General features: G+C 34.9%; 2 protein-coding genes across 4 annotated transcripts in view; both read right to left on the reverse strand.

Moving 5' to 3' along the window:
* The window catches only part of CCT2 (chaperonin containing TCP1 subunit 2), a 20,073-nt gene extending 17,322 nt beyond the window's left edge, over window positions 1-2,751 (reverse strand). The window contains exons 1-4 of the mRNA XM_003770927.3: window positions 2,550-2,751; window positions 1,454-1,528; window positions 1,296-1,361; window positions 927-1,038 (exon numbers count right to left, since the gene is read on the reverse strand). Coding sequence (XP_003770975.1) covers window positions 927-1,038; window positions 1,296-1,361; window positions 1,454-1,528; window positions 2,550-2,552 — 256 coding nt within the window. The 5' untranslated portion in view covers window positions 2,553-2,751. The remainder of the gene's footprint in view (window positions 1-926; window positions 1,039-1,295; window positions 1,362-1,453; window positions 1,529-2,549) is intronic.
* Window positions 2,752-10,202: 7,451 nt separating this feature from the next.
* Window positions 10,203-114,338, reverse strand: FRS2 (fibroblast growth factor receptor substrate 2). 3 transcript variants are annotated; one of them, XM_031940683.1, is made up of 11 exons: window positions 114,171-114,338; window positions 71,279-71,374; window positions 70,604-70,646; window positions 62,204-62,351; window positions 56,399-56,479; window positions 30,900-30,990; window positions 28,731-28,822; window positions 26,070-26,256; window positions 17,846-18,004; window positions 16,828-16,991; window positions 10,203-15,227 (listed from the first exon to the last, which is right to left on the reverse strand). In XM_031940683.1, the coding sequence occupies exons 7-11, from the start codon at window positions 28,794-28,796 to the stop codon at window positions 14,277-14,279; spliced, it is 1,527 nt and encodes a 508-aa protein (XP_031796543.1). In that variant the 5' UTR covers window positions 28,797-28,822; window positions 30,900-30,990; window positions 56,399-56,479; window positions 62,204-62,351; window positions 70,604-70,646; window positions 71,279-71,374; window positions 114,171-114,338; the 3' UTR covers window positions 10,203-14,276. The 3 variants fall into 3 exon arrangements, with proteins under 3 accessions (XP_031796543.1, XP_031796544.1, XP_031796542.1); XM_031940684.1 differs by lacking the exon at window positions 62,204-62,351; XM_031940682.1 differs by lacking the exons at window positions 56,399-56,479; window positions 62,204-62,351.
* Between the last annotated feature and the right edge of the window lie 29,841 nt (window positions 114,339-144,179).

Raw genomic sequence — 144,179 nt, forward strand, 5'->3', positions numbered from 1 at the left:
CCATGAAATTTGTCCTATGCCTCTCTATGCCTCCCAGTGATAAGTCTTTCCCCTCATAGTGATTATAGCTCTAGTTTATATTTCAAATGTGGGAAAATGGGAATGCACTGAAGAATATAAAAAATGAACAAAGTTTTTCAATCTGACCAGAATGTAAACTACATGAAGAGTAACATGAAAAAAATACAAAGAGGTTGGTGTGAAGCACATTTTCAATGCAGTTTTTTTTTGGGGGTGGGGTGGGGTGGGAGGTGGTGGTGGTGAGGCAATTGGGATTAAGTGACTTGCCCAGGGTCACATAGGTAGGAAGTCTTCAGTGTATGGCCAGATTTGAACTCATCCTCCTGACTTCAGGGCTGATATTTATCTACTGCACCCACCTAGCTTCCCCTAACGAAGTTTTAAATGCCAGGATGAGATTTTTACATTTTTTCCCTCTTATGAGTAGGATAATGGATAATAGGGGAATCTCCAAACTAGCTATCTTTATTGATTTAGTAGTAAAGAGTAAACTATTATACTGGCTGATAAAGCCATCTCTTTCAAAATTCTTCATATTTAACATTTTTGGCATTAATTCTATTTATTAGATATATACTTATTATGTACTTTTCTCCTGTTTGTATATAAGTTACTTTATTTTTTTTTGAAAGGCAATTAATTGGGTCTGAGGCTGGATTTGAATTCAGGTTCTGCTGACTGTTGGATCTGTGCTCTATCCACTGTGCCATTTAACTGCACCTAGAACATAAGTTAAGTTACTTGAGAAAAGATCATTTCATTCTTTTGTTTATATCCCTAGCATACTGCAAATGATATGTGTGAAAAAAATTTTTTATTAATGATTTAAAAAAAAAAAAAAGACATTTCATAGGAATCATAGTTAAAAGTACAGACAAAATATCAAATGTTGTCTCTTGACTCACCAACTAAAACTTTGGCTGCTGGGTTGTCAACACCAATAGATTTCAAAATGGTTGCACCATCATTGGTTACCATGAGAGAAGCATCTCTTCCACTGCTTAGAAGAATCTTGTCCTGAAGGGAACAAATTAAATCATAGTTTGCTCCCCCTCTCCCCCAATAACCATATCCTTTACTTTCAAACAATAACATTATGGCAAAAATAATTTTTAGAAGGATGTAATTTTAGTAGTATTTTAAATAGCATACATATTTTTAAATAAATAAAACCTTGCATCATAAAATCCTAATGGATATTAAACTTATTGTATAGCATCCTCCCCCAAAAATCTTTGAAAAATGTTAATGTAAATGTTTTATATTTTTCTTACCATGCCCTTGGGTCCTAAAGTGCTCTTTACTAAGTCTCCAATGGCAATGGCACCAATGAAAGAAGACTAGTTTTAAAAGAGAGAAACCAGAAATTACTACAAATAATCAAGGTGATAATTCAGAAAAAAAAATAATAGCAGCAGAAAAGCAGACTTACCAAACGGGCTGTTTCAGCCCTTTCTTCATCAGCACCAGCCTTGAAGATATTAACAGGTGCAAGCGAAAGGGATGCCTAAAAAAAACCAAAACAAACCCAATGAAATGTAAAATACATAATGTATAATGTAAATGATGTAGAAATGGAAGAATATCTAGCATACATATATTTAGATGTTGTACATATATTTTGTGGATTGAAAGAATAAAATCTGAACTCTTTTCCTGTTCCTTTATCATGCAAAAAAAGGCGCAGCATCCTACAACTTTAATCAAGTCCAACCAGACCAGTTTATAAAATGAAAAAAAATTTAAACTATGAAGCTTTAAAACGTTCCCAAGAAAACAAGACTGTAATTAGAAAGGCTACTAAGTGTATCTTTTCTGGTGGGGCGGGCTGCTCTAAATTTTTTTTTTTGGGGGGGGGAATAAGAGGGTACCTAAATTTAAAGCCAGTGTATACATCACGGTCCATCAGATTTTCCACAGAGGAAAAAAAGCAATTATTTAAACAGTGGCAGACCCAACGCTTAGCACCTGACGAATTTTAACGCATTTTCTTTTATTTGTGCGACGGGCGTTAGAGCTCGTTTTTCCGAGGTGGGACGTGTCTGGAGCTCACTCGGGAGGGTGCCCGATCCCACGAAGCCCAGGGCAGAGGCCGCAGTAGCGGGAGAGGAAGCCCCCCGCCTAGCCCCAGCCCCGGGCTGCAGGCCCCGCCTCCTGCACGCACACACACTAGAAGTTTCTTTCCTCCAGGCCTGGCCCGGCCCAGCCCAGCCGCCGAGCCCGGAGAGTGGGGGAGGGGAGGCCGGGCCTCCCCCCTCCCGCTGAGACGCTAAGATGCCGCTCCCGCCGCGCCGCACCGCCCCGCACTCCCCAGACCCGGTCGATCAGCAAGGCCCGAGCCCGCCGGGCCGCGCCTGAAGCGGGGCCCGGGATAGGCCACACCGCCCGCCCCGCCCCAGCGGCCATGTGCGGGAAGACTCCGGGCCCGCGTGGGTCTCAGAGGAGAAGGAGAACGATGGGAATGGGGGACAGCGCGGAAGTCCGGGCCTCTCCCGAGACGGGGCAGCGGAACCAAGTCGGGGCCTTACCATGATTCCTAAGTCGCCGGCGACACTTCACAAGCTCGTTGAGTCCGCCCGAGTCAGGTCTTTGGGACGGGAGGACAAGACGGAAGTGACGTACAGGAAGTTGCCGGAAAAGGAACGGCAGCTTGCGCGTGTTCCACGCCGGCTCTGTGCCGGCTGCAGCCATTAATGCTTTGCCCCTCAACCAACCCATGGAGAGATAAGGGGGGAAGGGTGGGGCTAGGACGACATTTTGAGTGAGGCATTATGGGATTTGGAGTCTGACGGCCGGAGGACAAAGGGAAACTTTGCTTGGCAGTTGCCATAGCAACATGATTTCTGCAGAGAAGGATGCTTCATTGTAAGTATCCCTCCTCTCCCTCCCCTCCCCCCAAAGAGGACCAACTCAAAGCTGCTTCTCCCGAGTCTCAATCAGCCTTTGGGGCACAGTTTTTTTTTTTTTTCTTTTTAATTATTATTTTAATTTTGACTTCTTACTGTTTGTACATAAAATTACACGTTCTGAAAAATCAACCACTCCTATCTCTCTCTGAAACAAAAATTGGTAGTTAACAGATTTTTTTTTTAACTTGTACTGCTCTAGCGATGATGCAGAGTAAAAATGCCATAAGACTTTTCTGTAGGGCACCTTTATACAATAAAGCAGCAGAATCAAAAGTCAACAAGCATTTATTATGCGGTTTTTATGTATCAGGCATTCTCTTAAGCACAGGGGATATAAGGAAAGGCAAAAACAATGTCCCTGCCTTCAAGAAGCTGACATTCTCATGGGGGGGGGGAGGGGGAGCAACATGCAAATGCACAAAACTACTAGATGGTGTCAACCAATGAGCACTTATTAAGCACTTACTGTGTACACCGTGGGACACTAGGTGGCACAGAGGATTCAAATGCTGAGACCTGGTTAGGGAGACTCATTTTCCAGAGTTCAAATTCTGCACCAAATACTTATTAGCAATGTGACTCTGGACAAGTCTCTTCCATCCACCCTGTTTGCCTCAGTTTCCTCATCTGTAAAATGAACTGAAGAAGGAAATAGCAAATCACTGCAGTATCTCTGCCAAGAAAACCCCAGATGGGGATCAAAAAAAGTCAGACACGACAGAACAACAACAAATGTACAGAAAGGAAATAGGTACAAAAGTTATTAGGTAATGTCAGTCAAGCATTTATTAAGCACCTGTTATATGCTTAGCCTTGGAGATACCAAGAAAAGCAAAAAATAGTTCTTATTCTTAAGAATCCCATACTTTAATGGGAAAGATGCACACATCTATATATAAACAAGATATAGATTAATTAGCTATCAACAAAGAGAAAGCATTAAGATTAAGGACTGGGAAAGGCTTCTTGCAAGAGGTAGGATGTTAGCAGAGATGAGAAGGGAGAGTTCTAGGAATGAGAGATGGTCAGTGAAAATGGGATCCAGTTGGGAAATGGAGTCATGTGAGTACATAAAGGAGGTCAATGTCATTAGATTTCAGAGTATGGGAGGAAAGAGGGTAAGGTGTAAGATAACAGAAAGGTAAGAAGAAGCTAAGATACAAAACTTTAAAAGCTAACAGAAAATTTTATTTATGATCCTGGAGGTAATAGGAAGCCATTGGAATTTATTGAATAGGAGGAGGCTAACATGGCCAGACCTACTCTTCAGAAAGATTAATTAGACAGCAAAGTAGTGTATGGTGTGAAGTAGGGAAAATTCAATTCATTAAAACAAACTATAGGAGGAATATATAGGAGTAGGGAAGGGAAAAAAGAAAAGGAATAAGCTTTTAGATAGTGTCTACCATGTGCCAGCCACTGTGCTAAAAGCTTTACAAATATCTCATTTGTTCCTCACAACAATCCTGGGAAGTACTATTATTATATCCATTTTATGGCTGACAAAACTAAGGTCTACAGAATTTAAGTGACTTGTTCAGAATAATGAAGCTATTAAGTATCTGGTTAGATTTGAATTCAAGTTTTCTTGACTCCAAGTCCAGCCAACACTTTATATACTACTCCACTTAGTAAAAATATCAGTCCAAAGTACAGGGAGTTGTTTTTGTTATTATTTTTTTTTTTTTTTTGCAGAGACAAATCATTATACTCTGCTTTCCCAACAAACTGTAATAGATTTGTAATTGCTAAAACCAAGATGGAGTTACTAAGATTCATAATTAAACTTCATTTCAGTGACTGCCAATTTAAAAAAAAAATGTGTAAAACTGTCTAGCATTTTGTGATGCAAAGTTTAAAATATTTACTGACTCCACATGTAATTTTTCACTTTTACATTTCACTTTTTAAAAAACAATATATTTCAGTCTTAGCTAAGCTATTGGGAACCAGTGCTGGTTGTTCTATTGGAACTGAATTATTTTGAACTTGAGTCAATAAATTTAAGTGCCTCCTATGTAACTATACTAGGCCTGGGGATAGCACTTTTGTATACATGTGTCTGTCTAAATATCTTTGTATCTGTATGTGTATATATATATATATATATATATATATATATATATGTAATTAGAATTCCTCCCTATTTACTTTGTCAGACAGTAAGCCTTTATTAAGTGCCTGCTATGTGTTAGGACTATGCAAAAAGGACTAGAGATTAAAAAAAAAAAAAAAAAAAAAAAAAGAGAGAGACAACAGAATCTCTGATTAAGGAGTTCACAGTCTAATGGGTAGGAAGAACCATACTGGAACCTGAATGAGGATGGGTCTGGGGAGGAGCATGTGTGGAATTGCGCTGAATTCCCTTGGTCAATTCCAGTGACACAAGCAGCTAAGCACTGAAGCATTTAAGCTTATCATCCTCTTAATGCTTTCTCAATATTTTTGACAATACTAATGGATACATTCCTACACGGGAAGATGATACTTGTAATTCAGAAGAACTTTCTTATTATTAGGACAGTTAGGAGTATACACAGATAGAAGGTACAGGTGTGAATTGAATATGAAGGGAAATCTAAAAAAAATAAAAGGAGTGAGAAGAATGTACTAGCAGAAAGGAAAAAGTCAAATGGGACAATATCAATGTATACTTGTGTCAAAAAGAATTGGGTCACTGAGCCAAGAAGAATGGCCAACTCATTAGAAAAGGCCATTCAATAAAAATGACCGTAAAAGAAGTGATTCCACTTTCTTTTCCATCTGTGTTTTAAATGTAAAAATTATTATCCTGTCTTGCACTGCCAGGTTGGGTGTTTCATATTTTAACTATGGTTTTCCAGTACTCATAGAGAGTCTAGGCTCTCCATCATTAATTCCGATCCCTACCAATTATTGTCCCAATAAGGAGCTCCTACAACTCAGTTCCATTTAACCACTTAACAGTCAAATTAAGTTTTACAAAGGTATATTAACTCAAAGATATAATAAAAACAAATAGGTAAGCCTTTCCCTCAATACATGAAAAGATATGTTTAATTACTCCTGTACCACTTCATACTCTAAGAAGGAAAAAGAGATTAGGTCTACTATTTAGCTCAGTTGTAGTGGTCCTAAATTTAAAGTCCCAAACCCGTATTCAAGCTGCCATGTTAATCTCTCAGGACTTTCTCGATGGATTGGCTGCTTGCAATATCTTGCCCAGGATCCCAGCTCCATGATTCAAATCTGAATTGAGATTCTTCTCACATTAGATTATGAACTCCTTGGAGACAAAGACTGCCTTTTGCTTCTTTTTGTTCACCAAAGATTAGCATAATCCTTAATAAATGTTTATCAATTAATTCAAAGCCTAGAACTGAATAGGACAAAGGAAATACCAAATTTAAAAATTCCAAACCAAACTCCATTTCTTGAGGATAAAAGAGAAAAGCAGAAAAAAGTCGTCTTTCTCCCTTTTATCCATCATTTTATATTGTTCCTCCAGTGGGTAAACTCAAATCTTGGTTAAGATTTCTGGGCACTTTGGTCAAGAGAGTGCAGCAGCTGCCCCATTATCCTGGTTTTTAAAACACAGCCTGTAAGTCATTGGAAAGAAGCTACTCCCATGCAGGAGACAGGGTGACACAGAATGTCTTCTTCTAGAAGATAGTCCCTGGAATTTAGGTAATATGAACATACTCCAAAATTGTTAGCTAAGCATTTCTGAGGTTGGATTTGAACTCAGGTTTTCCTGGTACTCTATCCACTATACAACCAATAGTCCTATATGGAAAAAAAAAAGTTCAAATCACTAACAATGAGAGAAATGGAAATTGAAAAAAATCTGAAATTCTACTTCACACCCATCAAATTGGTAATGTTGAAAAAAAGAGAAAAATTGCACGTGTTGAAAGACTAGAGTAATACAGGTATATTGTTGATGGAGTTGTGAATAGGTTCAGTGATTCTAAAAAGTAATTTGAATCAATTCCCCAGAGTTGCTAATCTGTACTTATTCATTGATCTAGTAATACAACCATTGGGACTGTGCTCCAAAGAGATCAAAGAAAGAGGTAAAGGATTATGGTAGTTCAATGGAGAGTGGTGGACCCAGAATTAGTAAGACCCGAGTTCAAATCCAGCCTCAAACACCAACACTATGTAACTCTGGACAAGTCACAATATCCTTCTGCCTCAGTTTTCTCACCTACAAAATGAGGATGATAACTATATTTACCTTATAGAGTTATGAAGTTACAATGAAATATTTATAAAGTGTTTTGTAAACCTTGAAGAGCCATATTGCTTTTTCCCTGACTAAGGAGCTAACCTATCAATTGGAGAATGGTTGAACAAACTATACTACATGAATGTGGCAAAATACTATTATGCTATACAAAATGGAGAAAACTGGAAAAACTCATATGAAATTACTGCTGCAGAATAAAGTGAGCAGAACTGGGAGGACAATTTATACAAATAATAAAAATAACCTTGAATGACTTACAACTATGATCAATATATCTAACCACAATTCCACAGGATTGCTAATGAAGTATACTACTCACCATCTGATTAGAAGCAATGGATTCAGGGTACAGCATGAAGTACACATTTTTTTGGATAAGGCTATTGTGAAAATTTGTGACATATTTATTACAGAAATTTACTGTTACTGTTGTTTTTTCCCTAACTTCCTCTTCCCTACAGAGGTGGAAAGATGTGGGAAGAGACTTTCCAAGCTCACCACACTGGTTTATAGCACCCAGTTCTATTTTATAGGGAGCTGTAACCCAAACTGAGAGAGAACTTTTCTCCAAGTTCATTAATAGGAACTATAAGATGAAAAAACAAGTAAATGTCAGTTTGCCCAGCCACAGACTGGTGAAGCTCAGCAGAAAAATGGCTTCATGTGGTTCAGATGTTCCTGAATGGATTCATGACATCAAAGCTGGCAATCCAGAGTTGAGAGTTAACTCAAGAACATGAGTTTTTCTGTCTCCTGAAATGAAATTCAGACTTCTTAAAAATTCTTTGTTGTAAAGGATAGAATTCTGGAAAGGGAATGAGGGACAAAGGGGAAAATTAGGGTGTCAAAGGATATCAATACAATTTTATTGAAAAACTCAAACTCTTAATCGTAACATTCAAAGTTCAGTATGGAAATATCCACTTCTATAATCTATTTCCCTCTTTGTAGCTTGTAGTTGAGCTCAAGCTGAAATGTTTCAACTCATCTGTCCTAGCATCCTTCCCCCATTGTACCTGGTGTCCCTGTTGTCTGGAAGCACTTCCCTTTGTGCCCTCCCCAAAATTACTACCCTGGTGAACTTCTGTCCATCCTTCAAAGTCCCAACTCAAAGGGAATCTCTTTCTGGAAATATTCCCTAATCTACACTTCTCCTGCCATACTTAGATCTGTATATGTACCACTCTGCTTGCATGTGCATAACTCAAAATCTATTATCCTGTTTTTTTAAAAAACATATTATTTATACTGTAATTACCTGTGATTCATTTCCAGTATGAACCTTTTTTCTCACCTGTAAAATTAAGACTAAACAATCTTTAAAATCATTTCTGGTTCTAAATCCTTTGATTTTATAAGCTCCTGAATTCACTTAAAGCAGATTAAACTAGTGAGCAGGAGTTTCTATTAGACTTATATAATCTTCAAATTTAGAAAGAACCTATGTCTCTATGTCCTTACTAGTATACTCCCAGAAGATAAATAGTTTCTTGTTTAAAGTATATATATATATATCACTCCCTACCCTCCCATCACATTCAAGTTGCTAGAAAAGAGCTTGTAAAGGACAGATGCTTAAAAATATTTTTGAAATATGTTCTTCAGTTCTCCAGGGCCTATCTAAATTTACTGAATCTCAGAACATGTACACATCCTTGTAAGGCTCATTCTTTGTTTCATTGTTTCTGTTTCAGTAAAGCTCACAGAGCATGGAAAAGGAGTTCTAAGTTTGAGCTTTATATTTTTGCTTTTGAATGTTGACGGAATAATTGTAAAAGATGTGAGCTCTCTCAAAGGCAGAGACTATCTTTTGTCATTCAGTTCCTAGCACAAAAATTTCTTCACAGATGACAATCAAATGTGTCAAATAAATGAGTATTCTGTAGAATTGCCTCCCGACTAGGTGTACCCAAGTTAACTTTTATCACTAGTCTTAATGACTAGGCAAATGTGACCTTGATTGTCTGATTCCAAAACATAATGCTGCTGGTAAGGCTTTTAAAAAATGACCCTATTCTACTTATCATCATCATCTACCAAGCATCTACTATATACCATACTATATATCTCATTTGATCCTTACAACACTGAGAGATAGGCGCTGCTGTTATATTTATTTTATAGTTAAGCAAAGTAAGGCAGATAGAAGTTAAATGATTTGCCCAGGGTCACACAACTATTAAGTGTCTGAGGCTAAATTTGAACTTAGCACTCTCTGGTTTAAATTTCACAAGTCAGACTATACTACTTGAAATATTATCATCCTAAAAATATGGACATAGTTTGAAAATTTATAAAGGACATATATGGATTTAGATAAGAAACTAAAATCTTTTATAGAATTTCTGAACACTACTAAGAAATCCAAATATAATAAAACCAATAAATTGGAACCTTAAATCAGTAAAATCTGCAATTAATCAAAATGTTATTCTATTTTTAGGAGGAACAAGGAAAGTAATTTTAAAAACTCATTATTAGGTCCTATTTTAATTAGAAATCTGGAGCTTTTAGGGGTTTCTCTAGTTAGTTATACTATTTATTCAGCTTAGTTATCCACATTATGGACTAGAGAACTGTACAATGAGAATTCATGTTCAAAATGACAACCCTGAAGCAATGCAAAACACTTAATCATCATTAAAGAAAGATTAAATTGTTTGATATACTTTATTTAATAAGCTACAAAGCTGAATACATTATTTTAAAAATTTGATAATAGACTTAGAAGAGTTTGCTCCTTAAAATTTAGTCTAATCGTACTCAATTAACAGAACATTATATTTCCTAAATAGCCCTGATAATTGAGGTTTTTCTTTTCTTTCTGTCTTTTTCTTTCTTTTCTATTATGGGATTCTGACATGCACAGAATAGCTAAAAAGCATGAACAAACTTGAGTTTGAAAGGTTTGTACTGCACCTTTTTGTGCAAAGCATAGGATCTCTTCAGATATTATGCCAAATAGAGATGTCTTCAAATAAAAAAGTAAACACCAATATAGCCTATGTCCACATCCACCAAAAAGCCACACAATGCTATAATATAAACTCAATATTTTATTGCCATGCTACAAAATATGAAGTTGGCACTGATGGAGGATGATAGGAAATGAGGACTTAAAGAGAAGGGCACACAATGATGTCAACATCACATGGCACAAGGCCTTGAACAATAACATTTGAGTAAGTTATCAATACAAAAAAAAAAAAAAAAAAAAAAAAAAAGCAAACCAAAATTTAAAATGGCGATAAGAAACAGCATCAAAAATACACAATTTCTGCATAGTACAGTATCACTTTTGTCTTTTATTAGAGAAACATGGAATGTTTATAAAAGAAATTAACCAAAGGGGGGGCAAAATTCATATTTCATATACAATTTGGCAATGGTAGTCCCACTGTTTAGACAACTTTTTATAAAAGAAAAAATTAAAAATCTAGTAAGCTACCTTTATACAAAGTTGCTATATTTATGCCTTTAAGTAGGAAAAACTTAACATTTTATAATGTGAATTAGGACATAATAATCTTACAATATTATACACTGTAATGAAATAAAAACATAATAATACAAATTTGGCCTTTATAAAAATGTATATTTTGCATTTAATAATGCAACTGTGGCACACTGGTGACTACTGTACTATTAATACCAGTCAGTTTCCATGCTATAATGGTATCCAATTGTACTGCAACTGCAACTCTATAGTGTAGTTAAAGATGCAGAAAAACTAGCCCTAATGATGCTACAACAGAATGGAGTGTTATATGATAAGGTGATGGAAACAGGAAGAGAGAAGGAAGTGGGGAAAGAGAGGTAAATGGAGTGAAAGGAGAACTGGAGGGAGGAAAGGTAAACTAGGGCTGGTCTGGGCACAGCATCTTGTATTTCGTGGTAGGAGACTTATTTTTCAAGTCAAAAGTGTTTTCTATACATTCAGTAATTCAGTACCAATGCTTATATTCAACATTTGGCAAAGTTCAGGGAAAACATTTTTTAAATAGTACCATACACCTCATTCATCAGAACTATAAATGTGATGGTAAGATACCTGTTACTTACCCATGAGTTCTCTGATGAAGGCATAATCTGTGGACACTTACTCCACACTACACAAATTACAGGGGCATTATTGGTTATATAGCCTGGGGGAGGGAATGGCGATTGTTAGCTTGGTATAAAAAGGGCAGGTTTACTTTCAGGCAAAAACACAGTGTTGTGTGGCTGGGAAGCTGAAAATATAAGGCCCCTTTCCCAATTTTGTAAAACATTATTGAGGTACTTTTTTTTTTTTTTTGAAGATGTGCCACAGATTTTCTGGGAAAAAATATATATCCTTGTCTCATTCCATCTAACATTTAACTGTGGGATCAATGTTAATTAACATTTATAAACATAAAAACTTATTGGCAAATTTTAATAAGACCCAAGCCTGTTATCTGCAGTCTATTTTAGATCAGCTGGAAAGTGAAAATCTTTTTTTGCTGAGTCTTCAAGGGTAAAGTGCATATCTCATCACTCCACAAGCAGCAGTAAAATGAAAAAACCACTTGACTATCTTCCTGGTGGGAGGGAAGGCACCACATGTTAATTCTTATGTGAAAAGAGAATTAAGAAAGAAATCATGCCAAGGAAAAGTAGCTAGATCTCCTTCCATCTGGGAGAATGCAGATGGAGAATAAATGTATAGAGGGATTGGGAATAAATTATATGTTAACAAAAGTATCTCATAAAAACGTACACCTGGTAAGTCAGGTATACACTCGTAGGGTGCAGCTTAAGTCTTATTGCAAAATCTCCAGGGGAATGTATTTGTTAAACAGGGAAATAGATGAATTTCAGCAGTAACTATATAGTGTCACCAGCTGTATTCATCCAATACTTATTTGATAGTAAAAGTCAAATACTTTGTAGGTATTGCTATGCTAGTGCAGAACCTACAGCAAAGCTGTTAGATTGGCATGTTTTTAAAGCTGGAAATTTATCATATCCAGGGATGAAAGGGATATAAAGGGAAAAAAAGGAAGGAGGAAGGGTTTCGATTTAAAAGAATAGACAGATATTATTAGCCCTTTCATGTGGAGGGGAATATTCTAGTGATCTTTGCTATTATTTCTCAAATTAAGAGCATGTATATATATATTAGAGTTGTGATTCTTATTCCATGCTATAAAAACCATCACACATCAAATTTGGCACAATTAAAAATCTTCTCAGGAGAAATCAAAAAATGGAACAGTATTAAGATATTGCAAAAGGGAACTGTATCAGAGAAACTGCCCACCTGGCACCATGGCTCTAGTAAGCATTTTAGTTTCTCACTTTTTACAAGCACCAAGTTCACAGAATACAAAAATCCTGCTAGGCAAACAAAGGGCACTGACATGACAACATTGACATCTTACCTTGTTAACAATGACACCACACTCTATTGCAATACAAATGTATGATCTGCCTTTACAAATAAGGTAACCCAAATAATAGACTGGCTATTTGAATGACACAATTTCCAGCTAAATTAGTGCTATAATTTAAGCCTAAATCTGGATAGCTAGCCTTAAATGCAAAGTCTAAAAATTTAGGAATATAAGCAAAACCCTTCCGTCTACTTCCCCTTCCATTCACAAGAATCATGGAATATGGAGGATTAATTTAAATAAACATCAATTCCTCTAAGTCCTAGGGTATAACATGATCTCTTTGTTACAGATCTTCCACTGCCTCTATGAGGCTGATTTAACAGTATATTAACATTCTGCCAAAATCAAGGTAAAAGCTAAATTCTAGCTATGTTTTTAAGGATAAACATAGCTGATGAATATTATTAGAGTGAGTGGAGCACAACTGCAGCCAGGCTTTACATAACTGAGAAAATTACTGCTAAAGTGCAGAGGAGTGTGTCCATTGATAAATCTACAGTACCTCTGGGGAATTTTTTATTTTATTAGTGTCTACTTTCATTTGCAACCAAAGAGTTCATCTATGGACACATGAATGAGAATTTAAAATCAAGTGGATGTCTCTATCAGACTTGAAAAGTAAACAGCATATCAATAAATACTGGAAAAGGGCAACCCTGTTAAAATCTAACAGTAAGTTCCAAATGAACCTTCAAAACCATAATTTGACAAAACATAGACTAAATAAGACTGAACAGATAAACAACAAAATCATATACAACTTAACCATTTTAAACCTAAAAACATCATTTAACAAAACAGACATCCTGAACACCAAAGGTAAAAAAAAAAAAAGAAAAGATCAGTGGAAACTTAATGGCACAAATATAAATGCCTCCAGGAAACAATGCTGAGATTAATGGACTATTGGAGAATATGTTTGATGATCAAGAATTGCAACTCTTTTCTGATAGTATTGGCCTGAGACTGATTCTAAATTCCATCGTGCTTCTGATCAAGGGAACCTTGACATGCCCTTACAATGAAAGCATGAGGTAAGGAGAAGGGAACTTTCCCCCGAACTTTCCCTTCAAACACACACAGTACGCCATATTTATGGATGTGTAACTCTTTCTAATCAAGTTTTAGGGAAAGGATTTGACTGCTATGTAAGGAGGGATGGTTTACCTTATATATGTATTCCTTTTATGTACAATGCATTTGGCTCAAGTCAAAAAGCCTTGAATTAATGAATTGATGAATGACTCATGCTGGAGGCCACCTAACTTGGAAAGTGAATCTACAGATATTTACTTTCAAAGACTAGATTTATCTTCTAATAATGCACACATCAAGGTTTTTATAAAATGTTATGAATGTCAACCATGATAAGACATAAATGATAGGCACGAGTCCAGAATATTGAAAAACTCAAAACTGGGATGTCACTTACTTCCACTCTCAATTAAATAGGCACTGTGAAAATGGCAATTGCTATACAGTAACAACTATTATAGAATGTAATTAGTGTTCTTTAATGAGTACCTGCTCTACATTAATTCCCTTTAGTTAAACAAGCACATGAAGTATTCAGAAAAAAAAAAATCTATCAGTCTATAAAAGGTGTTAGTGTTTAGAAATGAAAATGAAGCCCTTGCATCTTCATTTTTAAAAACTTCACAAAGGTGCAAACGATGGATGCAACATTTCCAAGGCTCACATAGGCAGGTCAGTACTATTGTGTCTAGTCTTCCTAGACGTACCGTCGTCTCGTGGCAGTGCTTTCTGCAAGCTTGACATAGCAGCCGTTCTTTCAATGTCTATCACAGCATACAGCTCTGTGCGCCTGGTAGGAGTTTGTGGAAGTGGAGTGGTGGGAGTTTTTGGAGTCTGAGGGTTGTCAGAGTCACTACCACCTTCCAAATCAACCTGTATGTAATTGAGTTGCCTATGTTCTAAACTTGGACGCCTGATGTCAAAATTAAAAACTGTAGGTGTGCAGTCCCGGCGTCTTGTAAATTCTACTTTGTGAGCACTTGCTGGCACAGTTACATTCTCTGTATTCACATAGTTATGCATTGGATCCAGATTACTGTGATAGCCATTGAGAGATGGGGTCTTTGGTCCTAAACTGTCATCTTCATCTCTACTTTGCTTGTGGGCTTCCCAAACAGGAGGCAAAGATGGTAAGTTTTCATAGTTTAATAATGCAGTTCTCCTCTGAGCCGAGTTGTTGATATTCTGGGTATCTGAGGTACTGGTAGATGTCAGACGAACTCTCCTGACCCCTGAGGCACTAGGAATAGATAGCCCATTTATGTTTTCATACACCAGTTTGTTACCCGAGGGCATCTCTTTTCGTTCATCACTGTCATACCCAGTGTCCCATTCAGTGTTATTGGTACCACTACCACTAACTTGTTCTTTTCCAAGTTGCTCCAGTTTTTCTCTTTCCATTAACTGCCTTTGAACAGGGGTTGGTCCTAAAACAAATTTGACTCCTTCAGGCTCAAGAAGAATCTGAGGATCTCTCTCCTCAATATCACTCTGCTCTTCTTTTGCTTTGTTACTTTCAACATTAGAAAGTCTTGTCTCTAAAGATATGTGTACACTTGATCTGTTTTTCCTTTCTTCTTGTACACCTGTAGTGTTGACGTAGGTATGAACCTAAAGGAAAATGAAGAGTTTTAAATACTGAGTCCCAAAAAACAAAAGAATGTGCTTCATGATAAATTAGCTGTTCATTTTATTGTATAATCTCAATATCTTTTCCTTCCAAACATTTATTCCATAAGGTCTTTATCCTAGTAATCTTTAGTGAAAGGTATGCCTTTGAAATCCCAAAACTTCAATATTTCTAGAGAAATTATCCCTTCTCAGGACTTAAGCATGGTTCCTAAATGCTTCATAAAATCTGACCTAAAAGTAAAATTCAAGTCTTAGAACTAACTACAAACTATCTTACAACTAAGCCTAAAATTTCACATGAGGTTAATAGAGAAAAGAACAATAGAAAATAACAACTAAGGGCACCCTCAACAAATATGAAATTACTAGTTGGGCTATTCAATATTCTATTTCAGAAAGGTTACACTTTCTAATTCTACAATCATCTCCTTTCTTCAAATCTGCATAAAACTGGTACCCTTTCCTGGTTGCAGTCTCTTATGTAAAACCTTATTTTCATTCTTGATCTTTTCCCTCTTTACTACTTCACCAAATACCTAAGACCTTCCTATTAACTTTCTTCCTATACAATGACAAAGGTAAGTATAGCAGTATTCAATCTAGATAAAATAAATAAGTGAAAAACAATGATTAATTTCTAAAAATGAAGATTATTTTACGGACAAGAAGAAAGTTAAATAGATGGTAGTCACAAAAATGCCAACAAGTCTTTGGCTTATGTTTATATCATTTAACTACTGACTTTGTGGTAAAAAAATATATCTACCAGTTTCATCTATGATTATATATTTCAGTTGTGTACACACACACACACACACACACATATAGTTATGTTTCTTTAGCAAGAAAGGAACAAAATAATCTTTTATTTCAATATTTAATTCAATTTATTTAACAAAATTTACTGCAATAAACAAGGCAAATGACTTGTGGGCTTAAGCTAATAGGTTATTTGCCATATTTCGAAAATTAGATGTTGGAGTAAATGATATATTATTGAGAATAAAGTTAACAATCATTCAACAAAAATTCATTAAGCATTTGTTACTTGCAGGATACTATGAGGGACACTAAGGCATAAAAATTATTTAACAGAAATAAAACATGTACATAAATTACTATAAATATATGCAATAATAAAATTATGCTGAACATAATTTTATTTGTTTAGACGATTCATAAAATACTTCAGGATCTTGTGGTCTGTTGGGCCATACTTAGCATAGTATCTTACACACAATATTGGGTTAATTAAGTTGAATATCAATCAGTGAACCACAAGTTGATTGACATGTTCTATATTTTATGAGGAATTATTGAAATGAAACTCTAGATTTCCTAAGAACATCCAAATTTTATAAATCTTGCAATTTATACTGGGAGTTTTGCTGAGCCAATTATCATAAAAAAACAAAACAAAACATAGTAATATTTCTAATCGTGACATATGAGGTGGCTTAAACCAATAAATAACTTCTGCAATTCAAATGTAAAGAGAAGCTTGATGAATGAATCAGCTGCTATTCACTACTTAGACCTAACATACACTCTTTATCACAGTTAGCTAATTCATACTTACTTGTTCCTCAGCTACAAGCAATGGGTGTGTTGATTCTTCACCTACTGACGGAAGACGTGCACTTCCCACAGAAGGATGTCTACTTGAAGGATGGGATGAAGCATCTCCAAATGATGGATATCGAGGATATCCATTAGGTAAATTCTGTGCACCAAATCCAGGAGCTAATAGGATTTTTAAAAAAGAAAGAAAATGTGACTGTATATCATTATTTTATACATCTATCAGAATGCTAAAGGAGCCCACAGAATACATCAATAAGAAAGTGAAATTCTATTTGGGGGTGCTTTGAAAAACAACTAGATGGAAAGTAGAGGGCTTATAGGCAGATGTAGTGCCAAATTCTCAACAAAATGATCGTTTAGTCTCTAATCCTGCATGACAAAATATTTTCAAGCTGCTCACAATTTAGAGTTTTAATTATATACATATTTTACTAGATAATAACCTAACTAAAATATAATCAATGACAATTCAGTCATAACCAATATTTGTTTTAGATTCACATTATTCAACACATCTGTATCTGCACATCCTGGGCAGAAAAGCCTAAATCCCTCAGGAAAAAAAAAACCCACAATACAACACACTTCCTTCCAGACCACATACTCTGTCTCCAGCTTAAAACACCACAGCCTGCTTAAAGAAGCAGTCTTCATGGAATTGCAATCTAGTATTTTTGTCTGTTAGTTCAACAGCTCCCACCTCTCCTGTAAGCCATAGCTACTAAAGACCTAGGAAAGAAAATTCTTGTCATTTAAATACTTGATAGTATTAAATGGTTCAGTGTTAGAAACAGAATGGTTGCATCATAAAACAAAGTACCATGTCCTTTGCAGACTAAGGACTTCTGGGCCCTTTCCATCTGACTTGCAGGCGAAACCAATCTTTGTTGTCAGGGACTATCTTGCTCTTCTACTTACAAATTTCTTGCATACAGCATATATCTCCCTCCCTCCCCAACTCTGTCTCTCTCTCACCTCTTCTTAAAAGCATCTGTGTGAAGGCAGGTACTTACTAGTGGGTGTTCGAGGGGTTCTGGGGACTTCCAATTCAGTCTGTTGATGATTTCTTTCCACTACCGGCTCTTCCACCACATTTATGCTATTATTCTGCATAATCTCTTGTAACATATTAAACAATTCTTCTGCACGGGTACACTTAAAAGCAAATATTCCTACAAATATAAAACAAAAAGATGGCAAATGAATGACTACCATAAAGAAACAAAACTAAAGTTCATTTAGACTAGAAAAGAAGTCCTTTTCAAATGGATAAAAGATCAACCCCTTGCACTACCATATACCAAGTATTTGTTTTTATGAGAGGATACTTCATATGGAGATATACCCTTCCCTGTTCTCCAGAAACTTGGAAGTCTACTAAGGAAGAAGATAATCACATGAACAAAGGATGTGCTGCTATGTGCATAAGAAATATGTAAAATATATTTTTGACTGAAGAATTTAGCAGATTTCATAAAATTTAGTGGTATTTATGCTGGGTTATCAAATGATATAAAATTCTAAGTGTATACTTTACAACATACCTACTTTAAAACAAGTTTTACATGCACTGTTATTTTATTTTGTTCTCACTACAAATTCTGCATTGATGTAAATATTATTATTATTATTATTGTTATACTCATTTTACAGATAAGGAAATGGGGATTTAGAGAGGTCATATGATTTGTCCAAGACCCCACTGTTATGAAGATATAGGCCAGGACTGGAACCCAAGACAGATCTTCAGTTTCCAATGCTGATGTTTTTTGTTACATCAAGATGCTTTCCCAAAAAGTACTTAGTCTAACAGAAGACCTGTAAATATAGTTTATGTGATAAATGAGGTATATTTCATGAAATAGTCTCATGGAAACTTTCAGATAAGAGAATAATCTGCAGACAGAAAACTTTTGTCAGACAAGATTGCCTTTTTCTCTAGTTTCTACTGATAATCATGATTTAAAAAAAAAAAAAAAAAAAAAAGCCTGAAGATTGAAGGAAAAGGCTGGGGAGAAAAAAGCTTACACACATTTCAAAAGCCAGCAACAATTGAATTTTTGTTTAACTCTTAGAAGATGCACAATGGACAGTAATGCTATTAGGAATGTCAATCTTGGGCCATGTGAGCTCTGAGCAGTGAAGGAAACTCACGATAACATAAAAGAACAAGGCAAAGAAAAAGAAAAACTTTTAGGAGAAGGAAGGCAGGGAGAGTTACTTGGAGTGATCTTGCATAATCCAAATTAAAATATATATCCTCATCTTCTCCCAACCACTTATTTATTTATATGGCATATTATCCCCATAACAATTCTGTGAGGTATATAATAAGACTCCCAATTTTATAGATATTCTCTGAATTCAAGCAGAAATCCAGTGTTTTCTACTTTGCTATGTACGAGTCTTTCCTCCACAATGCCTTTAACTAAATTAAATCTGACCTAGTTAAAAATACCTAACTACTTTCTTTTTTGAACCCTTATAATCTTTTCTACTATGCTATGAGTCCTTGCTCCATAATGCCTTTAACCAAATTAAATCTGACCTAGTTAAAAGTACCTAACTACTTTCTTTTTTGAACCCTTATAATCTTCGAAATTTGCCTGCTCAATTTGCTTTAATCTTTTGAGATATAAGTCAACAATCTAATTTCCAAATTGCATCTCAGCACAGAAAAAAAGAGGAAGAAGTTAAGAATACATTCTAATGACTTGAAAATTTTGTTTATGAAGCCTTTTAAAATGTTATAAATCTTTCTAGGAAAATAGGCATGATATCAAAGAAGAATTAAAATGTCTTTTTTTTAATAGTCTCATGGAAAAAACACTGGTTTTTTCTAAGATACTAAGGCCCAAGATACCAGTATCAATTCTGTTATGAGTGAGTTGTGTGATCTTTAGCACGTCTAACACTTTGGACTTTCAATATCCTTGGCTGTAGAAGAAACCTAAAGTCCAGGTTTGATTCCATGTTAAATTCTGTTATGAATTTGTTCAAATGATTTCTTCTAATGGTAAGTAATGGGTATTTTATAAAATCCTTTGTCAAGTAAAGTCAACCCTTTACTCAAAAAATTCCAATGGCTTTTTTGACTCTACGAAAAAAATATGAACCCTTCTACGTGGCTCTTAAAACCCTATTAAATTTCTAAAGCTCTACACCTTTCCAAACTCACTGTGCCTTTCCAAACTCAGTGTTTAAAAGAGATCTTGTTATTTTCCCTCTCTTAATCACCACCCATTTTCCCACCCTCCATTTCTATTGAAGGACATTATTCTTCCAATCTGTGTCTGTGCCATTTTCACCATTTCTTCTTACATCTATCCCCTTCTCTCTAGTCGCACTCTCACTACCTTAGTCCAGGCCCTCAATACTTCTCTTTCAGATTACTGTTAACAGCATCCCATGGGATTTCTCTACTTCAACTCTATTCTCACTCCAGCCCATCATCCATATGGGATGACAAAGTGATTTTTCTGCAGGGCTGATCTGGCACTCACTCCCCTACTTAACTCTAATGGTTCACTGCTGCCTGCCCCCATCCTATCTTTGCACATACACTGATTCCCCTTCCTGCATTCTGCAATCTGCTAAAGTGAGCTTTTCTTGGTTTGTTACACACAGTCTCTCATCTCTTATCTCTGTGCTTCTGTTCTGTCCATCAACCTCTATGCCTAGGAATGATCTCCTGCCAACAAAAAAATTCTTCTCTTCCTTTAAGACATATTCCAAGTACTACCTTTTAGATAAAGCTTTCCTGATCCAACCACCTATTCATTCTCCTTCCTCCCAGGTTACTTTATATTTGATGACTTTACATTATTTCTTTTTTATATTTATGCATGTGCTTGTTTCCACTGTTAGAATATGACATGGTTTATTTACAGATGTATCTATAATATCTAACATTTTGCTTGGCATTTAATGCATACTTGTTGACTGATTTATTACTTCTTTAAGAATTCTATATTCTGGTCAAATTAACCTGCTCACTAGTCTCTAAATACCACATTGTATTTTTCATTTATATGTTTTTCTTTTTTTTTAAATTATAGCTTTTTATTTACAAGTTATATGCATGGGTAATTTTACAGCATTGACAATTGCCAAACCTTTTGTTCCAATTTTTCCCCTCTTTCCCCTCCTCCCCTCCCCCAGATGACAGGTTGGTATGTCTTTCTTAATAGCCAAAAAGTTCAACTCAAGAGACACTTCTTATTATGCTGACTTTCTTAGGTTCTAGTGTCCTCCTACTAAAAGTTATTTTGTATATACAAATAATCATTAATTTATGGGGGGGTTAATATTCCTAGAAAACAGCATAAAGTAAAAAATGCAAATGTTGATACAATGAACCTATAGGATAACAAGGGCTTAAGTCCTGTGATCACCAAAACCCATAATTTTTCACTAAAGAATTTATATATTTATATAATTCTTTATGACAAAACATTAACACACTAACACTATCAAAATACTAATTCATTTATCCACAAACTTGGCCACTTTTGTATTTAATTCCCTTACCTATCTTTGAGAGGTTACTCCAGCACTTTTTGGAGTGGATTCAAACTTTTACAGAAAGTATATTTTCCTTCTTTTTGCAGATATAACAAATTATCCATTCATTAACACCGAACTTATGGCCAACAGTAGCTGCAGACATTCCCTCACAAAGTTTATCTAAACTTTTATTTGTTCACTAAGCTGCATCACTAACTTTACATGCTCGGGTTTAGAGCCCAAAGGAATTGCACCAAGCTTTTGGGGCAAAATTGTAATATAAAACTTGTTTTAAAGGTTAAACAATGAAAATATGCAGTGAATGTATGGGGAGCTCTTTACAATGGTAGACTGTACAAGCCAGTGAAGTACTTCATAGGATATCATTCATTCCACAAATTATTTTTTATTGATTTCTTTGGTTTACTTTACTTTGATTATAGGATTAAGTGATTTTCTTTAGACTAACCTAACCATTTTTCCTTTTTTTTAAAAAACTTTCCCCAATTACATGTAAGAAATTTTTTTAATATTTAAAAAGATTTTGAGTTACAAATATATATATATATATATGCAATTATGGGATGAAGGAAGAAAGAGAGAAAGAGAAAGGAAGGAAGGTGGTTATAATTTGTCCTTCATTCTTGAGGAGAACCTATGACATCAGGAAGGTGATAATTTGATTTGCAAGTAAATTGGATGTAAGCGAGGGAAGGAAGGCTGTGCAAAGTCATCAGCCTCATTTTTTCTTGCAGAGCCATCTGGGTCCAGGGGCAAGACATAGATTAAGACAACCAGAAAGACCCTGGACTTAGTGGGAAACCTTAGCCTTTTTAAACTAAAGTCTTTCTTAGGTCTCCGTGATTAATGCTAGGTAAGGTAATGAGGCTAAAGACAGCTTCTTTGTTACTCCCTCAAAAAAAAAAAAAAAAATCAATCTGGAAGGGTTTCTGGTCAGAACAGAAACAATTGCTATGTACAATTATGTGGAACCATGAAATCCAAACAATCAGTGACTTATTGGCCAATCAGTGAGAATCGGAGTGGTTTGGGTTTATGGCATACTCTGCTAGATTCCCCAGTGGAAAAAAGGGAAGGGAGGAAAACATTATGCTTCATAAATTTTTTGGAATGATCTTAAGTTAATAGTGGAAATCACAGTTGTTCATTGTATGATATTACTATTACTGTTTGTAAGTCTTTGTAGGTTTTTTCAACTCATCCTGCATGTTATTTCTTATAGCATGTTAGTGGTTCCATTACAACTGAATACCACAATTTGTTTAGCCATTCTTCCCAAATTGATGAACATCTCCTCAATTTCAAATAATCTTAACTACCACAAAAAGAGCTGTAATAAAAATTCTTATACAAATATGTCCTCTTCCCCTTTTCTAAATACCTAATAGTGGTATTGCTGAATCAAAGGTTATACACAGTTTTATAGACCTCTGGGCAAAGCTCCAAATTGCTCTCCAGAATGGTTGGATTAGTTCATAGTTACACTAACAATATAGCCCAATTTTTCTACATTTTCCTTTTTTGTCATATTAGCCAACCTGATAAGTGTTAAGTGGTACTAAATAATTGTTTTAATTTGCATTTCTCTAATAAATAGTGACTGAGAGCATTTTTTTTTTTTTTTCAAATGGCTCATCAGTTATATTAGAAGGGAATTAAATTTGGAGTTGCTGTCAAGGCATTCTTTGACAATCTGGTGACAACCTCTTTCCTACATAATTTCTCTGTGAATTCCCTCTGAGGATAAACATACTTTGGGGATTGCTAAAATAGCAATCCTTATCCCATAAGCCTGCTTTCTCCCCTACTTCTTTTTTTTTTTTTTTTTTTTTTTCTGAGAGCATTTTTCATATGACTTTGGATAGCTCTGATTTTTTTGAAAATTGCTTGTATATATACTTTGACCATTTATCAATTGGGAATGACTTGCATTCTTATAAATTTATCTCAGTTCTCTATGTATTTGAGAAGTAAAGTCTTTATCCAAGACATCTGCTCAATAACCATTTCTTCCACTTTCTTGCTTTCCTTCTAATCTTGGCTTCACTGATTTTGTTTGTGCAAAAACTTTTAAAATGCATGTATTCAAAATTACCCACTTATATTTGTAATGCTCTCTATGATACTAAATTCTTCCCTTATCCATAATATCCATAATAAATTATTTTACGCTACCCTAATTTGTTTATGATATTAAACTTTGTCTAAATCATATACTCTGACTTTATCCTGGTATTCAGTGTGAAATACTGGTCTATATCTAGTTTCTGTCCAAATACTTTTAAGTTTTCCCAGCAGTGTTTATCAAATGAGTTGTTGTCCTAGAAGCTTAGAGCTTTTGGGTTTATGGAATACTAAATTACTATGGTCATTTACTACAATGTATTGTGTATCTTATCCATTGCATTGATTTAGCACTCTATTTCTTAGCTGGTATCGAGATTGTTTTGGTGATTATTGCTTCATTATACAGTTTGAGATCTGTTAGAGCTAGGCTACTTTCCTTCACATTTCTTTTCACTGATGCTTTGCTATTCTTGACCTTTCGTTCTTCCAGATAAAATTTTTTATCTTTTTTTAATTCTATAAAAATTTTTGGTAGTTTGGCATGGCACTGAATAAACAATTTAGATAAAATTATCATTTTTATTATACTGTCTTGGCCTATTCATGAGCAATTAATATTTTCCCAATTGTTTAGATCTGACTTTATTTGTATGAAAAGTGTTTTATAATATAGATCTTGGTAGGAATTTGACAAGCCCCCCCCCCCCCCAAGTGTTTTATTTTATGTTATCTATAATTACTTTAAATGGAATTTTTTTTTCCAATCTCTTGTTGCTGGATTTTGTTGGTAATATATAGAAATGTTGATGATTTATGTGGGTTTAGTTTATATTCTGGAATTCTACTAAAGTTTTTAATTATTTCAACTGTTTTTTTTTTAAAGTTGATTTTCTAGGATTCTTCAGGTATACCATTATATCATCTGCAAAGAGTGATAGTTTTATTTCCTTACTGCTAATCTAATTCTTTTGATTTCTTTTTATTATCTTATTGATAAAGATATCATTTTTAGTACAATATTAAATAATAGTGGGGATGGACATTCTTGCTCCATCCCTGATCTTAATAAAAAGGTTTCTAGCTTATCCTCATTCCAGATGATGTTTGCTTATGATTTTAAATAGATTTTAAAGAAAGTTCAATTTATTCCTATGCCCTCTACTGTTTTTAATAGGAATGGGTGTTCTGTTTCACAAACTTCCGTGCAGCATGCCTCTCATTTTTTTCTTTGCAATGAATACTTGAGAACATGCACTGTTGTCAATGTGAAAATAAAACTTAGGCTATTAACACAATTTCACAAATGCTTGAAGTTGCAAAAGTTAAACATACTAATATTAATATTTAATTTTCTATGTATATTTATTCTCCAGTGGCATATAAAGTCCTTAAGAGCAAGAAATGACTGCTTCATTTTTGTCTTTATATCTTTGTGCCTACCATATAGGGGGCAGGCTCTTAATTAATGCCTGTTGAATTGAATAAATGACATCCAAATATTTTAAGTAAAATTTTCAAAAAAATCACAAAACTAATACATTTTCTTCTACATTTTCTACGTTAAACTAGAATTACATGTAAGATAATTTGTCCAACCATCTAACTCAAATTTCAAAGAAACTCAATTTAGAGGGCTTGCAACTGAATATAATTTGAGTTAAAACAAGGGGTTGAGGGGATAAAAAAGCTTTTAAAAAATGGAGTCAAGGCACTAATAAAAATAAGGTAAATTATTAACACAGTAATAATTTCAGACATCAAATCTTTTGCTAACAAATGTAAATTGCTAAACCAAGCCAAGCAAAATTATACAATGGAACAATTTCACATTTTCTAAATGCTATGCTTAATTTTTTTCTCTTGAAAATGATTTCAATACAGAATAACACAAATATATATGTTTTTGTGCACATATGAAAGTGACACTAAGAAAAGTTCAAGTGTAGTAATACTTCAGACAGCAGGCATACTGCTAAAAAGTTGAAAGACAATCTACTGTAAAATCCAATATATTTCCCTCTATAGGAATATCTTCATTTAAAAAGGTCACATGCTATGTCTTTTCAATAAGCAAATGATGACTCTCCCCTAATTCATATCTATTTATAAATCTGGATCTTCATCCTATTGTCTAGTTTCATCCTATACTTCCAATATTTCACATTTACTGAACACCTAAACTATGCTAGGTATGGCTCTGGGCATAAAAATGACACTACTCAAATGCTACAGGGTCAAGCTAATGAATTTCAACATTGACACTGACAAAATGACACCAATTTATAGTTCAACAACTGGAGTTTAATTTATATTTAGTTAAATTTATATTTGAGGATTAAAGTTGTGACTTCAATACTACTCAAAATTCTATACTGTGTCAAATAGGCTTAGGTTTCATTTGTGACAAAACTGAGACAGACAACAACCACTGTTCAGACAATTCTGTCCATGTGCCATCAATACTTCTTGAAGTTTCTGTCAGAGTAATATTCTTCAAGAACTTAATTAAGAAAGCCAATTGCTTTTAATATTTTCTTGTTGAAAAGATTGAAATGTCTAAGCTATCTAAAACTTTGCTTAGGGTCAGTAGGCACACTTTAAAAAATCACAAGTATTTAAATATTGTTAAAAGATCTCATGTACCTTGTCCAGTCTGACACCTCCGGCCACTTTCAAAAGAGAAAAGATTTGAGTCATAGCCATAACGACGCAAACAAAGATAATGCCATTTTACAGCATCTCTTTTACGGGTGTGTAAAATCAACTCTGTGTCTGTAAGCTCCATTATGCCAGAACCCAGTTCATTGCCATCATCATCCACGTTAATGACCTTTAAAAAAGAAATACAACAAAGACTTCAGCTAATATAGTAACAGTTAATAATAGGTAGCATCTATATAGCACTGACTATATGTCAGGCACTTCAGCGAAATCAATAATTTTTCTCCCAACTGATCTCGATTTTTCTTTTCTTCCCTCCCTTCCTCTTTTTCTCCCTCTCTTTCTCTCTCTCTCTCTCACACACACAGAGAGTTTGTCAATTCAATAGAAAAATAAAAAGGCTTCAGTTGATTCATTCATTCAATTAATATTTATTGAATGATTACTATGCAAATAGGACTATATACTATATACAGCTAGTATAGGGAGAATACTATGAAAATATGGTACTTATTTAGGACTAGAGAGATTTTAGAGACCATCTAGTCCTGGGTTTGTAATTCTAATTAGTACAGGCCTGTACATACAAACATGGAAAGTTAAAATGTAAGGAAATATGTGGCTAAATGCCAAATGTGTAATATAGTGAGCAATACAGGAAATAAAAACAGAAATATCATCATGGACTAGAGGAAGAAAAGGGAAGTTGTCTAAAGAATCAATATTATTTTGGAGGGAATATTCTGATGACCTCGATTTTTTAAAAAGGAAATATAAAAATGGGGGCCGAGTCATATACTATGTGACTAATGTCAGAAAGTAAAGTCCCCCAAATAAACTAAGGTTTGTGAAAAATGTTTAAAAAACAAACCAAGCCAAAAGGGCTTTGGAAGCAAGGCATACTAAAAAAGTAAGGCATAAATGAAAAAAGGGATAATTTCATTGCCTGGGGAAAGTGGTACAATCTTTATATGACTCAAATCAAGTAGAAGTTGTCATCTAATATTTTGTTTACAGTAATGATTTAAATTACATTTTCAATGTATATTGAATTTTCAATTCATAAAGAACTTTACAAAAATTACCACATACATATTTACATATTTCATAACACAAAATGATCTTCAAGCTGGTGTGGATCAAATAAATTTGGTTAAAAGGGATGGCAAGATAGAGAATAAAATACATATTATAGTTAGGTATATTTTTCATGAATTTAAGTTTTGAATTTAAGATTAATGATATAACCCAATTGATAAAAAGTCAAAATATTTGAACAAGCAATTTTCAGATGAAGGATTTAAAACTATTTATAGTCGTAATTTAACAATGCTCTAAATCACTACTGATTATAGAAATTTAAATTAAAACAACTCTGAGATACTATATTACACCTAAGATTGGCTAAGATGATAAGAAAAGAAAATGACAAAATGTTGGAGGGGATGTGGACAAACTAAGACAATATATAATGCCCCATTGGTAGAGCTGAGAGCTGATCCAACCATTCTGGAGAGCAATCTGGAACTATCTCCAAAGGATTATAAAATTGCGTATGTCCTTTGATCTAGCAAAACCATTAATAGGTCTGTACTCCAAAGAGATCATTAAAAAAGGGAAAAGGACCCCCCAAAATATTTATAGCAGTTTTTTTTGTGGTGGTAAAGAATTAGAAATTGAGGGAATGAATGTTAATTAGGGAATGGCTGAGTAAATTGTGACATAGGAATGTAATGGAATATTATTGTTTTATAAGAAATGAGAGCAGGTTGATTTCAGAAAAGCCTGGAAAGAGTTACATGAACTGATGCTGAGTGAAGTGAGTAGAATTAGGAGAACACTGTGCACAGTAATAGCAACATTGTGTGATGACCAACTATGACAGACTTAGATCTTCTCAGCAATACAGTGATCCAAGAAAATTTGAAGACTTGACAAGGAAAATGCCATTCACACCCATGGGAATCTGAATGAAGATCAATATGGAAATATCTTTAACATGATAGGATATGTATAGTCATATTGTACTGCTTGCTGTCTTGGGGATGGAGGAAGGAAGTTAAGAAAGAAGGGAGAAAAATGTGAAACTCAAAATGTTACAAAAATCAATGTTGAAAAATATCTTTATATGTAATTGGAAAAAAATACTATTAAATGAGGGTAAGAAAATTCTAGAACAGATTAATAAATCAATTGAGAACATTTAGGGAAATGATGAATAAGAAAAACCAGAAGTAAATGGCATGGATAAATAAGTAAATAAGCATTTATTAAATGCTTACTATGTGCCAGGCACTGAGTTCCTGAGGCTACAAAAAGAAGTAAAAGACATTCTGGACTTAAAGAAGTTCACAGTTTAATGAGGAAGAAAACAAGATAAAGATTGCCAGTTCCGTTCAAATTCTTTTTAATGTGCTGGCTCCAATCATCTCTAAGTTAACAGTCCTAATAGTTAATCCTATTAAAAATGATTATGTTCTGACTAAAAAGTTCTTCAATCACATATGCCACATGAAAGACAGGCCTTTGTGAAAGGTGTCTTTATTCTTTACTTCCAGATGCTGTAAGGTTTATATTACCAAATATATGACACCTGGCTATTATTGTACAAAAATTATAATCAGAATTAGAAATTTTACTTACCTTAAACTTGCTTCGATGATTATCTGGGACAGTTTCTTTATCTGGACAGCTACAACAGCTACCCATGACTTCTTTAGAAGACCATGTGATGTCTATATAAAAAGATGATTTACAGAACAATTAATTATATATGATTCATAAGTTTAACTTTGACTTGCTCACTGTTTTGTTTTAAAATTCACAGAAAGCTCATACTTGTGATATAGTAGCTTCATTGCAATGTTTTCCTCATTCTGAAAATATCTAAAACCAAGTATCAACTAAGAAACAAAAACAGTGAAATACAAGCACTTCTGGAACTGAATAGTTATACACAAGAATTTTTACCAAAATGAACTCACCATTTCTATAAAACCCATTTCCACAGAAGTGACAGTCAATTCCCAAATTATTAAGGGCTATGTAAATATTCTGTACAAAAGAAAAAATTCACCCTGTCACTGACAAATGAGGGAAATGATTTAGCGGGATAGGATGAAGTTCAACAGAGGCAAGCACAAGGATTAATAATTAGGGATAAAAAAAATGACAAAAGAGAACATAAATAATACACAAAGATATGATGATGAAAAATAGATATTTACATTTCTATTGTATTTTAAAAATTTACAAAAAAATTTTTTTTTGCCTCACTACCACATGAGGCAGCATAAGTATTATTATGATCCCCATTTTACAGATAGAATGAGGAAACTAAGTTAAGTGCTTTGCTTATAGTCCTACAAGTATTAAATGTCAAAGCTAAGATTTGTTCTAGGCCTCCTAGGTGCAGATTCAGTGTTCTTTCTAGTACATCATGCTCTTTCTTGCTATATGATTCATACAATTTTAGAGTAAGGGAATCAATATAATACCAGTTTAGTAGTTTTCTCTAACAGATGAGGTATGCTTGGTGCTTCCAAGCCAAGAATGTCTTTGGATAACTGCCTGTGAGACAGACAAGGTTCATCAGAAAGCATTTTAATGACTAATACAATGAAAGCTAAATCTAGGTCATTTTAGAAGCTGGGCTATGAATTTCCTGAGATATACAACCTTTTTGTATATGGAAATGATTTTTTTCTTCTGATGTTTAAATTCAGTGTTTGAAAAAAAAGAGACAACTTGAGAGTAATTGATATATTAGAAATTTAATCATTTTAAATCACTATGAAGAAAGACATATTGGTTCTACCATATGTCAAACAGATATTCTACCAACTAAGTTACCACCAGCAGAGGGCTCTCAAACGCTTTTTCAGAAGTAGAAGAAAATACAAGGAAATGAAACTTCCTCAAAATGAAACTAACATAGTATTAATGTTAGGAATGTGATTCACAAAATTTAAGATTATAAACCCATACCATGAAGTTATAAGTCTTCCAAGTTTAGGAACTTTATTTGTTTTTGCCTTTTTTTTTTTTTTTTTTTTTTTGGGGGGGGGGGGGGGGGGGGGGGGTGGGGGGGGGGAAGGGGGCCATGGGGGTTTAAGAGGCAGTTGAAGGGCCTCCTGTTAAAAATCTATCACATTTCAGTCCACCAAAGTATTATTTGGGGAATCTCCACTGACTAGTAAGGGACTTTTCCAACTTCCCTAAACACATTATAATAATTTACATAGTTTCCTTCTTGCCACTCTCCCCCTAAAGACTTCACCAAAATAATACCAAAAGCTAGGGATTTTCAATAATGTAAAAGTAATTAAGAAAATCAGTTTTGTTTCTAAAGAATCTTAGATAATGGAGTAAAATAAATACTTTAAATGTATAAAGACCAAAAAAAAGTAGGTTTAAAAGAACCCTGAAGCATTTTGAAAAGAGAGTTACCAATATCCTAAATGACAGATGCAGTAAAGAAATAAGAAGTTTAAATTAATTATTTTTATAGGAAGCTATTAAAAAAACAAACCCTTTTATTTTTACCTTCTGAATCCAATTCTTCCTGTGCAACAAGAGAACTGTTCGGTTCTGCACACATATATTGTATCTAGGATATACTGTGACATATTTAATATGTATAGGGCTGCTTGCCATCTGGGGGAGAGGGTAGAGGGAGGGTAGAGGGAAAAATCAGAACAGAAGTGAGTGCAAGGGATAATGTTGTAAAAAATTACCCAGGCATGGGTTCTGTCAATAAAAAGTTATAATTATTTAAAAAAAAAAAAAAAAAAAACCAAACCTTTCACTTACCTAGATTTGGCCATTAATATGCTTAATCTCTGCTGCAACATCAGGACTTTAATCATACTTCAAAATACCATACTTTGCTTGCTTACATAACCTAGAAATTTAAAAATAACAGTTGTCAAAATTTTAAAATAATTTATAAAAATATTGGGGGTTCTATCAATCTTATTTGGAGTCCAGTTCGAAGTGTCAAAATTCTAAAAAGGGGGTTAAATGATTGTACATTAAATATCTCTCCAAACGTTTTTCAATTTTTCTCTTTTCCTATTATATTATATACATCTATTAACATGAAATGCAACCTTTCCAAAAGTGAAAAAATAAAGTCTAATGTATGAGGTACTAAAGGCTAAGTTATAGTCCATGTGCCATAGAGAAGCACTGGGAGATTAATTGTTCTCGAAGAGTATATCAAGGACCTTGAGACTTTAGATGTTAAGTTACTACAAATTAAACAAAATTAATAAATAATCAATATAAATTGTACTTGCCTGGACACAATTCCCAATATTAAATGTAAACAAAAACTTTGAGAACCACTGGACTAGATGATTTCTTAAGAGTTACTTTTACTAGTTTAGGTTCCAACAACTCTGGCATAGGCTATTTTGATAGTGTCCTTAATTTATTTTACAGTTACTACCCTTTCTCTTATCCAATCTTTCACAACTATCAAAATGATATTTCTAAAAGTATTAGACACTGCTTCTAACATATTCATTCTGCCCAGCAGAAAAGGTCTCCCATTTCATTGAAAAAGTAAAGGTCATCCATTGCAAGCTCTTCCATCTTCCTTATTCTACATCTCAAATGCTCTTCCACCATATGGTTCTCCAATTCCCTGTCCAATGAAAAAAAGTTTTTTCCAATTGCCAAATGGAAGTCCAGCATTTCCATAAGTAGTTCATAAGACCTTGACCTCAGATTTTCCCAACTTCTCAAGGAATACATGCCTTTTTTCCCTCTTGCTCATTTTAATTTATCACAGTTCCTTCCCATCACCCATCCTTAAAAAAAAATTTAATTTACCAACACATTTAAAAAACAACAAACTCCTCAGTTTAACACCTTGTATCATTCCTCTCTTTCAAAATCAAATAATTCTCATTTGCTATTTGGCTTTTCCCCTTTTCAATGTTTTTAATTCTTTGCATTATGGGTCTTTACCCATCTACGTGACTCTCCAGCTATCAACATTCTTCTAATTACTAAACCCAAATTCTTTTTTCATCCCTCAAACTTCTGAAGTTATTTTGTGACTTTTTTTGTTTGTTGTTGTTTTTAATGAAGTAACTGGGGTTAAGTCATTTGCGCAAATTTATAACTATTAAGTGTTAAATATCTGAGGCCAAATTTGAACTCAGGTCCTGACATCAGTCATATAGTAGGCCCTATTTAAATGCTTATTCTCTTCCCCTTTCCCTATGTCTTCTCATGGTACCCTCTCAAAGTTATCTTCTGATCTATATTAGATGACTACCAAATCTATCAAGCTGTAATCTGTCTCATTTCTAGTCACACAGCAACCCTTTAGTTTAGCACCTCATTACCTTTCCTATGGGCTATTGCAATGGCCTTCTAATTGATATCTCAGACAGTATTCTATCTTCTTCATAGCTACTAAAGTTACTTTCCTGGAAGCACAGTATGGCCATGCACTCCCATAGTGAATAAATTTCACTGGTTCTCTATTACTTCTAGGATCAAATAGAAATCTCTTTTCATAGCACTTAAAACACTCCACAATTGGGTTCTGGATTACCTTTCTATGATTATTAACTCTTTACAAATCCAATAGTCCAGGCAAATTGGCCTTGCTGTTCCTCATAAATGATATTCTATCTTCTGCTTATGGAACTTTACATAGATTGTATCTAATTTTTTAATGCACTTCTTTGAAGTTTAGGATTTCAATCTTCCTGAAAATCTCAATTCAAATATCACCACCTTCCTAAAGCCTCACTAAATGCTACTGTCTCTTCCCATCAAAAAAAGAGTATTTATTTTGTATATGCTTATATGTGTCTATTTGTTTATTTGTCTTCCTTTATATAATCCTTGAAAGCAGATATTGTTCCATTTTTGTCTTCATATCTCCATTTCTTATATCACAGTAATATTATATTCATATACTGCATTCATATTCATCAAATTCATATACAATTCATTATTCAACCATTTTCCAAGTGATGGGCACTCCCTTAGTTTCTAGTATTTTGTCACCATAAAAAGAGATTTTTCAAAAGAGATTGTTTTTGTATATATAGATTCTTTTCCCCTTTCTTTGATTTTTGTGGGGTAGAGTTTAGGAGCAGTATGGCTGGATCAAAGGATATGCAGTTTAGTAATTGTTTTCGGTAGTTACAAAGTACTTTCTGGAATGGTTGGACCAACACATCATTAATGGCATTCATTTTGACCACAACCTCTACAATGTCGGTTTTTTCTTTCTTCTTTTGGTCACTTTTGTTAATCTGATAAGAATGAGGAAGAAACTCAGAACTAATTTAATCTGACTTTGTCTAAATATTAGTAATTTGAAGCATAAGTTTTAATATGGTTTTGGACAGCTTGGACTTCTTCCCTTGAGCCTCTTCCTATCCTCTATTTCATAATCAATTGGGTAACAGCAATCACTCTTCTAAATTTGAATCATCTCCTTATGTTATATTAAAAACTAGACCTTTATTAAGTCAAATCAACAAGTATTTGCTAAGTGCTAAGGCTACAATATGTAAAAGCAAAAACCATCTCTGTCCTCAAGGAGCTCATATTCTAGTGAGGGAAAAATCTGTTCACAAGTTACAATCTGGACAAATTCAAGTTTTCTTGCTCATTTCTTTTTATTATATCAATTTTAAAACTTATAACTGTAGTTTCCCTGCTCATTTATTTTAAACACAACTATTTTTAATGTTGCATTGTCTGAAATCATGTTTGGTAGCTCTACATTTTTTGAGTTTTCCTGATGTATAACATTTTATTTCTACCTCTTACTGTAACTGTGTAAATCTTAAAATTCTGAAGTATGTTTATTATAAATAATATACTATTATCCGGATTTTGCTTTCTAACCTATTCTGCTTCCACATTAAGGGAAAATTCAGCACATTCATGCTAACAGTTATGAGTGTTTATTTTCCTCCATACTGTTCTTTAGTATTTTTCCCTTTCTTTGCTCATTATTATAAATTATGTTGCTGGGGCACCTAGGTGTCGCAGTGGATAGATCACCAGTCCTGAAGTCAAGTCGACCTGAGTTCAAATCTGGTCTCAGACATTTAACACTTCTCAGCTGTGTGACCCTGGGCAAGTCACTTAACTTCAATTGCCTCAGCCAAAGGGGGGGGGGGGGGGGGGGGGGGGGGGGAAATACACACACACACACTAACGTAAGCTAATATATTAGATTGTACATACTGTTACAAGTGGATATAATAAAAATGATAATCACAATGATTAGCATTTATTTAGTACTTTATGGTTTGCAAAATACTTTTCGAACATTTTCTCATTTTATCCTCATAGCAATCTAGGGAAATAATTTGAAGTCAGGTCCTCTGACTCCAAGTCCAGAGTTATTTTCATTGTTCAATTGCTTCTGAAAGAAATTTCTCATTATAAAATACCCCTCTGTTACGTGACCTCAGGCAACTTTTCTATACCTCAGTAAGATGACAGATAATTGTTGCCTTGCTTATTTCACAAGGTTTGTAAAGATAAAATAATTCATTTGAATTTTCCTTAAAAACAGAAATAACAATGTTATTATTGTAGGAACTAAATAACATTACTGAAGGAATAAAATGAACAAAGCTGAATTTCAATCTTCACCCTTCCTAACTGCATAAACCTTGGACAACTCATTTCACCGTCCTGACTCCCAGTTCTTCACTGGATTTAACCCTATGTCTCTCATAAATGAAAAGCTTACATGCCCCAACTCAAAGGAAAATTCCAAATTCCTTTAAGATCTTGCATTTTGTTCAAAAAACACCTCAGCTCAAATATATGTTGTATACTTTGACATACATGGTGACCCCTGTTATGACCAGCGATATAACAGAGTTTCACTATACTATTGATAAAAAATGAACTGGAAGTGACCTTTCTTCTTACTTAGTAAAAACTGAGGCACAAGGAAGGTAAGAGCCTTGCCCAGGTCATAAGGATTAGGATAAAGACCACATCTATGACTTCACTGGTACACAGAATTCTTCCTCAAGTAGGCTGGAATCTTTTTGGCAAGTTTTAATCTTAAGAGCTGTCTGGAGTTCTCAAAGATTCTCTTCCTTGCCTAAGGTCACAAAGCCATGGGTCAGAGGCAGGATTTGAACCCAGGTGTTCATATTCAAAATTTCAATTCAATAAAAACATTAACCATTTATATTTATCTGTGCTAACAGCTGGAGATACAAATATGAAAAATAAAGACAGTCTTTGTTGTCAAGGAACGTAAAATCTAATGGAGGAAGGCAAAACAGAAAAGGAAGCTGAAAAGCTATGGAAGGGAAGGTTCCCCAGCACAAAAGCCTGATAACGGTAGAGTCAAATCTAAGGAGTGCAGCTAGTAGGAGTTTGAGAATTTTTTTGCTCCATGAGAGGGACAGAGACTACTGAAGTCACGGATGGGAGTCCCAAAGCTCATGTAGTTTCCAAGGTGATACATTTCCTGTTGACAAACTTTTCCTAAGAGATGGCAATGGTGGAGTCCCTGGAAGGATAGGGGTCCTGGCTCTAAAGTCAGTCTCTTATCCACCATGCACATGCTATTCCTCATACAGGAAATACAAGCTGTAAGTAACAGAGTTGGGATTTCAATCAAGCCCTCTTGATTCTAAATCCAGTATTCTTCCATCTCAAATTATTCTAATAGCAATACTCTGGCATACCCTTTGATCCAACAGTGTTTCTACTGGGCTTATACCCCAAAGAGATACTAAAGGAGGGAAAGGGACCTGTATGTGCCAAAATGTTTGTGGCAGCCCTGTTTGTAGTGGCTACAAGCTGGAAAATAAATGGATGCCTATCAATTGGAGAATGGTTGAGTAAATTGTGGTATATGAATGTTATGGAATATTATTATTCTGTAAAAAATGACCAGTAGGATGAATACAGAGAGAATTGACGAGACTTACATGAACCGATACTGAATGAAATGAGCAGAACCAGGAGATCATTATATACCTCAACAACGATACTGTATGAGGATGTATTCTGATGGAAGTGGATTTCTTTGACAAAGAGAAGATTTAACTCAGTTTCAATTAATCAAGGATGGACAGAAGCAGCTACACCCAAAGAAAGAACACTAGGAAATGAATGTAAACTGCTTGCATTTTTGTTTTTCCTCCTGGGTTATTTTTACCTTCTGAATCCAATTCTTCCTGGGCAACAAAAGAACTGTTCGGTTCATATATTGTATCTAAGATATACTGTAACCTTTTTAACATGTATAGGACTGCTTGCCATCTGGGGGAGGGGGTGGAGGGAGAGAGGGGAAAAATTGGAACAGAAGTGAGTACAAGGGATAATGTTGTAAAAAATTACCCTGGCATGGGTTCTGGCAATAAAAAGTTATTTAAAAAAAATAGCAATACTCTGAGAATGACTATCTTTGGAAGTAAAGCATTGCATTTACTCTCCAATGTGGGTGATTTGTTAAGATCAATCTTGTTAAGCAACTTGCCCTTTAAATTCTAGACTTCCTGACTCAAGACCCCAGGGTTCTAATCCACTGTCCCATCAGTTACTTCCATTAGAATTTAAATTCTTTGAGGGCAGGTACCCTCCTTCTTTCTGTTATCACTTTGTACTCACAACACAATAAATGCTTAATAAATGCCTTTTGACTTGACTTTGACTTTCTCACTTCTTGTTTTTCAACGTCTGTTTTGCTTTCCTTTTCCCCTCCTCCCTCTTTGCCATGCTAGGCTTTTCCATGGCAAATATCACATTAGTTACCCTCACAGGTACAGTTCTGGATTAACAGGAATTGTTCAGTCATTTTCAATCATGTCTGACTTTTTATAATCCCATTGGGAGTTTTCTTGGCAAAGAGACTTCTTTAGATCATTTTTACAAGATGATTGAAGCAAACAGGGTTAAGTGACTTGCCCAGGTCAGTGTTTGAGGCCAGATTTGAACTCTGAAAGAAGAGTTTTCCTGACTCCAGGCCTGGTATCTGCCACCTACCTGCTCTGAATTAACAGGACGCTTGAATTACAAACCACAAGGAAAGGTATTAGCCTCTATTCAAAGCATAAACACATTTAAATGGCACATATAAATTTACAAAGGTTTACAGAGCACACTTCTTATCTCAAAATATCCCACGTACACAGGACAAGTATTGATATTACTCCTCAACTTTACAGTATTGAGGCTCAAAGGTTAAAGGACTTGCCTTAAGGTCACACAGCTTGTCTCTAGCACTTTGTGTTAGAAACAAGAGATGAATACAGGTATGGCTCCAAGTCCCCATACAATACCAAAATTCACTCAGGCAAGAGTTATTCTGTATCATGATTCTGTACCAATAATTTTGATGCTTTGCTGTTTATTTTCTAGTTATTTCATCAAAGATTAAGAGGAAAAGACAACAAATTTAAAATTATGCATGTAATTACTCCAATCAATCAATTTATTATGGACTACTTTGTACCAGGCAGCTGAAGTAAGTGATAGAGATAGAGAAAAAGTTAAAGAGTCTCTGCCTTCAAAGAAGCATACCCTTCCAATAGGGAAAACCACATGTAATATAAACAAAATCAAAAATTACATACAAAATCAAGTTTTCAGAGAGTACATCTGAGAGTAACAGGAAAAACTAAACACAGAATGTATTCTAAGTTGCTACTTGATAGAAATTCTTGGAAAAAATAACTGGAAATGGTGACTGTAAATATGAATACTAGTTAAGCTATAGTACAGAACTTAGTAAACTGAACTGTGTTATTAAAACTGATATAAAAACATGGCATCTAAAATGACAAGCAATTTAAGAAACAAAAAGAAAATAGATAATAAAAGATTTAGAGGTGATTTTCTATACTGATAGTCCAGGCTAAATCTGACATAGGTCAGTCCTACAGTTAGTTGCACTTATTTGAAATACATGAATTGCCTGTAATTTTCAGTCAAAATAGAAAGTGAACTTAACTTACTGTAGAAAGGTGACATTTTGGCAATTAAAAATGAAGCTGCTTTGAAGAAATGAGGAGACTGAAAGCAATACCAGTGTTTGTGAGAGTGAGGAAAACTCAAATTTTAACAATGGCATAGGAAAGGGTATTTATTAAAGATACAACACCGATTCATGTAGGTACAGTTCTCTTGTCTCCACATATACCACAGTCCCTTTTCTTAATCAGTAGTAAATGTCAATTGTAGCTAATATCTCAGTCACTAATATAGGCAGGCAATGTGTGATCTGTTACCCAGGAGAAGTAGTAGCATCAGGCCTACTGATATATACTCCTGAAATGCAATTTGGTGATATTTATGCATTTTTTGACTCCCAACAACAGAATCCAGGATCAAGACGCTCCTCCAAAAACAAAAGAGAAGGGGAGCCACAGGGGTCTAGAGAACTTCTAAATTTAACTTTATGTATTAACAATTTTTAAAATTTTTGATGGAGATGCACTGGCTTTGGCCGACAGGTTTCATACCTGCCTGAAGGGCAGTTTCCAGTGCAAGCAGCTCCACTATCTTTAGATAATCGCCAGGTGATGTGAAGAGATCCAGAAAGTGGTGAATGGAAGGGACCAGATAGATTAACTGCTTGGGGGAGAGGTTTGCTTGTATCTCAACAGATGGAGAAGGAACCCGATGGGTGCCAATGAGCCATATCTGTCTTGTCCATCAGAAAGAGACACAGAAAAGGAGAGGACCCTCGGGGCAAAGGGAAAGACCCAGGAGGCAAGGGGTGGTTCCATTGCTGACTGTGCCCACCACTGAAAGAGCCTGGCAGTTAACCCTTTGTGTACTCAAGAACATCAAAAATAATTCTCAATGAGACTGATGCAGGATTTCAAAACCTGCAGGAATCATTGGATTCCCCGACACATGAAATGATGGACAATAGATTGCTTTTGGACTATCTCTTGGCTGCTGAAGTAGGTGTATGTGTGGTTGTGAATTGATAGTTATTTTTTAAACCTTAGTTCTGGGACTCATGGAAATCTTTATAGTATTTTGTTTATTCATATTGTTATGTTACTACTTGCTTGTATGATATTACAACTTGCCTGTGTGATTTCTCCCATGGTAACGGATTTAACAACTGGCATATACCTGCTTCAATTAAAACAAAAGAACGAGATGTAGAGGGTCACAGTCAGTGGGGAGCTCTGAGTAAGATATAAGACCCTTCAGACCAGAGGGAATCTGCTGACAATGTCTGGTTCAGCTTCCCATCTCCTCTAAGGACTCTTGGCCTTCCTGAGAAGTCAAGGGGCGGTGACAACCTGTGTTGAGATTGAAGCAGAGTGATAGCAGGTGGAAGAGTAATACCAAGTGGCAAACTATGTACAATGGCAAGTTGTTTATGTGGTCCCACATGCTCAGTGTTGTTTTTGTAACATTATATAAAAGGGAAAGTCCTTGAAATAGACTCTATTTTTCCACTTTCCTCAGGAATCCCACCTCATCACTTCTCCACTAGGATGGTATATTTTAATCACCCCGGTGTAGGGGGTCTAGAAAGCAACAGTACGTTATGTTACCCCAACTTGGGGGCTCTAGAAAGCAGAACACAACAGTCAATCATAAGTATCCATTGATGATTCTTTTCTTTGGAGATAAAGCTAGAAATAACAAGATCTGAAAATCGAACAGATACATAGAGTAAAAGTAAAAAGTACGGGAAGGCACCAAAGTTAAAAACTTGAGAGACTACAGAATGGTAGTATCTATAACAATAATAAGGATCTTTGGAATAAGGAAAGATTTAGAGAGGAAAAGAAGAGTTCCATTTTGGACATTGTATTTGAGATATATACAGTATAACCAGTTCAAAATAGTAATATAGACAAATAGCAATATGGGACTAGAATTCAGAAGAAAAACTAAGGCTAGATAAATAAATGTAGGTCTGGAGATCTTTTGCAAAGAGATGATAATTAAGTTCATGGGAAATGATGAGATAATCAAGGGAGATAGAAATCAGAAAATGAAACTGAAGAGAAGTGGTCAGAGAGGAAAACCAAGAGAGCAACATTACAAATATCCCATAGAAGAGAGGGATCAATGAGAGAGAAAAGGATTTGGGGGAGTAAGTCAAGAAGGGTAAATAAAAACTGAGGAAATATTTGGCAGCTAGGTGTCATATGGATACAGTGTTACATCTGGAATTAGGAAGATTCTTCTTCCTGAGTTCAAATCTGGCTTCAGATATTAGCTGTGTGATCCTAGTTAAGTCATTTAATCCTGTTTGCTTCAATTCCCTCATCTGTAAAATGAACTGAAAAAAAAAAATGACAAATCACTCCAGTATCACTGCCAAGAAAACCCCAAATGGGTCACAAAGAGTCATATATGACTGAAGCGAATGAATTTTGGCAATAGAGTTCATTAATAACTGTAGAGGGAGAAGTTGTGACTAAATGATGGGATTGAGAATAAATGATGGGATTGGAAGCAAGAACACAGTGGATCTAGAAAAGGGTGAGGAATTATAATGGACTAATAAAATTATTACCTGTTCAATTAATATAGTGTAATTTACAAACTGTCACATTTTGCACTTACATTGATATGTGAGTATCTATGTGTATAAAGTCAATTCTTATCATTCACGGTAATTATGTTCTATAAAGTTACCACAAACACAGCAAATACTGAACTAGAGTTGGGTTCTTATGAGTGGCTAGTTAAATTTAGTTTAGAATTTTCCAGAGCAGTCTCACACATGAGGATTGGATTTTCTTCTACCCCCTCCTCACCCCTCCATACAGCATTGTTGATTCATTAACACTGAATTCAAGGCCAATAGCACTATAACTCATGCCTGAAAGAAACTTATCTGGCACATGTATTTTCTCTCTTCTTCTGCTTAGAACACCAGACAGCACAATTTTAAACAGAGAAATCACTAACAAAAAACAAAAATATACAAACATAGCACTAAATGAGCCATGAATAGGATACTTGTTTACAGTATGAGTTGAAATAAGAAGCCAGTGTTATTTTGCTCATCGTATCCAACAATTCAAATTTTCCATCACTCCATGCATGTTCATGAATAGCCATGAAAGCATGGTAAGTTTTTATTTGGGGGTTAACAAATAAATTTTAGCGAATGGATGAATTTGCAAAAATGAAGATTGATTGCATTAGTAAAAGAAAGCTACACTTGCTCTGGAAATGACATTTAAAAAACTATTAGAGTTAAAAAAATAATAAAATAATGATGTTGAAATACTTTTTGATCACAAAGCCTAATTCTTAGTTTCTTAGTTTTTTTAAAAACCTACCAAATTTAATTACTCTATGGTAAAAGATAATAATTTGCTTTAATAAGACCCTATTGAATTTTGAAAACTATCAATTCTTAAATAAAGGGTATCTACTCCTGTCTAGACTGGATATCAAGAGAATTCACATATCTCAAATAAAATTTAACAAACACCAAAAAAATTACTGAGCTGCTTCTGGTATTATTACAGACAATACACGATCCCTGATTGTATGGAAGTCAACACTCTAATAAAGGATCTATGTCAGGGATGCAAACATTTAAAAAAAAAGAAAAGAAAAAGCAGCAAAAGAGCGCTAGAGTATGGTAGAAGGGCACTGCTATTTGAGGTCTCCTACAAAATTAATTTGCAACCTCAGAGGAGTAGGAAATGACTTCATTATGGAATAGTAAGAATTCATACACAAAAATTAAGTGAATTATAATCATCTAGAAATCCCTAATATACTTGGGAGGTGGAAAAAAGCTGGATAGTTAGGAAACAACAAGGTTTTATAAGAGAGCAATTAGTGCTCATAGTGCTCACAAATAATACAATGCTGACTCCCAATAAACTAAGCATACAAGCACTATCTGAAGCTATGAAATGTGAAACCATAAACTAAGGGTTTGTTGTATAAATCTAACTATAATTCAATGAATCAACAATTATCTATTAAGCTTAACTACAGTGTCTCAAAAGTGTAAGAGCTAAAATATAGTAGTAGTGCTTATTCCCTTCTCCTTCAAAGATTTTTGAAACACACTATATGACTAGTACTGAACTATGACAGACGGGATATAAGCCATGTATGCTTCCTGCCTTCAAGGAATTTCAAATCTAGTTTGAAAGACAAGGTTCTAAGATACTCTAAATAAGAGAAAAATGTAAGACATTATATAATTTAATAATCTGTAGGTATAGATTACAAATATTATGGCTCAAAGATAGAAAAAACATACAGATCTTAAGCAAGATTTTAAACAGAAACAAGATCAAAAGGGAAGTACAAAGCTGGGGGAAAAATCTTTACAACCAGTATACAACCAATAAAGGTCTCATTTCTAAAATATATGAAGAACTGTGCCAAATTTATAAGAACACAAGTCATTGACCAATTGATAAATGGTTAAATGATATGAAGAGATAATTTTCAGATGATGACATTAAACCATCTATGTTCATATGAAAAAATGTGCAAATTAAAACAATTCTGAGATACCAACTCACAGTTCTCAGATTGGCTAGGGTAACAGGAAAAAATAATGATAAATGTTAGAAGAGATGTGGGAAAACTGGGACCTTAATGTATTGTTGGTAGAGTTGTGAAATGATCCAACCAATCTGGAGAGCAATCTGGAACTATATCGCCTTATATTTAAGGGCTATAAAACTGTGCATACCCTTTGGCCCAGAAGTCCCATTAATGGGTCTGTATCCCAAGGAAATCATAAAGGAGAGAAAAAAACTCATACGTGCAACAATGTTTGTAGGAGCTTCCCCCCCCCCCCCCTTTTTTCTTTTTGTTGAGGCAACTGGGGTTAAGTGACTTGCCCAGGGTCACACAGTGAGGAAGTGTTAAGTATTTGAGACCACATTTGAACTCAAGTCCTCCTGACTTCAGGGCTGGTACTCTATCCACTTCACCATCTAGCTGCCCTGTAGCAGCTCTTTTTGTGGTGGCAAAGAACTGCAAAAGTAATGGATGCCCATCAATTGGGAAATGGCTGAAGAAGTTGTGGAATATAAAGGTAATGCAATATTATTGTTTTATAAAAATTGATTAACAAGCTGATTACAGAAAGACCTGGAAAGATTTATATGAACTGATGCTGAGCAAAACAAGCAGAACCAGGAATACATTATACACAATAACAGCAAGAATGTGCAATGATCAACTATGAAAGACTTGGTTCTTCTCATTAGTTCAGTGATCCAAGGCAATCCCAGTAGACTTTGAACAGCAAATACTATCTGTATCCAGAAAAAGAACTAAGGAAACTGAATGTGCTGTGTTCACTTCTTTTTTTCTGTTTCTTTATCTCTCTCATGGTTTTTCACTTTTGCTCTGATTTTTCTCTCCCAACATGATTCATAAAGCAATGTGTATTAAAAAAATTTTTTAATAAAAAAAAAAAGGCAGGTAGAAAAGGGCATTTCAAACTGAAGAAACAGAATGAGCAAATCACAGGTAGGAATGTAGACAGTGTATGACCTTCAAACCAAACCAAACCAAAATTAGGACTAGATAGTATTTACAAGTAAATACTATCAATCTTATAAATAATTTCAATATGACATTTACAGAATACAAAAAATGAGGGGAAGGGAATAAGCATTAATAGAGTGCCTACTATAAGCCAGGGTATACTAAAGACTTAAAAAATATCTCATTTGATCTTCACAATAAGGCTGAGAAATGGGTGCTGTTATTATCCCTATTTTATAGTCAAAGATACTAAGGCTAAGATACTACTGCTAAAGATACTAAAAGTAAATTAACTTGCCTGGATTACAGGCTAGTCAGTGTCTAAAGCCATATCAGAAATCAGATCTTCCTGATAACAGGCCTAAGGTTCTATCTACTGCACCACTACTTGCTTCTAAATAGAAAGGGATCCCTCCCTCCCCAAATTCCTTCTATGATGCAAAAATGGTCTTGTTATCTAAACCTGGGAGGCAAAATAGAAAAAAAAAGTATAGATCAATAGCTCTAATAAATATCAATGAAATTATTAAGTAATATATTAGCAGAAGCTTTGGCAACATATTAAAAAGATGATGTACTATAAACAGGTTGAATTTCAATAAGGAATGCAGGACTGGGCCACATTATTAACAAAAAAACTACATTTAGACAACTTTATCTAGAGATAAAAAGCACATAACAAAATAATTTTAAAATGATAAAATTACATGGCCCTTTCCTTAATAGTATATGGAATCTATCTAAAAAAAGAACTAGCGTTATTATACATAAAGGAATAATTCTAGAGATCTTGCCAAAAAAATGTCAGTGATAAAGCAAGATATCAATTAGCACTATTAACCACAATAGCTAACATTTATATAGCACTTACTATATGACAGACACTGTACTTATAAGTGCTTTATAATTACTTATTTGATCCTCACAACAACTCTGAGAAGGTAGATGCTATTATGAGAACATTTTACAAATGAGGAGACTGAAAGCTGGGGAAAAAATCTTTACAATCAGTATTTCTGATAAAGACCTCATTTCTAAATATATATTTTAGAATCATTAGAGAATCGACTCAAATTTATAACACAGCCATTCCCCAATTGATAAATGGTCAAAGGATATGAACAGAAAATTTTCAGATGAAGAAATTAAAGCTATTTCTAATCATGTGAAAAAATGCTCTAAAAAACAATTAGAGAAAAGCAAATTAAGACAATTCTGAAGTACTACTTCACACCTTTCAGACTGTTATTGCCCCACTCACCCCCTCCCCCCTCCCATACTTTAGAACTCCTCAGCTCAAGAGATCAGCCAACTTCAGCCTCAGTGGCTAGGATTACAAGGCAAAGCCAACAAGCCACACTAATTAAGTACCACATTTTAAGAGGGACACTGACAAACTAGAATTCATCCAAAGGATCAATTAACCAGCTCATAGGAGAACTGTGGAGAAACAATTTTCCAGCGGAAACACAATTACCATCTTCAAATATATGAAAAAATTTTATCTGGAGGATAACAATCGCTTAGTTCAATATGGCAAACATTAGGCCATAATAAATTTCCAAGGAAAAAAAGATTTCTAAGGAAAAAGTTTAGAATTCTACATAGCAACGACTTTTTAATAATCACAATAATTAAAAGTTTTTTAAAAAGAAAGGCTTCCTGTTAGCATAAGTTAACACACAGTATTAAAGTACTATGAAGTTTGAAAAACACTTTTGTCCGCAGGATAAGTCTTATTGTCCCCATTTTACTGATGAGGAAAGAGTTTCTGAGAGGTTAGGCAGCTTGCCATGATCACCCAGCTAATAAATATCTGAGGCAAGATTTGTTCAAACCCAGATGTCCAAATCTGAAGTTTAATACTCTACTTCCTACAACATCACATTTCCTTTCAATGATGTCTTCTAAAATTTTTCTTAACTATGATATTCTATAATTAATCTTAATTTCAAACACATTATTAAACAAAATCTGAAATGCTTTTCACTAACAAATGGGAGTAAGGGAAAACGATTAAGTGAGTTTTTAACAACTTAAAAAAATAGTTTGATATTTTTTCTTCAATATTATCCATTTAAAACAATACAGAAATTAGTCAATTTTTCTTAGACTTTGAAGATAACTTGCTACATGAAATCAACCCCCTACTTTTAAGCTTTTCATTACAAACCTTGCTCTTAAAGATTGAATCAAAAGAAATCTCTCAAACAAAGAATAATGTTTATGAGTAAAAGGGGAGAAGAAAAACAACACTTAGGAAAACTACTTTGGCAATAAACTACATTATAACGAATTTATTCAAAGGAACACGGTCCACTTTCAAAGTAGAGACCTTGGGACACTATACACTATTATTTCTTTCAAGGTAATTTGCTTTTCCTCTTTTTGAAGTGGCCTTTAGAACATACAGAACATTCTTGGCTGAAATTTTCAGGTCACTTTAATTTTTCGAAAGTGTCAAAAATCTTTTGGAGCCAAACCAGGTGAGTAACATAGAGGAGGAGTAGTGGAGGTGAGCAGTTGATTATGATATGATGATTAATATAACTTAGGTTCAAAAGCAGGGCTTGATTCTGTGGTAGAATGTGGAAGAACTAGTTTTTTTTTTTTTTTTTTTTGGTTTGTTTTTTAATAGACCATGGGGGGTTCTAAAAGGTCCAAAAGTGATGTTCAAAAAGTGTTTTGAAAAATGGCAATGTCACTGAAGTAAATGAAAAATAAACTGCTTCCTGCATATGTTCACTGGCCAAACATTAAAGAAAAACTTACTTGGGAATTGGTAGAATTACTTAATTCCATTAGATGTCCACTAGATATTAATATCTAGGAAAATAGTGCTACACTAACAAATACACCAGACCAAAAGCAATGCCCAATGGATAAATGATCAAAGTGTATGAATAAATAGAATTCCCAAAAGAACTCCAAACTATTAATAATCACATAAAGGACTGCCTATACATCTCTAATATTAAGAGAAATGTGCTACAATTCTTGAGATTTCACACAAAACACAGCAAATTAGCAAAGATGAAAAAACAAAGTAGTTGATGATGAAGGGGCAGTGAAAAGACAAACACACTAATGCTTAATGGAACTATGAAGTAATTCAAACATTCTAGAAAGTAATTTGAAATTAAAAAAAAAAATCTGTCCATATCTTTTGATCCAAATATCCCAATCCTAAGCATACACCCAAAGGAAGTTTAAGAAAGAAATAAAGGTTCCATATACACCAAAATGTTTACATTAGCACTTTGTGATACCAAAAACCTGGAGATAAAATTAGGTGCTTATAAATTGGAGAATAAACTGTAGTTCAGAACGAAATAGAATTTTACCATGAAGTTTGGTTTGATTATTGTCCTTCATTCTTGAAGAGGACCAAAATGATATCACTCTGTTGGGGTCAAGGTACAGTGTGTCCAACTATGTACTTGGAAAGCTCTAGAACAAGTTGGCCACATAAATATGCACAATAGTGCATATGAACATTTGGAGGGGAGATATCTCTAAATTTGCACATCTTTTATTTCTTTTGATCTGCTGCAATTCTGCATCATTCATAGAGCACAACACCTTCTTTGATGTGAGAACGCCATGCTTAGCAATTCTTTGTCAGGATGTCACACAATTAATTTCAAAGTTATTCAGAAAGATCTTGAGAGTATCCTTGTATCTCTTCTGATCTCTATGTAAGCACCTGCCTTGCATAAGTTCTCTATAAAATCTTCTTTTAGGCAACTGCTGGCATTCAAATAACATGGGCAACCCAAAGAAGCTGTATTCTCTGCAGGAGGATTGGAAGGCTTGGCAGTTCAGCTCAAGAAAGAACTTCCTTTCTAGAATCTCACCCTGCCAGGAGATCTTCAGCCTCTTCCAGAGACAATTCAAATGGAAAAGATTCCGTTTCCTGGTGTGGTGCTGGTAGATTGTCCGGGTTTTAGGGCACACAACAATGAGGTCAGCACAAGGACTCTGCAGACCTTCAATCTGATAGGCAGCCTAATACCTCTCTTCTCCCACACTTTCCTTTGGAGCCTCCTGAACAATGAACCAGCTCTGGCAATGTGTATCATCTATGGGAACCTTCTTGGAAAACAGGGTATTTTTCTTCATTCTCAACGAGGACCAAATGGCAGCACTAGGTTGGAGTCCAGTTACTGTGTATCCAACTGAGACTGATCACAGCAATGTGAAGAAATATGAAGAGATAAAGAAGGAATATGAATTCAGAAAAGGATAGGAACATGAAGTGATTTTAAGTGAAGTTAAGCAGAACCAGGAACAATATAGACAATGGCAACGTTAGTATAAGATAATAAAAGATTGAAACTAAATATGGTATAATTACAGTGACCAAGCATACATACCCCTAAAGAAGTAATTTCTTTGCACTGGGGGGGAGAGGGAGCCAGATATACACATGTGGAATATTGCATATACCATCAAGCCTTCGGTGATGTGTCAGTTAGTTGTGTTGGACAGTTTTTTTTTTTTTAACCCTCTTTCTTTTTAATTTTTTATTTTGAGGAAATAAATACTGAGTGGGAAAGAGGTAAGGTATGTATTTTGAAATGAAAGAGATCTTTTTTTTTTTTTAAAGCTATCAGTAAAACTGTTAGAAGTTTGAAAGAGAAAAATACATATTATAAGTAGTTATCTTCTGTTTTATTACTTTGAACTAATTAGTTATAAATTAACTATTTTGGAAATGAAAAAGGTAGAACCATTTTTCAACTCCCCTAATTTGTGAATAAACCAGAAGAAGGAGATTACATAAGATAACCACATAAATTTCACGGGCTGATTTGGAAAAAAATGGTCAGATTAATATTTTGGGCTTTTAATTATTTTTTAAGGTTATTACTTTATGTTTTATTATTCTAAACGACTAACATTTTGTTTAAACATTTGTATACATAAAGAAAAGGACTTCATATGAAAATACAAATCTCTATTACCTTATAGCTTTAAAAAAAAAATTACAATTAGTTTCAAAGTTAGCCTACTTGTCTTTCCCTTTGAATTTCCTTTTCTTCTATTTTGCTTTTTTGTGCATTTTTTTAAAAGCATCCTGTTGTTTGCTTTGCTATCATCATCATTGGACTTTCTCCTCTCTTCCCCTCAGTCTTTCACCCCCAGGAAAAAAAAGGCCCATCTTGTAACTGGTTATCGGTTTCAAAAAACAGATCCACATTTAACCCAAAATGAATGTTATTTTGTACCTGAACCCATCACTTCTTTGTCAAGAAGTAAAAAGTATGCTTTTCATCCTGAATCCTTTGCATTGAAGTTTTGATTATTTCCAGGATGAGAATTATTAATTCTTAAAGTCATTTTTCTTTTTGCAATGTTTAATAACTATATGAATTGTTCTGGTTATGCTCACTTTTTCACTCTACAGCAATTTATGCAAGTCTCCCAAAGTTTCTCTACATTCCTCGTTTCTCGTGGTACAGTAATTTTCTAATATGTTTATAAATCACAATTTGAATAGTCATTCCCCAAGAGATGGGCATCCCTTTGATATTCAGTTTTTCAGTGTTTCAACTGTTGTATTTTTTTTTTAAAAGAGAAGTCCCACAATGAATATTTTTGATCAAAGATTTTTTTCCCCTCTTTTCTTGATTTTTTTTGGGAGAGGAAGAAATACTAGTATCACAGAGTGAAAGGATAGACATAAGCTTAGTAAGTGACTTTTTCCAGCTTCAAATTGATTTCTAGATTTGTTGAGGCAATTTGTATTACATACCTGTTAATAATTGTAATTTTCCATTTTTACCATCTTTGTCAATCTGATAGGTCTGAAGTTAAAACAAAGAATCTATTTTTCTCTTATTATTAATGACCTGAAGCATTTTTTCATATAACTGTTGGTTGATGACATTTCTTCTTTTGAAAAACTGCTTATTTCCCAGGGGTGCTAGATGGCACAGAGGATGGAACAGTGAGCCTGAACTCAGGAAGACTTAAATTCAAATCCAGCCTCAGACACTTACTAACTATATAACCCTGGATGTGTCACTTAATTCTGTCTACCTCAGTTTTTTCATCTGTAAGATCAGTAGGAGAAGGAAATGGCAAATCACTCTAAGTATCTTTGCTAAGACAACCTCAAAGAGGAGTTCCACATGACTGAAATGATAAACAATCCTTTGGCCAATTATAATGCCAGAAAAGAAATAGGTGAGCATTTGCAAAAATATAAAAAACCTAGAAGAACAGAATAAGAAATAAAGAATTTAAATAACCCAATTAAAAAACAACAACAACAACAACAACTGAACGAGCCATAAATGAACTTAAATATGAAAAAATAAAATAAAATACTCTAGGCCCCAGTAGACCTACAAAGTAAATTATACCAAACATTCAAATAATAATTAACTTTAATTTTTTAAGTTGTTTGCAAAAACTGGGGAGAATTATATCCTACTGAACTCCTTCTATAACACAAATATAATCTTGATAACTAAATAAGGGAGAGATAAATCAAAGAAAGTTATAAACCAATACATCCAATCAACCTGAATAAAGTATTGGCTAATTGACTCCAGCTAGCTTGGATTCATATCAGAATTCATTCAGTTTTAAAAGATGACAAATATAATAGACCACAGAAATAATATAAAGAATAAAAAGTACATAATACTCTTTAAAAAAAAAGATGAAAAAGACTCCTATACGAATTATATCACTTTTTGTTTTAACAAAAAACTGAAAATAAAAGGATTTGTCTATTGGTTGGCAAATGTTTAAACAAATTATGGTGCAATAATGCAATAGATTATTATTGGACTATAAGAAATTATGAAAGAGACAGATTCAGAAACACTTAGGAAAACATATTATAAAATGATACAAAATGAACCAAATTTTTAAATACTAATCTCAATAGTGAAATAACTCTAAAAGACACTGATCAAATGCAATGACCAACCATGATCATAGAAGACTGATAATGAAGCGTGCCTCCAATCTTGATGAAGAAGTAATAACCTATAAATATAGAGTATCATATATATTTCAATACAATACAAATTTGTTTTTGTTGGAAGGCAAAGTTGCTGTTAAATCTTTCTCTTTCTCCCTCATACACACACACACACACACAGAAAAGGGATTTGAGATATAATCTTTTTCTTGTTTTTATACATGGAAATCTTTATTGATGATCTCTAGATCAGAATAAATAGAATAATTAAAAATAAAAACTCGAAAACTTTTTTTTAAAAGACAAATGTCTTTTGGCTGAAGGAACTACTACAATTTAAATGTCTCTGGATAATGGCTATTTTCTTCCTAATATAATGTACAAATAGAATTGATCTGCAGTATAATGTCCAATAATTTTCTAAGTGTATACTCTAGCTAACTGTGCTAATAAAACAATTAAATCATCATGTAGATTTCATAAATAATATCATGAAAAGTAACTTGATGTCAAGGATGGTTTATATTTTCTATAAAGGAAACCTATAACATCTATTTCTGAATTGTGAAAATGTTCAATTTTTGGTAGAAAAAAATGATTAAAAGGTCTCTTAGTAATAATTTAAAATCTTTTAAATTTAAACAAAATCTTAGTTATACTGAACTGGAAAAGATTAAAATATCATTATGGTGCTAAAATCTAACATAAATAAATCTATATCAAAACTAAAACTACAAAGCATCTCCACTTAGGTGCTAGTTTTACCAGATAAAAGCCACATTATCTGTTTTATTAACTTTTAAATAATGATGCAAAAAAAAAATTTAAGTCTGAGGGCAGCAAAAGTAATTAAATATGTGGTACAGAGATACTTTTAACATTTGCATGATAGGCACTCTTACTGACTTAATAAGGTATATAACATATTAAAAATTTGCCATGCCAGCAAGAAGCCAATAGCCTCAATTAAAGGTGCAAATCTCCTATCAATTTAAAAACTATATCCTTAGGTTTGAACAGGAATGTCTGTACTTGAAGCTGGAATTTAAAGTGAACATTGCAATCCAGTTAAGTAGAAAAACCCAAGGATATATATATATTTTAAAATTCTGACAAATTTTTTGTTTTTATTGCATCTTATAGTAGTTAATTAAAAATATTTATTGAATAAATATACTACAAAAGGCAATACTAAGTAGTAGAGATATAAAATAAAAACAAACTGCAGTCCCTGCTGCCAGAAGACTTATATTCTGTTTGTTTTCTATACCATTTCAGAATTTCATTTTGGAAAAATGTGATTTTTATGAATTCCCACCCTCCTTCCTAATGAAGAGGGGACCCCACAACTCTGAAAATCCTTGAAGGAGAAAATTTCCTTTAACTCTGCTTCAGTGAAGGACTTTGCCCCAGGGACAAACAGTTCCTGGTTATCTGGGTGAGGTCAGCTCAGTCCTGAAACTCACTGAATTCAATTCAAATTCCAGCTGGAAGCTGAAACCCAGCTAGGGGCCAATTTGGGACTCCATCAACGAGTCCCCTTCAGCTTGTAGCCAAAGCCCCCTATTATAAAAGAGTCAAACTAAAACCCTCTCTTTGTAGAGGTTCCAAACATGCCAGCTATACCATGCTTGGCATCTCAAGGAGCCTCTGTCCACTGGAATACTCTTTCCAGTGCTATCCTCTCTTTACCCTGACCTATCTCCTAACCAGACTTTAACCTTACTTCTAATCCCCATAATAAATTTCTTTTATCAATCTAGGTTTTTGGGTCTGTAAGTTCCTTTACAGAAAACCTCTGTGCTGCCAGAAGGGGATTCCCCAAAACTCCCTACCCTTGTGCCAAATCCCAAGGGGGTCCAGGGGAGCCAAACCTCTCCATTTGGCTCCCTGAACCCCGAACCTGCCACTAGACCTTATCATTTAACTCCCTGACCACCAGAAACCCTAATTTCATTTGGGTACCCTAAATCTATACCTCATCATTTCCATCCCTTCCTTCCTTCCTTTTTCTTTCGGTGAAACAATTTGGGATTAGGTGACTTGCCCACAGTCATACAGATAGTAAGTATTAAGTGTCTGAGGCCAGATTTTGAGCTTAAGTCCTCCTGACTTCTAGGGCTGGTACTCTATTCACTTTACCATCTAGCTGCCTCATGAATTCCTTTTCTACAATAATCAAGAAGTATTTATAAAGGCCTTATTATGATCCAGGCACTGTACTAAATTCCAGGAAAAAAAAAAATCCCTGGTTTTGAAAAGGGGAAAAACACATACAGATATACACAAAATATGTAAAAACATGTACACATAGATATAAGACATATATTGAATAGTTGGATATCAAAGGGAAGGTTTGTGAGTCTGGGCTTAGAAATATGGAAAGGAGCTAAGAGTTAGAGTGCCATGTGCAAAGAAAAGCCAAACAGGCCAGTGTAGCTAAAGTATTATTACTTCTAAATATATAGTAAAAAATAAAATAGTGCTTGTTTTATCCATTATTATTAGATTTATTGATAAAATGTGCTTTTTTATATAATTTTTCAAAAATATGATTTTGAAACATGACAGCATATGATTGTTGCAGAAGGATCTTTCTGAAGATGTTTGATTGTCCTATCCAAACAAAGCGTATTTTCTCTGTACAATTCTATCAAGTTTCTGCAATTTACAATTGGTCACTCCAAGACTTCTTAGCTATTTATATGCACATATGCATATCCTCAGCCCTTTTAAGGGTATTCCAAGTCAAAAACCAATCTAATGTGTGGACTTCTTAGAACTAGTCACCACAATAATCACAAAATTGTAACCCTTTTTACTTGGCTATCAGACTTCTACATGAATTGGTAGCTGTCGCTCCCACTCTCATTCTCTCAGTATTCAACACCTGACACTGTACAGTTACTAAGCAAACTATTTGTTACAAAGTATCATAAGCAAAGTAAATACAAAGACAGGAGTTGAGTTTCATTCCCTATCAAGTATACAAGAAGAGATAGATAGTTGTCTTGGATGAATGCTCTCTGATTAAAAATCTGGTATTCTATCTGGTATTCTTGTCCTTCAAGTGTAGATCCGTTGTCAACCCATGTTTGGCCATACAAATTATGCATTCAAACAACATAAATAAATCAATAGGCATATATGAAATATCTAAGCACAAGTGATATTAAAAGAAAAAAATGATTCACTTTCCAAGAATTTGCCTTCTATTGCAAGAAAAAGTATATACACACAGAAGTACCTATAAAATACATATAAAGCCAATACAAGATAAAAGAGGGAAGAAGGAACCTGAAGGAAAAGTGAGAATAGGAATTGGGAAAGGCTTTATATAGGAGGTATTATTTTATTTGAGTCTTAAAAAAATCTAGGCATCCTACAAGGAAGGAGTATATTCCAAGAATGGTCATCAATTGATGTAAATTAGCACTATTTTCTAAAGCAATTGGAATAAGATCTTCATTAATTTGAACAGTTTAAAAATAAGGAGACTATTTCTCCTACACATTTAAACATTTTCATGTGATGGCAAAAGTTATCTATGTTTCCCCAACCATAAAATAAAGGAAATAATAGCATTTTCCTTAAAGAGTTTTAAGGATCAAATCAAATATCTGTAAAGTGCTTAGCACAGTGCCTAACCTATAAAGCAAATAGTGGGTGCTTATTGCCTTCTTTTCCCTTCCTTAAAACTCCTTGGGTCAAATGTTAGATGGGATACAAATGTTTAATTTAATTTAAATTTTTTTTATTATTATAGCTTTTTATTTAGAAGTTATATGCATGGCTAATTTTATAGCACTGACAACTGCCAAACCTTTTGTTCCAATTTTTCCCCTCCCCCAGATGGCAGGTTGACCAATACATGTTAAATATGTTAAAGTATAAATGAAACACAAAATAAGTGTACATGTCCAAACAGTTATTTTGCTGTACAAAAAGAATCGGACTTTGAAATAGTGTACAATTAGCCTGTGAAGGAAATCAAAAATGCAGGTGGACAAAAATAGAGGGATTGGGAATTCTATGTAATGGTTCTTAGTCATCTCCCAGAGTTCTTTTGCTGGGTGTAGCTGGTTCAATTCATTCCTGCTCCATTGGAACTGATTTAGTTCATCTCATTGCTGAAGATGGGCCAGGTCCATCAGAATTGATCATCATATAGTGTTGTTGTTGCAGTATATAATGATCTCCTGGTCCTGCTCATTTCACTCAGCATCAGTTCATGTAAGTCTCTCCAGGCCTTTCTGAAATCATCCTACGGGTCATTTCTTACCCGAACAATAATATTCCATAATATTCATATATCACAATTTATTCAGCCATTCTCTAATTGATGGGCATCCACTCAGTTTCCAGTTTCTGGCCACTACAAAGAGGGCTGCCACACAAATTTTATTATCAAAATAATTTTATTTCAATCTCAAAACTGAACTATTTAGACTAATCTAAAAAATGTCCCAACTATAATAAATGATAATCCAGCAAAAGAGATTGAGAAGTAGTCAGATTGAGAGGAAGAGAGGCAAGAAAGCAGTGTCATGAAAACAGAGAAGCAAATCCAGGAGGAATGCATGATCAACAACATCAGAGGTTATAAAGAAATCAAGAAAGATGAAAACTGAGAAAAGACTATTGGATTTGGCTAGGAATCAGGAAGAAATGACAGCCCTAATTGGTACAAAAATGTGGTGACCCTGTGTCTATAGTAGGAAAGGGAAAAGGAAACTCATACATAAGACTTCTATGTCCCAAAGAGATTCACTTAAGGTTATTTTTACAACCAGTCAGAGATAGGACTAGCAATTGTATGGCAACTTCTAAAGTGGCTTTTTGGATTTCCCTTTTTCTGAACCATTTCTGACTTACTTTAGCTCTGCTACTGTAACCTGGGGGAAGCAGTTTGAGTATGGTTTGTTCATTCCAGAATGGTGGTTCATGGACAGCAAAAAACACTGTCTGCTGTCTCCAAAGCATAATGTGTGAAGAGAACTAATAGATGACTAGGATGGGGGTAAAAAAGGCTTAATGTGATGGGTTTTAAATGTCAAAAAGAGGAGCTTAAATTTGATCTCAGAGAAAATAAGAAGCCAGTGGAGTTCTGGTAAAGAGAGACCTGGTCAGACCTGTGGTTTATTGTGACAGGAAGGTGGGGGATCTAAGAAGTTACAAAATTGTAATACAAAGATTCTATAATCTCCATATGACTCTGAAGATGAAATATCAGCATTTCAGAATAAGGAACCACAATAATATTGTTTCCCTCACTAGGGAACATTTAGGAGATCCTTATAGATGTCCAGATCTACCTCCAATTATTATTTTTATTATTACTGCATCCTATACTGCTCTCCTGCTGATCAATGAATGCAATTTTGAAGTCTCATGCTTACCATTTAATAAAGTCTTTGGACAAGAGTATAATGAATTTTCTACCTTAAGGAATGATAGTTTTCAAAATCAAGAATAACTGCAGTTGTTCTCCTAAGACAAGCTAAGAAGACCCCAGGAAAAACCTGGCTTCCGGAGGCAGAGGTTCAGCCTCAGTGTAGTACAAACATCTTTAAGCCAACACCATGCAATTAACAAACAACAAGCTCTGGGGGCAGCTGGAGTTGGGAGGCAGCCTCAGCCTTAGAGACTTTCAATTTTGTAGCTGTCAAGGAGAAGGAGATGGAGAAGCAGAGGGTGGGGACACTTCTGGCTGTGGGCAACTGCAGGTGACCAGAGTCTCTGGTTTGAGTTCCAGAAAAGAGACAACAACTGTAGTTTGCAGCCACCAGAAGCACCAAAAGAGTAAGACCATATATGGGGACAGTGTTACCGGGAGTTCAAGCCATGGCTTAGGAATGGAGAGAAGTGTCCATGGTTCAGCCCCAAAACTTACCTCATTAAATAAAAGTGAGAAGGATCTGAGGCTTGGGTGGTTCTTTTTGGGACTAGAACCTGATCATCACACGAATAGCTGCTAAAAGTAAAATAAAACAAACAAACAAAAATAAATAAAAATGAGCAAGGAAAGGAGAAAGAACCCAACCATAAAAAGCTACTATGCAGATAGAAAAGATCAGGATTCATATTTGGAGGAAGATATGAAGTTTAAAAAGCCACAACTTTTCCCAATGAGAAATGTCAAATGTTCCCAAGCCAAAAAGATTTCTTAAAAAAACTTAAAAGGAACTTTAAAATCAAATAAGAGAGACCAAAGAAAAATTAGAGGGAAAAAATAAGAGCAAAGAAAATCAAGAAAATTATGAAAACAAAATTAACCAACTTGAAATAGTGAACCAAAAAATCTAAGAAAGAAAATGATTCCTTGAAAACTAAAATTGGACAAAGGGAAGCTAATAACATTCTAAGACACAAAGAAATAATAAAACAAAAGCAAAAGAATGAAAGAATAGAAGATAATGTGACAGAAAGACAACTGATGTTGAGAACAAATCAAGGAGAAATAATAAGAAGAGATGGCCCAAGGATTACTATAAAAAAATCTTGATATAATATTACTAGAAATTAAGGACAATTGCCCTGAAATTCTAGAAGAAAAAGATAAATTAGAACTAAGAAAAAGTCACCAATGAATTTACTCATAAAATGGAAATAGATGGCACATTAAAAATCTGAATTCACAATGTGTTGCTTTAAGGAAATGCCAAAAAAAAAAAAAAATAGAGATACACATAAATATAAAATAAAGGTCAGGAGTAGCATTTATTATACATGTTTTTAAAAAAGCAGGGGTACTCAAAGTTAAAAGTAAAATAGATTTAATCAGAAGAAGAAAAACAATGAAACTATACTGTCAGCCATAGAATTCAATATTGCTCTAAACTATTTCAAATAACTAGACAGTATAAAATAAAAAATTATTTAAAATAACTAGACAGTATAAAATAAAAAAAGAGCATATTTGCCAAAAAAGACAGAGGAACTATATAAATATAAATTTAAAATACTTTTTTTATAAAAAATAAAGTTAGAACTAAATAACTGAAGTAATAGTTATTGTTCATGGATAGGTAAAGCCAATATAATAAAAAAGTTACAATTTTATTTAATCTATTGTAATGTCATCCCAATTAAATCAATACAAATTATCTTACGGAGTTAGAAAAAATAATAAAAGTTTTCTAGTATAAATAAAAACCTACACAGCCAAGAGTAGAAGGAATGCAAAAAATTGGAAAAAACTTTCATTGACAATCTCAAACAGAAGGCAACTGGGTTGGAATATTTCTGTTGTGTCTAAAATGTTAGTTGATTTAGAAAAATATGGAAAAACTTAGAATTATGAAAAAACATGCTATGTACCTTCAGAGAAACAGATGACAAGTAGAAATATGCATAATGGTCACACCCATACCCACATATACACACCCTCCATGCTTAATTGTACTCTTTTTTGGGAGGGGGTAACAAAGTAAAAAATTCTCAGCAGAAAACAAAAGAAAACTAAATAAAGAAAGAAAAGTTGGCCAGCTTTGAAAACAATATATAGTAATTATCATATAGATTTTCTTGAAATGGAAATTTAATATTTTATATTGAATCCTCTCATGTTCTGCAATGTACATGGCAATCTTTTTTTTTTTCTTTTCTTTTTTTGCACTTTTGTTTAAAATAAATTTTAAAACTTAAAAAAAAAAGAATATGATAAATTTGACATGTAACTTCAGAAACTTTCCTGCTAGTGTGTGATTTCTTCAGACCCTTATGTTCTCTTTTCCTTTGGGTAAGGGGGAAAGTAAGAAGAGAAGTGATTTCTTTCTTTCTTTTGCTGAGGCAAATGGGGTTAAGTGACTTGCCCAGGGTCACATAGTTAGGACGTGTCAAGTGTCTGAGGTCAAATTTGAACTCAAGTCCTCCTGATTTCAGGGTTGGTGCTCTATCCATTATGCCACCTAGCTGCCCCCCTTCCCCTTTCTTAAAAACAATCTGATAACAAAACTGCATGGTCAAGTTAAACAAATTCCTTATCAGCCATGTCCAAAATTATATTTGCAATTCTTATTTCAAAGCCAACCACTCAGTAGTTGAGGAATAACTATTAGTCTCCAAAATAACAAATATATAACATATGCATTGACATAATCAACTGAACTTTTAGAGATTCACATGTATAATATCAATTCCAAAGGAAGTATATCTGAGGGACAGTTACTCAAAAGTAACAGAAAATTTAACAAAGGAAAGGAAGGGGCAACTGTTAACATTTAGAACAGGTAGCTTCACTTGACTTTCAAACAAATTCCACAGCCTACCGATGAGAGAAATAGTATCAAGTCTTTTTTCACTGGTTAAGAGGGAATATTGGAAAATTTGATGATTTAAATATCCAAATAACCATTCCTTTTCATATTAAAAGTCATGTCTTTCACATGTTTCACTTGGTTCCGAAAAGGATCAGGTACTTATTGAATCTGAGTTTCTTACAAACTTAGTAAAAAACTGTTTTGTGAACTGAAGAACCTATATTAATACAGACCTAAGAAATGTGCAATTGAAGGTGAGAGAAAAAAATGTGGCTATCTCCTACAAGTACCAAGTATTATTTAGTAGTATAGACATCAGAATAATAAGCCTAAAGTAAAAATAACTATGTAAAATTTTTCAAGTCAAAATGTTATATAAATCATTGTTATTTATATGGCACTATAAGATTTGCAAAGTGTTTCACATCTTATTTGATTTGGTCGTGGAAGGTAGGTACTATGACAACCCCCTTTTGTAAAAAAGGGAGCCCCACAAGGCTACGTGATTAGCACAGGATTCAGGTTCCATGTCTAGGAATCCCAGACTTCAAATCCAACGCTCCATCTATTGCAGAACTGAAGTGCCAGCTCCCCCAATTCTTATTTTATGATCTCTGAGTTTCATCAGTTTAGAAAAATCTGAATATATTAATGATCTCTCATTCATTGCAATTATACCTCTAAAACTATTTCTAACATATCCAAGTTCACTGAAAGTCACAATTACAGAAGCCATGTTAATTTAAAAACTCCATTTTATTTGATCCAGTGCTTTCCCTCTAAGATTGCCTCTTACTTACTCTGTATATATCGTTTGTAAATAATTTGCTTCCATATGATCTCCTTGAGAGAAAGAACTGTTTTTTTGCATTCCTTTGTATCTCAAGTGCTTAGCATAGTGCCTGGCCCATAGTAGGTGCTTAATAAGTGCTTAATGACTTTATTCCAAGATGCCAAACTGGAAAATCAAATTAATCTTGATGCTTAACAATATATTAAGCAATTGGGATGATACTAAATCCACCAAAGGTCACAAATTAGATTTTTAAAAACCAACCACTTAAATTCATCTTGAATTTAACTCTACCAAGTAAACTTGATAACTATCACCACATATAACCTATTTGCTTTCTGTGAAATCAATTTAGTGGACAGCACTGTTGCCAATGTTCAAAATACTTGTTTCTTACATACTCTATAACCATCAAATTATCATTTAATTTTGGAAAAGAAAAAGGAGCATATATAGATAAAATAATATGCAAACAGGCATTTCTCAAACTGGCTATGGTAAATTATGTCTATGGCAAAAAAAAAAAAAAATTAACATTTCACACGCATAAAATGATTTCTACCTTCTCTACCTTCCTCTTAATGAAGTCAGTTTCAAGAAATGAGACATTAATTTCTCAGATATGACGCCAGATCACTTGGAGCCTTTGGGGTTGGGGGGGAAAAGGGGTGGGAAGCCCCAATATATTTTTCTCAGATAAAATTTCTTTGGCAAATTAGATCTCAAAAAAAGAAACAAAACAGACTAATTCCCATCTCTTTCAGACTCTTGCCCAATATAACTCTGTCTATGTATTAAACAGAATCATGTCTATTACATGGAAAATACAATTTCTTCAGGAAATGCAGGGAAATGTTAACAAGGCTGAGTGACCATGAAGGAAAAACACTGGAAAAATAATGTTATATCATAACAAAATTAACAAGAATAAGTATACTTTTAAAAAATAATAATTTGCTGATTATGTACAATGATAAATTTAGCTCAATTTTTTTATTTCTCAAAAGGATCCTTTAAAAACAAAAACCACTCGCACAACTTTGGCATTCTTGATCTAAACTATAAACCCTTTGGCTCCCACAAAAACAAAATTATTGTAACCACACACAAGCCCCAGTGCAGACTTGTAGTTTTTACATGCCGCCCACACAGCGCTCTGTGAGCATGTGATTAGGAAGGCTGATGCATGATCACACTAAATTCCTTCCCTCAGCTCACACATCAAGAACTTGCCATCTCAGCTGCATTCTTCTTCAAACAACCATGGTAACCTTAGCAACCCTATCCTCCCAATACAGACAGCTGGTCCATTTAAAGTCAGCTCTGGTTGGCAACTAAAATGCTTGTTCTTCAAATTGGGGGGTACAGAGGAGAGGTTTTCTTTTCAATACACATTACAGGGGTTGATTTAACTTGATCAGCACTTTTGTCCCGTGGCAGCAATTTGTGTAGAGTTTCAACCTATTCTGAGCTTGTTTTGAAAAATCTAAAGCAAAGGGCTGACTAGAATAAAATTAAGCTTGCTTAATTCCAGTACTCTGGAAAATTATGTAAAGTAAAACAAAAAGAAAACTAAAATCACTGCATTAAACTCCTACAACAACTACCAAAAGAATAACTTTATCCAAAGATTAAAAAATAAAACTTTAAACTCTAAAACACCTTAAGAAAGCATAACTATTGCTAATGAGCCTGTTCCTGTAAAGTAACCAATTTCGAACACTGAAGACATTTCTAAAAGTCAAAAGTTCAGTAACTCCCAATTCACAAACTTAGCCAATAAAAATAAATTCCTGTGCTTCATTAGATATCTATGTACAAGCAAAATCTTTGACAAATTTTACTCCACATTTAAATTATCTAACAAATAGCACAAGGTAAAAAGCCAAATAATAATTAAGTTAGATGAGTCCAGAATTGTTTTAGTAAATCACAATACCAAGTCCCTACTTTTAACACAAGATTTTTACTTGATCACTTTGTAAATTTTTCCCTCATTAGAAACACTTCTTTTAAAATAGTCTCAAACTTAAAAGGGATCTGTGATGTCAATGATTCTGGAGTTCCCTCCAAGGATGCAGATCAAAATGCATACCAGACTGTCTCACTGTGCAATACTTTTCCATGCTCTTTCCAAGTTTACTATGGTAAGGCAGAGTGAGGGCTGGGGTGTCTATATTAACATTTTAGAAAGCTTTCTTATTTTCTACTGATTGCATGAGGGTACTAGTGGAGCACCGTGGCTGTTCAATGTTGACCCCCTTGCTCTTACTATGCAACTAGCTAGCCTTCTCTTCCTGTCATAAAATTTCTTGATGACATACTTTTTCCCCCCAGAGTTCCTTGTTAGTTATATATTGCTACTTGCTCATACTCACCATGCCCTACTCCATTGCCTTCTATGTAATATTCATTCTTCAGAGGGAGTGGTGCTCCATGTCCCATTGCCATATAACAACTTATAAAATGTCAGTATGGAAAAAGACTTTAATTTTCATGAGAAAATAGGAGAAGTTAGAGTTCTGCAATTTTCTAAAAGCAATCTAGAACTTTCATTTTCCTATTCAACTCTGAACTCATTAACTGTCCATCTGTGCTGTCTGTACCAGATGTACTTCTAATGGTTTGATTCTATAGGATGTACCTCCACATGCAAGTTGAAATCTGAGCAACAGGTATTGTCATCCATTGGGTCTTTCCTGTGTGGATGGACAAGCCAAATTTCTTAGTGATTACAGATCTCTTTCAGGAGACTGAAATGTTCTGGGACTTGATGTAATTAGCACAGTCATCTGCAAACAAAAACACTATGAGGATCTCACAAGTTATAGGGAATTATTCCTTGTAATGCTGAGTGCAATTCAGAGAAGGAGTGTGTTAAACATATATTTCCTTGTTTTATGGAACTTCTAATCTTTATTGTCAGAAGATCATTGAACATCACTATTTCTCTAAGGGATCTAGATGATCTGAAAGACCTCTTGCTGTAAAACAGTCTATGAAGTTTTGTTCTATCAAATAAAAATTTTTATTATTGTCAAAAATTAGGAAAAGATTTTATGTTCACTACATCTTTCAATTAATTGTGAAATGCAAAAGATGTGGTCCAGTGTTGAATATTGCCTTTGTGATCTTCTGCCCTTTCAGATGCTGTACATTAGTCCCTCAAAGCCCTAACAATTTGATCAAATTATATCTTGTCTTTATAATACTTGGTTGGATCTGGCAACTTTTCCCATTTTTAGTCTCTTTAGTGTCATTCCTGCTTTTTCTATAAATACGGTCAAAACTGGGATGGTAAGATCCTTATTGGAGAAAATAATTTGTTAAAAATGTTTTAAATATCTTTTCTGTTTTGCTTTTCTTTGTATCCCTTTCATTTTTATTGACATTTTTTCCTTAAGATGACTTTGCTTAGTTGGATATCTTACCAAGCTTTCTTTCAATTTTATCCATTACTTCTTTTTATGAGACAATATTGAACATACTTTTATCCTTTCACAATAATAATATCATTGGTTGGATCTTCACCTTAATCTGTATTATATGTCTATTCTGAGACAAATACTTGCAGAGAGGGTTGGGATGGCACTAGGTTGGAAACTAGGTCTGAGTGGCACTCTATGTTCTAGCACCACAAGGAGACAAAATATCATTGATGATTTGGAAGAAATATATGATTTGATAGAACAAAACTAAGTCTCCTAGAGACTTCTACCAATAGATGATTTTAAAATCAGATAATTATTACAAACTGAACTGATACTTCCAACTGCTCAAATATAAGAATGATCCATAAAAACACAACAAAAAACTTTATGACATATTGTTAAACCAAATACTAAGAGTGCCATTCCAAATACATGGAAGTGTTAAGGACCATGCCTAAGTGAAGGGGCAGGTCAATTCTCTGAGAGCCTCCACAGCTGTGGATCATAACATCTGAAGGAGCTGCAAAGCAGCCTTTGCTGACATAGGTGTTGCGGACTGGAAATGAGATAAACGAGACAGAGGGAAGAGGAGAGAGGTCAGAGAACAGCAACTGCCTCTCAGTCTCCTTGCATCATCATCATCATCATCATCATCATCATCATCATCATCATCATCATCATCATCATCATCATCCTTCTCTCACATGAAGGGATCCATTCTACAGATTCGAGTTAGATCTCCAGCAGCCACTGACTGGTGGCTCCCTTATCACAACAAGAAAGGAAGGCCATATGAAATACAGACGACTTTCTATATCCATTCAGTAATTACAAGATGACTATTATATTGAACTTTTTAAAGGTTTCATTAGCTTTCTATGGTATATTCAGTGAATTATCTAAATTTTAGAATAAATCTTAAATTAGTAGGTAGTCTAAATTTAAAATAAATCTCACCGAAAAATAAAGACAGGAGTAGAACTTCAGAAAAATAAGACATAGAAGAAGAATATAGTACATAAGAGTAGACCTTGATGGCAGAAAGATACAAATTCCCATTCTGCCTTATGTCTATATGACTCTTACAAGTCAATTAACCTTTAATTTTCTAAATAGCTCTTTAAAAAGTAGTACAGCAGGTGAAATACAGACATTGGAATCATGAAAATTTGAATTCAAATCCTGCCTCAGAATTACTGGCTGTGTAACCCTGGGCAAATCATTTACCCTTTCAGTCTCAGTTTCCTCCTCTGTGAAAAGGGAACTACCTCACAATGTTATGAGAATCAAATGAGACAATATGTAAACAGCTTTGCAAATCTAAATGTCCTCTATAAAGCTATCCAGTTGTCGCTATTAATACTTTTAAGTTACAGAGAAGATGTCAACCTGCATTAGTAGAAGAAAGTTCCTTACCTGGAAGATTCCTATAACAATGAATTTAGGTCTAGTTCTTACCCTAACAAGCTCTAGCCTAGGGAAAAAAAAATATATATATTTAGCTGAAATTAAGAGGGGTACATTAAGATCCTGAAATATTATAATTTTAGTCTTACTTTTCCTCTGTCACAGACTAATTTTTTCTTTAAGTAAAGAGATGCTACATTATACAATCCATGTATATTGAATACTGATACTATTTCATTACCTTCATATTTAAGTTTAATGTAGTAACGAGTTCAATGCATTACAGCATAAAATATGTGTGTATGTATCCACACATTTCTAAATGTGCTTTATCTGCCGTTCATACAATCCAGATGTGAATGATGTCTCTTCTCTTCACCCCTTTTGCTCCATGCTTATATCTGGCTGCCCCAATTAGGAAATATGAAATATACTAAGTTTGAATGCTTTCTTTTTAAACTTCTAATGGTTCTTTTTTTCCTTTCTGTTCTTAAGACTATAAACTTGAAACAACACAAAACAACACAAACAGCACTAGTTTTTCTTATTTATTTCTCTCTGGGACCTTTAATGATATTAGAATTTCAAACAGTTATTGTGTCTTCTCTCTATATAGACTATAAAGCACTTCATCAATTAAAACACTTAAAATTGCTCAAATTTATTTCCATTTCACTACTGGGCTTGCATTTCAAAGTTTCACCTCACCTCTGATCTTTTCATCAGGAATATATTAAAGTCTTATTAGATTAAAAGTCTACTTACTTTTCTACAAGGTTATATATGGTTTTACAGGGCAATTTATTTTGAATTGTAAGCCTTTATTATTTACCTTCTGGAATTTTGTGGTTCTCTTTTAGTCAATTGTTGCCAAGTCTTAGGTTGTAGTTCCTTACTGACTTTATTCCTTCTTTCTGGCTTCTCACATTTTGCTTTAAATTTTTGACCTGAGGAAGCTCTGGGTTTTGGCTATAACATTCCTTGGAGTTTTCATTTTGGGATTTCTTTAGGAGGTGAACTGGTACATTCTATTTTCAACTTGCTTTGAGGTACCAGTGTTCAACTCTGGCCCTAGACACTTACTAGCCATATGACCCTGAACAAATCACTTAATTTATTTGCTTCAGTTTCTTTATTTGTAAAATAGGAATAATAATAAGACCTACCCTCCCAAGGTTGTAAGGATGAAATGAGATAACAACATTGCCTGGCACATAGTAAATACTATATAAATATAGTTATTATTGTTATGGTGAGTCTTAATAATTTTCTTTTGATTTCTTGAAACATGACAACCCAAAAAAAAAAAAAATTGGGGGGAGAGAAGGGGTAGGATGGGAAAGTTCATGCTTCTTAGGAAGTCTCACAATTCTTGTGGTTTTGGTTTTTTCCTTTTCCTTTTTTTAGCAAGGCATTTGGGGTTAAGTGACTTGCCCAGGGTCACATAGTTATTAAGTGTTAAGTGTCTGAGATTGGATTTGAACTCAGGTCCTCCATTACTCTATTGACTGTACCACTTAGCTGCTCCCTCTGATTCTTTATGTCTCTATGACTTCTTTTCTAGATTGTTTTTACTAGTAAAGTATTTTACATTTTCTATTTTCTCAATTTTAAAATTTTGGTTCTAATATTTCTTTTTGTCTCTCAGCATTATTAAAAATTCTCATAGCTCTGCTTATTTTGCATAGAATCAATGATTTGATTAAGGATTTCCACCTGTTCTAATCTATTGATTTTTCTGGCAACTTTTTAAAACTGGAGTTCTTATGTCATAAATTTTTTTTTTTACTTTTTTCAGTGAGCCAAAATCTACCTTCTTATCCTTCTATTCTTATTCTCAAACTTCCCCCCGCCCCAACAATACAAGAAAATATAACCCATTACAAATATGAAGAGTCAATCAGAGCAAAAGTCCACATTATCCATGTCAAGTTCCATTCTACACTCTTAGTTTTTTATCTTTTTTTCAGGAAGTGGATATTTGTTTTATTATAAGCCTTTTAGAATCATGTCTGGTCTTTACCCTGGTAAGAGTTCAAAACAATAATATTCCATCATATTTGTATGCCAAATATGCTCAATAATTCTACAATTTATGGGCAGCTTTTAAGATTTCCAGTCTTTGCTACCTCAAAAAGAACTATAAATATTTTGTACATCCTTAAAGTTTGTTTCATTTAGGATTAATCCCTCTCTTAGTCTACTCTCTAATATCCGTCCTCTCCAACCCACACTTCTTTCCCCCTATTATTCTATTGAGTGAAATGTATTTCTATAACCAGTAGAGTGTTTATGTATTTTTTCCTATTTTGATCAGTTCAAATGAGTCCCACCTCCTTGTGGTACAGACTGTTTCTTTTGTGTTCATTTGAGAGATTATTTCCATTCCTTCTCTTCCTTCTTCACCTCTTCCAATGTAGTCTTCGCTACTCTTTTAAGATCATCAAAACAACATAATCATTCCCAAGTCTTCTGTCAAATTAAACTCTGTGACCACTGATGATAAAGATTCTGAGGGACTACATATATCTTCTCTATAGAAGAATGTAAAGAGTTTAACCTTATTAGTCCTATATGTTTTCATGATCATACAGACCTTTTTATGCTTCTCTTAACTCCTCTGTTTGAAAATCAAATTTTCTACTCCATTCTGGTCTCATCAGGAATGCTTGGAAGTCTTCTATTTCATTAAATAGTTCTCAATCCCACTCCCACTCCACAGCATTTACATTCAGCTTTGCTAGATAAGTTATTCCTGGCTGTAGCCCAAATCTTTTGCCTTCTAGAATATCATATTCCAAGTTCTCCAATCTTTCATTTTGATGGCTGCTAGCTATATCACGTGGAATTCTAATTGTGGCCCCTTATAACTTGAATTTTTTTCTGCTATTTGCAATAATTTTCTTTTGACTTAGAAGCATTGAATTTTATCTTATTATGTTTCTGAGAATTTTCACTTTGGCTTTTTTTCAGGAGGCGACGTGGATTTTATTTCAATTTTGCTCTCTGATTCTATGAGACAGGGGTAGTTGTCTTTTAAGATTTCTTGAAATTGGATGTCTAAATGTTTTGGTCATGATATTCAGATAGTCCAATGTTTCTTGAATTTTTTCTCTTTGATGTGTTTATCAGGTCAGTTGTTTTTGCTATAAGATACCTCACATTTTCTTTTATATTTTCAGTCTTTTGACTGTTTTAAAATTTCTTGTCTCAAAAGGTTATTGGCTCTCTGTTTAGTCCACTCTTATTTAAAGAGTATTTGTTACTTGGAAAAGTGTATCTATTGTGCTAAGCTATTAATTTCCTTTCTATTCTTCTATAGCTCTCATTTCTTCTCTAATATTTCCCTCAAGCATTCTCATTTCATTCATAGATACATTTTTCACTCTTTTTAAATCTTGCTTCACTCATCAGGAATTCTAGTTGGATTTTTGCCAAGCTGTGACCCAGAACTGGGTAGCAGACAACAAAGCTGTTAATTCATATTTGCCTACCTTCAAGTGCCCCCTGTATGGGTCTAAAGTCTTCTATTATTCTCAGCATCCACAGACAGTGTTGTCTTGTTTCAATATGCTAAGTTGCACTGGATAAATGATTCACTGTGATCTTTTCTGGATTTCCCCACCAAGACTTAGTTTTATTTGTTTTACAGAACTGCTAGAAGAGTTTTGTGGAAGGAAGCTTGTCTTCTTCATCTTGGCTTTGAGTGACTCTTTTGTGTTTGTTTGTTTTTTTACTTTTATCTTTTATTCCCCCTTTCCAGTAACTTTACTAGTTCTATTGACCAAGTCTTCTCTTCTTGGAAACTTTCATCATATTTCCTGTTTGAGGAAAACCTCAGCATTCTCTCCAAATATTCACTCTGTTCTATTCTATATACCCAAATAGTTACCAAATCCTGCTGATTCTACTTCCACAATATCTGACAACTATGACCTTTTATCTAGACAATTACAAGACACTTTTAATTGGTCTCCCTGCCTCAAGTCTCTCACCATAGCAGTCCAACCTATACAACGCTACCAACATGATAACATTTAAGCACAAATATGACCACGTCAGTAGCCTACTCAATAAAGACTCAAGACTCCTTTTTGCCTCTAAGAACTGTTTAGCTTTTAAAACCTTTCCCAACTTGGTCCGAAACTATCTTTCCAGCTTCATCAACAAGATAAACATATATGCAATTCAACTAAAATGACCTTCCTTGTATTTCTCACACAAACTGCTTCATCAACATTACCTTGATGTTTTAGATTTCCCTCTCTTCCTTCACAATGAAGCTCAAACTTTACCTTTCATATGAAACTTTTCCTGATTCCAGTTGGTGGCATCTTTTTTCCCAAATTGCCTTGAATATTTACTTATTTGTATTTATTCTCTTCATGTCTATGCAATTGTGCTGTTTGTATCTCTTATATTTCATCCATACCCACAGAGACATGTAAAATACTGCTTATTTCCTTCCTCCCATTTCATGTAAATTTAAGTTTTTTGCAAGTAGAGATTCTTTCAAATTTTTTTGTATTTCTAGCACCCAGGACAAGGCTTAGAACATAGACTGAGTTCATTCTAGCTTTTAAATCAATGCTGGAATGCATGTTATCAAACTACATTCCTTTGTATCCTTAAACACCATCATCTTAGCCAATCATGCTAGTGATCATTTTTTAAAAATAAGAATATGTAGTTCTCCATTTACAATATCTTTAAGATAAATAATCATTACCAATGACTCTAAAAATGAGATCCAAATATTAGAAATATCATTTTAAAAAAAACGGATATTTTATCATGTTCTATCATCTGGATTTAAGCATTAGAAAGGTACCTTTCCTGACTTGACAAAAAGGTAACAATTTATCTTTGTCCTCTGTCCTTTCACAGCCTAAATTCTAGGAGAGAAAAAAATCTTTCTTACATTCTCCTTCTCTCAAACCCTGAAAACCTAGCTTCCACATCATCATCCCAATGAAACTCCATTACTTCTCCAAAGTAACACATTATCACTTTATTACTAAATCTGAGGGCTTTTCCTTACTCACTACTCAAATTTCTTTTCTTTTTTTTTTTTTTTTACAATTTTGACGACCCTCTACTTTTCAAAACTGCCTTTTCTAGGGTGTTTGAAGACACTGCTCTGCCAGGGTTCTTTACTCCCTGTAGAACCAGTTTGTTTCCTTTTTTGAGTTTCCAGATTTTAGCTCTCTCCTGGATACCAATCCTGCATTTATAACCTCCTAATGGGCATCTTCACATGACATCTCAAATCTGACATGTCCCAAAATCTTTTAACTTCTCTATTTAAAAGGATACTGTCATTCTCCTAGCAACCCAGATTTACAATCTTAGAACCAATCTCCTCTCCTCCTTCTCACTCATCTTCCCACAGACCAAATCAGTTACAAAGTCTTGTTGATTCCATCTCCTATCTGTCTTCTTTTTACTACTCACACCATAATTACTCTAGTTTAGGCCTTCCTTACCTCATACCTAGGTTATTAGAACAGACTCCTAATAGGACTCCCTTCATCTCATCTCCATCTTCTCTAAAGTATAGGTCTGATCATGTCACTTCCACATTTAAGAAACTTTAGTAGCTCCATAAAACTACTGCTGTGTTTGGCATTTAAGGTTCTAAATCATTTGGCTCTAGTAAATCTTTTCATGTTGATTATGCACTGGTCTCCTCATATATTCTATATATCATACAAAGAATGGCCTACTTGCTACTCCCTGTATGACTTTCTATCTCCCATCTCCTTACCTTTGAACATGAAGTCTCCCACATAATGCTCTTTCTCCTCATTTGCAACCCTTAAACTCTTCTCCAAGCCTCACCTCAAGTGCCCTCATATTTGAAGGGAACTTTTCTGATTCATATATATACCTTACCATCAAAACACTATTTAAATTCTTTATTTACTCATTTGTAACCATATTGAATAGTCATCCCATAGAATATAAACTCCTTAATAGCAGAGACTGCTTCACATTTGTATTTGTATTAATAACTGACTGCTAGTGCAATGTCTGGCACAGAACACACTTAATCACTTGCTGACTGATTTAATAAAAATCAAGAAGGGATTCTGGTGGTCAGTAAAAAAATGAGAAAAGGAAAAAAAAGGCAAGTTGAAATTTAAGCATCAATTAAATGCATTTAAATATGTCTTCCTTTATCTACTATAAAAGGCATTTCTTACCTTGCAAATTTCTCTTTTGAGAAAATCAGATGCAGTTTCCTTCCTAGAAAAAAAGATAGCAAAGTTGGATACCTTAGTTACTAAATAGCAAATCTTTTGACTATATTATAAGTGGTATTAACCTCAAATTAGATTCCATATTTTTTCTTCTAAAAGTTAGGAAAAATATCCATTATAGCAGTTTTAATAATATAATTTTATTTTATACTAATTAATTGCTGTCATTTTACAAAATTCACACATTTAAATTTGTATGCTATCTATAAATCACTTCATCAATAAAATGAGTTTTGAATGAAGTGATCTATTTGTAAGATACCTTCTAATTCTAATGCTATGTTACCATGAATCATTTATTCAGAGCTAACATTCAAACACTGTTACTGGGAAAGTCACAAGGTATAACAGTATTATATATATATATATCATAGGCTTTTACTCGACTTGAAATTAGGTTTTTTCCAGCTCACATTTAATTGAAAGAAAAACCTCAAAAAAAAATTATAGATTTTAAAGTATGATGAAGCAAGTATTAACATTATACACTCAATCAGGAAACATACTCTAGTATTATAATGCAAAGTGAGTTACTTTTAAAATATTTGATATATTTTTATTTATATTATTAGACATCTTTACTGCCAATAAGAATGAGCAGTATTTGACCATACTTACTAATATGACTGAAAAGCAACAGCTGCATTTTACTTCATCACAAATTCACAATTTCATCTCTTTTGCACTGGATTCCCCTCTTTCTTGTTATCATTCCTGAAATAAAGATGCCAATATGAAGATTGTTATCTTTGAAAATGTTTGGCAAAATCATCATCAAAATCATCACTGATCTTTCATTACGTACAATACTTATGGAACTTTAAAACTAACTGGAAAAAATTTCCCTTGGTCACCTTTAAAAAGAAAAACATTATAAAAGCATCATAAACTCACAAAAGGGAAAAAAAATCACATGGTAAAGTTTTAGACAGGGATCATAGTTAGCATGTTCAAGGGTCTAGTGCAGGGATCCAACAAATTCTTTAAGTCTTCAACGTGGCTAGTCACTGATTAAGGATGTTACTTAAAGACCTTCAGATATTAAATTGATGAGATTCAATCAACTCAGATTATTGCCTGTGGATTTCAGGGGTTTAGTGTAGATTTTAAGTGGTAAGATTTTAATACTAGATTTGTCTATTCCTGTTAACTTATTTATCCTCTAAAAATTTTTCATCAGTATTTTATTTTTCCAACTACAAATATAGATATATTGCTACAAAACTACAAAGATTATGTTTCAATATGCATTTTTGTAAGTTTTTTTCCTCCTCTCTTTTCCCTCCCTAATACAGCAAACAACCTGATACAGGTTATACATGTGCAACCACTTTAAACATATTTCTATACTAGTCATATTATGAAATAAAAATTAGAACAAAAGGGAAAAAGCACACACACACATACACACACACAAAAAGCAAACAAAGAAAGGTGAAAATATATGCTTTGATCTGCATTCAGTCTACATAATTCTATGGATAAGACTTTCCTGTCTATCAGAATGTATTTCTGAGAAGTGCTAAGTCTATTATAGTTGATCGTTACATCTTGCTGTTACCGTGTATCTTTTAGTTCTGCTGACTTCACCCAGCATCAGTTCTTTTAAGTCTTTCCAGGCTTTTCTAAAATCAGCTTGCTCATCATTTTTTACAGAACAATAATATTCAATAACACTAAAATGTTATACCATAATTTATTCAGCCATTCCCCAACTGATGGGCATCCTCTCAATTTCTAGTTCCTTGCCACCACCAAAAGAGAAGCTACAAACATTTTTGTATGTGAGTCCTTTCCCCTCTTTTATAATCTCTTTGGGATAGTGATATTACTGGATCAAAGGGGATCACAGTTTTATAGCCATTTGGACATAGTTCCAAATTGCTCTCCAGAATAGCCAGATCAGCTCAAAACTCCATCAATAATGCATTAGTGTCTTAGTTTTTGGAAAGCAATTCTGACAGAATGATAAAAATTGTAAACTGGATTGTAATGGGTTAAGAAAAAAGATGAGAGAGTGGAAACACCTATTATGGATGTATATTTCAAAGAGTTTAGCTACAAAGGATTGAAGAAATATAAGACAGGAATGGAGATAGAGGGATTAAGTTAGTGTTTTTTGAGGATTAGGGAGGTATGGACATTTTTATAGGTGGTAGAGAATAAGGAAGCAGAAAGAAACTCATTGAAAATAAATGAAAAAAGGACTGGGCATACAAAAAAGACAGTCTCTGTCTTCAAGGAGCTCCCAATCTAATGGAGGAAACAATATGCAAATAAATATAAACAAATGCAAACAAAAAGAAGACACTAGAATTAAGAAGCATTGGTTAAGGCTTCCTGTAGAAAACAGGATTGTAGTTGAGATAGATGTAAAGGAGGTCAGAGAAGCTAAAAAGCTAGAAAGCTAAAAAGGAAGTCAGATGAAGAGGGAGAGCATCCCAAGCATGGAAGGCAGCCAGAGCAGAGACATGAAATGTTTTATCTGAAGAAAGATCAAAGAGGTCCGTGTAACTGGAACGGAGTGTACATATCAGGTAGCAAAGTGTACAAAAACTGGACAGGTAGGAGAAGCTAGATAAAGAAGGGCTTTGAATGTCAAAGGGAGGATTTTGTATATGAACCTGGAGGAAACACCAATAAAGTTTGGGAGGTAGTGAGGCAGAAAGGAGGCAGATGCTATATGCTTTGTGCTTTAGGAAAGGCTTAAGGAAAATACTGTGGTGGCTGACTGGTTGTAATGGGCTGAGGTTTGAGTTGATGCACTGAGTCCCAAGGGCTAAATAGTAATTGGAATATACTCTATTAATATACATGATTGGAGAAAGAATGGCCCCCGCCCACTCTCTGTGCAAGTCCTGATGTGTTGTATAGGAAATGACGATTTTGGTGGGTGGAGGCAGAGAGAGAAACAGGAAGAGAAGCTGGGAGAGATTGGGCCTGGATTCCATACTCCTAGCTGCTGGTTGTGTGGCTGCCGGTCTAGCTAGCTTCTTGACTCAGCTGCACACATTGCTATCGCCGATTCTCTTCCACCTCCGATCCTTCTTCACTGAGAATAAAGACTGATGATTTTCCCCTAACCTGAATTCCTGACTCCGGCTGATTTTAAAATAAGCGGTCTTCACAACTGGTAGCCTAGGAGAGAGGACATATAAATCTGCACTGGAGGAAGGGAGGCATTATCAAAGGAGAGAATGAGGAATATTGGGCAGTTACTGCAAAGATGAAATTGACAGGTCTTTGCAACAAACTAGATGGGGACAGGGGATGTGAGAGATAATAAATTGAAGGTAACGCCTAGGTTGCTGAGCCTAAGGAAATATATTTTAATTTCTCTACTATATAGCTAGTTTCACATTTCTTCTACCATTCTGTTTGGATTTAAATCTGCATTATCAGTATCCCCATTCATCAGCATACAATAAAATCAATCATTTAAAGAAATCAAAGACATGCTGTGATCAGTGGGTCACATGATCAGCAAGATGGTATTCTAGACATTTTCCTTTCCTTTAGAATTCTAAAATTTCCCCCCAAATTAGAATAATGCAAAGAAGGTAAAATAATTGTAGCAGTCACTGAAGAACAAGGCAGTAAGATAACTGAAAAAGTACTAATTGACAAATATCAACTTAGAAGGCGATTCCTGAGGTGCTCACTCAGCAATCCTCTACCATAGCCCCATGGTCTAGCAGGGTGGCAAAACCTGACGACCCATAGGCTTGTGCTCTGGGGATCCATTCAGTGATTTCCTTGTTGCTACTTCAGGACTTTTCACTCCACCATTCTATGGCAGAAGCAGGAGATCTTAACTCAGCCTTATTCCATGTAGATCATAGGATGCACAGGAAAATCAAGTACTTTCTTCCTGGGGTGACAGGAACAGGGGGAGGTTGCCATGGTGGTAAATACTACACCAAGAATGAAGGAAAAAGGACTAACATGCAGTTAGAATAAATTCTATCCCCCTAGAAGTCACACAAGGGAGTTATTGCAGCCTGAATTTGGAAAATCCCTAAAAAGTGAATTTCCCAAGAGACTGTGAAGCAACTTTGAGGCCTGTCCTTCTAGGCATCTGTCATCAGGGGAGAAGTCAAAGTGTGGGCCACAGGAGAATATAGAGGACAAGACCAAAAACAATACCACCACATATATATTGAGAACTTTGTGCCAAGTGCTCTGCTAACACTGGAGATACAAAGAAAGGTAATCTTAAAATATGTAAAAGTAGTCTAAGAATCATAAATCTTCCAGAAAAGCACAATGAAATAAAGATTTCATTCCATTCTTCACCAAATAATACAAAAAAATTCCCCCCGAAGTAGGAGAAATAGAGGGTAAAATACAGATTGAGAATCCACAGGAAGTGAGAGTGGATAAACCTTAAAAATGGCAAACTTTTAATGTCAAACAATCTCTGGCAGATAAGAGAAATCTCTTCTCCTATCTTAGAAAATTAGTTCAAACTACTCAAGACTGTGTGTACATAAAATCAAAGGATTTTTGGAATGGGTATGCTAAAAAAAACAAAGATTTATTTGCAGTTCAAAATTTCTAAAACATTTAAGAAAATTGGAACTAATCAGTCAATGACATTTAACTGAATGAAGAAATTTGAGTCTTCCTCCCCCCAAAAGGCGGCAAAGCTGAGCAAGTAAATGAAACTATGGCAGATAAAAGAAACATGAAAAAAAATCAAATAAATAACAATAAGAAAAGACTATAAAGTGAAATTGATGCTTTTATTGTCTATGTCACTGGCCCTCAACCAAAGAGAAAATATCTATGAGCAAAAGAATCAAAGTCAGAAGAAAAAATAAATAAATTATTTCTTGGATTAAAATCTACATTCCCTCATATGTGAGGCAATATCTGGGGGGGGGGGGGGGGAGCAAAATACAGAAGCAAAATACTCCATCAGGAAGAGAGAAGAAAAACAAAAAGAGTTGGAGAGAGAAGAAACACATTGTACCTGGAACAAACTCAAAAGGAGATGTGGGACTTTAGCTTTTTTATTATTTTTTTTTTTTTAAATATCTAACCCTGCAATTGTAGACTTTGAGAGAATAGAACAATGGGCAATGGTCCATAAGTCAGGTCTCACTCACGTAGAGGAAATTCTCTGGAAGCACTGAGACATATTTCACATAAAATGGTATATGTGGAAAAGGAACAGGATGTTTAGAAACAATTCAGAATTTAGGGATTCTTATGCTAAGCAAGGTCCTGGGTTAATGTGGACAAACAAGATGACATAAGGAGGATATGGATAAGGGGTCAAGAAATAGAATATATCCACTGACCTTAGAATGAACAAGTGGACAATGACAAGGTAAGGAATAGAAAGAGGACCCTGAAAGAGGAACACTGTAATAAAACAATCTGGTAGAAATTAGGTTTAGACTAAAATTTAATATGACAATAAGCTCTAAATGGACATGTGACATGGATATAAAATTCAGACTACCTTCCAGTAAACTAGAATGTTTCTTTCAATAGATAACTTTCTAGAACTGCAAATCTTTCAAAAGAAGGAAGGCACTGCCAAAAAAATTTTTAAAGGACATGAGAAAAGGAATGTGATAACAATTGCATAATAGAATGGATGGCAGAGAGAACAAAGCTTTTTGTCTTCCAGGAATACCACTTTATATGAGGGTCACAGAGGGAAACACGTACCATAGACAATGAAGCAATGGCATTATTAAAAATATATGGAAAAATTGGTAATGTGATCTTATGGATAGAGAGCTAAACTTAAAAGTCAAAAAGACCCAGACTCAAACTCTGCCTCTGTTACTATGTAACCACAGACAAGTCACAAACTTTGTTACATATTGAATCCTATAAGTAGGATTAACTTTGTATATGTGCTATTGAGCTGCATTAAAAGTAGCACAGCTTCCAGGAATAAGATGATAGTCCATTTGTACCATGACACAGCTAGAACCTATCTGTAATATTGTATATAGTTCTGAGTCTAGCAGTTTAGGAAGGTCATGGATATAATGGACAAGATGCAGAGAAAGGGAAGGATGATAATGAAGGACTTTGAATCGAAGACGTGTAAGAATTAGGTAAAATAAACATAGAGCTTTAAAAGAACAAAGACTCAGACAGAGCTAGCTAGCTAAGCCATACCAAAAGGCATTTTATTTAGCATATAGAATATGCCATGCACTGGGCAATACAAGCAAATAAATACAAGTAAAAAGAGAGTTCCTAACCTTAAGGAACTTATATTCTAATGAGAAAAAAACAACACATAAAGAGCAAGTAGCAAAGTGTCCAAGCAGAGAATTCTTCATCTTCTTAAAGGGAAAATCAGATCAGTGTACATAAAGCAAGTACTGATCCAACTGCACTACTTTGGCCCTAACAGGAATCTGGGGAGACATTGAGTTACACTTGTCTCAGACTATCTGAACATTTATCCATTTCCCTCCATCTCCTTGTACATAGTCCTATAAGGATTGGCTCTTTTCCAAATGTTACTCTGACAAGCCAAGGCCTGGTTCTGGTCCTTAATTATTATTACGGTCCCTAATTATTACAATTTTTCTGGCTTACACATTTTCTGTTCAGAGCCTTTGCTCTGAGCCAGCCTTTGCTGACTTTAGGTGCAATTGCTAGAATGCATGCTGCCTTGCCTGGTATGGCTTTTTTTTTTTTCTTGGTCTCTAATGGAGGGGTTCTGAAACCCTTTTTTGTGTATCATGGATCTCTTTGGGCATCAAAGATATTATTTTCATTACAATTAAGTAAACTTACAAACTCAAGGAAATCCTGAACTCTTTACTCAACTCCACAAAATCAAAATATGCCTATGGACCTCTTTTCAGAATAATGATGATGATAATAACAGCAACAACAACTACTAGCATTTACATAACATCTCAGTGCCAGGCAGAGTGCTAATAATGGCTTCACAAATATTATTTTAATAAAAATAAAGTATACCCAATTACAAAGAAAAATACAAAAAGTTTTCAAAATATCTTTTTCACAGCTTTCAAATTGCTTTCCTACTTGGCATCTGACCATATTTTTATGCAGATTTGGACTAGATAGAGTAACTTCTGTCTCATGTTTTTTAGCACTACTTTTTCTGGAGCCCTTTCCAAAGATTTCCTGGAGTTTATGTGGAAGACTATGCTTGACAGATTTTTACATTGCCATCCTTTCCCTAAGTTTCAGCATTAAATTTTTTTTTGGAAAAAAAATTTTTTTTAGTGAGCAAGTGAAAAAACTGAGTTATATTTTACTTTAGTAAGTAAAACATATACATTTACTTATGAAATATTTTCTTCAAGTTCTGAAGTGAGAACCTAAATTCCCCAATGTACAATTTTAAAATTTCAAAATATCTCAGAATTTTTTACGTATACAAACATCAGATAATCATGTTTAAAGTGGAATTTGAAGATTAGGGATTATTATACTTCTAGATTTTCATTCTTTCAAATTATTATTTGAATATCACCTATATGTGCAATTTTACTTTCATGCTTCAAGTAACATGAAAGAGCACATTCTTATCACTGCATTACTACAAAGCCCTCAGTGATTTGCCAATATTTAGCAAATAAAGTCAAACTTCATTAGGATAAAAGGTAAAAGATTGATGCATCGAATAAGCAATGACATTGGATGCAAAGGGCCCCTATTTTTCAAAGAATGCAGATTAAAACAAGAACCACAAGAAAAACAGGGCTATATAGAATTTCATTTTCCAGCTAAGGGCTGAAATACTCCCCTAATATAAAAGGAGGTATATCTTTAGTAAGTAGCCCCATTGAAATATTCCAAAAGCTTTAAATATGAAGTTTGAGACAAGAAACACAAAAGTATGCTAATATTTTGCCAGTGAGTAAAAAGAATGAACACTTTCTAAATTGGGTATAGCTTTACCAACTCTTTCAAAATGTTTTACTGATTTATGTTTATTCCTAGAACTTTCAGCAAAAAGGTCAGAATTACTAATTGCTTCTTGCAGCTCCAATTCATTAACTGTTATACTATGGAGCACACTTGAGAAATACTTTGGGCACATAGGAACTCTAAAGCCTAACTGTTTTAAACTACTCCCATAAATACAGTATTTTACTTAACCCTCCCCCTAAGAGAGCTTAGTATCTTTCAATATATAAAAGCTTACATTCTTCGCAACTCCTGGGTTAAGTCCAAATTTTGACATTTTGAATGACTAGTATTTGTACAAACTAGTGATGGAAGAGTTGAGCTATATTTAAGCCTGAAAGTGCCAAAATGATACAAATGAACAAATTGTTACGCGACTTCATGGAAAAATATACAAAAGTACTGAATATACAACAGAAAATAGAAAATCTTATCTGCATGAACTGCAACAACTTTCAAAAAGTTACATTCCTGTGACACAAATACACAATCTAATTAATAACTCCACAAAATAAGTAAAATTAAGATACAGAATTTCTACATAAAAAAGTTTACTTATTAATAAGTACCTGAAATCAAATGGTAAAAATCTGACCATCTACATGAGATTGTGTTTTTTAAATATGAAGATGCTATGGACCTAGCCATGTGCTTTGCACTAATTCTCTTCTGGTTTTTGCTAATTCACAAAACCATGTTTCCCAGTGACCTACTCTCCTTTTGATCATATCACATATATATGTTCTATAATAGTTAACAAGAATTTATCAAATACATATCAGACAGGAATGGAGACTCCTGGAGATATAAAGAAAGGCAAAATAATCCCTGCCCTCAAGGAGTTGACATTCTGATGGAGGAGACAACATGCAAATAACTATACATATATGACATAGAGACACTTATTTTAAGGGGCTCAAGTATTTCCTCAATGTTATTTTGTTCTCATTAAATATTAGATGTTATTCAACAACAAGTATTAATGGAATGCTTCTTAAGTTTGATGTCATGGGGAACAGATAAAACATGTTCTCTAATCCATTAAGAGGCTTAAGATCTAACTGGAGAAATGACAAACAACTATATAAACATACATTTTGACAAAAGCCTAATGTGGTATTTCATGATGGTATGCAGAGAGTCTTGTGTTCCCAAAGTTTATTCCAGCAAAGTACAAAAACTTTCCCAACTGGAAAAATTTCATACAGGGAATGTGCATGTGTGTGTGTGTGTCCAACATCCAAAAACTAGCCTACCTAACTTTTGAGAGGCTCATCAAAAAAAGGCTGGCCACAAAACAATGATGAGTTTTTCTGCCATAGTAGTTCATAAATACCACTTATGAAGTTGTGATATACAATACAAAAGAGTGGCACAAGCTGACACTGATACTCTGACAGATCCATGTTTCCCTGAATGACTAGTGTTTTATGGTCTCCAAAGTATTTTCTATACATTATCCCATTTGAACTTCAACAATCCCAAGGGGGTAGAGAGATTACATCCATTTTTATAACTAAGAAAATTAGTGCCCAAAGACACTGCTTTACCCAAGTTTATAAGCAGGTGAGTCAAATGAATAAGTCAAGAATTACAAAGGATCTAAAAACATCATTGTATCCAACCAAATTCCCTCATTTCACAAATGAAGAAAAAAGCTGATCCTTAAGACTTCTCCAAGGCCAGAGCAGTAACTAATGGCTAAGCATCAAGCTGAAATCTTGTATTTTCATCTCCTGTGTTTTTCCCACTATTACACAGCTGCCTCTAATATATGAAGTATTAATAGTGAATAATCAAAGACACAACCTAAGAAACTTAAGAAGAAGCTCAATGAGGCTTAGAGCAGTTTAAAAATGTTTTGCATAAGACATAGCTGTACTCTAAAAGATGGGTAGATTTGACTGAGAAAAGCAGAGGGAAGTGGAGAAGTGCAATATATTCTGTGCCTTCCTTCCTGACTTTTTGTATTCCCATTGCTGGTCACAGTGTGTGGAACATAATGGGTGCTTAATTAATAAACGTTTACTGATATTGATATTGGTATTATTGATATTGGTATATTATGAATGTGAGGAATAATATTAGCAAAAATATAGTTCCTATATTAGTATAAATATAGGAATTTTCATCTCTCCTTCTTAAAATGGGGTAGGAAAAAGTCCCTCAGGACCTATGTAGCTTCTCAAAGAAATGATGAGGCTGGTTCTGGAATGCTTCTACCAAAGATCAAATGAACCAATGTCCCCATTTCACAAGATCTTCGGTGCAATATTAAAATTAATTTTTAAAAAATGCTTCAAACATTTACCACAAAAAACCCCAAACAGATGTACAACTTGAATAGTAAAGGTGTTAACCATAAAGAAGTTGGAAGAGGACAGATCAGGAACTTTTTCAGAGCTTTGTCTGGAGAATTGAATTTGTTACCCAAGAAGAGTTAAAAAGTTATACCAAAAAAAAGATAATTTTGGTTATGTGAAATAGAAAAGCTTGCACAAACAATTATTAATAACACAGGATAAAAAGTAAATGGTTGATTAGAAAAAAATTTGTAGAAAATAATTTTAATACAAATACAACATGTAAAATGTATAAATAAGAGAACTACTTAAAACCAAAAACTATTCCCCAATAGATAAACGTACAAACGATGTGAACAAATAACTCCCAAAAGAAGAATTGCAAACTATCAGAAATAATGTGAGAGAATGCTATAGATCAGGAATAATGCAAACCAAAACACCACCTACATTGGCAAAGATGACAAAATTCACTTAACCTCCCCTCCCCCAAAAGGCAATACACTAGATGAGTATACTAGTATACTAGGATATTTTCCACTATTTTGAAATCTCCTTCCTAGAAGAAGGGATCTTGAAATATTTTCAAAGTTTCTTTAAACTGTCAACTCCATTGTGAATTTCAGATTTTTCCCCCTATGTATTATAAATAGTAAGTCAAGTTTAGATCTTCTTCCCGATTTGCTCTTAATGGGTACCATTATCTCTCCAAATTATTCAAGCTTGCAACTTATGTCATCTTTGACTCCTCACTGTCTCATATCTCTCATATCCAATCAGCTATCAAATCCTGTCATTTCTATCTTTATAATATATGCCATCTAAATAGCCTCTTCTCTCTTCCTTCTCTTTCACCCCCTTTGCAAAATTCAGGCCTACTTCCACACTCCTGGATTATCACAACATACTGCTGGGGATTTCCCTATCTTAAGTCTATATCCACTCCAATTCATCCTCCACTCAGCTAAAACTGATCATCCTAAGTGCATTTGACCATATCATAAGCCCTCTCCCAATTTTTCAATAAATTCCAGTGACTTCCTTTTCCTTCAGGATTAAATATAAAATTTATTTGGCTTTTAAATCTCTTTATAAACTAGCCCCTTCCTATATTTTTTCAGTCTTACACATTACCTCTATGGACTAGTTTCCTTGCTGCTTCTTCCAAGGATTCTTCCATTTCCCAATTTTGAGCACAGGCTCTCCTCCATGCCTGAAACTGTCTCTCTCATTTTCCCTGACCTCCTTCAAATCTCAACTAACCTTTTACCTTCTGGAAGGAGCCTGTCTCCTTTCTTATCCTTTGTGCCTTCCCTCTACTCTGCTCTTCCCCCCACAATTAATTTTGCATGTATTTTGTTTGTACATGGTTATTTATATAGTTTTCCCCTCATTAGACTGTGAGTGCCTTGAATGCAAGGACTGTTTTTTCCTTCCTTTGTATCCTTAGGATTTAGCACACCAACCAGCACCATTTCCTTACATATATATTGACGTGAAAAAAAATATGGTTAAATATGACAAATTCAACCAGTAATTTTCAAAGATTTGACTCATCTGTATTTTCTTCTAGCCTTCCTTTTTCTCACTTAAAAAAAAATTCTTCAATGATCTTTTCTCTTTCCTTTTTTTTTTTGGGGGGGGGAAGGAAAGGGGGAGCACAATTTTATTCCCTCCTAATTCCAAATCTCACATGCAACACAGATTTGTGCCTTTGCCCTGGATGACCTCCATGTCTGGCATGCCTCCCCCTCACCCCCCCGGATTATAAAAATGAAAAACCGCAGTCTATCACCTCAAGTTGCTTAAAATTTAGAAGATAGGATAAAATGTACACAAGACAAAATGGGATAAAAAGAAAATACAAAATTTGTGCAGTTACAAAAGATAAAGTAGACCCCCAAATTTAATACAAGGAGATCCACTTAAAGAATATTTAGGAAATACAGATATTTCAATGACCTTAAGCTACCACAAAGTCCAGCTTTTCACACCAATGCTCTCTCAGATCATGTAATACCAGAATCTCAAAAGGGAAAAAAATTAGATGTAATCTTAAGAGCAATACAAATTTACATTGATATTCAAGTGCCTACCTTGCCTGCACATTTTCAATTCTGGATCCTCTTTGTGAGTGAATGTAATTCCTTGATAGCAGAAACTGTCTTGCTTGCAGTCCTCTGTATTTAGCATTGTGCCAGTATCATAATCAGTGCTTTTTTTAAAAATCTTTTTTCACTCATTCTTTCATTCCCAAACTCCTCTAAATTTCCTTTCCTGATATTTTTATCCATTCCAGTTTGAGAACAAAGATCATTTCAATTTTTTAAATTTTTTGTATGGTTATAATTTTTGTCCAAAAATGTCCAAAAAGAAAATAAAAAAATTTCTATTTTTGATCATATTTATTTGAAAGTCCTTCCTACTACGCAGCAAATTGATTTAGGTAATAAACTTTCATTTTTCATCTTTGTACAATCAACACTTAATATCTTAATAAGATACTTGCTAAATGTCTACAATTAAATCAACATGGTAGGCATAAAAGTAAGATTATATTTAACAAATTACCACACAAAGTACAGAGGGACACAAAGTACAGATAGCTTATGAAAAATGACAAAAGGATTCAATAAAATCTATTGTTTGAAAAAGAAATGTGCAGTATTAGATTCAAATTAAGAATCAAGGGAAGGAAAATCTTAATGCTAAAATGAATATCCTTGGGGATAGTAAAAGAACCAGTGGAAGGATGTTAGGAGGAAATGGATCCTGACAATCCTGAGTTAGAGATCTGGGGAGTATTACAGGACCTAGAATTGTAATGTGTTTCAAGAGCATCTAGTCCAACTCCCTCATTCCTTATTCATAGAAGAAACTTAGGTCTAGCAGTGAAATTAGACTCCAAGTTGTTGTTGTTGTTGTTGTTGTTTAATTTCCTAAACAGTCCTTCCCAGGAAACCATGCTGGCTCTCTGGATCTTCCAAACAATATTGAGGCAGGTATCCTATTTTACATGAATTGCTAATGGCCACACAATGGCATTGAACCTAAGTCTAGGTTCCTCTGGAAGAGCAAAAAAATAAGACCAGAGAAGTGAAGGAACTTAATATGCCTCAAGCACAAGTCTTCTGACTCTAAATCCACTGTTCATTCCACTCTACTACAGTCCAGATTGTGCTACAAAAAAAGTTCTTAACTGTATTTGTATCATGGACCTTTTGACAATAGGATCAATATTATAGACTCCTCCAAAAAGTTTTTAAATATATAAAAGCCATAGCATTACAAAAGAAATCAAATGCATCAAAATTCTGTTATCAAAATATTTTACAAAAAATAAGTTCATAGACTCCAGGTTAAGAAGTCTTACTCCAAAGTTCAAACCTACCCTCCTTCCTTTCTGAAACAGTCTCCCACCCAGAAGAACAGTAGCTACTGAAACTCCTTGGAAAGGTCTATTCTCCCCCTTCTTTATATAGCTTGGTGGTCCTCTGCTCCTGAGGGCCCACAATATTGGTGCCAGACTTAGGTCAGACAATTTAGCAGCTTATAAACTTGTTCTCAATGACCAAACTCAAGCAATCCATCAGCTTTAGCCTTCCTATTAGCAGGAAACAGAAGTGTGTGCCATCATGTACATCATGCCATTTACAGCTCTCTGCTGTTTCTTCATCTGTAAAAGAAGGAATTTGGACTTTGATGGCCTTTCAGGTTCCTTATATCTAGATCTGGTTCCATTAATATAAAAATAAATTCTCACTACCTGAAAATACATCAACTGAAAACAAAGAGGAAAACACCAATTTGTTATGTTTCCCATCAGAAAGCTGAGCTAGTCACTCAACAAGAGTTGGTTAAGTATAATGTAAATTTTAATGAAGTTTATTCAAGCAATTCACCAGTCATTCTAACAACTGGAAGGAGCTATATACTGATGAAGCACTTATATTCTAATTGAGAGAAGAAACAAGCTCCTCTTCAGAGCCTAAATGTCTTCAAAGGGTTCTGAGGGATAAATGAGAAAAAGGGAGGATCTGTGGGTAGAATAGTTCTGTTGTGTGGGTCAGAAGGGAAAAAGAAAGGAGAATAAAAAGATGATACTAGTGAAGAAAAGAGGAAGATGGAGGTGAACTTGCTAATTCTCATAACTAGGTTGTATAAGAATATATAAACATGAAAGGTTAGATAGAGAAGCAATAAGCAACATCTGATAAATTTTATTTTTATTTGAAATGGACAAAGCAGAATTGAACATACACAAAGAGACAGAAAGTTTGGTTTAGAAAGACATAAAATTCAACAAATAAAAAGGGGAAGAGAAAAGCAAGAATCTAAGAGGGGTTCATCAATTGGGGAATGGCTAAACAAGCTTATAAATCATATAAATGTAATAGAAAGTTATTTCACTAAAAAATGATAATACAGATCCTTTCAGAGAATCCTAGGTTGTATAAGAGATGAAAAGTGAAGTGACTGTAGACAATAACACTTGTCCTTATCCAAGAACAACACTATAAAAGAAAAATAATTTTGAAAGACTTAAGAACTCTAAAGCAATGATCAACCATGTTTCCTAAGGACCTATGCTAAATAAAGCTAGCTACTTCCTGAAAGACATACATTTCTGGAAATGGTCACAAAGGATACCCATCTTCCTTCTTAACCCTGGACCATGTCAGAGTCCATCTGCATGGCTAGGCATCAGCATGAGGAATACCAGTTAGGGCCTGTTCATAGCTTGCCTTTCCCTTTGACTCAGGATGTTTGACTGCTTACATCCTTTCAAAAGAGATGGAAGTCTACCAAGGCTGACTATCTGCCCTGGCTTTATTCCTCACAGAGTCCTGCATAGTCATCCTACCCCCTTTGAAATCCAAGGAACTCTGAGCGCTGACATCCATTCTATCTCCACCCCACCACAACAATGTGGGAATTCCAATTTACACAGCAGCTGAACTTTCTTTTAGATGTTGTCTTCCTCAATTACAATTTAAGTTCCTTAAAGAGGACGGGCTCCCATGATTTTTCTATTTCTATCTCCAGGCCAAGCAAATACTTGAACATAGTAAGCATTTATAAAAAGCACTTATTCATTAGTTTGTTTAGCCTGACTATACTTATTCTTCACAAAGATTTTTTTAACTGGGGAAGAGGTAAAGGGGTGGGGGAATGGAGGGAGAGCTACAAGGAGGAGGAAGAAGAGAGAGATATTAGCAATAATGATGCTCCCAAAAGAGGGCCACTGAAACATTTTTAAAATACAGAAAACAGAAGAAAATTTTTAATGAAACACAGAGAAGCAAGAAATTTTTAAAAGCCATGTGTGGAATTATAAATGGAGATTCGTAGATTAATATATAATCCTTTTTATTTTCTACACATATGGAAATATTCTTTTTTTTTGACTGCTCAAATTCAGGATGAAAATTTTTTTTTAGAAAGTACTACATGTTAGAAAGCAAAAAGCTGATTATAATTTTATGAAGGAATTTGGTGATAAATTAATTCAAACTTTATGAGAATGAAAACAAGAAAATGAAATGTATTTGTCTAAGGGATAACTGACAAAAACATCTAACAAACTTCTGAAGATCTGATTAAAATTAAAGCAATAAACTAAAACCTAATACAATCTCCAGTAGAGTGTTAATGTAGTAGAGCTACAAACAAAAACAGAAGAAATAAAGTTAACTAAAACAATTTTAAGGTGAAGACACAGAGTATCTGAATCTTGCCTAAAATTTGAGATTTTTTGTTCTATAATTTAATTCAAAACCTGGCATTTTTAATTTTTTAAAATAGAAACAATAAAATCTTCATTAAAGAAATAAAGGTAAAAGAAAAATTTATAAACTTTAATTCCTAAATATTTGATCTTAATAGAAAAAAAGTAAAGCAAAATTGAGTAAAAGACAAGAAAAATGCACCAACACTAAGAAATTTAAGACTAGTAATATTTTGTAATATTTAATTAAAATTCACCATTGTAGTTTTCTGTTTTAAAATAGGAGACTTCTAATTTAGCCAAAAGACTAAAAAGCTATATCACAATATTTTCTTCATCTAAATCAAATTACTTTTTCTCCCATCATAAATACACAAAGGACTTTTGATGGAGCAATTTTCTATGCTTATTACCAGCCCTAGGGTATTTTTGTATTCAATCTCAATTTGGAAATAGGATAATATCAGTCCTCAAAATGCCAAACTGTTGGCAGAAGCAAAGCTCCATGTCTAACAGAACTTCTATGCTTCACTGTCTTTCAAGTAGTACTCTTGTTTCAACAATATAACTAAGACCACCTGTATGCTTTAAAATATAAAAAATGTATGCTTTATTACTTAGTAATTTATTTAATCTAATTTTTACCCAGTCTAAAGAGTCAAAGGCTCATGTAGTAAAAATCACTTTCCTTTGAATGCAGTTACTAAATTGATTTGAATTACTGGTACCATTAATTTTAAGAGACTGCTTCAAAATTATTTGTAAAAAAGGAATCCTATTTTCCCCATCAACTTCCATTGCAAGATTAGAGATGTCTTCTAATAAAGTACATTCTCTCTATAAATCACAACCCAAATGATTAAGTTTACAATTACTAAAAAGAAAGATTTATTCCCTCTGAGTTTTTGATTCCTCAAATACTATATGACAACAGAAATGATATAAGAATGAAGCAGGGGAGTCTTGGTCTAAGGAATCAAAAAATCTGGGTTCTAGTACTGGCTTAGTCATTAATAAGTCATACAATATTGGGGAAGTCACTTTCTCTAGGTCCTCAGTTTCATCAGGTGAAGAAGATGGATTTCCAAGAGTAGGTTTGGGGGCAAAGATAATGAGTTCTGTTTTGGACATACAGAGTTTTAGATGTATACTGGACATTCAGTTCACAGTGTCCAAGAGGCAACTGGTGACCCAAGACTGGAGAACAGAGTTGAGATTTAAACTTAGCTAATCTGCTGACACAGATAGTCCTCATTCTACTGTACTGTGATCTCATAAAAAATATTTGAAGTTTTATTGATGTGTAAGGGACTGATGAAGCAAAACTAAAAATATGATAATCTCATCTGAAATCGTGCATGCAATATTTCAAATCTATAACACCACTTTATCCATATTTTTTAACTAAAAGAAATATATTTTTTCTCATTCTTACTTCTAACTATATTGAAAAAAAAATTTTTTTGGTAAGAAATATGCAGTCAATCAAAACAAATTCCCTTATTAGTTGTGTATAAAAATATGTATCATTCTGTACTTTCCATCACTCTCTAATTTGTTAATGATGTGATTTTTTTTTTTATATCTAGGTCAGGTATCTATTTTGAAAGTATGAGCTTTTGTTCTAAATCTAATTTCTTACTTATTGCTGTCCAGGCAGATGGAAGATAAATTGAAGAACTGAGCTAAAGACAGTGCACAAGATGCTCAGAGCCCAGGAAATCCCTCTAGAGGCACAACAGGTACTACATAGCCTATGACAGCTCACTTCACAGGAACTTCTCAGGAGATAGCAAAGACAGGCCCATCCAGCATCCAAACATGACACTAGTAAACAGGGATGGAACAATGCCTAGGCAGCTCAGCAACCAGTCAACACAGAAGTCAGTCGACCCACAGCCAAACTATTGAAAGAAAAACAGTCATGGTAGCCCTTGTGAAACAAAGAACAAGGGACCTCTGTGGAAGCCTGCTAATAGTACCATTAATAGTATATCAATGAAATTTATCAAGTTCACAAAAAGGGATGGGGGCACCTTAACATTCAGAACTATATAATAATGAAACAAAAAAGGAATAAAGGCTTAAAGTGATCTATCACAAGACTGAACCAAACCCCCAAAATTCCTGCAGAAGGTGAAAGACTAGTCTTAATCACTAAATAAATCTCCAGAATTGTGTGAGAAAAAGTAAAAGAGAGAAATTACATTATGAAAATGAGTTGTGAAGGAAGAACTACTACAGAGGAAGCAAGAAAGAGCAAGGGTTGGTAAGATTGGAACCTTCCTTTCAACTGAGTTGAAGAGGAAACAGTGTACATATGAATTGAGTGTAGAAGTCTTCTGAACAAGTAGAAAGGTGAGAAAACTGGGGGACAGTGTGTGGGGGGGGTGGAGCTCATAGAAGGGTATGTAAATGGGGATTTGAGAGGGTGGAGTCAGGGAATGGGGAACACTTGGTGGAATGGGTGAAATGGGGAAGGTGGAGGAGTAGGGAGAAAAGATAAGATAACGGAGAGAGTAAAAAGTGGCTGAGAAAGAAAATAGTAAAAATAAAATAGAGGGAAAGTCATAAATAATAATTAGAACTTTGAGCGTGAATGGGATGTTTATAGAAGCTCCCTTTGTGCTGGCAAAGAACTGGAAATTGCAAGGATTCCCATCAACTGGGAAATGGCTGAACAAACTATGGTGAATAGTTGTGATGGAATACTACTACTGTGCTGTAAGAAATGATGAGCTCAAAGACCTTAAGAAAGGTATGGAAAGATTTCAGTGAAATGATGGAGAGCAAGGTGAACAGAACCAAGAGAATAATAACAGCAATTTTGTTTTAGGAACAACTTTGAGCAACTAAATTTTTTCATTATTAAAAATATTCAAATAAAAAACAAAGGACATGTGAAGAAAGAATTTATACCTAAAGAAAAAAATTAGTAAAAAGAAGAATGTATAGAATGTGTGTATGTACATACACACACACATATTCCCATTTGTGTCTAATGGTAATCATGGCAGGGAGGAAGAAATGGGGGTGGGAAAAGAAATTTGTATGGTAACTTGGTAGTATTATACTTGGAAGGAATAGCAAGTTAATGTGGTAGATTTGCAGTTTCAACTGCAATCCTTTTTATTTTACTGTGTCATGACAATGCTTCTTTCATTATTAAAAAAAAAAACACATTAGCTTGCTGAATGTTGAAGAATATGAGAGCCTGATTATCTCTCCAACTCTTCAAATTAACCCCACAAAACTAGAAAAATCAAATGACACTTTATCTGTGGAATTCATACCACTGCAATGCCTTTTTCCGAAGCTGTCCCTTCAAATCTTTATTTTTTAGAATCTCCCACTACCCCTTTTCCTCTAGGAATAAATATAAAATGCTCTGGCATTCAAAGCCCTTTATAGCTATCTTTACAATCTTCTTACACCTTATAATTGGCCATATACTCTTCAACTGACCTTCTGGCTGTCTCATAAGTAAAAGAGTCTATTTTTGGCTATTCTCCACCCTGGAATGTTTTCCTCGATCCACTTTTGACTACTGATCTCCTAGGCTTCCTTTAAATCTCACCTAAAATCCCACTTTCCATAGGAAGCTTTTTCTAACTCCTCAATTCCAATGCTTTCCCTCTTAATTATTTCTTATTTATCCTGTATACAGCTCGCTTTGTCTGTATTTGTTTGCATGTTGTCTTCCCAACTAGATTAAAAGCTCCTTAAAATCCACAGCTTGTCTTTTGCCTCTTTTTGCATCCCCACACCACACAGTAAGCACTTAATAAATGTTTAATGATTGATTGGTTGACTTGGCTTACACTCTACCTTTAGCTAATTACCCAAGTCTGAATATATTCTCCTCAAAAGCTACCCTGTATCTGTCTTGCATGAGTTTTCCAAAACTTCTTATGTGCATGTTCTTTCTTCCATTAAAATGTAAATTCCTTAAACACTGTATACAGTAACAGCAAGATTATGTGACAATCAGCTGTAATTGACATGGAATCACATGTCAGCATATATCATATCAGCAATATGGTGATCCAAGACAGTTCCAATAGACAGGGTGGAAAATGCCGTTTGCATCCTAGGGAGAACTATGGAGAATGAATGTGGATGGAAGCATAGTATTTACACCTTTTTTTGTTTGCTCTGTTTTTCTTGAGTTTTCTTTCCCCTTTTGGATGATTTTTCTTGTACAACATGAAAAATATAGAAATATGTTTAAAAAGATAGAACATGTTTAATCTAAGTCAGATTGCTTGTTGTCTTGGGGGAGAGGGTGGAATAAAGGCAGGAAGGAGAAAAATTTGGAACACAAAGTCTTACAAAAATAAATGTAGAAAATTATCTTTACATGTATTGGGAAAATAAAATACTATTGAGAAAAAAAATCTCCTTGAAGGCAGTAGTATTTCATTCTTGTTTTTGTACTGCCAGTGATGGACTCTGAAACAGACTCAGTCCATAATCAATACATGTTGATCAGCTAATCTAGAATTGTTCCAAATTCACAACAAGCATTTTACAACTTAGACAAAGATTGCATTTCCAAAGTCTATTTATAGACTGATGGTCTTAATATTATTTTATTATGGAAACATAAATGATCACTGTATTTTATGGTAATTCTAAGAGTATTCAGGTAGGCAAAATGAATTTTTGTTTATGTTATCATTTCATTGGGAAAATACATTCCTGATTTCAAACAGCCTTGAAAAATAAAAAAGAGTGCTATAGACAAGTCATCTCATCTCTCTGGGCCTTGGTTTCATTATCTATGAAATGAGGACAAATGAATATGATTTTCTCTAAGACTCTTTCCAATTCTGAGCCTGAGAAGCCACACTTCACACAAAAAAGAAAACAACTAAGATTCGAGAGAACTGAGTTAGAGCTGAGGAAAGGCTTGAGAGCCTAGGCTCTCCTAGACAACTCAGGATTAGCAGGAGAATAACCCCTTAAAAGGGAGTAAGAGTGGAATTGGGGCTAGAGAGAAGGAGGGGGTTTTGTGACTGCAAAAAGAATAAAGGCCTGAATTCAAACCCTAGCTCTATCTATGAGACTTCAGGCAAATCACTTAGATTGTTTCCAATATCCCTAGATCCATATCTAAATCCCATGAGGAAGACAGTAAACTCAGAAAAATGAATTTCCAACAACTGACTTAAGAAGAAAGACCATTACAAGGAAACCTTGCTTTCTTAAAGATTTGGATGGTGGTCTATCGAGAGTATTTAAAAAATACTGATCAAAACTGAATGCCACAGAAGTATAATGATCAAGCTTAGTACCAAAGAAGAGATATGAAAAAGCATCTTCTTCCCACCCTGCAAATCCTACTTCTCTGCAGAAGTAAGGAGAGTACAGCCACAGACTTTTTCTATATGATGATTACTTCTGCTAAACTTTTGTTCCCTGGTAGAATTCTTACAAGTCGTTAAGTCCCCAAGAAACCTGCTTCTAGAGAGAACCATTATATTTTAAAGAAGAAAACACCACAGTTCCCTTCTTTTTTTATTCTTTGTTATAGAGGAATGCTATCTGGGAAAAGCATGGAGAGGGAGATATCAGAAAATATAAAGAATATAAAAACAAAAGGCTACACAAAAAATGTATTTTAAAAAAGAAAGTCAATGGTGTGGACATTTATTTTGATATATGTCAATAATTAAGATAGGGTCCATAAGTACTAAGGAAGGTATAAATGCAACTCAATGAAAGGTATATTTAAAATAAATACTTAGTGTAAATGTAGTTTATATCCTCCAAATGTAAGGTATTATTGTTATTATTAAACCAAAAGAACCAAGCAAAGTGACAATTGTTATTATTTGTAATTTTTGCAATATATGCTTAAATAACAATGATAAATGCTGGTAGCATAGTTTCAGCAGCCATGTAAAGCAATCTGAAAGAATGATTTAAATTTTAATGTGACCTTATCAAATTCCTGGTATCTAAAACTCTTCTGAATTTACTTAAATAAATCATAGGAAGAAAAAGCCTCAAATAGTTGATGTCCAGTAGACTCAATGCTGAAAAATCTGAACTCCTACACGATGAAAGTGTTAGAATCAACTTTTAAAATAATTATCATATTTGTGAATTTTTAAACGTAAAAAAAAAAAAAAACCAACCCAGAAGTTTTTACCTGAAACTTATAAAAAATATAAGACACAGTCTTTGCAAATGTCAGCAGTGTTCTCAGGTCGCTCTCTAAAGTAGTAGTCTCTCTATATTTGCTTGGTATCTTAATTTGCCTTTGGTTTCAAAAGTAAGCTTGCCAACACTATTCCTCTCAAAACCTCAAAAATTCCATTACTAGTTTTAAACCAAATTAAAGGAAAATAGAAGCATTCAACCCATGGCAAAAGTATGTACAAAGTGTTTGTTGATGCTCATAAATAGACTGAGAAATTTAGACATGTCTGAAAGACAACTGCTGTATAGTCAACTCTGTTTTGCTCTGCTATGCAATGAAATAGAAAAAAGAATTATTGCTGCCAATTCAAGTGAGCGCAACACTACTTAAATTTAAACTGAAATGGATTTTTTTAAAACAAAAATTTTAATACATACATATACATATATAAACAAACTTTTCATTTCAAAGTAGACTAACAGGGAAACTCGATTTTTACAAATTAAAAATCCACATGGAGTCAACATGTTTGTGTCCTCTCTTTTAATTTTCTCAAAAATTATGAAGAAAAAGAATGAAAAAAAAAAAAAAAAGAGGGGTGGTGGGTCACCAGTGAGTTATAAATTCCCCGATATAAACCTCTGACCAAGAAATGATCTTTCCCTAACCATGACTGATAAGAACTTGCTTCCTCAGTGGATCCAGAGTAATATGGCTCAATTCAAATTCCCCACCCCAATTATTAACTAGTTAGAGAGAAATCGTCAAACCTCTTTACAGCCTCAACTCCTCATGTGTAAAATGAGGGAGGATGGATCAAACTAATCTCTCTGTTCCCTTCCGGCTTTAAATAATGCCTTTCATTGCCCTGTTGTCCAATATGTTGACCTACAATCCCATTGTCTCCCACTGGCACCCAATAGGCACCTAACTAAATTTAATTTTAAAAGTAGATTATTATATTCCACATCATATCCTCTTCCCTTGATTCCTGCACCTTAATCCTTACTGCCTGTCTGCCAGACCCTTAGCTACTTAACCTCTCCAATTCTATTCAGAACTTACCCGCCAATCCTCATAAGACTTGAGTTAAAGTCCCCACCCACACTATCTGGAACCCTCATCCCTATTATTAACATCAACAAGATAGGAAGCTCTTGTCCCTACTGTTGTTGGCCACCCCGATGAAGATCTTATCTCAGTCCCAGGGAGCTACCAGCAGTAATTTTGGCCTGTATGGCAGGTCATAAATATAGAAACCAGGACAATTTGAGTTTCAAATGCTCTGTTTGTTACACAACTTAGAAAATATTCTTTTTTAAACCATTAATTTCAATTCTGAATTTGAAAATTCTGGATTTGAAAATAGGTCATTGCAGCTAACAGCCTATTCTACTCCTCCTCTCAGAGCTGCAGTGTAATAAAAAGGCATTCCTTATATCCTAACTTGGAACTTTTAATGAATTTTCCCATCAAAACATTGTTGTAAATGATGATAAAATTCTATAGGAATATTCCTATAGAATCTTATCATTTATTTATACACACACATATGTTCTATAAGAACATATACCATTTTAGGTCTACCACTATGTTAAGTACCTATGATTTCATTAATGTAATTTATTCGCTTGCCTAAAGATCACAACTCCCATGTGATTTAGAATATGATCTTTGAGAACTGTTGTGGCCAAAATAGTGATGAGCCTCTTTAAAACTGGCTAGACTGATCCTCAGACAATAAACATCCTGGACCAAAACTCAAAGCTTTTCCATAAAACTAAAACTTTGGTTTGCCAGAATCAGGGTTCTGCAGGCACAGTCAAGAAACCAGCCAATCCCACACATATCATATATAATATGGCATACAAGGGATTAAACAGAGTCCTGAGAAACTAGTCTAGGAGCCTGACCACTTTGAGTGAATGAAATGTTTATTTAGGACTTCAAATGTACAAAGCATTATGCTATGTTCAGGGACACCAAAAAAAAAAAAAAAAAAAAAAAAAAGGCAGCCTCATGCTCAAGGGGATATATAGGGAAAACAATCTAAATGGGAAATTTCAGATGCAACTCAGAGAGAAAACATATAGTTCTTAGAGTACAAGAGTAAAAGAGATGTTACTTCCTTTCTTGTCATTTTCACTAACAAAATTGGATCAGTTTTCTTGAAAGAGCCAAGGACTTTGAGGGAAAGAACTTTACTTTCTGGTTGTTCAAGTCACTATAGCTGTAGCCCTGACAAGAATAGGCCCAGTTATGACAGAAAAAATGAACTTCTGGTCTACAGCCAAAGAGAAAGAGTCTAATTCCTCCACCTACAGGATACCCCCTCTCAAATACTGAAGAATGCTATCATCTTTCCACTGAATCTTCTTTTCTTCAAACTAAAACATCCTCAACTCCTTTCAATTAATGTTGTATGTCATAGTCCTTTATCATCTACCTTGGAGAGACAATACAACTGGACTCTGAGACTGGCCCAGAACTGAAATGACTAAGAAGGGAAAAAGCAAGGTGGACTTTTGAGAGATTTTTGTCTATCCTGTTCCCTGATATAAAAAACAAACAAACAACAACAAAATGGAAAACCTATCTCTTTAACATCAACATTCTTCTAACACATGGAATATCAAACTCTCTAAAGGATTAAAACTGTAAAGATAACTCTCAATGATAGGTTATTAGACTTCAATATGAAAGAAGTGATATTATAGTTGAAATTTTAAGGATGGAGAGAAATTTAATAGGTAAAGAGGGATAAAGATTCCAGGCATAAATATTAATTACAAAGGAGCAGAAGAGAATAGGCCTATTTGGCCAGAATATGGCTTATGTAGAAGCAATAGTGCATGAGCATGAAAAAAGTAGGATAATGTTATACTTGTTGAATTTAAAATAGTTAGTGGTACAATAGGGAGCCTCTAAAGAATTATGAGCAGAAGGGTGATATGACCAAATGTATGCAAAAGAAAGATGATTTTGGCAGCCATATGAAGGAAAGACTGAAGAGAGAAGAGATAGAGGGTTTATTAGTAGCCAAAAATAACTATTAGTAGACTACTCCAATAGAATAGGAAGATGACAATGAAGGCATGGATAACAAAGTGGTAATCATGGCAGATAGCTTGGTTTTATCTCTCATTTGATATTGACAATTGGGGTTGCACTGAAAAAAAGTTATCTAGTTTTCCTCAGTTATTTTCTATTATTTCACAATTACCTCACTTAAAACACTAAATTCTCAGGTCCAGTTCTCATATACATAAAGTCAATGCACAATCAAGATAAATTATGATAAGCTCAGTTTTGATCTGAAAACTCCCTCACATTTTCATAGTTGTGACAGAACAAAATGGGACTGTTCATTTGAGAGAACTACTGTATGATACCATGCAATTCAAAAGTAAGTGAAAAGTAACCATAAACTTTTTTTGTCTCCTTTCTAGGAATATTATTATTGTTACTCTCATTTCCCCTTCTGTAATAATTTCAGTTAACACTTCACATTTAAATAGTACTTTAAGATTTGCAAAGCACTGTACATACATTATTTCATTTGGCCCTTGCCACAATCTGTGTCCTAGGAGCTATTATCTTCATTTTGCAGATAAGGAAATTTAGGCTTGAAGAGGTTAAGCAAATTGGCAGGAACCCAAAGTCAGTGAGTTCAGAGGTGGGCCTTAAGCCCTAGTCTTTATGATGATGTCCTCTCTGCATGGCTTACTACACAGTAAAGACATTTCAAGTTATTTTTCCTCTCTTCTTAACTTTTAAGTCTATTAAAAGCACAAACTAACTTCTGAGAGTCACCCAAGCTTCTTAGTTGTTCTCGGCTCTTTCCTCTCTAGTCTATTTCTCTGATTCTCTAATATAATTCTCACATCTTTCCCTCCTTTTGCCCCACACTACTCAGAGCTCCTCTCACAGCAGCTATTTCAAGGCTTAGCAATTCTAATTTGCTTCCCTGCCTCCACACACTTTCCTTCCTACACCGTTCTATAGACAGACATTTGTAAACCATAACTCTGAACAGTCACAGCCCAACTTCTAGAATAAAAAAACAATCACACAGTTAGGTACTTAGAAGTCCTTGACATTTCATCCAAGGACTATCTTTCCAGATTTACTGAAATTTACTGATTTACTCTCTTAATGGCCAAACTGGCCTTCTCATTTCCCTACATGACATAACACATTCCATTTTCATCCTCAGTCTATTTCATTGAATGTCTAACTCTATTCAAAGTTCAGTTTGGGTGCCCTCTGCTAGAGAAAGCCTCTCCTGGTCTCTTCCCCATCACTGCCCCTGCCACTTGTTAGTAGCCTCCCTCTAGAAACTACCTATATTTCATATTTAATTGTATATGTACACATTATTTATAAGTACAGATTAAGTCATTGGGGACAGGGATCATTTGGATTTTGTCTTTGTATAACCAGAACCTGGCATGAACCTGGTTCAAGAGATTGAAAGCCAGAAGTCAGTCAGTGGAGGAGATTGAGAGCCAGAATTCAGTCAGGAGATTCAGAGCCAGGATTCAGAAGGAGCTGGAGGCTGAAGCTGGAGCTGGAAGAGACAAAGGACTAGCAACAAGAGCTCTTGAAACCAAGGAAAGCTAACTGGTCTATTTTGAAGGAGACAATAAACATTTGGATTTTTGCTCCTGGCTGCATTTGAGGTGATTATTGATCGGAACTGGAACTAAAGCTGCCTCCAGAAAACCTCTCCAAGAAACCTCCCCCAGAAAACCATCATATTCTAGAAAAGAAGAGAACACTACAATCCTTTCTCTGATCACAATCTGTTGTCATTCCATCTCTCTCCATCCTGCAAAGCAAACTTTTTTTCTTCATCCTCAAGGTGATGACAACCCCTTGACTCTTCAATTCTTTGCCAAGCCATCGCTCTTTTTGATAGCTATGTTCTCTTCCTTTTCCCATCTCGATTCTAACCTGTCCTCTCCTCTGAAATCCCTTGTCCCTTTTTGTATGCCAGTCTGCCCTGCCCAGCCTCAGCTACCAACTGCTGGCATTTCTCCTAGTCAGCTGTTGCTGAGTAAGCCAAAGAAAAATCACTATACCTTGGGCCCATATAACTTAGTTATCTAAAATTGGCCCTCATTGCAGCAAGGAAATCTTTTTATATTACCCACTACCCACTCCCCATAGCAGCTTTTCTAAACCTTTTTATCCCATCTCCCATCTCCCAGGCTTTCCCTTCCCCACCCTCTCTGCAGAGAACTCTGCTTCCTGCTTTATTGAAGAAACTGAGGCCATTTGCCCAAAGCTCTCTCTTTTGCCTTCTTCCTCATTCACATGACCTTTTACCACTGTCTCCATTTCAGTCTTTTTTCAAGTTCTTCTTCCAAAAGCAAAGCCCTAACTACACAAGGGCCTCCTTTCCATCCTGTCTTCTCCAGGAGATTGCCTTCTCTATCATGCTACTCTTTTCATTTATTTCCAGCTCTCCTTTGTCTAATGGCTGCTTCCTTACCTCCACAGTCATGCCCCTGTGTCTCTATTCTCCCCCCTTGGAGAAGGCTGTCTACAATAAGTACCTTTACCATAGTCTCCTGATTCTCCTAGCTGACCAATCCATCTCATTCTCTTTTGGTCAATTTTCATTCAGGTCACTCCCATTTACAGAGGGTATCCCACAGGGCTCTTTCCAGGGACCTCTTCTCTTTATTTCATATGATGATCTCAGTAGCCATCAGTCAACTATCATCTTTATACTAATGAGTCTCACATTTGTCCAGCCTTAATTTCTAGTCTTGTATCTCTATCTCCAGGTTACCTCAAGTTGGAAGGCTCAAAGAAATCTTAAATTCAGTATGTTCAAAATGAAAATCATTATGTTTGTTCAAAAACGCTCTCCTCTAAAGAGCCATCTACATCCAGAAAGAGGACTATGGGGACTGAAATTGGGGCACAAAACAATATTTTCACATTCTTTTTATTTGCTTGTTTTTTTCTTTCTGATATAATTTTTCTTGTGCAGAATGATAAATGTGGAAATATGTTTAGAAGAGTCACACAAGTTTAACCTATATCGGATTACCTGCTGTCTAGGAGAAGGGGGAAAGTGAGGAGAAAGGGAGAAAAATCAGAAGCACAAGATTTTGCAAGGGTGAATGCTGAAAACTATCTTTGCATGTATTTTGAAAAATAAAAAGCTATTTTAAAAAATAAAAATAGACAAGAGGGAAAAAATTCTCTCTTCCTAATTTTTCTATTACTACCAAAACCACCAAGTTCCCACTTAAGCTCACAATCTATGTGTTAATCTCTCTCATGTTGCTCCCCAAATCTAATCTGTTGCAAATGTCTATAGTTTTTACCTTCATAACAACTCATTCTATCTATCCTCTGACATTGCCACTACCCTGTGTCTCTACCTTTCCTTCGGCATCAAAATGATCTTCCTAAAGAGGGGGCTTGATCACTTCACCAGTCTGTTCCATAAACTCCTATGATTCCCACCTCCACTATCAAAAATAAAATCCTCTGTGTTCAAAGCCCTTAATTACCTGCCCACCCATCTTTCCAGTTTTTATTCTTTTTGGCCCCATGCCCTAGAATCCCTAGATGGTCTGCAATCTAATGATGCACTGGCCTCCTAGCTGTTCCTCTCCCAAGAAACTTTCCCTACTTTGAAGACGTTCTCTGGCTATTCCCTATGCCTCCATTTTCTAACTCATTTCCACATCATGGTTTACTTGGCTGCCTTTAAGTTAAGGCTAAAATCCCAACTTCTACAGAAAGTCTTCCCAAAACCCACAATCCCCCTTAATTCTGGTACCATCCCTCTGTTGATTATCTCCAATTTATGCTGTATATATTTTATTTGTGCATAATTATATATGTGTTGTCTCCCCCCTTAGACAATAAGTTCTTGAAGCGCAGGGACAGCACAGTGTATTGCACATAATATGCGTTAAATAAATGTTTATTGACTGATAGATAGGAACATTGAACTGTTTGCCAAAAAAGAGATGGCAACAGCTCTTTCAACAAGGAACAGTCAAGAAAGAATCATCCAGAAATCTACATATTATAACAATGGCTTAAGCAGCAAGCAACATAAAAGTGTTGACTACTTTGTGGGTAGGCCAAGCAAAAGAATCTAATGTTAGATTTCTTGCTTAAGATTTTAGAAACTGCTGAACTCTGATTAAAATAACTTTTCCAAGCAATTTAAAGCCAAATTTCATTATATTCTTAATTCAAACACACCATTACGACCGATTTTACTTTGCTCATAGAACCAAAAAATAATATAAAATAAAAATTACACAAGAATCATAAATAAGTTAACTTTTTTAGAGGGTGGTGGGAAGGTTGGGGAAGGTGGGTGATGATGAGCTGATCCATTCAATCTATAATTCCCATGGCACTTCTAACTTTACAAAACTTATTCCTCACAAAACCCCAAGGAGGTAAATGGCAGGCTTTGGCTTTCAGGCTAGGTTTAAGTAAATGTGTTTTCAATTTAAGTGAGGTCAATTTTCATAACAAGTTTATCTTAACAGATTTGATTTCATATATGAATGTCCAAACCAACACTTACACAATCTATTAAGCAATGGGCCTCCCAAATCCCTTATCTAAATATTTTTCACAATAGGTATATGGTATCTTCTGTTTAGTTATTACATTAATTATAACACTCAAATGTATCAAGTTTCAAAGGCAATCTTTCTGCAAAAAGAGGGAGAGGGGAATAAAAACTGGCTCTTTATCCTTATCAATCCACTAAATCATTAAGCTTATTCTAGCAACTAGAGAAAAACATTAAACTGGGTGGCTTGAGCAAGGCAAATTTATGCAGGTTTTAGTTTTTTATCAGTGAGAGGAAGGGGCTGAATTAGATGATGACAATATTACTTCAACATCTAAATACTATGATCCTGTAAATCAATATCACTGGTCCCTAAAACTAACAAGTTAATTGATCTTGGGTAAGCCAAAACCTTTTGACTGTGTCAAATATTTCAACTTTAACATCTTAAGACAAAAATTTTATGGTTTTACACCTACTACATAGTTATATAAGGTATTAATAAAATATTACAAGTATGGAGCTCTCTGGAAAAGGAAGATTATATAAGTACAAAGTATAATTATTCTTCATTATAAAACAACAAAATATTCTCTCAAGGTTTTTCTGGTAGTATTAGATAAAGTTTAAAGGAACTTTTCTTAAAAGTCTAGAAGGAGAAAACTGCTAAGGTCAAAGCACCTTAGAATACTTAAAACTTTCTGATGTATGGACCTACATAAACTTTTCCTCTTCTTCCTATCCTTCCCAATTTCAGACTTTCAACTCTCCTATTGAACACAGACATAATGTCAAACAATTTTCAAGCTAAAATTAAGGTTATTTTAAAAGTGAAACAAAAACAAATTCTTTGTTATATGGAATAGCTTTACAGGAGGGACAATAAAGGGAAATTTAGGAAATGTAAAAACAAAAGATTTCAATAAAAACTCATTTAAAAATTCAAGTAAATCACTACTAATGTCATTCACATCGAATTTCCATTACAAAGTATTATTAAATAAAAATAAATTTAAATTTTGGATACTGAGGTTTTTTCCGATCTTTATCCTCTAACTTCTCTATAAGACATATGAAACAGTGTACAAGCATTTCCTTAATAGCCCATATCCCAGATTTCTGCAATACAGTATTCTCTTCCTATTCTAGTAAATATTGACATTTCTCTCAATTTGATCTGGGTTCCTTTTTCAGTTCACTTCTCTTCTGGATGATCTCTAATCTCAACCACATTCTATTTTCACTTTTCTTCTCTATATTGAGAAGCAGCAGTAGCATACTGATTTTGGAACAGAAGCACCTAAATGTAAACTCCCCTTCAGACACAAAATTTAGCTGTATGATCCAGAACAATTCATTTTAACCTTTTTGTTCCTCAATTGCCTCATCTGTAAAATGGGGATAAAACCTGTACTAAGATCTCATAGGGCAATATAAGGATCAAATAAAATATATAAAGGAATGTAAAGCACTTGGGAAACATAAAAGCATTACAAAAATCAGCTCTTGTCATTATCCATTTTATAAATAGACTGAAGTCTATATGTCTACCCCAACTTTTTCCCAAAGTTCCAGTTCCTTATTCCAATGACCTGAAAGGATATTTTACCTGGAATGACTCCCTATACCTTACACTGATAAGCTGAAAAGAAACTCACTATCTCCCTACCCATTACATCCATGGACTCTTCCATTAAATTCAGTTTTGCCTTTTCCTCCCCTCTCCTTCACCCCAACCATCTCTTTAAAGTGCCAGGTTCTACAATATCTCTCTAATTCATATTAATGGCAACTACTCCTTTTCAGATATTGGTTTCTTCTTATTGAGAGGGTTATAGCATATTCCTATTTAAATTTATTCTTTCCACTTCTGCTACCTCAGTTAATTTATAAAAAGCCCTTGGTTAAAGTGCTAAGATACATAGAAAAGCACAAAGTCCATGCCCTTAAGATCACATTCCGATGAAAGAAATAATACCTAAATATCAACATATATGCACGATGACACACAATTTATAAAAGTAAACTGAAAGGAGAAGGCATCAACAGCTGATGGTAACTAGAAAAGCTCTTGCAGAAAGTGGGAACTGAGCTAAATCATAAAGATCAAGAAAATCTATTTTTTTAAAGTAAGTGAAGGGACAGAGCACTGCAGTCATAGAAGATATTTAGTGAAAAAGATATAGCAGTATAGCAGTTACCAACATTTAAAAGATGAGATACCTTTTTGGACATGGTCTATGCCAAAATCTGTTTTGTCTGAATTATACAAAATTCAAGATTTTTATTTTCCTCAATAGGGGAAGCTGAGAAAGAACACAGATATTGGCTAAGTGAAAAAAGAAAAATTAAATTAAATCAAATTTAAAAAAAAAAAAAAGGGACACAGAGCTATCCCTATATTGGCCTCCTTGCAATTTCTGCAATATAATACTTTATCTGTAGCTATACAGTGAAAGTATATAGGGAAAAATAAGAGGTTAAAAAAAAAACATTTTGATTAAGTTTACTAATTATTAACTTTATTATATATTATAAATTATCTATTTATATTTATTATTTATATAATATAATAAATATATTATTTTATTATATATTAAATATAATGAATATATTTATTATATTTAATTATATTATTTATAAATTTATTATAAATTATTAAATATATTAAATGGTTACCATGTGCCAAGCACTATGATAAGCATTAGGGATATCAAGAAGAGCAAAAAAAAAAAAAAAAAAAAAGAGAGATTCTGCCCTGAAGGAGCTCACATCCTAACATAAAACATGTACATAGAAGATATGTTAAATACTAGACTTCAAAAGAATTGATAAAGACTTCTTACAGAAGGTAGGATATTTAGACTTCATAAGGAAACCAGGGGACCTCAGAGGTAGAAACAAGGAAGGCACTCTTGTTGGCTGTGCTTGATGAACACCAAGGAGGTCAGTGTTAGTGCACTGCTGAGGGTGGAAGGGAAAAGGAATGTTGAAGAACAGAAAAAATAGGAAGGGGCTAGTTATAAAGGATTTTAAGAATCAAAGGTAAGGAGGGTTATATTGGATCCCAGAGATAATAAGGAGCCACTGGAGTTTAATGAATAGGATGGCAACATGATTAGAGCTGTGCTTCAGGAAGATCCCTTTAGCAGCTGAGCAGAGGATAGAGGAAAATCTGAGCCAGAGGACCCCCCCCAGCAGCTTGGAGCACTGTCCAGATGTGAGGCGATGACAGTCTGCGGTAGTGTGGTGGCAGAGTCAGAGGAGAGAAGGGAGCACATGTGAGAGCTGCTGCAAAAATGCAACTGGCTGGATTTGGAATACACTGGATAAGGTTGGATAGGAGTTAAGTGGCAAGGAGGTACCTTATGAGTCTGAGTAACTGGGAGGAAGATAATGCCCTTAATAACAAGTTAGGAAAAAAGGAAGATTTGAGGGGAATGAGAACTAGGAGAAACACTGATTTCTTGGCAGGTGGCCTCAATTACTTTGGTAAATACCTCCTCAAGTGTTCAGGTAAGAAGAGGGTTGAGGGGATGAGGGGGGCAGGATGGGAGGGGTTTGAAGAGAGACAAGAATGTTTGAAAGAGTCCTAGTAATGAGAGAGTTAATCAATTAGGGACAGAAAAAAGTCTGCCTTTTTGCAGAGAGGGTCTTGTTATGTAACCTAAATTTATCTTGGACTCAGTCTGCACAGTCTCCCGATTTTCTTCAGCTCTGTTCAGTAGTACTTGAATAGGAACAAAAGTGGTAGATGATGGAAGTAATCAAGGTTGAAATTTAGCAAGGGGTGATGTGTTATAAAACAAAGGGGAAAAGCAATCAAGGATAGAGAATGGAAGAATTTAGTACTTTCATGAAAGGATACAATTACAGAAGGAAAAAAGAGTGTAACCAGTGCAGGTATGATGGCTTGGGAAAGAACTGAGGAGTGGAAGTAATAAAGCTCAAAGTAAGAACAAAGAACCCGAGTTGGAAGTCATAAGGCATTGTAGAGATGGAATGAGAAAAGATTATGCTTATATAAAGCAATTTCAGAGTTCACGAACATGAGTAGCAAGGTCAAGAGTGTAATCTAAGCAATCTTCCTAACACTATTATGATTTTGTCCCTAAACAAATCAAATATACACACTTAACTGTGGTATCAAGGCCTTACATAAGACTACTCCAACTTAAATGCCAACTATTTATATTATTCTACTCTTCCCTTCACACATTTTACATTCCAGCCAAACTGAACTACTCTCCATCTCCATTCTTATCTTGCCTCTTCCTCAAGATCATGCTATCCTCACACCTGAAATGTATCTGCCCTTTTCCTCATGCAATCTATGAAATGGCACACAGACACACATACTCCCCATCATTCTTTTCCCACCACCATCCCCTATGAACTCTAAGTATAAAGTGATCTTTCCCTCCTCAAAGTGCTCACTGCATTTTGCTTGGACTATTCTTCTGTGCTTCTCTTTTTCATATCAATATTATCATTATTTACTAATCATTCTCCCTATTAAATTTTAAGTTCCTGAAAAATCAGGCTTGTGTTGTCTTGGTTATTTGTAACTCTGGAGACCTTAGAACTTGTATACTTTAAATGCCTAATTAAAATTTGATGAAACTTGACCCTGAAAAAGCAAAAGAAAAAACTGCATTTTAGGGAGCCTACTTTCTTTGCAAAATTGGGGGTTAGGTAAATGTCAGTACATAATATAGCATGTTCTAGCAGACAATTGCTAAAAAAAAAAAAAAGTTAGATTTGCTAAATTGTGGGATTTTCCCCCTTCATCTTCTGATATAAGGGATGTTTGGGTAGAAAGAGTGGAGTACTATATTGGAAATGAAAACAAAAGATATCAATACAATAAAAAAACTTTAATTGGACATGAAAATGATCAGCAATACTTCTACTTTTCTTTCAAACAAGGCCAGCACTACTTCACATTCCTCTAAGCCAATGGTTCTTAATATCTTATAAATATTTCACTATTTCCATAATGTTACAACCTTAAAAACCTACCAAATCTAAAACTCTCTAAAGAAATGAATGGCAGGCATTTGCCTCATTAGCACCATGATTTAACAAACTGAATTAATCAAACCAAGCTCATAATAATTCCATTTTCTCTATAAAAGGGGAATTCTCAGACTGTTCACAAGTATATGAAATATATTTCTTTTAAGCAGAGTTTTATTAAACTAAGTGCATAAATTTTGGTGAGAAAAACTATTTAAGATTTGCCAGAAATCATTTCTATGATACACAAATCAAGAGGGAAAAACAGAAATTACCTTGATAGTCCACATTCAGCAACAATCTCTTATAAATCACATATTAACACGAAGGCATCCTTCTAAATCAAGCATCTACACAAAGCCCAAGACAAGAACATATTTTGATGTGTTAGTTGTTTTTTTTTTTTTTTTTGGAGGCGGGGGGTGGGTTGGTGGTGAGTTTTTTTTGTTTTGTTTTGTTTTGTTTTGTTTTGGTTTAGTTTTTTTGGTGGAGGAAATTGGGGTTGACTCACCCAGGGTCATACAGCTAGTAAATGTTAAGTATCTGAGAGCCAAATTTGAACTCAGGTCCTCCAGACTCCAGGACTTGTGCTCTCTCCAGTGCGCCATCTACCTGCCCCCATGAGAACAGATTTTTAAAAGAACTAGAGCTATTTAAATGTTATCAGATAACCAATAGTTTATCTATCTTAAGCCTCTTTTTAAAAAAGAACATTTAAGTATTTTATGGATTCTTAATCACTAGATCTCTACACCTAATCAGGCTCTCTAAGAAATAAATGTTTCCAATAAAAAAGGAAAGAAAAAGAAAGGTTGGGGAGAAAACTACAAAAAAACTAGTTTTCCCCCAAAAATGTAATTTTCCAAAAAAAATAACAAACATCTATTGACAAAGTATTAAAAGCCACAAAATAACTTCTAAATATGTGGAGATACTATAAATTGAAACAAACTAACAAACAAAATTATACAAAGTAAAAAGAAGTACTATGAGATTTTCTTCCATGTCATCTACATATTTATTCTCCACTAAATTACTCCAAGGTGATAATAGGTTCTGAAAGCTAAAACAGAGAAGCATAAGCTTTGACATTTCTTACACCAACCGGGAAAAGCTAGAGAGGTCTAGCCAATAGTATTAACTGTCAACAAATGAGGAGTTTAGAGAAGTTCAAAGAGGCTTATTACCATAAGGTTGGAATATAGATGAACTGTTTTGGATAGTTACAAACTGCAAACTTTTAAAAATCTAATATATTCATATAACAGTTGTCACCAACAATAGTAAAATATATCTGAGTTTTTTATTTATATTTTATTTTCAATACCTATAGCAGCCCTACACAAAAATGACTCTGAAATACCATATACACCTTCATACCCCAAATGGGAAACATTCTAAAGTATAAAGTATCTAAAATATATCTACACTAGAAAGAAAAAAAATATATTTCCAGATCGATTATTCAATAGGTATCTTTCTACTCCATCTGATACTATCAGAGAGATTATGTTCTAGACCACTGGTTCTTAAACTTTTTTCTGCCTACGAAATATTTACATGACTCTGGGTATATAAATATATAAAATAGGTGTACAAATAAAACATTTACTGATAATAAATCACAATTTTGCACCCCCACATTCAATTACAAGATCCCAGATGGGGTCTTGAACAATAGTTTAAGAAGCTGGACCCTAGACCACTAAAATCATCAGTCATCCAATATATAATCTGTTTAGACTGCCTAACACTTGAAATTGTTGCAAAGTATTAAAGTATCTCTTCTACTGTACTTTCCCTCAAAGATGTCCTCTGTGCCTCCAATTTCACCTCTAAATAGATGGCCTGCAAACAGATCTTTCAAGTTATGACCTTTCTTTTAAAATGTTTCCCTCCTTTTTATGTCACTATCACTTCCCAATCACTTCCCTCTACCTCCAAAGGACAATTATATACCTTAAGCAAAGAAATCAACACCATAGCCATGCCTTAAAACGTCCTGCATACTGAACCTCCAGTCTACCACTCCATTCTATCTAGATTCGATATCACCTTTCACTCTTACTCTTCATCCCTAACTGCAGGGTCTCTTATTCCCACTTCCTTCAAGGATAAGGATCTCCCCATCCCACCCTCAAGTCTATTCTTCTAGATCTACCCACTCCTTCCACTGTGTTCTTCATAATTAACAAACTTACTTTTAAGGCTTTTTCTTTCTCACTCCCCATTCCTTCTTAATTTTAGTGCCTTCCTTCTAAGATTAGCCTCAATTTTTTCAGTTTGTATCTTGTTTGTACATAGAGTTTTGTGTGTTGTCTCCCTCATGATAAGCTCCGTTGAAAGGAGAATCTGTTTTTCACCTTTCTTTGTATCTCCAGAATTTAGTACAGGTCTGGCACTCTGTAGATACTAATTAAACACTAGGTGACCAACTGAATGACTTATAACACTGCATTCTTGCCCATCCTTTCTAGAAGTGATTAAACTTTCAATCACGGTGTGGGTGTAAGAGTTAAAACACTCCCACTCTGCCCCTTTGAGACTATCATTCTACCATCCTCTCTCAGTAACATCCCCTCCTCTAAGGTCCACACTCCACAAATTTGTCACTCTTAAATTGGGTGACTGAATCTACCAATTTCCAAGACATTCTCCTGCTCTCCTCAACGGATGCAGTGCCTGGCTCACAGCCTCTTTCCTTCACATCACAGACACACCAATCCCTGTAACCTCAGCTTTTTCCCAGGCCATTAGCCCTTCCCTGGCCACACTCTCCTCCCTTCCCTAACTCCACCTCTCGGTAAAAGAACTCTGCCCCGAGCCCTGTACGTGAATCTTCTGACCCCACTTCGCCAAACCCCGAGCCCGGATTACCGCCCCTCACCCTCCACCCCCGGTCACATTATTAAACAGCACCGGGTGAAATCGCATAACTCTACTTACTGCGCCCACCACAACTTGATGTAACAACCTCGACTAGCCATTCACTGCAGCAAACCAATCCTTTTACAACTCTTAATTAACTGACGAAGCCTCCCACCTGTCACAGCACCACTTCCTATCCTTTCCACTTCCAGGAAAGCTAAGGCCCTGCCCCGGCGGTCCCGATCTTTCCGCCTCCTCTCCGCCTCACAGCCTCAGAGGTCCTTCTCCACCTTCACTCCAATCTCGCATCGAGAAGCGATCCTTTTCCTCGCCAAGGCCAGCCCCTCTCTATGCATCTCTGCTCCGATGCCCTTGGCACTACCATCCCTACTCTCTCCTTAGACTTCAAACTCTTGACTTCTGTGTTGCCTTTAACATTCCTGTGTCTCCTCCATCCTCAGAAATGACTCCCTTGATCCAACTCTCTCCCAGAGCCGCTGTGCTCTCTCATTTTTTTCGCCCCTTGTGGCCCGCCTCCTCGAGGAGGTAGTCTGCATTTGATGTCTCCTTCTCTCCTCTCGGCCTCTTCTAAACCTTCACACTATAGCTTCCCACCTCCTCGTCCAACTGGAGCTGCCCTCTTCCAAGTAACCAGCTAATGACCACAACTTTCTCGATCCTCATCCTTCTGGGTTATCTGCAGCCTTCTGAAAGTGATGATCACTGACTCTTCCCGGTTCCTCTTTCCTCTAAAGAGCTTCTTGCGCTTGCCCTCCATTCTCCTCCTCCCTTCGATAGCTCTTTCTTAGTCTTCATTGCCAGATTTTCATGGAGGCATACTGACAAATCATAAATTGTTCCCTCCCTCTGTTCCCCCTTTCTTTCTATGTGATTTCATTTCTATGCAAATGATTCCCATATCTATCCAGCCCTAGTCTCTCTGCTGAGTTACAACACTGCATCTCCAACTGTCTCTTGGACATCTTAAGCCATATGTCCCACAGGCATCTCTGACTGTGCCCCACACAGAATGCATTCTCTTCTCCTACTCCCCTTCCCCCTCTTCTGAATTTCCCTTTCATAGCAGAGGGCACAATCATCCTTTCAATTACCCAAGTCCATGGGGCAACTAGGTGACACAATGGATAAAGCACCAGTCCTGACGTCAGGAGGACCCGAGTTTAAATCTGGTCTCAGACACTTAACACTTCTTGGCTGTGTGACCCTGTGCAGGTCACTTAACCCCATTGCCTCAGCAAAAATAAACAAACAAACCAATTACCCAAGCCCCAAAATTGTTCTTTAAGTCTTCACTCTCACCTTAAATATTCAGCCCATGGCCAAATCCTGTCCCTTCTGTCCCTCCACTCATGGAACCACCCACAATCCTCGGTCATCACCCTCTCATCTTTCTAACCTCCTGATGGTCTCCCTTACCTCAAGTCTGTCCTCACTCCAAGCATTCTCCATGCAGATGCCAAAATTATTTTTCTTAATCATAGCTCTGACGTATCATCCTCTATACCAATTTAACAAAGGCCATTGGTTCCCTATTACCACCAGGATCAATTCTAAAATGCTTCGATTGGCCTTTAAAACCCTTCAGAACCTGCCCCTTTCCAGCATTTCCATTCTTCTAACACTTTACTCCCCTTTTAAGTAGTGTAAGACACAGTGATAAGGGCCTGCTTACCAGCTCTCTGGAGATGACCTTCTGTCTTCCAACTCTGTGCTATTCTCCAGGAGAGTAAAGTTGTCCTTTCTCACCTCCACTTTCTGGCTTTCCTAAACTCCTCCAAGATTCAGCTCAAATTCTACTTTCTGCACAAAGTCTTTCCTGGTCTCTCCCCCATGTCGACCACTTTTCCTGAAATATACAGCATAACATATCTATCTTGTATGCATACAGCTATACATTCCTCATTGGAATGGGAGCTGCTAAAGGGCACCGACTGTGTTTCTGCCTTTATTTATATGCCCATTGCTTATCATAGTGCCTAACATATAGTTAGCACTTTATAAATGCTTACTGACTGAATTACTGGGAATACAGTCACTGTTCTGAAGACTTTCAATGTTGTTTATCCTTTATGTTATTGTGGTCATCATGGACATTTTCTCCTGTTTCTGCTCACTTTGTTCTGTATCAAAATACACAATTATTCCCAAGTTTCCAAGAATTTTTCCATTTATTATTTCTCATCACACAACAACAGTTATATTCATACTCCAAAATTTATTCAATCACTTTGCAATCAATGGATAGTCACTTTCCTTACAATTCATCACTATTAGAAAAAGTATTTGCATAAATATAGGAAATTTCCCTCTACCTCTGGCCTTCTTCAAATGGATATCTAGTAGCAGTATCATTGGTAGAAGGGTACATACAGTTTAAATGATTTTTTAAATATGATTAAAAGACTTTTTTGGGAATGACTCAACCAATTCACAGTACCATCAACAGTGAATCAATACATCTGTCCACCTACAAATTTTTCAACAATTATTTTCATCTTTCATCATGTTTGCCAATGTGATGGATATGGAGCTAAACTAAACAATCAGAGTTGCTTGATTTCCATGTCTTATATTGTTAGTGATAAGTATCATTCTTATTTTTTTAAATGCTGATAATTTGCATTTCCTCTTTAGAAAACTACTTGTTCATATTTCTTGATCATGTTTATAAAATAGCTAAGACCCTCTTTCCTAAGCTTCAATTGTTTCCAACTTCATGTACTGACAACACTATCAACTGAGCTCAGAATCTCCTCTCCCCCAGAATTTATTGTTTTTTCCAGATTTAGAGCTAGAAGGGCCTTCCATAGATTAAGCAGCATACCCATTATTTTAGAGATCAAGCATTACAAGCTATGTGCCAGGCAATGTGCTAAGTACTCTGCACACAAAACCAGAAAAGTAGCAGGGGTCCTCAAAGAACTTGGCAGAAAGTCTTGGTGGGAAGGATGGGAAGACTCTTGGATGGGAAGAAAATAGCATTAAACAAGCATTAACAAGGACCCAGAAAGACCCCATGACAAGAAAGGTTAAATGATAAGTAAAGTCCCATAATTTATAGTTTGGGAGCTGGAATGCTATTAGCAAAACTATCTCTTGGTCCCCACACAAAAACACACTCTTGGTCCCCAGGCACACAATTTGAGTGTAACTTTGGCCACCTCCAAATCCTTCATCCTATATATCCAGCATTTTGCACTGTATGAGTGAAATGCTTTTTACATAAAACAACAAAATTTTATTTATTACTTACAAAAATTACTTCTACATTCTGGAGAACTTGGATGATTTGCCGATTACATTTGCCCTTGTTTCTTTTTTATAATGACCTTTCACCAATTGTTTTCATTTCCTTCAATGGTCAATTTGAATGTCTCCACAATGCCTTCCCTAATCACTTTAACTGAAAATCACAGATTAGACTCACAGATTAAATTTTTTACTTTCCTCTTCATTTTACCAAAAAAAAAAAAAAAAAAAAAAAAAAAAAAAAGGGTGGGCGGCAGAAAAGTAAATCAGTTTAAAGTAGCACCTAATTAATAGCAAAAAGGTTTGAATTTTATAAGGTTTTCTGACTTTAAGTCCACTATATCATATGGATTCCTCTTCTTGTCTGAACTTCCATAGTAAGTAATTAAGTCTATAACAATCCTATGAAATATCACATAGACTTAGAAAACATATATTTGTCTTAGCTCCCTTACTGGATGAATGGCAAGCCTCTATCTAATACACCAGTCCATCGTACTCTCTGTTCAATAAATATTTGCTTGATGAACAAGAATGACAGCTGCCTACAATGACAAATCTAGACAATGCTTTTAAAACACATCCAAGTCATACATTACTTATTTGATTTCCTCTATCCTTTCTTCTTCTACAACACTCCCTGGAATATCCTTTTGAAAACAAGTTAGCAAACTTACGTTAATTACTGTATCCAAATCTAAACTGACCTCTAATCTTAATGCCTACCCTCTTAAATAACTCAAAAACTTCAGGTTTTACCAAAAAACTATAAACAGTTTCCACTAACTTTAAAAACAATAATTTCCTGTCCCAAACTCATCACATAGAAAGAAATTTTTATAAATTCAAAATTCCACTTCATAAGAACTCAATGCTGTTATAATTTCTATTTTTTTTCTATAATTCATGATTTTACTTTTCTTCCATAAACTCAACTGGGCTTTGCATTCTCCCATCTATATCACTGCATATACATTAGTGTAAATGGTTTTTAACAATTTCATCTGACTTTTTCATTGTTCTTTAAAATATGTTCATTAATGGAAAAATAGCCTATGGTGTACTTGCTAAGTTTTAAAGCATTTTAAATGCAACCCTAATATTTAAGCTTTGCAACAATATGCTCTCCAAAACACTGAAAACCACAAACCCTTGCTTCCAAAATGGGGGGAAAAAAATCAATACAAAACTTATAGGCTGTCCAAAATTATACCAAAAGCAATTTCCACCTATAACCTGTACCTATGAGAAATTTCTATTAATTGTACTTCTATAAAGTTTCAAAAGCAGAGCATCACTTCAAAAGGAAAGTGACTAAGAAAAAAAATTATCACTTCTATTCAATTTCGGCTAACCACTATTTTGCAGACTTCATAATTGTATGAAAAGTCACATAAGTCTATATTACATAAAGTGTGTAAAGGTTATGGAAAATACAACTTAATAAGTCTTCTATAACATTATGCTAAATTTCAGTAAGTGTATTAACCTCAGATTAAGCTCAACCTTTTTTTTTTGTTTGTTTGTTTTTCTTTTTCCTCCTAAGATATTTTTCTTAATGCTTTATATTTTTAAACATCATTTTCACTTTCCAATAACATCTCACCGTTTCCCCCCTCTTTTAACACAGCAGAATGGTTAAATAAAACACACCAATACATTGACAAAAATCGGATAATTAGCTTGGATCTCATTTTTGCATTGATCAGTGTTCTGTTGATCACCGAGTATTCTGGGCAGCCACAGAAATTAGAGGAGAAATTCTACAAGAAAGCACAGGCACTTAACCTAAACCACTTATTTTCTCAAAAAACAGAAATCTGATTTTTAAGTTTAGGGAGTAAGATCCTCTAAGAGGCTGTTTGCATTTAAAATAATCTGGATAACTGGAAGGACAACATCCCCTTAATGCCGCGGCACGGTCCCGACCCCAAACTCCGAAATTTCTTGATTTGCAAAAGTTTCCGGCTCCCCTCGGGCTACACATCACCTCAAAGGCTGGGGATCAGGAGGCAACCACTTTCCATTCCAATTCTCCACCCGAGAATTGAGGGTAAAGAGATTTGGAAAGAGGGAGGGCATCAAAAACGGAGCGGGCGCCTGAGCACAGTTCAGACCAAAGCGGGTGGGGGGGGGGGGGGGACTGGCTTGTGTGCACCCCGAGATCAGCTCCACTCCATCCCGCCTGCGTTTTGTTTGTACATAGCTGTTTGCAGGTTGTCTGCCCAATTAGACTAGGAGCTCCCCGGAGGCGGGGCCTGCTTTTTGCCTTTCTTTGTATCCTCAAAAGTTTAGCTCCGTCCCTGCTGGGCAACCGGCATTTATTAAGCGCCTACTAGGTACGAGGCACTGCGCTAAGAGCCAGAGACACGAAGAAAAGGAAACGCGCAAACAGACCCTGGTCCGTGCTCGGAATCATTGTGGAATTGTCTTGAAGGAGAGGAGCGGTGGAAGCCAACCCCCCACGAGCGCAGCCCCGGGACTCGCCGCTGCGGACCAGGCACCCCGCTTCTCCCGCCCCGGGCCCAGGTCGGACTCCCCGGGCGGCGACCTGTCTAGCTCCTTGCGGGGTCCAACCCGGGCAGGGCCGCCGCCTCCGAGGGACGGGGGAACGCAGGGCCCCTCCACCCCCAGCCCGGGCACAGAGCCCCTCCACCCCCGCCCTCCTGCAGGGCCGCGCTACTCACGCTGCTCCATGGGCGCCGGGTCAGCGGGCGCGGCTTAAGGGGCGCCTTCCCGGGCTGGAAGAGACGGCTGTGCCCCCCACGACGGAGCGGCGGCGGCGGCGGCGGCGGCTACAGGCCTCACTCCGGCCCAAATCTCAGTTGAAGTGCTTCCGGTTGAAGGGGTGGGGAGTAGGGATGGAGTCTAGCACCGGAACTTCTCGGGGAGGGTGGGCGGGGACTCGAGGAAATGGGCGGAACCCAGATCGGGTAGAACCGGCTCCTGACATAAGGGGCGGGGGCAGAGCCAAGCCCGGCGGAGCTGAAGGGACTTTTTGAGCCTCTGGCTCGGGATTCCCTGGCGCACGCACGCCAAGCCGAGGGGAGGGCGTGCGGAGGGGATCCCGGCCTCCCTGCGGTCCTCTGGGCTCCGGTTCGGGACGTAGAGCTGGGAGGACTCTTGGATCGCAAATGTGCAATACAATTGAGTAATATCCCCCAACTAAGTTGCGCCGAGAACTATTACTGCGTTACATTATTAGTCATTGATTTGCGCTTATTAAATCAATCGTCAATTTTAATTTATATTGATATTTTCATATGAACAATTGGTGCTGATAATCTACATGGATGGCTGTTAGCTGTGGCACGTGATTATTTAGTGATCTGTATTAATGATCGCTAATGTCGACAATGTGTGATCCAATTAATTTTTATTCATATTGTTAATGTTAATCAAGGGTCATTAATAGAATTTATGTTAATAATTATTTACGTCGGGGCAGCTAGGTGGCGCAGTGTAGAGCACCAGCCCTGAAGTCAGGAGGAGCTGAATTCAAATGTGGCCTCAGACACTTAACGCGTCCTAGCTGTGTGACTCTGGGCAAGTCACTTAACCCCAACTGCATTAATAAAAAAAAATCATTTACATTGATTATTAATAATTAATTAATTATAATAATTATATTAATATAGTATGTTAAACATTTATATTTAATATACTATATTAATATATAGTATGTTATTGTTAATATATTATATATAATGCAATATAAATATAATATATTATATTTATTATTACTTATATTAGTGTATAATTATAATAATGTAAAAATAATTAATAATAATAATTAATGATTGTTTATATAATCAATTATTAATATGTATCAATCATTATTAATATGAGCAATTATTTCTATCAATGTGGATGGCCAGCCATTAATATTAATTTCTATGAACAATTATTAATATTACTCTATAAGGATAATAATTAACACAGGAAATTAATATATACCGATAGTCATTAATGATCATTTATATTATCAATTGCTTATGATTATGTTAATCAGTAATGTTCAGTTATATAACATTTTAAATATTAGTCTATATTGATCATCATTAATGTTAACCATTATTGATTTTTACATTGGTACCCATTAATAGTGATTTACATTAATAATTATTTATATTGCTTTTTGATCATTATTGTTTATTGATATAATCAATTAGCATTAATTTATATTGGTGGTCAATGCTCATGTATATGAAAAATTATTACTAATATGTGTATTGATAAATGTTTTTATTTTATTGTTTAATATAATTTGGTTCACTCTGTGATCCTATTTTTAAAAATGTTTTATTATTATATCTTTTTATTTACAAAACATATGCATGGTTATTTTTTTCAACATTGATCCTAGTGAAACCTTCTGTTCCAAATTTTCCCCTCCTTCCCCCTACCCTCTCCCCTAGATGGCAGGTAGTGGATCCAATACATGTTAAGTATATTAAATTATATGTTAAATCCAATATAGATATAAAGATCTATATAGTTATTTTGCTGCACAAAAAAAAAAAATCAGATCTAGAAAGAAAAAAACTTGAGAAGGAAAACAGAAATGCAAGCAAACAATAACAGAAAGAGTGAAAATGCTACATTGGGAACCACATTCAGCTCTCACAGTCCTCTCTCTGGGTGTAGATGATTCTCTTCATTATTGGACAACTGGAACTGATTTGAATCAACTCATTTTTGAAGAGAGCCACGTCCATCAGAATTGGTCATCGTATAATCTTGTTGTTGCCGTGTACAATGATCTTCTGATTCTGCTCATTTCACTTGGCATCAGTTCATGTAAGTATCTCCAGGCCTCTCTGAAATCATCCTGCTGGTCATTTCTTACAGAACAATAATATTCCATAACATTCATATACCACAATTTATTCAGCCATTCTCCAACTGATGGGCATCCACTCAGTTTCTAGCTTCTTGCCACTATGAAAAGGACTGCCGCAAACATTTTTGCACATGTGGGTCCCTTTCCCTCCTTTAAGATCTCTTTGGGATATAATGTGAACCTATTTTTAAAAATACCTTTAAAAATATTCTGAGAAGGGTCTCATGGGTTTTACCAGACTGCAAGAGGGATCCAAGATACATACAAAAAGGGTTAAGAGCACCTTACCTACTTCAACCCTTTCACATTACAAATAAGGACACTGACCCCCAGAGAAGTCAAGGCTTAAAGGATACTGCTGGAAAACTTGGCTTCTGCCACAATATTAAGCCCTCATCCAATCTCTAGGTTTACAGTTTCAGGCAGATTTTTGCCTTCTCCAGACCCTTCAGCCTGTACATCCAGGATCTTGGACCTTGGCACTGAGCCTGGCCCTCTAGCTCTCTGTCTCTGTCTCTCTCTGTCTCTCTGTCTCTGTCTCTGTCTCTCTCTCTCTCTCTCTCTCTCTCTCTCTCTCTCTCTCACACACACACACACACACACACACACACACACACACGTAATATGAAAAAAAAGAAGCTTGATCTTGGAACATCTTATAGGAAGGTGTGGGGGTCAGGGAAGCAGGTATTGCTGCCAGCACTAAATCCCACTATGCTGTGGTAAATATAATAAAAACAGATAAGAATCACAAAGGATGAGATGTAGAAAGGGGTTCCTTCTAGTGAGATCTGTGAAAGCTTCCCTAGGCTTCAAGTATACTTATGGATGAGCAATCCTATTGATGTGTATCTTCAGGGCAAAAGACAATTCAATAGCATAGCAAAATAAGTGATAAGAAAAAAAAATCTTTCTTACTAAAGACATGTACACCACTCTCCCACAAATTTTTGTATCAATAGTGGGAAAGAATACTTATTATTAAAATTCTTTTCACATGTAATGGCGATAAAATACAACAATAATTCTAAAATAGAAAATACACCCCCCCCCCAAAAAAAAGAACATTCATATCTGAGAAACGTGTATGGCAGCACATGTATGGCGCTTCCTTGGCCATCCATGGGAACACATGACTATAGTGAGAGGTACTCATGCTGTTTAGGTGGAGACCCTGTTAGTCATTCTCTTCCTCCAATGTTGCTTTCTGTTCTCTCAGATAGTGTTACATTGTGAGCAAGCATTGTCTCTACTGAACTAGGGTCCATTGTAACTCTTACTCTCTTGCTGTCTCTATTGATGTTGTGGGGCTCTGCTGCTACTTGTTTGGTCTTCAGCTTCTGTAAAGCCTCCTCCCCATTAGGGAGGTCTCAGGGAGAGGGATGTTGTCTATCAGTTCTTAGGGTTCAGAACCTCAGGGGGCTTCTTGATGATTTCAGTCCCCACCCAGCTAAATAGAGAAGTGCTCAGGAATTTGAGTCTATCCTTTGAATTGAATTCCTCTGCTGCCACTGTGATTTATGATCATAACCCACAAAAAAAGCAATTCTTTCTACAACATATGCCTGTCAAGTGGTCTGTCTTCCAGCTTTCGCTAGAAGACCTCCAATGAGGGGGAACCCACTACCTCCCAAGGCAGACGCTACCATTTTAGAAAAGCTGTAATTATTTGCAAGTTTTTCCTTTATATGCAGCCTAAATTTGCTACCTTACCACTGTGACACTGCTCTTGGCCCCTTTTGGATGGAACAGAAACAGTCTCATCACTCTTTCATATATTAGCTCTTAAATATTTGAAAGTAGCTATCTTCCCCCTGACTTTTCTACAGGTTAAACTTTAAAATTCCTTCACCCAGTCCTCATTTAATGTAGATTTGAGGGCCTTCATCATCTAGGTTGCTCTCTTCTGAATGTTCTATAGCACTTCAATGTACTTCCTAAAATGTAGTACCAGAACGGATCATAATATTACACTTATTATCTGACCAGAGCAGAGTTCTGTGACTTATTACTTTATTTCTGGAAGTTATTCATTGTTGTAGTTCAGTTATTTCAGTCATGTCCAGCTTTCCACGACTCCATTTGGAATTTTCTTGACAAAGATACTGGAATGGATGGCCATTTCCCTTTCCAGCTCATTTTACAGATGAAAAAACTGAGGTAGGGTTAAGTGACTTGCCATGGATCACACACCTAAATATCTGAATCCAGATTTGAAGGTAAGGTTTTCCTGAGTTCAAACATAGGGCTCTATCCAGTGTACTGGATCTTTGCCCCCTGCTTCATCTAGCTGCCCCATGTCTCTCTTAATGTAAGCCACCAAAACTATGCGCTCTTTTCAGACAAACTGCTTTCTAACCATGCCTTCCCCATTTTGTATTCAGAAAAATCACCTTGGGAGCAATACCAGAAAGGATTGGATGGAACTTGTAATTATTGCTCTATTTCCCCTCTCTGTTGCTTTCACTGGTGACTTTTATCCTACTTCTTCCCATCCCCATCCCCAAAAAACAAATTATTCTCTGTTCAGTTGAAATCTGTATGAGGGCTCACTGTTCCCATATCAACTGGTTTTCTAGAGCGGTCTCAGGATCTAGGAGGCAGAAGATACTATGCGAATCATGACTTTTTGCTGACTTTGTGCAAGTCATGGAACTGAGAACTGGAGATCCTCAAACATCTACTTCACACATATCCCTTAATTTGTTTCCCACTTTCTAGTGTTCTTCTTTCCAAGCCTTCCTCTATTTAACTCCCAAAATAATCTTTCTTAAGATCTGACAATGTTATTTTCCTGATCAAAAGTCTTCAATCACTATCTATTACTTCTAGGATAAAATTGAACTCTTCAGCCTGTCCTTCACATCAACCTACCTTACCAATGGGGTTTTCCTGGTAAAAATACTAGAAAGGTTTGCCATTTTCTTCTCTAGTTCATTTTTACAGATGAGTAAACTGAGGCAAATAGGGTTAAATGGCTTGCTTAGCTAGTAAGTGTTATTACTAGCTGCTCACTGAAGTAGATTGTCCATCTCTCACTTTCATGTCTTTGTATTTCTCATACCTGGAATGCATTTCTTTCTCCCCACTTTATTTTAGAAGCTAAAAGCCTTCCCCAAACAAACTTTGCAAAATCCTTGCAGAAAATTTAAATGATAAACATTTCCAAGATATATAAGAACTAATTTAAATTTATAAATGGTAAGATAGATTCCCCAATTGATATGAAGGTAATTCTCAAGGGAAGAATCTAAACTATGTACAGTTATAATAAAAAAAAAAATGTGTCCCAAACAGTAATAATTAGAGAAAACCAAATGAAAACAATTCTGAGGTTACACACTCATCAGATTGTCAAAGTTGGCGGACAGGGAAAAGTGACAAATGTTGGAGGGGTTTCTGGAAGGAAAAAACCCCAGCCAGATTGATGGACTGTTGGTAAAACTGTGGTTTAGTATAGCCATTCTGGGAAGCAATTCAGAACCATGCCCCAAAAGTTAATAAACTGCACATACCTTTTGACCCAGACATACTACTATTTCAAAGAGATCAGAGAAAGAGGAAAAGGAACAATATGTACAAAAATACTTATGGTAGCTTTTTTTTGTGTGTGGTGGTGGCAAATCACTAGAAATTAATGAAGGATCTACTAGTAGCTGGAGGATGGCTGAACAAATTATGGTATATGAAATTGTAATGCAACTCTATGGTGCGATAAGAAATTATTCAAATGATAGTGTCAGGGAAATTTAGTAAGAATAGTATGAACTGGTACAGAGTAAATTGAGCAGAATCAGAAGAACAATTTATATAATAGCAAATATTATAAAGAAAAACAACTTTTAAAAACTTAGGAAATCTGATCAACATAATGATTCCAGAAGACTGATGAAGCATGCAATCTACCTCCCAACAAGAGAAGTGATGGACACAGTACAGTTTGAGACATATTTTTTGGAAATAACCAATGTGAGGATGTCTTTTGTTTGATTATGAATACTTGTTACAGAAGTTTTGTTTTCTTTTTTCATTTTTTTCAAATTTGAGGGAAGAGAAAGGAGGTAGAGGTCATTGTTAATTGAAAAAATATAATTTTTAAAATTATTTTTAAAATAGTAGTTTTCGCATTGGAGAAATACTAGAAGTTTTCCCAATGTTAGCAGGGGGCAAAGTCAGATGGCTATGTCTTGCAACTATTGTTTGACATAGTTCTATAAAAGCTTGCCATAGCAATAAGAAAAGAGAGCAAAAAACATTTGAAAGGTAGAGACAAATTATTTTATTTGCAAATGACATGATTGTGTACTTACAACCCTCCAGAAAATTAATTTATAAATGAATTGAAATAATTAATAGTTTCAACAAGGTAAATATATAAAAATCAATAGAATTTCTATGTAATACTAAAAAAAGTGAAAAAATATAAGACCCATTGCATTTTTAAAAAATTCCAAAAGCACAAAATGTGTGGGATTTCACCTCCCAAGGCCATACTTATGCTTTATTTAAAGCATAAAGAGAATAGTTAATTAAACTAGACAAATAACAATAAACAATAACAGAATCTATTTGCAAGAAGAAAATATCTAAATTATCAAGGGAAATAATGAGAAAAAAATACAAATGGAAGGGTATAGGAATACCTTATATCTTAAACTATATTATAAATACATAATCACTAAAATTACTTGGTAATGGTTTTTTAAAAAATCCAGAAAAGTGGAACAGTGAAACAGATAAGATAAGCCAGAAATAGAAGCACTCAAAAGTAGTTGAACAATGTATGATAAACCATCTTTCGTCCTGGTATTACTGGCTACTGATACTGGTGTTGTATGACTGTAAGACACAGAACACTATAGTTTCTGAATAATTGAAAATGAGTATGACCCAGAAAACACTGCAAAGATAGGTATGAATATGCTGAAACATGATTCAAAACAGAAAAAACAAAGGAGAAACCAAAGGCAGCATTTAATAAAATAAATAAAAATAATTGTATGACTGAAAAAAGATGAAAAGTTGAAAGTGAAAATGTGATAGGACCAATATCTACAAAATCATCTCCATCACCACCCCCTGCCAATCCACACCATGAGTTAAGTTAGTTTTTCCCTAAAAGATAACAAAGATGTCTCCTTGGATATTATTGGTCCCCCAAGTCAAGACTCAAGCTGCCTTCTTGGATATAGCTTTCTCATTGCCTCTGGACATATTGATAAGGCTTCCTAGTCATTTAAGGGCATAAAAAGCCCATTAACATGGAATAGAGGCCTTTCAGATCCTTCAGATTTGGTGGATGTTTTAAGACCCAATAAGTCATCACTTCCCTTCCTGCTAACTAGCCACATCTCCAAATGGAGATAAAAGGGGCCAGTCTAGCCAATCTAAGTGATGAGATATCTTTATTGAGTATCCTTGCTATTCTATGGTTGAGTAAATCTTCTTTGGCTAACTGTTGAATAACTTCATCCCAACATTCAAACCTGAATTAATATGATACCAATTTGAGTCAGGTCCCCCAAATAGAGGGATAAGCAATGGACAACTGTGTGTTCTAATAGTATCCTTATAATATCAAAAGAACTCAAGGAAGATTCCAAGCAAATTAGCCATAGGGTTAATTTATGAGAGGACATAGCTCATACAGAGTCAGAAGATCTATATGGATTGTGATTGGAAAGAATATTCACACAAGCAAAGTTTTTGATATTGTCTTTTTTAAAAAGCTTTGGTTTGTTTTTTGACAACATATAACATCAATTTTAATTTCTTTTCCCCCTTGTATTATTATGTTGAATTACAAAATATAATTTTAATATTAAAAAAATTAGACTTTTGCATAATAGTGCCTTATATAGCGATCTATACCCACACTGTATTTTTTACGTAATCAGTTTATGTAATCATTATGTAATGTAGATATATAGAATGTTTATATGGAGTTGAGCATGAGCCTTTTATGTATCCCTGTTGTTTCCTATCACAATGTATTCTAAAGATGTTTTTGCTTATGATAATTTGGAGTAGATTGTTTCATGGGAGTCAGTTAATGTAACAAGCATTCTTTTCCTGTTTTAATTTAAATAACCACATGAAAGCTAGAGGTAAGTCTGTTGCTGGCCATTCTTTTCTGAGGAGCTAGTAGTGTGGAATGATGAAAAGCTTTTTTTAATTGGCTGTGGAGTCAGAAAAGCTTATGAATCAGATGCAGAACTGTTTAGAATTAGTCCTGAGAGTTTGGAGGTGTAGAGGGGCCTCAAGCCTGTCTTCCATCCTTCCTTACCAGCTAGGATTATGATGACCCAGGATGCATCAAAAAACGGAGGATAAGCAACAAAAATAACAACAGCCAACTTTGAGCACATATTTACTCATTTGTGCCTCTGTTATTCTTGAAATCACATAGATTCCCTTTTTGGTAAAGAAGATCCAAAGTACCTATTAGAGGACCCCCAGAAATGAGAGTCAGTAGCAGTAGTGGTATATAATAGTAGAGCAGTAGTGAAATATAACAGTAGAATTAGCTAGAGATGAGTCAGAGAACAAAGTTATCTGAGAACAAAGAATAGCTTCAAAAAGCATGACTTCCTTCATCAAAGAAGAATCCTGACTATGGAGTCTAAAAAGACATGGTTCCTAGAAATCTCATCACTTTTATATACCTCCTCAATTCTGCCTCAGCAATCCTTGAGGCAGAACTTCTTCCAACTCCTTAGGCAGTGCGAAAATTTTTTATCATCAGATAGGTCCAACCACTCAGTCACAAATAATTGGAAAGAGGCTCATCTCAAATTTTCATGTAGTCCCTCAGATTGAAACCAGGCAGGGAATACCCATGAATCCTTCAAGGACTAGTCTCCATAGGTCAGTACATTCCTCCTATATTATTTTTTCATAATAATCAGGTTTGTACATATATTATGCATTAGAGGAAAGTCAAAATAATATATGAAGGGACTTCAAATTACAAATCAGCAGTATCATTACCAAAAGTACCCAATTAATTATATATAACCCGATAGAAAGGAGATCCAGTATGTAGAAATAGCCCTGGAACAGCATGGTGTATAATTGCAAAAAGCTGGAAAGAAAATGTAACCAAAGATTGGGGAATGACTAAACAAATTGTGGCATGGTAACAGACTAGAATGCTATTGGACAGTATAAGGGTGGGGCAAACTCCCTCTACACACACATACACACGCACACACACAATTTTGAGTAAAGAAAGCAAAACTAAAAGAACAATATCCACAGAGACTACAATAATTTAGATGAAAATCACACTGTTGTTATTGTTTGTTCTTTGTTCTCAAAAAAGACCATGGCAGCAGGGAAATGATTCAGTGACATGCAAGTGAATTGGTCCCAAATCTTACAAGAAAAAATGACAGATCTGGAGAACAGATCAAGAACAGAAAATATAAAAATACTTGGACTGCCAGAAGGTTGTGACCAAAAACGACCTTGACACAAAAATGTAAGAAATAATCCAAGAATATTGTCCTGGAGTGATAGAACATGAGGGGAAAGTAGAAATTGAAAAAAAAAAAAAATCCACAGATCACCACCTCAAAGAGATCCTTTGTGGAAAACACACAGGAATATTATTGCCAAATTTTGAAACCCCCAAATCAGAGAAAATTTTGCAAGAAACAAGAAAAAAAATAATTCAAATATCCTGGAGTTGCAATTAGAATTGTACAAGACTTGTCAGCAGCTACAATAAAAGACCATAGGGAGGCTATGCAAGATTACCTGCCTCACTTTTCCAGAGCCATTTGGTTTTAGTCATCATGGGAGATGCTCCTGGATGTAAGAGAACTTGGCAGGTCTCAGTTTGAGTGAGGCAAATGGTCATTCAGTAATTAAAGCTAATTTAAAAAGAGGTTATTGTTATTTGTCCTTTATTCTCAAAGATGACCATGACATGAGGGTGGTAACACCATGCCCCATTCCAGGGATAGTAGGGGAGTTTGATTGGAACCGCATACCTGTCAAATTGTAAGACAGGTATCCTAAGGCTCCTATGGAGCAGAAGGGCAAAAGTTCACTTGATCTTGATTTTCACAATAAGATTAAATGCAATGGATGGAGGAGCTGGGTGGCACAGTAGATAGAACATTGGTTCTGAAGTCAGGAGGAAATGAGTTCAAATTTGATCTCAGACATTTGTTAGCTATGTGGTACTGGCCAAGTCACTTAACCTTGATTGCTTTCAAAAACAAACAAAACAGTTACAATGGATAACATTGTTTTCAGATAATTAAAGCAAATTGACTAGCATTCTTCCTTTTGGTCAACAAACTATAAACTACAAAAGTGGAATAGATCACTCTTTTGGGTTGCTCTGCTTTTCCATTTTAAGGGAATATACTGCTTAGAGTTTGTTGGAGAGAGAAGACTATTTTATTTATTTATTGACTTTTTAAAAATTTATTTTATTTGAAAAAAGTAAGAAAAAAAAAACAGAAAAGGAATACAAAGCAAAATAAAGCAAAACAAAAGAGAACATTGTTATGTGCCCAGCAAAACATCAGGGAGGATTCAAAATATATAACTATAAATTACCAAACCAAGAAAGTATATATTAGTAGAAGAAATTATATTCATGAATGTCCATTTCCTTGTAAATTGTTCTTTGGTTCTCTGGTGTGCACCTTATATACTTTATTCTTTCCCCTCCCCCTTTCATCCTCCCCCACTGGTCCCAAGCAAGCTACAGTTAAGAAAATATGTACATATATACGTATGTAGTTATATACATACATACACACACCTCACATACACATATCTTTCCAATCTCTGCTGACTCTAAGTTGCCTTATTATTATTTAACCTCCCTCCACCCAAGTATTTCTCCCTTGTCTTCTTTCCTTACCCCTTGCTTCCCTATTCCACCCATCTCTTTCCCCTTATTTCTTTATACATTTTTGGAGGGTGCTATACCCTTCATAGTATATATAGTGTTGCCTATTGAACCCATGAGCTATGAACTATGAGTCCTCCTCCCCCCTCTAATGCCTTTGTGTCTATTCTTCCTCTATACCTCATTTGTATAACATGATTACTGTTTTTACCTTAACTAGGCCAGTATTTATTTTGAGCTAATCTATTGTTTGAATCTTTAACAAGTAGTATACATTTCCCATGTAGAAAAAATATGAACAATTTGTCCACATTTAAACAGTTTAACCATGTTGAGTTCCTTAAAATCGATCTTTGATATTGGCTCTTATATGTTAAACTTTCTGTTAAGTTCAAGTTTGGTTGATAGAAAGTCACAAAAATCTGCAAGCATGTTGAAGGTTCATTTTTCTCATTCAAAATTATAGATAATTTTGCTGGATAAGATATTTTTGGCTACAGATCTAGTTCTTTTGATTGTCAGTAGATGATTCCAAGACCTGTGGTATTTTATTGTAGCTGCTGACAAGTCTTATACAATTCTAATTGTAGTTCCAGAGTATTTGAATTGTTTTTTTCTTGTTTCTTGCAAAATTTTCTCTTTGATCTGGGAGTTTTGAAATTTGGCAATACTATTCCTGTGTGTTTCCACAAAGGATCTCTTTGAGGTAGTGATCAGTGGATTTTTTTTCTATTTCTACTTTCCCCTTATGTTCTATCACTCCAGGACAATTTTCTTGGATTTTTTTCCTACATTATTGTGTCATGGTTCTGTTTTTGGTCACAACATTTTGGCAGTGCAATTATTCTTATATTTTCTCTTCTTGATCTGTTTTCCAGATCTATTGTTCTTCTTATAAGATGTTTCGCATTCTGTTCTATTTTCTCATTTTTTATAATCTGGTTTTGTTTTGTTTTGTTTTGGTCTCTCATAGCTTCACTAGCTTCCCCTTGCCCAATTCTAATTTTTCAAAGAATTATTTTTATCTTTGAGACTCTGTATTTCTTTTTCTAGTTGGTTAACTTTTGTTTAAATAATGTTCTTGTTTTTCTTGGAAGGTTTTCCTTTTTCTTTTTTAATTTTTCCTCCATGTCTCTCATTTGATTTTTAAATTCTTTTTTTTTTTTTTTTTTTTTTTTTTTTTGAGTTCTATAAATTCTCTCTGGGCAGGAAGCCATTACTCTTTGGAATAGAAACTTTTTTTTTTAAGCTAAAGTATCCTCCTCTGAAGATGAATGTCCATCTTCCCTGTTCCCATAATATGTTTCAATGGGGGGAGAGGTTCTTTCTTCTTTGCCAGATAATTTTTTTAATAAGAAGTATTAGTGTAAGCACCTCTAATCATGGAGAGTGGGAGGTGGTGCCTCAAGCTTCCCTTCAGTTTTCCCTGTTGACCAGGAACCCCAACCAAGATCTTTACCCTCCTGCAAGTGATATAGTCAGCTGTGCCCCAACCCCACTGCTTCTGCCCTCCCAGTATGCTGGTTCCTTCCTGCCCAGGGCCACATCTCAGCAGCACAGCCAGGCCTGGTGTCTTCAATGGTCCGAGATTCACTCAGTCCTCCTGGACTCAGACCCTGATCCAACAAACAATACAGGAGCTGAAAGTCTCTGTGGTTGAGGCTGTGGAGCTGGAAGAAGTTGTACTGAAGCAGAATGGAGAAGATACACAAAAATAATAGGGCTTCCAAGATCCATGCTTTTCTAGAGTCCAAAAATAACTTTCTTAAGGTCACATGAATTATGTGGCTCCAGACGCACCCAACTAGCCTGATGGGGGTCCCCATTTGATGTTTTTGTGGAGCTATCCCGGAGGCTTTTTCAGCCATTAGACTTTAGTACTTCAGACAGGTTAATCCCCAGCTCGGGGTCTTCCTTCAGATTTTCTCAGGTTGTATCCAGGAGGACCCCTTTTCTGACCCAAGTCTTCTTGATTTTTCACCAGTCTAAGTTCACCCTGAGGCACAAATTTGTTCTATTTGGGGAGAAATCAGGAGAGCTTGTAATTTAATAATCTACTCTGCCATATTCCCAGAATCCTCCCCAGAGGGTTGACTATTTTTAAAAGGTATTAGTCTAGAAAGTCAAGAGATCTGGGTTCTTGTACTAGCACTACTATCTGAAGGAAGTTCTGAAGTCTGAAGTTTAAATTCTACCTGACACTAGGCACTTTAAGGCATCAGTTTTTTCTGCTATAAAATCGAGAAGGTTGGACTAGTTGATCTTTGAGATCTCTTACAGCTCTAGATCAATGATACTATGATCCATGTGATTTTGAAAAAGTTATTTTTGGACTCTAGAAAAGCATGGATCTTGGAAACCCTTTCACTTTTGTGTATCTCTTCAATTCTGCCTCAGCACAACTCCTTACAGCTCCATGGCCTCAAAGATGTTCCATCATCACACAGGAGCAGTGGTTTAGTCACAGATAACTGGCAGCAGATTTATTTCAAACTTTCATATAGTCTCTTGCACAGTTCTCTCTCTTTCCCTCTGTCTCTCTTTGTCTCTTTCTTTCTCTTTTTTCTCTCTCTTTCTCTTTCTCCTGTCTATAATTTTATTTAACAAATACTTTGATAGTAATTTATTTTTCAAATACATGCAAAGATAGTCTATAACATTCATGTTTGCAGTACCAAATTTTTCTCTCTCTCCTTCTCCCTCTCCCATTCCCAAGACAGCAAAAAATCCCAATACAGGTTAAACATTTGCAATTCCTCTAAAGATATTTCCATATTCATCATTCTGTGCAAGAAAAATCAGATCAAAAGGGAAAAAACACAAGAAAGCGAGAAAAACAACAGCAACAAAAAGGTGAAAATAGAATACTTTTTAAAAAAAAAATTATTTAATAGCCTTTTATTTACAGGTTATATGTATGGGTAACTTTACAGCATTGACAATTGCCAAACCTCTTGTTCCAATTTTTCCCCTCTTTCCCCCACCCCCTCTCCCAGATGGCAAGATGACCAGTAGATGTTAAATATATTAAAATATAAATTAGATACACAATAAGTATACATGACTAAACCATTATTTTGCTGTACAAAAAGAATCAGACTCTGAAATATTGTGCAATTAGCCTGTGAAGGAAATCAAAAATGCAGGTGGGCAAAAATATGGGGATTGGGAATTCAATGTAATGGTTCTTAGTCATCTCCCAGAGTTCTTTCACTGGGCATAGCTGGTTCAGTTCATTACTGCTCCATTGGAAATGATTTGGTTGTTCAAAAATATAGCTTACCCATATTAACAGAGGAAGAAGTAAATATCCTAAACAGTCCCATCTTAGAAAAAGAAATAGAACAAGCTATTAACCAACTCCCTAAGAAAAAATCCCCAGGACCAGATGGATTTACATGTGAATTCTACCAAACATTTAAAGAACAATTGACCCCAATGCTATATAAACTATTTGAAAAAATAGGGATTGAAGGAGTCCTACCAAACTCCTTTTACGACACAGACATGATACTGATACCTAAACCAGGTAGGCTGAAAACAGAGAAAGAAAATTATAGACCAATTTCCCTAATGAATATTGATGCTAAAATCTTAAATAAAATATTAGCAAAAAGATTACAAAAAATCATTCCTAGGATAATACACTATGACCAAGTAGGATTTATACCAGGAATGCAGGGCTGGTTCAATATTAGGAAAACTATTAAATAATTGACTATATCAATAAGCAAACTAACAAAAACCATATGATCATCTCAATAGATGCAGAAAAAGCATTTGATAAAATCCAACATCCATTCCTAATAAAAACACTTGAGAGTATAGGAATAAATGGACTTTTTCTTAAAATAGTCAGGAGCATATATTTAAAACCATTAGTAAGATCATATGCAATGGAAAAACTGAATCTTTCCAGTAAGATCTGGAATGAAGCAAGGTTGCCCACTGTCACCATTATTATTCAATATTGTATTAGAAACACTAGCCCGGCAATAAGAGTCAGAAAGAGATTAAAGGAATCAGAATAGGCAGTGAGGAAACCAAACTATCACTCTTTGCAGATGATATGATGGTATACTTAGAGAACCCTAGAGATTCTATGAAAAGCTATTAGAAATAATCCATAATTTAGCAACGTTGCAGGTTATAAAATAAATCCCATAAATTCTCAGCATTTTATACATCACCAACAAAACCAACAGCAAGAGATACAAAGAGAAATTCATTAGAATAACTGTCGACAGCATAAAATATTTGGGAATCTATCTACCAAAGGAAAGTCAGGAATTATATGAGCAAAATTACAAAAAACTTTCCACACAAATAAAGTCAGACTTAAACAATTGGAAAAATATTAAGTGCTCCTGGATAGGCTGAGCGAATATAATAAAGATGACAATACTCCTAAACTAATCTATTTATTTAGTGCTATACCAATCAGACTTCCAAGAAAATATTTTAATGATCTAGAAAAAATAACAACAAAATTCATATGGAATAATAAAAGGTCAAGAATCTCAAAAGAATTAATGAAAAAAAAATCAAATGAAGGTGGCCTAGCTGTACCTGATCTAAAACTATATTATAAAGTAGCAGTCACCAAAACCATTTGGTATTGGCTAAGAAATAGATTAGTTGATCAGTGGAATAGGTTAGGTTCACAAGACGGAATAGTCAACTATAGCAACTTAGTGTTTGACAAACCCAAAGATCCTAACTTTTGGGATAAGAATTCATTATTTGACAAAAACTGCTGGGATAACTGGAAATTAGTATGGCAGAAATTAGGCATGGACCCACACTTAACACTGTATACCAAGATAAGATCAAAATGGGTCCGTGATTTAACATAAAGAACGAGATTATAAAACAAATTGAGGAACATAGGATAGTTTATCTCTCAGACTTGTGGAGGAGGAAGAAATTTGTGATTAAAGATGAACTAGAGACCATTATTGATCACAAAATAGAAAATTTTGATTACATCAAATTTAAAAGCTTCTGTATAAACAAAACTAATGTAAACAAGATTAGAAGGGAAGCAACAAACTGGGAAAACATCTTCACAGTTAAAGGTTCTGATAAAGGCCTCATTTCCATAATATATAGAGAACTGACTCTAATTTATAAGAAACCAAGCCATTCTCCAATTGATAAATGGTCAAAGGATATGAACAGACAATTTTCAGATATGAAATTGAAATTATTACCACTCATATGAAAGAGTGTTCCAAATCATTATTAATCAGAGAAACGCAAATTAAGACAACTCTGAGATACCACTACACACCTGTCAGATTGGCTAAGATGACAGGAAAAAATAATGATGATTGTTGAAGGGGATGTGGGAAAACAGGGACACTGATACATTGTTGGTGGAGTTGTGAACGAATCCAACCATACTGGAATTATGCCCAAAAAGTTATCAAACTGTGCATACCCTTTGATCCAGCAGTGTTTCTACTAGGCTTATACCCCAAGGAGATACTAAAGAAGGGAAAGGGACCAGTATGTGCCAAAATGTTTGTGGCAGCCCTGTTTGTAGTGTAGAAGCTGGAAACTGAGTGATGCCATCAATTGGAGAAATGGTTGGGTAAATTGTGGTATATGAATGTTATGAAATATTATTTTTCTGTAAGAAATGACCAGCAGGATGAATACAGAGAGGTCTTGGAGAGAATTACATGAACTGATGCTAAGTGAAATGAGCAGAACCAAGAGATCATTATATACGCCAACAACGATACTGTATGAAGATGTAATCTAGGAAGTGGATTTCTTTGACAAAGAGACCTAATTCAGTTTCAATTGATCAATGATGGACAGAAGCAGCTACACCCAAAGAAAAAACACTGGGAAATGAATGGAAACTGTTTGCATTTTTGTTTTTCTTCCCGCATTATTTTTACCTTCTGAATCTAATTCTCCCTGTACAACAAGAAAACTGTTTGGATCTACACACATACATTATATCTAGGATATACTAGGACATATTCAGCATATATAGGACTGCTTGCTATCTAGGGGAGGGGGTGGAGGGTGGGAGGGAAAAATCGGAAGTGAAGTGAGTGCAAGGGATAATGTTGTAAAAAAATTACCCTGGCATGGATTCTGTCAATAAAAAATTACAAAAAAAAAAAAAAAAAAAAAAAGAAATGATTTGGTTGATCTCATTGCTGAGGATGGCCAAGTCCATCAGAATTGGTCATCATATAATATTGTTGTTGAAGTATATAATGATCTCTTGGCCCTGCTTGTTTCACTCAGCATCAGTTCATGTAAGTCTCTCCCAGCCTTTCTGAAATCTTCCTGTTGGTCCTTTCTTTCTTTTTTTTTTTTTTTAAATTTAATAGCCTTTTATTTACAGGATTTATACATGGGTAACTTTTACAGCATTAACAATTGCCAAACCTCTTGTTCCAATTTTTCACCTCTTACCCCCCCCCTCCCTAGATGGCAGGATGACCAGTAGATGTTAAATATATTAAAATATAACTTAGATACACAATAAGTATACATGCTGTTGGTCCTTTCTTACAGAACAATAATATTCCATAATATTCATATACCACAATTTATTCAGCCATTCTCCAACTGATGGACATCCACTCAGAAAATAGAATACTTTGATCCAGATTTAGTCTCCATAGTTCTCTGTCTGAATGTGAATGACACTTTCCATCACAATCTATTGGAATTGCCTTGAATCACCACATTTCAACAAATACTTTAAAAAGTTTAATTATGTGATAGATTATAATAGGTACTGGAAGGAAATAAAGAAATGTAAAAATAAAAAATACAATTATTGATTTTAAGAAATTTACAATCTAGTATAGTGAAAGGACATAAATAAATCACAAGTTAGATTATAAAATGAGTGAAGATAAAGTAAGCAAATGTAAAAGCTTCATTCAGCTCTGAAATCCTATAAAAATGCTAATTTGGATATGAGAATGAATTTATCTTATTCAAGTCCCTTAAAATCTATAATCAAGTCTACCCTAACTTTAGGCAGATGCCCTGAGTTTCTGTTCTGAACTTTCAAAGACCCAGTCCTCTATAACTTGTTGTAGTTCTAATTTATAGTCTGAAGTTAATCATAATTCCAAATTATTAGGAGTACTCTGTGAATATGATAGATGGAAAACTTCAAGGACAATGGAAGCCATCTGCAGCAACATGATATTGATATTGATATTTAAGAAACACTAGCAGGGAATTATGCTTGTGTAGAGAAATGGGAGATGACATGATTCAGTGTGAGCAAAAATATCATACTGACTGAAGTATAGACAGTACTTTTAAAACTATATATTCTGCAAATAGATACCATTATCACTTTGAAACAGTTATAATAAATATTAAACATTAAATTTGTCTCCTAAATATGTACATTTTATGTTGGAACTAATTTGAACAACTTTTCTTTCAAGGGCTTTAAATAATTATTAAAGTGTTCTTGAGAACTTGATATATTTTTTTTTCTATAAATTCAAAATATTTTCAAGAATTTCTTGTCCACTACCAAGTATTATATAATACTGACTCTCTGTGTACCTCAATTTCTCCTGTTAAATAGTATAATTAAGCATATATATCACAGAAGTGTTATCAGAAACAGATAACAAATGATTTTGAAATATAAAGGAATGCATAATCACTAAATTCTATAATAATCATTATCATAATAGTAATTTTAAGCCATTGTGCAAAGGCAGATATCTTTAATTATAACCTAATTATACATATGTGGATGCAAAGCATGAAATAAAATAAAAATCCAAAATCTTAGTCAGGTTCTACTCATTTGCCTCTTTATGCAAAAGAACTTATTTTTGTTGTTTGGTTATTCCAATTGTGTCTAACTCTTTATGACCCTATTTCATAGGGTTTTTGGCCAAGATACTGGAATAATTTGCCATTCTCTTCTCTCTGGCTCATTTTAAAGATGAGGAAACTGAAACAAACCGGATTAAATGACTTGTCCAGAGTTACATAGATATAATATAATCTGAGGATAAATTTGAACTCATAAAGATGAGTTTTCTGATTCCAAGTCCTGTTCTCTACCCACTGCATGACCTAGCTGCACTGAAAAAATTGATAGAATTTTTTCATAATCTGTCACTAATTTCCAATAAAGGAAGAAAACTCACCTTTTTTTCTAAAAGTTACATGTAATTGCCTTTAGCTTAATAATATGAACCTAGACAAATCATTCAAACTCTCTTGATCTCTGTTATTTCATCTGCAAAATAGGAATAATAATAGTATCCACTTCACATGGCTGTTTTAAACACCAATCAATAAAAGCATGTAAACATGTTATAAATCTTATAACCCTACATAAATGTATTCTATAATTATCAAGGAAATCTGAAAAAAAAAAAACCCAGCATAAACTAATGGAAAAAAAAAAAACATCAGTTTTGCTCTTCTGTACTAAACATTGTGCTAAGCAGTGGGGATACAAATAGAAAGGAAAATAAAAAGAAGCCAAGCCTGGCTCTCAGTTAACTCACTCATTAATTGGAGAAAACAATACATATAAAGAGTTCAGCTGGAGGGTGATGGAACCCCTGAGAGTGCAGATATTCTTGGTATGGATCCTTAAGGTATACCAGCAGTAGGATAGTGCTGGTCTTCCATTTCACTAGAAGGTTGTAGCTGGTGACTCCTACTTCCTCTAATTGATTTGACCAACTAGATTGCTTTTCTCGTCTTGAGCAGGCCAGACTGGGAAAGGGGCATTAATTATATACATTAAATAGAATTCAGGGGTTCTCAGACTATGGCCTACCGGCCAGATGCAACAGCTGAGACCTACTATTATCCCCCTCACCCAGCGATATGAAAAGGCCCATACAACAGTTTTTGTTTTTACAATAGTCTGGCCCTCCAACAATCTGAGGGACAGTGAACTGGCCTCCTATTTTAAAAGTTTGAGGATCCCTGAAGATAGTGAGCATAGATCAGTTAGCTGTAACTGCTGCAGTCTAGAATATTCCTGGATTCTGTTGTTGAGAGTCAAAATCTGGGCAAATATTGCCAAATTGCCTTTTAGGAGTCTGTATCAGTAAACCTGATGCTACTACTTCTCCTGGTTGGTAAGCCACACATTGTCTACCTGTATTAGTGATTGGGATATTAGCTATATATTCCCCAGTTTTCCACATCAGTGTATGGATAGACACTATTTTGTAAGTACCCTCATGAGGTGAAATGGTCAAGCCTACTGTGCCTGGAGGCAAAGGATCCATAGGCTGGAGAGGAACAGATTTCACCTCTCCCAGGGGATATCTCAGTAGTCCCAGCTTCATACAACTCTATTCTCCCCAATTATAATCCCTTTCTCCCATCAAGTTGCTTCTTGGCTGATTGATTATGTTGGAGTACTGAACTTCTAAAGACTCTCTGGGTGTAGCATCAGCTGCCATCATGCTTCATATATTTTTTGCCTGGGGCCCTGGAGTTGGCCCTGCTTCCCATTTCCCTGAGTCATTCTACATTATGAGGCCCAAATGGAAGCTTCTGTTGCATTTTGGACATGGGGTTTTGGGTCTTATTCTCTCATCCTGTCTTCTCACTCTATCTTTATGCCAACACTGAGCTTTCAAATGCCCTACTTTACCATGTTGAAAGCATTCAGGAGTCTCTCTGGAAGTCCCTTGCGAAAAGGAACCCTGTCTTCCCATGTTCTTCATCATAGCCTGGGTATAAAAGATATTTGTTTGCACTGTGGCACAGCATCTTATGATCTCCTCTAAAGGAACATCCTTGTGTAGTCCTAGTATGATTCTTCTACAAAACTCATTAGTATTTTCCTTAGCAAGTTGTCTTATCATAATTTCTGTTGCTGCATTTTCACCAATAGTTCATATGACAACAGTCTGCAAACATCCTACAAAATCAGCAAAAGGTTCATTTGGACCTTGTGCTATTTTGGTGAAGGCTTGATCAAAGGTGAAGGTTGGTGAAGGTTGATCAAAAGTGACTGTTATATTAACTCCAGTTTGCCTGTTTCACTGGTCTTGTATCCTACAGAATTCACTATACGCTGAAAGCTACAAGTTTGTCCAGGCTCTAAACATGTCCTTGCTATAGATTTCCAATCAGTAGGGGTTAAAATTTCAAAAGCCAAGTTCTCCAATAACATCTTAACATAAGATGATGTAGACCCATAAAGAATGCAACCCTTTTTCAGATCTTTGATTATTTCCAGATAAAAAGAACTGTATTTTCTTCTTTCTTGACCTGAAGAGTCAAAGTCTTGAATAACAGGGTATGCTTCTATTCTTAAATCAGATATATCCTGTCCTTCATCTTTAGCTTTAATTAGTGCCTCTTGTAATGAGGACATAGGGGGTGGACAAAGCTGCTTCATGGGTGGTGCTGATAGTGTCACTGCCCCTCCCACTCTTCCTCCCCCCTCCACCAATGAAGGCAAAATTGAGGGGGGAGGGTCAGAAGATAGGGAATGACCTAAGGGCCCCTGCTCAAGTATACACAGAAGTGAAACTGAATTGTGAAATTGAGAAGCATCACACTCCTTAAGCTCATCAGCCCTGTACTTAAGGTACTTAACTCCTTTCCTGCCCAACTCTCCATGTCCTCCAGTACCTTCTGGTGTTCTTTACAAAACATAACAGAAACCTCTCTAGGTCCATGGACAACTTGCCATAATTGTTTTGCTGTCAAAAATCCCCTTTCTTTTCATGTAGCCCCATAAGTATATAAAACATGTTGAAGTCAGTATAGATGTTCTCTCTCATTCCTTTCCCCAATTCTAAAACTGTGAGGACAAAAATGCTCTGAACCTTATGGGGGGTTAGAATTTCCAATAGCCTAGGATGAGATTAGAGGCTTCCTCAATTAGAAGGGCTGTGACAGCTAGCTCTAAGGCAGGAGGGTCACCCTAAAGACACCAGGTTTGTTTGAGAAGTAAGCAAGGGGTCTGGGGTAGGGTCCCAGGGACTGAGTCAAGACGCCTAGGACCTGGTGTTGCCTTCCATCAGTGTACAGCATAAAAGACTTTAGGCAGGGCTAAGGGCAGGGCAAGAGATTAGTTTAGCTTTCAGGGTCTTAAAAGCCTTGGCTTGATGAAGGGTCCCATTTTAGGGGAATTGTGTCAGGGTTTTGAATAGAATCACAGAGGGGCTTGGCAATAACCAGAGTTAGGTATAAAATCCAACCATGCTCAGGAAAGTACACAGCTGTTTCTTTGAAAAAGATTCAAGGAATGATTAGATTGCTTCTTCTCCATTGTGAGCAAAAGGGAGGTGGGAGTTAATTCATAGTTCAACTACTTCACAAACTGATAGGCAATGTGAGCCCTTAGACTAAGAAACTTCAAAGCCCTGGTGGGGAGGGAGGTTGGAAGCTAGAGATTTGTATGGCTGCAGCTAAAGAAGTCTCTCAGGTGGGATTGCAGATCAAGATATCATCTACATACTGGATTTTAATTAGCTGACTTTATTTCTGTGACACCCCCCTCCCCCCCCCAGCTTGGCCAGAGCTGAGGTTCACAGGAAAAAAGTTAGGCTTTTTCTTTTTAAAGGTGGGAATCAAGGTTATTAAGAAATTTTTCCCAGAGTTCTAACCACAGCATAGAAGTTTTTTCTTGCTGGTTGCATTTTAAATCTTTCCAGGTAACAAAATTTAGTTCACAGAACAAAGATGACACAGACATTCTGCACAAAGATACAGACACAGACAAAAATGACATGAAAGAGAACTGTCCCATATTTGCCAAAAGCCATAAAATTTCTTTGCCAAAAGCCATCCTATAGCACTTCGTCCGCTCTGGTGTCCCAGAGGAAGTGAAAAGGTGGCACAGGTTCTTTAGAAAGTTTGCTGAAAATTGCAAGAATTTCCAAGTCTGGGCATCCCCAGTCAAGGAAAACTTGCTGAGCATGCAGCTCACGACAACCCAGACAAGCCTTCTCCCAGTTGCTTGGGGGTATCCCAGCTATAGCTGGGGGTCACAGACCACTGTCATGAGGTGTCTCAAAAGAATTTGCAGGCTTGAACCTATATCCAAGTCAAGGGGCAAAGTTTATTGTAATTGTAATGCTAATTGAAATGGGCTAAGTTCCAAAAGAATTTAGCAAAGGACCCAAGAGAAAAGAGGCAGATTCATAGGACAAAATTGATTAGTTTCATGTTACTTATTTGTCAATTTTATGGCTTACAAGTAGGTTTGAGGGGCACTCTATTCACTATTGTCTCAGGAACTTGGTTATCACTGACCAACAGATCATCTATCTGACAGTCAGTAATGTTTGTAGGACTATTCTAAGGCCAGAAGACTTTGAAATCATTGACAGACAGATTGTTAGAACTTTAGCATTCTTAGGTCAGAGGGCCTCAGGATCACTAATATATCTTCCCTAAAATCTAAGGGAAGAAATATTATTATATTCCGGAGCCAGAGGACTTTTACAATCATTGACAGATTGCCAGAACAATAACATTCCAAGGGTGGGGACTCCTTGGGATCACAGATTCCATAGCCAGAAGACTTTAAAAATACTGACAGATTATTAGAACAGAAGTATCCCAAGTTAAGGGGTGCCTCCCTACTACTGTCTCTCCTAGGAGCTATATCCCATCACTTTCCTTGGTGATCTTATTGCTCTCCCACTCCATTTCATATTTACTATTCCTGGTGTCTGTTGTATCTCTTCATTTTGTTTGTAACTTCTAAATAAACCGACATTTTGTCAAAGAGAATGACCATTGTGAATTCTTCACATGACTGAACCCTAACATTTGATTCCAATTGCTCTCCTCAGTCCCACCACCTGGGGTCTAAACACCACTCTTAACATTTATTGCTAAATATCAAACACATCAAAAGGATTTGCCCCGAATCACACAGCTAGTAAACATTTAAATCTAATCTAAGATCCACATCTTGACTTCTAATCCAGTTTTTTTTTTTTTTCTGTACCACAAAGATTCGCAGGATCCTTTAGCTGACTGTGGGAAAAAGAAGTCAAATATAATTCCAAAATTTGAGAGTACGTGACTCAGAAAATGTTGATATCATTAACAAAAATAGGAAAATCCAAAGGAAAAGATGACTCAAACCCCCCAAACAGAACGTAAAAGTGAAAACAGTCTGGAAATAGAATTAGAAATTCCAAAATCAATTTTCCCAATGACTATCTTTATGATTTACTGTAAACTACTTACTTTGCTCTGGGATCTACCTATATTTCCTCATCTATAAAACAAGGAAATTGAGCAAGATGACTTCCAAAGTCCTTACCAACTCCAACATTTCTATGAGCTGATGAAAGGAAAAAGGCAAAAAACAGTTCAACTATTGCATATACAATGACTGTCTCAATGGGGGAATTGTCAGAACTGTTTACTCTTGAGGGACAGTACAACTGGCAAGTTGCTAACTGCTGCTGCTACTGCTACCTGATGTAAGACCTTCTTTCTTTACATGCTGCCTTCCCATCCACAAGGAGAACCATTCATGGGATGAAGACAAGGGTGTGTTTTTCTTATAGAGATCCATTCATTCAAGATATTCATTGCTGCTGTTGTTCTGATGTTTTCAACACTGATCCTAGGCTCTCCCAGACTGACTTCAGGAATTCCTTAGAGAGTAGAGGGATTAGGGGAAGGAGAATTCCCCACCTTAAAATAATCCTCATTTGTATTTGCATACTTGAAAGATGTATTCTTTCATTGAGATGGCTACTGGTACCTCCAATTAACAGTTATTGCAGCCTTTCTTCAACTTAGACATTGAGAATTGCTGTGACCTGAATACTCATTGTTCTGAAACCAAACTGCTGATAAATATCTCTGATTTAGTGAGGCTAGTCTGACATATAGATAGCTGAATCACTAGGTCTGGTATTTTTTTTAATATATTTATTTTTCTAATTACATGTAAAAACAATTTTTGACATTTACTTTTTAAAATTTTGAGTTCCAAAATTCTCTCTCTCCTTTCCTCTCTTGCTTCCTTACTGAGAAAGTAATTTTATAAGCATTTTACAGACACACACACATACATACATGCACATATGTGTGTATATGTATATATTTATGTGCAGTAATGCAAAACATTTTCATATTAATCATGTCATGAAAGAAAACAGACAAAAAAAAAAAAAAGAAAAGAAAGTTTAATAAAGAATGCTTCAATCTGCATTCAGACTCCGTCAAATTATTTCTCTAGAAGTAGATAGCATTTTTAGAATTGTCTTAGGTCATGTTATTGCTGAGAATAGCTAAGTCATTTGCAGTTAATCGCTGTATAATATTGTTGTTACTGTGTATAGTATTCTCTTGTTCTTCTCATTTTACTTTGAATCAATTCATATAAGTTTTTCCAGGTTTTTCTGAGAGCATCTTGCTTTTCAATTTTTATAGTACAATAGTATTCTATCACAATCATGAACCACAAGTTGTTCAGTCATTTCCCAATTGATGGAAATCCCCTCAATTTCTAATTCTTTGCATCACAAAAAGAGTTGCTATAAATGTTTTTGTACATATAGTGTCTTTCTCCTTTTGTTTTTAATCTCTTTAAGATATAAACCGGGTAGTGTTATTTCTGAGGCAAAGGATATGCATAGTTTTATAGCCCTTTGGGCATAATTGCAAATTGCTCTCCAGAATGATTGGATCAATTCACATCTCCACCAATAGTGCATTAGTGTCTCAATTTTCCCAATCCCATCCAACATTTTTCTTTTTCTTTTTCTGTCATAATAGCCAATTAGTAGGTGTGGGATAGTACTTCAGAGTTATTTTAAATTTTTTTACTTTAATGAATAATAATTAAAAGCATTTTTTCATCACTATAGATAGTTTTAATTATGCCATCTGAAAATTGCTTGTTTATATTCTTTGGCTATTTAGTGATTGGGCATTGACTTGTATTCTTATAAAATTGAATCAGTTCTCTATATATTTGAGAAATGAGTCCTTCATTAGAGAAGCTTGCTACAAAATTTTTTTGCACAGTTATGTTTATTTTATTTTGTCCCCTGTCTATTTTTCTCTCCTTTTACTTTGTTCATTCTCAAAAGTGTTTTGTTTCTGACTATTGACACTCATAATATGCCTTCCTTTGCCTCCCCTAATATACACTCTTACCTTATCCCCTTCTACTTTCCTGTAGGCTAAAATATATTTTAGTGTATGTTATTTTCTCTTTGAGACAATCTCATTGAGAATAACATTCAAGCACTCTTCCCTACTTCCCTGATCTTCCCATCTACTGCAAAAGCACTTTCATACCTCTTTTTTGTAAAATAATTTAACCCATTTTATCTCTACTTTTCTTTTTCTCCCTGTGCATTTCTTTTACTCACCCCTAATTTTTTTTAATCTTATTGCATCATATCCAACTTACATATCTTTCTTCTAACTGCCCTAATAATGAGAAAGTTCATAGGGGTTACAAATATCATCTTCTCATGTAAGAATGTAAACAATTTAAATTTATTGAATCCCTTATGTTTTTTCTTTTATGGTTACCTTTTTATAAATCTCTTTAGTCTTGTATTTGAAATCAAATTTTCTATTTACTTTTGTTTTTTTTTTCATTAAGAATGCTTGAAATCTTTTATTTCATCAAATATCCATTTTTTTCTCTGAAGAATTATACTCAGTTTTGCTGAGCAAGTGATTCTTAATAATAAGCCTAACTTTTTTTGTCTTCTAGCATATTATATTCCAAGCCCCCTAGTTCTTTAATGAGGAAGCTGTAAAACAAGTATTATTTTGATTATGGCTCCATGATATTTGAATTGTTTGTTTCTGATTTTTTTGCAGTATTTTCTCCTTGACTGAAGAGTTCCTTCCTGAGAGTTTTCATTTTGAGATCTCTTTCAGGAAGTTATTGGTAGATTCTTTTAATTTCTATTTTAGTCTCTAGTTCTAGAATGTCAGGGAGGTTTTCCTTGATAATCTCTTCAAAGATAATGTCTAGACTCTTATTTTGATTATGGGTTTCAATAATAAGATAATTCAATAATAAAAAAAATAAAATAATCAATTCAATAATAAATAATTTATGAAGTAATTCAGTAATAAAGTAGTTCAATGATTCTTTAATTATCTCTCCTTTATTTCTTATTTTCCAGGTCAATTTTTTTTTCATTGAGATATTTTACATTTTTGTTATTTTCTCCTTTTTAAAAATTGTTTCTTTACATCTCATGGAGTCATGAGTTTCTACTTGCCCAATTCTGCTTTTTAAAGAGTTGTTTTCTTTAGTGAATTTTTGTGCTTCATTTATCATTTGGTCTATTCTGTTTTTAAGATGTTATTTTCTTTAGTATTTTTGTGTGCCTCCTTTTACCAAGAAGTTGACTCTTTTTTTATGATCTTCTTGCATTACTCTCATTTCTTTCCCCAATTTTTTTCTCTCCCTTGCTTATCTTATTTTTAAATATTTTTTGAGCTTTTCTAGGAACTCTTTTGGGGCCTTTAATGTTTTTTATGAAGCTTTAGATGTAGGAATTTTGACTTTGTCCTCTTCTCAATTTACATTTTGATTTTCCCTGTCAACATAGTAGTTTTTATGGTCAGGTTTTTTATTTTTTATTTTTTTATTGTAGCTTTTTATTTACAAGATATATGCATGGGTAATTTTTCAGCATTGACAATTACAAAACCATTTGTTCCAATTTTTCCCTTCCTTCTCCCCACCCCCTCCCCTAAATGGATTGAAAAAGTCTGAAAATGTGCAACATTCGCTTCTTTCTACCCCTCTGACTCTCTTATATGTGTATGTGTGCATGTATGTGTATATATACATATATAAATATATATGTATATATACACATAGACATATATATATGTGTGTGTGTGTGTGTGTGTGTGTGTGTGTGTGTGTGTGTGATGGGTCTTATTATTTTGATTTTAAAAAATGTGTAAGCTGAGGTTTATAGATTAAATTATTTACTCATGGTCAAATAGCTAACAAATTGCAGAGCCAGGATTTGAGTGATGTGAGTTTAACACAATGTCTACATAATTTCCAACAAAGCCCTGGAATAAAAATGAGCCTGAGTTTGTTGAAGCACAAACTCTCAAAGTCCTATCAACTATATACTTGCCATTTAAGGACTGGTCTAGCTAAATTTAGAGAACATTATTATCAGGCTTCTATGTGAAGCCTTTCCTAATCTTAACTGTTAATGCCTCCCTTCCAAACTATGTTATATTTAACTACTTTGTATATAATTATATTAATTCATACACATACACATATATACACACACAGACATACACACAACACACTTGTCTTCCATTAGAATGGAACTTCCTTGGGAGTAGAGAATATTTTGTTCTTTGTATTGATATTCCTATTTCTGACCCCGAGGATGGGACATCACATTGTCAGGATTATCATAACACTCAGATAATGAAAGACCCTGTCCTTTCCCATCACTGGAGTTGCATCTTGCCACCTAAAGATTTACAGACTAAGAGGGTGATCTAATAGTAGTTTCTTATTTTAATGTATTCAATATTCTAACCATCCCCTCCCTGATTTCTTGTCCTCCCACTCCTTCCCCAATCCCGTAGCTGTGGTCACTAGGTAGGGAAAGACAAAGGACCCTCTTAGGGTTTGCTTTGTCATTCTAAAATGCTCAGTCCTTTTTGCTATGGGTCACCATATTACTGGAAGCAGCCCCCAAATTCCCAAGAGGACAAATCTGAGCAGCTTTCATGTCTCTGAATTAGCTGAATTCGTGATTGTCCTTTAAAGCCTGACCATCTATGAAACATTCCCTGATCTCTCTGCAAAGAATGTCAACAAGACTAGTTTATACTGGCAATGACCTTCCCTATCAGATTTCACATATTACTTTGTATTTTTCTGAGATACATTTTCTTCTTATTATTGTGGTTCAATTGTTTCAGTCATGTCTGACGCCCATTTAGGGTTTTCTTGGCTAAGATAAAAGTGGTTTGCCATTTTCTTCTCCAGCTCATTTTATAATTTAGGAAACTGAGGCAAACAGGGTTAAGGGACTTGCCCCAGGTGACATAGCTAGTAAGTTTTTGAGGCCAGATTTGAAGTTAAATCTTCCTGATTCCAGACCTGACATTCTCTCTACCATACTGCCCGTTGTCCCAAAATAATATGCTATTATTATAATATTTATCTGTGACTGCTGAAACTCCCTCAGTACCAATGTAAGAAATAACTCCATTGGACTTGGGAGGAGTAAAATTAAAAGCCTTTAATTACACAACTGCAGATATAGGTTTCCTATAAAATAAGAATGCTTGGAATTAATACTTGTCCGTTTTTTTTACCCCAAATTCAAATCTCTTCCTTGATGCTCCATTGGTTGAGTATAAGAGGTTTCAACCTATCAAGAATATATAATAGCTCCATGTGAATATGAATCTCCACTCCTAATTACATCATTGCATCTACTCCTCCCATCTCACAAGTATTTCTTATTCTAAATCTCCACCCTTGATTACATTTTTCTTTCATTTTAAAATCTAAAACCCTTATTCAATTATATCCTTTTATTCTGTTGCCCCAACCTTAACTTCCATTCTTAAGTTTCAATTTTATTTTTCTAGTTTAAGTTTCATTTCTGTGTATTTCTCTAATTCAACTTTCATAACTCTGTGAAAACTAAAACCCCATCCAATTCCCACATAAGCAAAACACAAAATTATTGGAATAATGAATATAGTTTTTGTTTTTTTTAGAAAATTGGAAATAGTTCAAAGAGTTAATAAAGGCTTTGCTAAACTAATATACTTTTTATCTTTAGCACAATAATGGAGTTTTAGGCTATGAAAGGAAAAGGCGCTTTAAGTAGAAAGTGGTTGAGTGGAAGGAGTTTGCAAAGGATAAAACTCTGCAACTATTTCTTAGCAAAAATAGAGAGAAAAAGTGAGGTTAGGGCTTAAACTTTTTCTACCTGCAACCCCTTTTCACCTGGGAAGTTTTTATCTAAAATATGA

Source organism: Sarcophilus harrisii, chromosome 5, assembly GCF_902635505.1.
Source record: "Sarcophilus harrisii chromosome 5, mSarHar1.11, whole genome shotgun sequence".
Taxonomy (NCBI): domain Eukaryota; kingdom Metazoa; phylum Chordata; class Mammalia; order Dasyuromorphia; family Dasyuridae; genus Sarcophilus; species Sarcophilus harrisii.

Excerpts from the sequence above, each read along its gene's own strand:
- FRS2 (XM_031940682.1), bottom strand. The coding sequence starts at position 28,796 with ATGGGTAGCTGTTGTAGCTGTCCAGATAAAGAAACTGTCCCAGATAAT. Across the intron at positions 16,992-17,845 it reads AACCCCTCGAACACCCACTA|CTCCTGGATTTGGTGCACAG; the intron begins GTAAGTACCTGC and ends AAATCCTATTAG. Across the intron at positions 15,228-16,827 it reads TGCTTGTAGCTGAGGAACAA|GTTCATACCTACGTCAACAC; the intron begins GTAAGTATGAAT and ends ATTTTCCTTTAG.